At 43.8% G+C, this 142,204-nt stretch overlaps 9 protein-coding genes across 12 annotated transcripts in view; 8 read left to right on the top strand and 1 right to left on the bottom strand.

Annotated features, from left to right (window-relative positions):
- cyld3 (cylindromatosis (turban tumor syndrome) 3) overlaps positions 1–7,763 on the top strand; it is an 18,820-nt gene extending 11,057 nt beyond the window's left edge. Inside the window, exons 8-16 of the mRNA XM_084156449.1 lie at positions 1,795–1,936; positions 2,924–3,046; positions 3,179–3,270; positions 4,625–4,688; positions 4,951–5,158; positions 5,572–5,680; positions 6,429–6,547; positions 6,696–6,903; positions 7,179–7,763. Of these exons, the coding sequence (XP_084012575.1) occupies positions 1,795–1,936; positions 2,924–3,046; positions 3,179–3,270; positions 4,625–4,688; positions 4,951–5,158; positions 5,572–5,680; positions 6,429–6,547; positions 6,696–6,903; positions 7,179–7,363 (1,250 nt within the window). The 3' untranslated portion in view covers positions 7,364–7,763. The remainder of the gene's footprint in view (positions 1–1,794; positions 1,937–2,923; positions 3,047–3,178; positions 3,271–4,624; positions 4,689–4,950; positions 5,159–5,571; positions 5,681–6,428; positions 6,548–6,695; positions 6,904–7,178) is intronic.
- A 1,031-nt stretch (positions 7,764–8,794) lies between these two features.
- On the top strand, positions 8,795–12,728 carry emc4 (ER membrane protein complex subunit 4). The gene is made up of 6 exons (XM_084156081.1): positions 8,795–8,939; positions 9,576–9,722; positions 10,035–10,149; positions 10,978–11,131; positions 11,907–12,067; positions 12,353–12,728. The coding sequence occupies exons 2-6, from the start codon at positions 9,625–9,627 to the stop codon at positions 12,386–12,388; spliced, it is 564 nt and encodes a 187-aa protein (XP_084012207.1). The 5' UTR covers positions 8,795–8,939; positions 9,576–9,624; the 3' UTR covers positions 12,389–12,728.
- Positions 12,729–20,983: 8,255 nt separating this feature from the next.
- lpcat4 (lysophosphatidylcholine acyltransferase 4) lies at positions 20,984–32,452 on the top strand (the record flags this gene model as incomplete). Its single annotated transcript, XM_084156025.1, has 13 exons — positions 20,984–21,073; positions 21,803–22,169; positions 22,865–22,977; positions 23,475–23,535; positions 23,762–23,820; positions 26,479–26,513; positions 26,656–26,710; positions 26,865–26,947; positions 27,224–27,349; positions 28,430–28,583; positions 28,765–28,857; positions 30,558–30,693; positions 31,059–32,452. The coding sequence occupies 13 exons, from the start codon at positions 20,984–20,986 to the stop codon at positions 31,271–31,273; spliced, it is 1,587 nt and encodes a 528-aa protein (XP_084012151.1). The 3' UTR covers positions 31,274–32,452.
- Positions 32,453–55,404: 22,952 nt separating this feature from the next.
- LOC311113024 (H/ACA ribonucleoprotein complex subunit 3-like) lies at positions 55,405–56,730 on the top strand. Its single transcript, XM_084156147.1, has 2 exons — positions 55,405–55,600; positions 56,039–56,730. Exons 1-2 carry the CDS (start codon positions 55,547–55,549, stop codon positions 56,177–56,179), a joined length of 195 nt encoding a protein of 64 aa, XP_084012273.1. The 5' UTR covers positions 55,405–55,546; the 3' UTR covers positions 56,180–56,730.
- A 195-nt stretch (positions 56,731–56,925) lies between these two features.
- slc12a6 (solute carrier family 12 member 6) lies at positions 56,926–86,113 on the top strand. Its single transcript, XM_084156416.1, is given in 27 exon segments — positions 56,926–57,094; positions 59,384–59,611; positions 68,323–68,417; positions 68,572–68,700; positions 69,152–69,298; positions 69,836–69,890; positions 71,092–71,222; positions 73,200–73,441; positions 73,806–73,924; positions 74,239–74,418; positions 74,501–74,665; positions 74,964–75,062; positions 75,433–75,490; positions 76,281–76,455; positions 76,538–76,656; positions 76,788–76,886; positions 77,661–77,780; positions 78,002–78,106; positions 78,366–78,534; positions 79,133–79,328; positions 79,587–79,756; positions 79,940–80,071; positions 81,166–81,226; positions 81,229–81,272; positions 83,448–83,719; positions 83,845–83,978; positions 84,210–86,113. Coding segments are annotated over 26 exon segments (3,528 nt in total). The 5' UTR covers positions 56,926–57,094; positions 59,384–59,391; the 3' UTR covers positions 84,302–86,113.
- Positions 86,114–88,196: 2,083 nt separating this feature from the next.
- On the top strand, positions 88,197–98,110 carry LOC311113197 (TOX high mobility group box family member 4-B-like). 3 transcript variants are annotated; one of them, XM_084156397.1, is made up of 9 exons: positions 88,197–88,286; positions 90,151–90,219; positions 91,467–91,763; positions 92,240–92,500; positions 94,214–94,537; positions 96,050–96,130; positions 96,484–97,119; positions 97,232–97,386; positions 97,772–98,110. In XM_084156397.1, the coding sequence occupies exons 1-9, from the start codon at positions 88,281–88,283 to the stop codon at positions 97,827–97,829; spliced, it is 1,887 nt and encodes a 628-aa protein (XP_084012523.1). In that variant the 5' UTR covers positions 88,197–88,280; the 3' UTR covers positions 97,830–98,110. The 3 variants fall into 3 exon arrangements, with proteins under 3 accessions (XP_084012523.1, XP_084012522.1, XP_084012521.1); XM_084156396.1 differs by lacking the exon at positions 88,197–88,286 and adding an exon at positions 89,608–89,792 and having other exon boundaries at positions 94,217–94,537; XM_084156395.1 differs by lacking the exon at positions 88,197–88,286 and adding an exon at positions 89,608–89,792.
- A 3,435-nt stretch (positions 98,111–101,545) lies between these two features.
- Positions 101,546–122,972, top strand: LOC311113187 (FACT complex subunit SPT16-like). Of its 2 annotated transcripts, none has more exons than XM_084156381.1 (25): positions 101,546–101,972; positions 102,891–102,983; positions 104,785–104,955; positions 105,171–105,323; positions 105,574–105,720; positions 106,009–106,160; positions 106,404–106,576; positions 106,680–106,770; positions 110,962–111,035; positions 111,174–111,286; positions 111,539–111,604; positions 111,853–111,951; positions 112,085–112,200; positions 112,719–112,872; positions 112,965–113,092; positions 113,246–113,508; positions 115,424–115,542; positions 115,731–115,784; positions 115,868–116,052; positions 116,460–116,535; positions 117,736–117,905; positions 120,717–120,846; positions 121,325–121,448; positions 121,622–121,696; positions 121,984–122,972. In XM_084156381.1, exons 1-25 carry the CDS (start codon positions 101,907–101,909, stop codon positions 122,094–122,096), a joined length of 3,105 nt encoding a protein of 1,034 aa, XP_084012507.1. In that variant the 5' UTR covers positions 101,546–101,906; the 3' UTR covers positions 122,097–122,972. The 2 variants fall into 2 exon arrangements, with proteins under 2 accessions (XP_084012507.1, XP_084012506.1); XM_084156380.1 differs by having other exon boundaries at positions 121,325–121,454.
- Positions 122,973–130,665: 7,693 nt separating this feature from the next.
- LOC311112794 (C-type mannose receptor 2-like) lies at positions 130,666–134,625 on the top strand. Its single transcript, XM_084155933.1, has 6 exons — positions 130,666–131,150; positions 131,307–131,690; positions 132,548–132,681; positions 133,000–133,216; positions 133,387–133,466; positions 134,159–134,625. The coding sequence occupies exons 1-6, from the start codon at positions 131,114–131,116 to the stop codon at positions 134,225–134,227; spliced, it is 921 nt and encodes a 306-aa protein (XP_084012059.1). The 5' UTR covers positions 130,666–131,113; the 3' UTR covers positions 134,228–134,625.
- A 1,223-nt stretch (positions 134,626–135,848) lies between these two features.
- On the bottom strand, positions 135,849–140,530 carry LOC311112792 (E3 ubiquitin-protein ligase TRIM21-like). The gene is made up of 9 exons (XM_084155931.1): positions 140,374–140,530; positions 139,990–140,094; positions 139,685–139,854; positions 139,388–139,486; positions 138,764–138,982; positions 137,738–137,843; positions 137,284–137,310; positions 136,605–136,780; positions 135,849–136,227 (listed from the first exon to the last, which is right to left on the bottom strand). The coding sequence occupies exons 2-9, from the start codon at positions 140,090–140,092 to the stop codon at positions 135,853–135,855; spliced, it is 1,275 nt and encodes a 424-aa protein (XP_084012057.1). The 5' UTR covers positions 140,093–140,094; positions 140,374–140,530; the 3' UTR covers positions 135,849–135,852.
- Positions 140,531–142,204: the final 1,674 nt, after the last annotated feature.

The raw sequence follows: 142,204 nt of genomic DNA, 5'->3' as shown, positions 1-142,204 counted from the left end.
AAACTGACAACAGACTTTCAGCACGCTTGTAGGGAAGGACACTCAACAAGCACAGCACTTACACAAATGACTGATGATTGGCTGAGAGAAATTGATGATAAAATGATTGGGGGGGCTGTTTTGTTAGACTTCAGTGCGGCTTTTGACATTATCGATCATAGTCTGCTGCTGGAAAAACGTATGTGTTATGGCGTTACACCCCCTGATATAACGTGGATAAAGAGTTACTTGTCTAACAGAACACAGAGGGTGTTCTTTAATGGAAGCCTCTCAAAAATTTTCCAGGTAGAATCAGGAATTCCCCAGGGTAGCTGTTTAGGCCCCTTACTTTTTTCCATCTTTACTAACGACATGCCACTGGCTTTGAGTAAAGCCAGTGTGTCTATGTATGCGGATGACTCAACACTAAACACGTCAGCTGCTACAGCAACTGAAATGACTGCAACACTTAACAAAGAGCTGCAGTTAGTTTCAGGATGGGTAGCAAGGAATAAGTTAGTCCTAAATATTTCCAAAACTAAAAGCATTGTATTTGGGTCAAATCATTCACTAAACCCTAAACCTCAACTACATCTCCTAATGAATAATGTGGAAATTGAGCAAGTTGAGGTGACTAAACTGCTTGGAGTAACCCTGGATTGTAAACTGTCATGGTCAAAACATATTGATACAACAGTAGATAAGATGGGGAGAAGTCTGTCCATAATAAAGCGTTGCTCTGCCTTCTTAACAGCACTATCAACAAGGCAGGTCCTACAGGTCCTAGTTTTGTCGCACCTAGACTACTGTTCAGTAGTGTGGTCAGGTGCCACAAAGAGAGACTTGGGAAAATTGCAGTTGGCTCAGAAGAGGTCATCACGGCTGGCCCTTAAAAGTACACGGAGAGCTAACATTAATGACATGCATGTCAATCTCTCATGGCTCAAAGTGGAAGAGAGATTGACATCATCACTACTTGTTTTTGTAAGAGGTGTTGACAAGCTGAATGTACCGAGCTGTCTGTTTTAAAATATTAGCACACAGCTCGGACACCCATGCATACCCCACAAGACATGCCACCAGAGGTCTCTTCACAGTCCCCAAGTCCAGAACAGACTATGGGAGGCGCACAGTACTACATAGAGCGATGACTACATTGAACTCTATTCCACATCAAGTAACTGATGCAAGATTTTAAAAAAACATGTAAAAATACACCTTATGGAACAGCAGAGACTGTGAAGAGACACACACAGGTACAGACACATGCAAACGCATACATTGTAATATTGTTGTATGGTGGTATTGTACATTTTGTATTGTAGATATGTAGTGGTGTAATAATGTTATTTTATGTACTGTTTTTATATTTTGTTTTATATGTAATGTAAGTGCTTTAATGTGTTTGGACCCCAGGAAGAGCAGCTGCTGCCTTGGCAGAAGCTAATGGGGATCCCTATCAAATACAAATACAAATTACAGTGACTAAACGGTCACGTGGAATTTGACTGCTGTCATGACTCATGACCGCCGGTGTGTCGGTAATACGGTCACCGTAAAAACCCTAGCTATCTCCTCCTTTCTCTGCTGGCTGCGGTACCTCTCAGCTCTCCCCCTTCTGTTCCTTTTTCCGTCCCGTTGAGTCTCTGTTTTCTTGGCCTCCTGCTCTCTCCATCCCAGAAGCCGTTGTATCTCGGTGGGGGTGAGAGTTACATCCATCCCATGGTTCGTGTGTGTGTGTGGTGCGTATTTCTGTCTCTATGAGTGTGTGTGTGTGTCCATAGCATGTAACATGATGACGACTCCCACCCCCAGCGTTTGCAGAGTGGGGCAGTGAGCGTGTGGTGGAGCACACCCCTCCAGTCCAGGGGGATGAGGCCAGAGATATGTACCAGGGCTGGAAGAGAGGCATCCAGGGACACCTCAACTCCTGCTACCTGGACGCCTCACTCTTCAGGTGACTAACGCTGGCATTCTCACTCCCTCCTGTTTGTAATATTATTAGGCCAATAATTGTTATCAAATTATGTAATTTGACCTGTAAGTAATAGGATGTTGAGAATCAGAACACTCCATTAGAACCAGAACACTCGTTAGAACCAGAACACTCGTTAGAACCAGAACACTTGTTAGAACTAGAACACTCGTTAGAACTAGAACACTCCGTTAGAACTAGAACACTCCGTTAGAACCAGAACACTCTGTTAGAATCAGAACACTCCGTTAGAACTAGAACACTCCATTAGAACCAGAACACTCTGTTAGAATCAGAACACTCCATTAGAACTAGAACACTCCATTAGAACTAGAACACTCCGTTAGAATCAGAACACTCCATTAGAACTAGAACACTCCATTAGAACTAGAACACTCCATTAGAACTAGAACACTCCGTTAGAATCAGAACACTCCGTTAGAATCAGAACACTCCGATAGAATCAGAACACTCCGTTAGAATCAGAACACTCCGATAGAATCAGAACACTCCGATAGAATCAGAACACTCCGTTAGAATCAGAACACTCCGATAGAATCAGAACACTCCGTTAGAATCAGAACACTCCGTTAGAATCAGAACACTCCGTTAGAATCAGAACACTCCGATAGAATCAGAACACTCCGATAGAATCAGAACGCTCTATTAGAACCAGAACACTCCGTTAGAATCAGAACACTCCGATAGAATCAGAACACTCCGATAGAATCAGAACACTCCGTTAGAATCAGAACACTCCGATAGAATCAGAACATTGCGTTTATTAATAGGATTGTGAGAATTAAGGGTTAGATAATGCAGTCAGGCTCTTTTTTTTGTGTGCAAAAATGTAAAATTGGGGAATGTTGTCGTATCGAATCTAAGGATGTTTTTTATTGAACTAGAAGGAATGCTGGATGCATTAATGTTAATTAAACTCTCTATTTTCTCCCCCTCTCTCTCGCTCAGTCTGTTTTCGTGCTGCAGTTCAGTAGACTGGGTGTTGCTGTGGCCCACGGACCCCTCAGACGGCTCCCGCTGCAGCCAAGCCCAGGACCTGCTACGCTGTGAGATAGTCAACCCCCTACGCAGGTGTGTGTGTTCCTTCGCACTGGGTGTTTATGTATAGGCATATATTGTGATTTACATTTTTCTGTATTTATATAGTTATAGTGAATTTGAATAGCTTTTATGAATGTACATCTTCGTGTGTGTGTCTCTCAGGTTTGGCTATGTGTGTGCCAGTAAGACTATGGCCCTGAGAAGACTCCTGGAGGCCGAGAGTAGTGATACAGGCTTCACCAACCAGGAGAAAGGTGTGTGTGTGTCCGTCAGTCTGTCTGTCCGTGTGAGAGAGACTGGCTGTCTGTCCATCCATCTCTCCGTCCATCTTGTCTGTGTGAGTGGGACGGGGGCGCGAGGGAGAGAAAGGGACTGGGTGAGAAATGTTCCCTCTAATTTGTTTTGTCACTGAGCAAATTTCAGGTCTGCTGAGTGCAAACTTCAAAGTTGTGAAAATTCTGTGCAACTTCCGGCGCACGTTTACTGTGAACACTGAGGCTGTACCCTCTTTAAGTTACAGTTTTAACAGTGGCCAGGTAGGCTATTGTGGCTGTTTTGATCATAATGTAGGCCTACCAGAGTGGCCTACCATCAATAACAATGGAGAAAAAGCATCTGATAACATTTTAACATGGAAATAGCTGTTCTATCATTCAGCCTACAGTAGCAGCCAATGTGTGGTGTTCAGTGTAGGCCTACATTCCATTAGACTTTTGGGAAGAAAACATGCAGGGCTTGACATTAACCAGTTTATCCACTTGTCCTTCAGACAAGGAGGTGACTGAAAATGTTGTTGTGTTGTTTGATGCAAGAAACCACTGTACAAAATAAAATGCATTATTATTCCCATACCATTATTACAGAGAATCAGACAAATTATTCTACCCTCTGCCTATTGGCTACTTAGCTTATTCAAGCTTGTCTCAAAATACAACACTTCCCCTTTAAAACTAAAAAAGCTCTTTACCTGACTCGCTTTTCAAAGATGTCTAGAAATGTACACATTTTGTGCTCTTGTAGGAAGTAATCACTCCCCTATTGCTGACTACAAATGATCTATAACTGGGCTAATAACTCACTAACTAGCAAAGGATATGATCAAATGTGCACACGTGATCTCAAAACAGGCACATCTACTCACGACCGCGCAAGCTGTCCATTTCAAAGGGAATAGCACAGATCCATATATGGCAATGGTCTATTTGCATATAGGCCTACTGCAGCTCTGATTAGTTATGGCACATCAGTCTATTTAGAGTAAGGGCCTGAGTCGTGCCTGTCAACGCAATAGAATCCTACTCCAATGTATTCTGCCTACAACAAAATCTCTTGCATAGTTCATTTTGCATACTAAGTATTGCATAGTTCGTTTTGTTTCGGTATGTTGCTTTGAAAGTGGCTAATAATGCTTTGATTCGATCACAATTCCCACAGTAAAGAGAAACGTTGATAATGTTAACTAATGGGGAAAACTAGAAAGTTGAGTGAAGTTCAATCTTGTGCTTCTCTGCACAGGCTGATATTTCTTCTGCGCGGCAGTCCCGGGAAGCATAGAGGGAACATTGGAGTGTTTTTAAAGACGTCTGTCTTGTCTTGTCTTTCTGTCAGACCCAGAAGAGTTCCTCAACAAGCTTTTCCAGCTCCTCCGGGTCGAACCTCTTCTGAAGATCAGGTATACTTTCTCTCCTTCCCCCTCCCTTCTCTCTCCTCTCTAATTTCTCTCTCTCCTTCCACCCCTTATCTCTCGCGATCTCTCTCTAATTTCTCTCTATCCATCCACCCTTCTCTCTCTCGCGCTCTCTCTCTCTCTCCTCTCTAATTTCTCTCTCTCCTCCCCCCCCCTCGTTCTGTCGTTCTCTTATTCTTTCTTACTCACCCACCTTCTCTACCTGTAACAGTTGTTTTCCTCTCATGCTCTCCCTCGTTCCTTTCAGGTCAGTGACACAGAAGCAGCAGCCTCAGGAGTGTCACCTCTACCAGCTCTTCCCCCCATCCGTTCCCCTCTCTCCCTCCTCCCCTGTCCCTCTGTCTCCGTCCCTCTCTCCCATCCCTCTCTCCTCCCCTGTAGTACTCATGAGAGTGGCCAGTGTTCAGACTCTGCTAGAGACTTCTTTTCTCCACGCGGGACTAAAGTTTGCTGAGGTAACAACACGATATAGTAGATACACAAAGGAGGACTGTTTTTATCCCCCATCTCTCCTCCTCCTCTCCATCTCTCCTCCTCCTCTCCATCTCTCCTCCTCCTCTCCATCTCTCCTCCTCCTCTCCATCTCTCCTCCTCCTCTCCATCTCTCCTCCATCTCTCCTCCTCCTCCTCTCCATCTCTCCTCCTCCTCCTCTCCATCTCTCCTCCTCCTCCTCTCCATCTCTCCTCCTCCTCCTCTCCATCTCTCCTCCTCCTCCTCTCCATCTCTCCTCCTCCTCCTCTCCATCTCTCCTCCTCCTCCTCTCCATCTCTCCTCCTCCTCCTCTCCATCTCTCCTCCTCCTCCTCTCCATCTCTCCTCCTCCACAAACTCAACTCAACGTTGATGGGTTGACTCTCCCCTCCCCCAGGCCCCCTCCTGCCTCCCCCTCCTTATGCCTAGGTTTGGGAAGGACTTCAAGATGTTTGACGCCATCTTGCCGTCACTCACAATCGACATCACAGACCTGCTGGATGACAGTAAGGACCAATGATATAAACTCATGGAAATATACACTGAGTGTACAAAACATTAGGAACACCTGCTCTTTCCATTACATAAACTGACCAGGTGAAAGCTATGATCCCTTATTGATGTCACTTGTTAAATCCATTTCAATCAGTATAGATGAAGGGGAGGAGACAGGTTAAAGAAGGATTTTTAAGCCTTCAGACAATTGAGACATGGATTGTGTATGTGTGCCATTCAGAGGGTGAATGGGCAAGACAAAAGATTTAAGTACCTTTGAACAGGGTATGGTAGTAGGTGCCAGGCGCACCGGTTTGTGTCAAGAACTGCAACGCTGCTGGGTTTTTCATGCTCAACAGTTTCCTGTGTGTATCAAGAATGGTCCACCACCCAAAGGACATCCAGCCAACTTGATACAACTGTGGGAAGCATTGGAGTTAACATGGGCCAGCATCCCTGTGGAACGCTTTCCACACCTTGTGGAGTCCATGCACTGATGAATTGAGTCTGTTTTGAGGGCAAAAGGGGAATACAGCTCAATATTAGGAAGGTGTTTCTAATGTTTGGTATACTCAGTGTATGTCTATGGTAAGAACCCTGATATGTTAAAACATGAGGACATTTTATGAGGCGGGTTTCCTGTTGATGACCTTTCTCTCTCTCTCTCGTCTTCACTCTCGTTCCTCTCTCTCACTCCCTCTATTGCTATCTCTTCTTCTCCCTCCCGCTGTCTCTCTCTCCTCCCCTCTCTCTCTCCAGCTCTCAGACAGTGCAGTATTTGCCAGGCAGTAGCAGAATGGGAGTGTCTAGAGTGTTATGAAGACTTGGACATCACACCTGGTCGTCTCAAACAGTACTGCCACACCTGCAACACTCAGGTAACCACGGCACACCATGGGATGACATCACTGCTATTATTACCTATAGTACAGCTCTCTAAGTTCCTTCAAAAGTCCCTTGCATCCACTCATATTGCAGGACCAACATTGTCCTCTCCCTCCCTCTCTCCCTCCATCCTTCCATTAGGTGCACATCCACAAGAAGCGCCAGTCCCACAATCCGTGTCAGGTGGGTGTGGCTGGGGGTCCGTGGACCGGCCCACTACATGGAACTCGTCAGCGATTGGCTCTCTTTGCTGTGACGTGCATCGAGACCAGCCACTACGTGAGCTTCGTCAAGCACGGGCCCCGCCCCGATGACTGGCTGTTCTTTGACAGTATGGCCGACAGGGAAGGTGAGCGATGTCAACTTAAGGCCTGCAATACTTCTACTTTTCTTCCTGTTAGTCAATTGATTGAATAATGTAATTGATTGGCCAGAGTCTACTTACCTGGTGTTCCAGATCTGAGTCACTCCCTGATTACAGGGCAAATGAAAATCTGCAGTACTGCAAATCTCGAATAGCCCTTGGCCCCTTGAAAATCACAGAAACATTCTATGAAACTCTTCATTGTATGATCGTAACATCCCATAACAGTTGCCATGTTCTGTTTCCATGGTTACGGCCAGGCGGGGAGAACGGTTTCAACGTTCCCCAGGTAAAGGCGTGTCCAGAGGTGGGCCGCTACCTCAGCCTATCAGAGGAGGAGCTGGGCAGGCTAGACCCCGCCTCCTTAAGAGAGTCCGCCCGCCGGCTGCTGTGTGACTCCTACATGTGTCTCTACCACAGCCCCGAGCTCAGCCTGTACAAATAACACACACACACACACACACCAATGTGCCTTCAGGATTAGTGACATGCAGTATTGTACATAACCACTGTTGTGTCTGTTCAAGTAACACACGCACAAGTTCCAGTATTGCACCAATGTGCCTCAAACAAGCAACACAGAAACAGACTCCTACAACGACCACTGCCCAAATGTGCCTTTCAACACGAAAAACCTGTTTTGCACTCTTCTGTTTACTTTATCCTTATGTCATATGGAAATCTGAGAAGAAAATTATGAATAATTGTATATAATAAATGTATATAATTTAATTATATATAAAATTATATATAATATACAATTATATATACAAATATAATTTGCACTTTTTTGGGGGGGACACAACTTTTTAATTCCGTATTGGTTATGTTGTAATACATAGAAAGAGGAAATGAATATATTAAAGAGAATCATAATGAAATATCTTGTTTGAAATATGTTATTGTCAAAGTATCATTCTTGTGAATGAAAAATAGCCCTAAATGCTTATCATAGTCATTGCCAGTTAGTCTCGCGATTAGAGTGTTGGGCCAATAACTGATAGGTCGCTGGTTCGAATACGAGAGCCGACAAGGTGAAAAATATGCCTCTATGCCCTTGAGTAAGGCACTTAACCCCAATTGCTCCAGGGGTGCTGGACCATGTTGACCCTGGCCTTGACGACACTCCCTGCAGGTGTCTCAGAAGGAGTTGGGATATGCAAGAAAAACATTTCCATTACATACTTGTGTGTAATAGGACAAATATATGCACCCCCCACCCCCACCCCCCCAAATGATTATTATTATCATCGATCATCATCACGTTTTATTTTAGTAGAGCCACCACGACCAGTGAAGGTTTCTCATCAAACGAGGGATAGTGAAGTGCTACATGTTAAAAAGGTGGACTTTGTATTTTTTATTGCAATGGTCATAAACTGTACAGCACAAGCAGAGAAGAAGTAAAAGAAAATTGGAATCATTGTGAATGAGGCTGAACGTTTTTTGGTTCTTCGTGATTTCACAGCCGAGGCCGTGCAAGAAATCCTGCCTGTGAATGCACCGCCATCATAGGCCCCTGAGGCTGCGTAGGGATGTATTTTGGAGTGGACTGTGATTGAAGAAGTGGGATGGGTTTTGTTAGTTGACGTGTCTAATTTTATATTTTATATGAAACAGTATGAGAAAAAAAAAAAGTATGCACTCACACTCTGGATAAGAGCGTCTGCTAAATGACTAAAATGTAATTATCCCCCTTTTCCGCAATGTTTTTTTATTTTCTCATTCAACACCCCGTCCAGCTGGTGGCTGTAATGCACCATTAACATTGGATGCCAACCGCCTTTAAACCTCTATTGAAGAAGACGTTTTATTTTTCTACTACTATGTTTGCCCACAAGAGGGCAGTGAAGAGCGACATCAAAACTGAAACGTCATCATTTTTAGACCATCGTACGTCGTCGATTCAAGTTGTGTTCACTGCTTGTGATTAATTTGACGATAGTCCATTATTTGTCGGCTAATTCTGCACAATAGTAACATAAAAGCATATTAAACAGTAGTTGGAACGTGTCTGTAAGGTAAGGAGTGTTGGCATTTCATATATTTAACCTCTAATGTTTACTAGATGTCTGAAACTAGCTAGTAGTTAACTAACATTGCATGCTATCAAGCTAGCCAGCTGCTTCAGCACATTTATACGCTGTTAGCAAAAGTCCCAGTTTACATTAGGGACATGTCTTGACAGCGCCTTTAAATGTAAACGAAGTCTATACACGTATTGTTCACATTCAAACACAACATCGTAAGCAGATACTTTTTTAAAGATCCTATTCTGGATGTTCTATGTCTTGCCTCTGATATTGAACTCTGCATTGTTGAAGAGTTTGTAAGGAAACATTTCACTGTATGGTTTACACATGCTGTAATCTGTCATGTGACAAATACACTTTGATTTGATTTGGATTGTAGCCAGATATAGCGTTTCTTTGCAATTTAAAAACCAATACATTTCACCCCTGTAATATTCTTGTTTGCTGTATGTCAAGTCAAACCAAGGCCTTTTTGCCTAACTCAAAATGTGTTGTTTTATAATAGTCTCTAACCAGCAAGATCTTCTATGAAGTTCGGCAAAAACAAAGATCTGTGTTTGTTTTGGTCATTGTCAATATGTACTTCAGTTCCTTTTCATGTAATAATGTGTTTTCTCTTTGCAGGGTTTGCAGTGCTTCTTTGTATGGTTGTTCAGCAAAGTTCTACGTTGCCATGGCGACTCCGGGGGGACAGGGTGGAGGGGCGTTGTCAACTAGAGGAGGAGCTAGGAGGATGAAATGGGCTCTGGAGCTGACCTTGGGCAATGCCAGGTAAGAAGAGAGACCCATTACACCATTGCCAAATTCCAAATCCCTTAAACCCTACAGGTGCGTAGGGTTTAGTGGTCGATTTTGGATTGGAACTTTATCAGCCATGTTGATTTTACCTGACAAATGGCGGATACTTGATTATTGTGCCCAGAGCCCACATTTGATGATGAACTCAGATACACAGACATGACTTGCTTAAAGAGCTAGCTACCTTGTTAGAACTATGAATAACCTGAATATCCTATACTACATCCTCTCACCATCTATAGCCCTCTGAATAAAGTGAACTGAACTGACCTCTGTCTCTTCCAGGGGTCGTGGTGACCGACAGAGTAACCAGGGAGATGTGATGTATCCAATTGGCTATTCAGACAAACCAGTCCCAGACACCAGCATCCAGGAATCAGACAAAAACCTGGTGGAAAAGGTAGGTAGTGTAGTGGAGGAATTGAAATGATCTGTTTGTGCTTTTGCCAAATGCGTTGCTGTCAATGAGTGACGAGAAGTTTGCATGGTAGCACAAACAGACTGGCCCTCAGGCTACATATGATCAGGATGCATTAACAAATCTCCCTTTGTACATTGTACTAAAAATTGCCTTAAATATACAGGTAACTGCCAAAATAAAGGAAACATTTCAGTAAATGAGGGATACAAAGTATAATGAAAGCAGGTGCTTCCACACAGGTGTGGTTCCTGAGTTAATTAAGCAATTAACATCACATCCTGGTTAGGGTCTGTATAAAAAATACCCAGTTGCCCATTATTTTGGCTACTGTGGCTAGAAGAAGAGATCTCAGTGACTTTGAAAGAGGGTCTCAAAGGAGCATAGGGGGTTTAAAGTGTGTGTGTGACTCAGTCACCAGATCTCAACCCAACTGAACACTTATGGGAGATTCTGGAGCGGCGCCTACGAACAGCGTTTTCCACCACCATCAACAAAACACTTAATGATGGAATTTCTCGTGGAAGAATGGTGTCACATCCCTCCAATAGAGTTCCAGACACTTGTAGAATCTATTCCAAGGCGCATTGAAGCTGTTCTGGCGGCTCGTGGTGGCCCAATGCCCTATTAAGACACTTTATGTTGGTGTTTCCTTTATTTTGGCAGTTACCTGTAGATTGTTATTAACAATTACATTTACATTTTAGTCATTTAGCAGACGCTCTTATCCAGAGCGACTTACAGTTAGTGAGCGACTTACAGTTAGTGAGTGCATACATTAACTTGCTTTCTCTCCCCCCTCTATGACAGCGTTGCTGGGACGTAGCTCTGGGACCCCTGAAGCAGATTCCTATGAATCTGTTCATTATGTACATGTCTGGGAACACCATATCCATCTTCCCCATCATGATGGTCTGTATGATGGCCTGGAGGCCCATCCAGGCTCTCATGTCCATGTCTGCCAGTGAGTATTTATTTAAGCAATGAGGCCAGAGGAGGTGTGGTATATGGCCAATATACCACGGCTAAGGGCTGTTCTTATGCACGGATACAGCCCTTAGCCGTTGTATGTTAGCCATATACCACAAACCCCCGAGGTGCCTTATTGCTATTATAAACTGGTTACCAATGTAATTAGAGCAGTAAAAATAAATGTTTTGTCATACCCGTGGTATACCACGGCTGTCAGCCAATCAGCATTCAGGGCGCGAACCACCCAGTTTATAATTAATCTTTTACCTTTATTTTAGCAGGGAGTCTCATTGAGACCAAGGGATCACTGCATCTCACAATCAATACGAATGAAATTAGTTTAACAGGGACCAATCAACATTTCAGTTTCCACATCCAATGTATGTGAAAGAGTCAGTTAGCAAAAGCGCTACTTTTAATCCATATTCCCTGGGCAAGTTAAAACAGATATAGGTCATCAACAATACAATATCAATACATTTGTACAAATACACAAAATAGCAAAAGAGTAGCTCTGCCTTGCCCTCTGAGACTACAGCAGTGGTCACCTCAACTTTATTAAGGAGAAATTGACTTACTATGACTGATATGTGGTTGTCTCACCTAGCTACTTAAGATGTAAGTCGCGCTGGATAAGAGTGTCCGCTAAATCACTAAAATGTCGTCAACCTTTCTCCTGGAGCTCTCCTGAACCTACATATCATAATTGAATTATTATGTAGTTTTATAAGCATGTCACCACTGCTCACTCTTACCGTTTTTCTCAGCATTCAAGCTGTTGGAGAACTCTAACCAGCAGTGGCTTCAGGGGCTGGTTTATTCTGTAGGGAACCTGCTTGGCTCGGCATTGGCTATCTACAAGTGTCAATCAATGGGGCTTCTGCCAACGCACTCTTCTGATTGGCTCGCTTTCATAGAACCGCCTCAGGTGAGATTTTATTTTTTTGCTGCGCTGTTATCCGTTCAGTTTCCTGTTTTATCACTTGTTTTGTGTTATAGAATGTTTTTCAGGTTTATTTGTCATGTGTAATGAATGCATTGGAAATCTTACTCACACCTGAGTTGTTGTGCTATATAAAATACCAAAACATTGCAAGGAAAACCGCAAGAAATATAGTCATAGATATACCATAACGTAATATGCATAAACTGGTACGATATCTGTTGTAATGTGTACAAATATATGAACTTTCTCCTTTTCTGTTCTCTGCAGAGAATGGAGATTATGGGTGGAGGGATGGTGTTGTGAAGACGACAGATTCGCACACACTCTGAAATATGCTGAACTGTTCTATTAATTAAGGATACATTAAATCTCTTCCAAGTCTTTACAATTCTCTGGCTTTCAGGTTTTTGTCAAACCCCTCAAGGTTTGTATTTGTCCCTACACTTTGTTGCTGTCATTTGTGGGTTTTTATTGCAATTTTCACAGGTGATCAAACATTACAGAAATGTTACAACAACTGATAATATCAGGAGGCAAAACATGGTCACCATCCTACTAAATCCACATTGGGTTAAATTAAGATGTCACTATAACATGGTTTTCATTTCCACTTTTTGTGAAATAAAAGTGTCAAAAAACAAAAGTGTCAAATGTATTTGTTGGATATGTATAGAAAACTGAAGAAAAACTTGCACAGGACAGAATAGTTGTTACAGTGAGAATTGACTTCACTGGCAAATGTGTGGGAATGTCACTATTCTAGAAAAGTGAATAAAAGCATAATTCAGAAATAGATTTTCCCTTTTAACCTTGGACACACCCCTGTTTCCCAAAAAAAATTAAAAAATCCTGTGCTGGACACAGGCGCGCGGACCACGCAGTGAAGGAAACGGAAAGTGGGGCACGTTGGTGAAGAACGTGGAGTGTCAGGTTTTTGCATTGTATCATCAGGCCATTTCTTCCCAATCATCCACTTTGTCCAGTCAAAAGTAATGTCGACATTTCATCAGGTGATATTTGCAACAATGGTTACATATTACTATTTCATCTCATGCATGTTGCACACTGCAAAGTCTTAAATTGATGGAAATTGGCAATGGCATTCTAATACTTGTTACACTTGCAATTTTCAAGCTACAAGCTTGTAAACAAAACGGATTAGAAGAAAATGAATGAGATTACTAACGGAAATTCCAGACAATCATTGAGCAGCACTTGCACTGTTAAACCAATTAATCCCGTCTTTTCGTATTTGTGCCCCCCGCCTCCACACATGCAGTTCTTTCCAAGAGAATACCCCGCTTCAAAACGTTGTCAAAAATAGGCGATGGTAGCCCATCCACGGAGTGTAGGTAGCAGATAAATTAAAACGAATTTAGACTGCAGGTAAGATTTTCCTCACCATTTGCTGTCATCAATATGTAACTGTCATCATTATTTAACGAGAGATAAAAAGATGATCAATTCTTGACCGCAAGCTCTCACGTGACATTGGTCAGTGTTGTTGATCAATTGCATTGGCTAGCTATATTTGGCTAGCAATATTTAGCTAGCTATTTAGGGTAGCTAGCTAGTGAAGACCTACATTTTAAATATAATGCACTGCAGAGTGCATGGAAATTGTATTATATATGGTCGTACAAGGCGAGTTGCACCTGGTGCAAATTTAACTTGACATTTCCAATGGTCAATCAGTAAACATTGCTTTACTTCAAAACTGAACAAATATAAACGCAACATGCAACAATTAACGATTTTACTGAGTTACAGTTCATATAAGGAAATCAGTCAATTGAATAAATAAATTAGGCCCAAATCTATGGATTTCTCATGACTGGGCAGGGGCGCAGCCATGGGAGGGCATAGGCCCACCCACTGGGGAGCCAGGCCCAGCCAATCAGAATTCGTTTTTCCACTCAAAAGGGCTTTATTACAGACATACATTTTCATCAGCTGGCCTGATGCCTGGTCTCAGACGATCCCGCAGGTCAAGAAGCCGGATGTGGAGGTCCTGGGCTGGTGTGGTTAGACATGGTCTGTGGTTGTGAGGCCGGTTGGAGGCAGCTTATGGTAGAGAACTGAACATACAATTCTCTGACAACAGCTCTGGTGGACAGTCCTGCTGTCAGCATGCCAATTGGACGCTCCCTCAACTTGAGGCATCTGTGGCATTGTATTGTGATGGTAATCTGTGGGACCTTATATAGACAGGTGTGTGCCTTTCCAAATCATGTCCAATCAATTGAATTTACCACAGGTGGACTCCAATCAAGTTTTAGAAACATCTCAAGGATGATCAATGGAAAAAGGATGCACCTGAGCTCAATTTCGAGTCTCATAGCAAAGGGTCTGAATACCTATGTAAATATGGTATTTCTGTTTTTTTATTTTTCATAAATGTGCAAAAATGTCTAAAAACCTGTTTTCGCTTTGTCATTATGGGGTATTGTGTGTAGATTGATGAGGAATTTGTTTTATTTAATCCATTTTAGAATAAGGCTGTAGCGTAACAAAATGTGGAGAAAGTGAAGGGGTCTGAATACTTTCCGAATGCACAGTACATATACACTACCAGTCAAAAGTTTGGACACACCTACTCATTCAAGGGTTTTTCTTTATTTTTTACTATGTTCTACATTGTACAATAGTAGTGAAAACATCAAACCTATGAATTAACACATGGAATCATGTAGTATCCAAAAAAGTGTTAAACAAATCAAAATATATTTTATATTTGAGTTTCTTCAAAGTAGCCACCTTTGCCTTGATGACAGCTTTGCACACTCTTGGCTTACCCAACCATGTTACTGTAATTGGTGACATTTGTCCATAAAAAAAAAAAAATCCTATAGAAACAAAGGTTGTATCCTATACTGTAGATTACATTTTTTCCAATAACCGCTGAAACTCCAGACACTTTTTACTATTCTGAATGTATATGGTCATTTAAGAAAACGGTTATGTGGACACCCCTTCAAATTAGTGGATTTGGCTATTTCAGCCACACCCGTTGCTGACAGGTGTATAACATCCAACTGTAACGTTTGGAGGAGGAATAATGGTCTGGGGCTGTTTTTAATGGTTCGGGCTAGGCCGCTTAGTTCCAGTGAAGGGAAATCTTAATGCTACAGCATACAATGACATTCTAGACGATTCTGTGCTTCCAACTTTGGCAACAGTTTGGATATGGCCCTTTCCTGTTTCAGAATGACAATGCCCCCGTGCACAATGCAAGGTCCATACAGAAATGGTTTGTCGAGATCGGTGTGGAAGAACTTAACTGGCCTGCGCAGAGCCCTGACCTCAACCCCATCACACCTTTTGGATGAATTGGAATGCCGACTGCGAGCCAGGCCTAATCGCCCAACATCAGTGCCCGACCTCACTAATGCTCTTGTGGCTGAATGGAAGCAAGTCCCTGCAGCAATGTTCCAATATCTAGTGGAAAGCCTTCCCAGAAAAGTGGAGGCTGTTATAGCAGCAAAGGGGGGACCAACTCCATATTAATGCCCATGATTTTGGAATGAGATGTTCGACGAGCAGGTGTCCACATACTTTTGGTCATGTACCAAAATGACTACATGTGGTCCTCTGTAGCTCAGCTGGTAGAGCACGGCGCTTGTAACGCCAAGGTAGTGGGTTCGATCCCCGGGACCACCCATACACAAAAAATATATATATATGCACGCATGACTGTAAGTCGCTTTGGATAAAAGCGTCTGCTAAATGGCATATTATATTATTATATTATGTATGGACACATTGTAATGGCTGGAATGGAATAGCTGGGAACGGTATCAAACATATGGAAACCACATGTTGACTCTGTTCCATTTATTCTATTCCAGCCAATACAATGAGCCCACCTATAGCTCCTCCCACAAGCCTCCCCCTGACATATCTTATCTCTCTTTAAGCTGCTTTGTAGACTGTATGAACATACCCGTTCAGAATGGTTCTACCTCATAACAAGGCCTGTTTAATAGGGTGGTGTTCAGTAGAGCACAACGTAGCAAAACATTATGAAACAGAAAGCAAAAAGGAATGGTTCATATTGGACAAGTCCAAGTAGTGCCTCCCTGTTTCAGTCCGTTTTCTCCTGTTTGGTGCATATTTGAACACAACCCAAGTACTGTATTGGATACAGAGAGAAGAAGAGTTGCATTCAAACATGCAGGTAATTTCTACCCCCTATTCATTTATACTGTTCAGACGTTACACTTTTTATAGGGTTCAACCAATCCCTCAATCTATCTCGAATTTGTCAAAAGACCAATTAGTGAACAAAAATATCAGAATTAGGCTGCCTGTGTAAACGCAGCCTAATTAATCTGCAATTATAGATAACCGTTGTAACACTCTCTGTTTAGTCATACCATATATCTGTTGGTTTGTTTCCAGTTTTATGTGAGGTGAAAGCACTCTACTATAGCCTACTGAAACTTTTTTTTAACTTTTAAAAGGAGAAAAAGCATATTTAATTCAATGTGTGTTGATGTGTCTTGACTCTTCACTGATAACAAGAGCCTCTCTCTATAGAGAGACCCGGCTGGTGGATGACATCAGGTGAATGTACACCAGTGGGTGCGAAACTGGTTTCACTGGGTGGATGCACGGCTACATTGGTCAGTTTAAAGTAAGTTTGGATTTGTGAATCGATTTAAAAAGGCTTTATTGGCATGGAAAGTGTTAAACATACATTGCCAAAGCAAACATATAGCAACATACCAAATTAATGATGACGCAGATAGATAATAATATGAAAAATAATAATACTCAATGAGTAATAATTAACAGGACAATACGGAATGAATGAGGACAATAATTAAATAATGATAGCAAGCAATGTTATTACTCTGGTTGTCGTTCCACTGGCTGTGCCTACGGGTGTGGCAGGAAGCTACATATTGTGCTGCCAATATGGCACAAAGGGGTATTTCTCCCAATCGATATTGGATCTTTGTATTTGCTTTCAATTTTGAGGAAGAAAAATGTCTTCATAGTTCTCACAGTGTAGGAGAACATGCAGCTCTGTCTCTACCTCTAAGGGCAGAGTGAGCACACAGCCTGTCCTCTCTGGGTAGCCAGATCTGCCTGTGACGGCTGGTCTCTACGGCCAGGCTGCGTTCACCGACTTCTCTTTCCTACACATGCGTCAAATCCTATAACCTAAACCTTAACCCCACTGGCACTGACAAATAACATGATGCATTCATGTTCCAAACATGTTACTACATGATTCCATATGTGTTATTTCATAGTTTTGATGTCTTCACAATTATTCTACAATGTAGAAAATAGTAAAAATAAAGAAAAACCCTTGAATGAGTAGGCATGTCCAAACTTTTGACTGGTACTGTATATATAACATTAGAAACACCTTCCTAATATTGAGTTGCAGATAACATGATGTATTCATGTTCCAAACATGTTACTACATGATTCCATATGTGTTATTTCATAGTTTTGATGTTGAGTTGCAGATAACATTATCTGTCTCGCCGTCTCTTTCCCACAATCAAAAACATCAGTCATCATGAGAAAAACAATCATCACCCTTGACTACAAAAGTGGTGCCATTGTCCCACACTGATTTATGTGATGTAATTGCCTGAGGGTTGGGAGACTGTTTGTGTGTGTGTGTGTTTCAGCACCTCCACTATGTCTTCAGTTCAATAATAGAGAGGGTAGGCTGGGCACTACTGTTTTTGGCACAAGTGATATTTCCTCATTCCTCACTGTCAGACTAGTAGGTCTAGCATATATTTAAGGTTGGAAAGGTGATGCATTGACTAGGTTTACATTGCTTATCATGATCAAGCTTGATGCCAATTATTTTTTTTTAATTTTCAGTGCGTAAAACAGCCTCCTTAAAAACCTTGGGGTAAGTGGGTGATGGTGCTGGTAGGTCAAAGTTTAATTCATGGAATGGGGTTGTGGTATATTGTGTATATATTAAATGTATACCTACATTCAGAAATAGATCTCTCTGTTCAATATCACTTACCCTTCCATTTCTTGACCAGTTAGTTGCCCTATTTCAGGCATGTTGTTTCAATGTGCCAATTCGTAGGCAAGTTCTCTGCATATGAGGCTACTAAGCCCATTATACTGGTCCACGAGATTCTTGATATGTTTATCAAGCTCAGACTCCACGTCATCAGATAAGACCTTGTGTGCCTCTGCTACTCTATCATATCCTCTCTTGCGCACCAGTACATGTTGATTTTCTTTTTTGTAAATTTATTTTTCTTTTTTATTGTACCTTTATTTAACTAGGCAAGTCAGTTAAGAACAAATTCTTATTTACAATGACGGCCTACACCGGCCAAACCCGGACGACGCTGGGCCAATTGTGCGCCGCCCAATGTACCTCTTCATTCAGTAAAACATTTTTAGACACCTGCTGCTGCACAAATTGACTTTTTTCCTTCTCTCACTTAATTGGGTGCTCTCTCTCAAGAACCTCAAGGGGGGGCTAGACCCCTGCTTGTTTTTGTTGTTGTTGGGGGGAGTATTTTTACAATAGAGTCAAGCTGCGGCGTCATCAGAGCTGTCATCCCTCAGGGTCTCCATGCTGCCACATACTGTTTGTCATCTCTCAGTGCACCTCTCAGGAAAAGTGTGGGTGTCGAAAGGAGTGGGCGTTTCGAAAGGAACCATATAATGAGAAGTGGGCGTTTCAGAAGGAACCATATAAGGAGAGGTGAGTGTTTCAAAAGGAACCATATAAGGAGAAGTGGGCATTTTGAAAGGATCAATATAAGGAGAAGTGGGGGTTTCAAAAGGTGTCACTCAAGACGTCGTTTGGGTTATCGGACATTAATCATGGCCAGTCATCACAAGGGATGATAGTACTAAATTACCTAGACGATTGGCTAATCTGCGCTCAGTCACGAGAACAGGCAGCAGCTGACACGCCATCTCTCCTGAAGCACATCTCAGAGCCATGCCTCAGGTTGAACACGCAAAAAGCCACCTGGTCCCCACACAGGAATGGGAGTGGTGACTACCCCCACCACCACCACCACCAGGTCCTTCTGATTGCCCCGAGATGGCCGATTGCCCCGAGATGGTCCGAGACGCAACTAGTTCAGCACAATACTGTCACTCCTAGCGGGGCCATCGTGGGAACTACCTCAGAAGCCGGACCTATTGCCACAGGCGGAGGCCACATTGTGGCATCCGAATCCCTCCCGCCTGCAGCTGTGGGCCTGGCCACTGAACAGCGAAAATGGTCTGGTTTTGAGCCCTCTGTTGTTAACATCTTACAGAGTGCTAAGGCCCCGTCCACCACATCAACCTGTGACACAAGGTGGCGCGAGTTCTGCCAGTGGTGTGGGGAGCAGGGGCTTGCTCCAGAATCTTGTAGCATACATGTATTCATCAATTTATTTATTGATCTATTTGTATGCATTTATGCATCTATTTATCTATTTAAATGTGCATTTATTTATTTATTCATGTATTTATCTATTTATAGGTGCATTTATTTATGTGTGCATTTATTTATTCATTTATTTCTAATTATGGCAGATTTGGTCCTCCATACAATTTACCTTGTTGTTGTTTGTTTTATGTTCTATAGCATATCTCATTTTGCTATGTAGGCCTAAATATTGTTGACTGAGATTGGATGATGGAACATGATGTTACACTGACATTCTAATCGAACACAACATTTCTCCAATATTAGGTGTATGAGAATAGACAATGCGTCATTTAGCAATGCAACCTAGGGTGACTATTTTCTCAAAACATGTTTACTGGCAAGCTTATTAAATAGGCTAAGTTATCAATCGTTTTTTGGCATGATACATTAACTTTAACATCCTAATTAGATGACTGTCGTTCGATTGGGCGTAGGCCTATAGGCTAAACATGTTGTACAAGTGACCGAGCTTTATCCCTTGAGACTTTTTAACCGGTTCGACTTGTTGGTACTACGGCATGGCTGTGGTGGTTGCAGGGTTGTCAGTGTGGGGATTCGATTAATCTGCCTCGGGTGCCCGGTGAGGCGTGTTTTGCACCGGGTGAAAGTTGATTGATTGCATTCGTTTTGGAACCGGAGTGCCTCCTAAGCGTGAGCCATGTGCCCGGTTCAAAGCCCACGACGACGTCTGCTCAAAACAAAAGTGACGTAATTAAGCAAGTGGGGTAATGAGTAGGATTATGTGTTTCCACATGCAAAAGTGATTGCCATATCTGCCTTCCCAATGAAAAGTCTTTTGAAAATTCAAAAATATACTTTATGAAAACGATATGTATGTTTCTGGACGAGGCACCATGCTGCCTTGTTGACAATGACCAAGCCGCGCAGATTACTGTTCGATTTGAGAAGGGCGCTCCTCCCTTGCCGCTTTTACCCGTTCACGTCACGGGCCATAGGCCGGTGTCCCGCGGCTCAGCATAATCGAATCCGCCCATTGACGGCGTGACAGGTGTGGTATGTTAAAAGGATGGGCTAACTACCCAAGTTGTTGTTATTCTTTTACGCCATGTGCAAGGACGCTAGCGCACCTTTCTTATAAAGTTCATTGTTTTGGAGTACAATAAGTCAACGTTTGGTAATTTGTTTTTACAGTTTTGAACGGGTTCACATCTTCGTTTTCACTTGGCTAGTTTTAATTTTGAACTTGTCTTTATTAATTTTTTATCCAACCAGCTTTCGCACTCGATCTCCTGTCCTTCGCACTGGCATTCTCTCTCTGTATCTTGATCCATTTTGAGAGAGACACTTTTGAGATATCAGGTTTTACGCAAAGCAAAACAGTTGCAGTGAAATTAAACTTTCGACGCACCGGCATATTTCTTACCATTCAGTGAATACTTCGCACAACAAACTTGAAAGGGTTATTTTTAAATCTCTTTTGGTCTGTCAAGGCTTGCCTAGTCGCCATGGAGAGGCGGAACAGTCACCAAGCAACGTCTGATTACCCACACCCATTTGTGCACAAGTTGAAACTGACCAGGGCGCAGAGAATAAGGGTGAGTTGTCTTATTATGCTTGAGGAAATGTGGTAAGAGATGCACGAAGATCATACCCCCAGCCTGGGCAGCCGCTAGTGGGCGTTATGGATCTCCACTGTCCAAACATAGCGGCTGCCCGGCAGGCTACATTATGATATTTATGCCACTTACTTTCACACTGATCATTATTCACGATTGATTCATGATTATCCGTAATCATGGTAGCAATCACATTAATGTACAAGTGTTCAGAAATATATTATGTATTCTTATTTACAATAAAAGTGACTCAAACGACACAATACATTATTCACCATTCAGTTTCTATTGGGCACAACATAATCCGAAAACACAACCAAAACAAATTGCAAATGCGTCAACAAGCTTGATGTAGTCATTGCGTGCTAGGAATATGGGACCAAATTCGAAACTTTTGACTACTTTAATACATTATAAGCGAATTTGGCCAAATACTTATATGACACCTTCAAATAAAACAGATATGTATGAAAATACCCTCAAATAAAAGGTGACATTGTGTACTGTCGCCTCATATGAAACAGTTTATTTCAAATCCAAAATGCTGGAGTATAGAGCCAAATTAAAAGTTTTAGCTTCACTGTCCAAATGAATAGAAAAGGGATGTATGTCTCTGTGTGTGCAATGCATATATGATACATTGTAGCCTGCCCCATGCAACATAATATCCTCCATATGTGATCATGTCCCTGTCCCTCCCATCCACAGGGCATGGTGTTGGGCTCCATCCTGTTCCCCATACGATTCTTTCTGGCTGCCCTCTGCTTCCTGATCATGTGGCCAATTGCCCGGCTCCGATTGGCTGGCCTCTCAGAGGAAGAACGGTCCCGGCCAGTAACGACTGGGTGGAGGAGATGGTTACTACACCCCATCATCCGTTTCCTTAGCCGGGCAGTGTTTTTCTTCCTGGGGTTCATCTGGGTCCGGGTCAAAGGTCGTAGGGCGGGGCATAAGGAGGCTCCTGTGCTGGCGGTGGCGCCGCACAGTAGCTTCCTGGATATGTTGGTGCTGCCGGAAACTCAGCTGGCTACGGTGGTGTCTAGATCGGAAAACCAAAGCATTCCTGTTATAGGGGGTGAGTGTTATGTGGGAGACTGGGAGAGGCTTTGGGTCAAAGTTGCCTTTTTAAAGACAGACACCCAGTATCCGATTACCCTCTTCAAATCATATCCTTAATCACTATGGATAAAATGCCACGCTGTGGGCAACATCATTCTGCTCTGTTGGGGTGAGATGGAGAATGAGAGAGGGGGAGGGATGGAGGTTGGGAAAGGAAGGAGAGATGGGATGGAATTGGAAAGTTGTTAGTAAGACTAAATATGGCAAAGGTGGTATTGGAAAGTGTATTGAGAAAGTATGAAAGCAACTCCTAAAACAAACTATTGCCTCATGACTCTTCTGTATGTGTGCTTAAGTTCTATTTCTCCCTCTTTTTCTTTAACCTTTTTCCCTCTTATTCTCTTGTCCTCTCTTTCTCCACCTTCCCTCTTTCTTTCACCTTTTCCATCCCCTTCTCCTCTCCCCCCTCTTCCTCACCCTCTCTCACATTTCCCTGTCTGTTCTCTCTTACTCACTCTCTCTCTCTCTCCCTCTCTTTCTCCCACATTTCCCTCTGTTCTCTCTCTCTATAGAGTAAGAATCTCTCCCTCTCCTTTCTTCAGTAGCACAGGCCTTCAGTGGCATTTGTGTCCTAATGAATATAATGATCATATCATTATGGCTATGTCACATTATAACAGTGTTGTGTATGGTTTCTCTTCTCTCTCTCAGCCCTCCTGGAGTTTAACCAGTCAGTGTTGGTAAACAGGAAGAATCCAGAGTCCAGGAAACAGGCTGTCGTTCAGATCAAAGAGAGGCTCACCTCCAATGGCTACTGGCCGCAGGTAAGCAGGAATCAGAGGGCAGGGGTCAAAGGTCATTAGGGCCAATGGGGGAGCTGGTGTAACGGAGTAGCTCTGCCTGAGACATGTAAACGTGATTGTTGCTAGCAGACTACAAGGATTTCCTCTTGGTCTAATGGTTAAGACATTGGATCACCACATGGGAGACGTGGGCTCACATCCCGCCAGTTACACATATGTAACCTCACTGCATCAGTCTTGCGTCATATAGCACGATGACTTTGTTTAGACTCTTGAGTTAACTTGCAATACCGGTATGTCACGTTATAATTGTTACTGTCGGCGAAGAATGGATCTTACTGATGACGAGACAGCTTTCATAGAACTGGTTTAACACACCTCTCTATTCATCAGTCACTATCTCGCTTTCCCTCCGTCCTCCTAATGAACCTTACTGATGGGACAACATAGAACTGGTTCTACCAACTCCCTTGCTTTCTCTCTTCCCATCTCTGTCATTGGCTCTCTCTCATGGTCAGATGCTGATGTTCCCAGAAGGCACCACTACAAACGGCACCGTTCTCATAAAGTTCAAACCTGGTGAGATCTAGTTCTGGGTTCAAATACTATTTGAAATCTTTCAAATGCTTTTATCCTTTGCTTTAGCTTGCATAGGGTGGCAGATGGGTGGGGTTTGCACTTTTGTGACGGGTTGGTGAGAACATAATTAAGAATGTCACTTCTTCTGCTAAACCTAAAGGAATGGATGGCATGTGTTACATGGGGGGGGAGCTGACTGGTTTACTGTCCTCTGCCTCTCTCCTAGGTGCCTTCCTGGCTGGAGTCCCAGTCCAACCAGTTCTGCTGCACTACCCCAACAAACTGGTGAGTAGACTGGACTGTGTCAGTATTGGTATACAGCAGAGAAATTGAACGGAGGGATCGAACCGCTGCCTCCAGGGAAGTATGTTGTCCGGGTGCGGCAGCACTGTCACTAGTAGTTTATATGCTGACGCAGCGGAAGGTGTAGGGTGAAGTTGCAAATACAGTCAGGTCCATAAGTATTTGGACAGTGATACAATTTGCATCATTTTGGCTCTGTACACCACCACAATGGATTTGAAAGGAAACAATCAAGATGTGCTTTAATTGTAGACTTTCATCTTTAATTTAAGGATTTTGTCAAAATTATTGTATGAACCGTGTAGGAATTACAACCATTTTTATACACAGACCCCCAATTTTAGGGGCTCAAAGGTAATTGGACAAACTAACATAATCATCAATTAAATGGTGAGTTTTAATACTTGGTTGCAAATCCTGGAACCCATAGACATCACCAGATGCTGGGTTTCTTCCCTGGTGATGCTCTGCCAGGCCTTTACTGCAGCTGTCTTCAGTTCCTGCTTGTTCTTGGGGCGTTTTTCCGTCCGTTTTGCCTTCAGCAAGTGAAATACATGCTCAATTGGATTCAGGTCAGGTGATTGACTTGGCCATTGCAGAACATTCCACTTCTTTGCCTTAAAAAAGTATTGGGTTGCTTTCGCAGTATGCTTCAGGTCATTGTCCATCTGCACTGTGAAGCACCGTCCAATGAGTTTTGAAGCATTTGGCTGAATCTGAGCAGATAATATAGCCCTAAACACTTCAGAATTCATCATCAATAAATACAAGGGAAACAGTTCCATTGGCAGCCATACATGCCCACGCCATAACACTACCTCCACCATGCTTCACAGATGAGGTGGTATGCTTCGGATCATGAGCAGTTCCTTCCCTTCTCCATACTCTTCTCTCCCCATCATTCTGGTACAAGTTGATATTTGTCTCATCTGTCCATAGGATGTTGTTCCAGAACTGTACAGGCTTTTTTAAAATGTTTTTTGGCTAACTCTAATCTGGTCTTCCTGTTTTTGAGGCTTACCAATGGTTTACATTTTGTGATAAAAGGGTGAAGTCTTCTCTTGATTGTTGACTTTGACACAGATACGCCTACCTCCTGGAGGGTGTTCTTGATCTGGCCAACTGTTGTGAAGGGGTTTTTCTTCACCAGGGAAATAATTATTCTGTCATCCACCACAGTTGTTTTCCGTGGTCTTCCGGGCCTTTTGGTTCCTGAGCTCACCAGTGCGTTCTTTCTTTTTAAGAATATACCAAATAGTTGATTTGGCCACACCTAATGTTTTTGCTATCTCTCTGATGGGTTTGTTTAGATTTTTCAGCCTAATGATGGCTTGCTTCACTGGCAGTGACAGCTCTTTGGACTTCATATTGAGGGTTAACAGCAACAGATTCCAAATGCAAATGCCACACTTGAAATCAACTCTAGACCTTTTACCTGCTTCCTTGTAAATGAACTAATGAGGGAATAACACACACCTGGCCATGGAGGAGCCAATTGTCCAATTACTTTTGATCCCTTTAAAAGGGGGGGACCACATATAGAAATTGCTGTAATTCCTACACCGTTTACCCAATTTGGATGTAAATACCCTCAAATTAAAGCTGAAAGTCTGCACTTTCAGCTCATATTCATTATTTAATTTCAACTCCAATATGCTGTGGTAGACAGCTAAAATAATAATAACTTGGTCAATGTCCAAATATTTATGGACCTGACTGTATATTTATACGGACTCTACACACAGCCACTCACATACAATCATCATATACGCTGCTGCTACTCTGTTTATCTTATATCCTGCTGCCTAGTCCCCTTACCCCTATACATATCTACCTCCATCACTCCAGTATCCCTGCACATTGTAAATATGGTAGTGGAACTGACCCTGTATATAGTATGCTTTCTTACTTTATTGTGTTCCTAGTTCTTATTTGTATATGTTGTGTTTTTGTTCTACCTTGTTATTTTTAGTATTACATTGTTATTGATTACTGCATTATTGGGGTTAGCTTGCAAGAAAGGCATTTCACTGTACTTGTGCATGTGACATTAAAATTTGAAGTTGGCCGTAGATGCTGATCTTGGCTCAGTTTTGCATTTCCCCCCACTAATGGCTGAGGTTGGGATTGTGGAGCGCATTGGGCCTGAGAGCACCCTAACTGGTCGTAGGAAAATACCATGTGGTTTGGTTTCTAATCATAGTTAATGTTTGTGGATGTTGGAACTCCCATGTCACCACAGAATGCCTGTACAGCAGGTATCATCAACTAGATTCAGCCGCGGGACGATTTTTTTTTCTTCTTTCTGGAGCAGATGGTCGGGGGGCCGGAACATAATTGCAAATAATTTATTAAATTAAAATCACTTGGAGCTGATTTCCTGGTGTTTTTACAGTCTAATGTCCAACAATGAAAATTGTATTTGTTGCTCAGAAAACTTGAGGGGCCAAATAAAACCACCCGTGGGCCGCCAGTTGGGGAACCCTGCTGTACAGGGTGTATTTTGAACTGAGTCTGAGTCACATGTAGGCCCATGTAATGTTCTGAACAGAATCAGGTGATGTACTGTCTGCACATGTGAGTTTACCTTCTAGAGTTATTATTTCTATGCGTTTTTTTTAAAACATGCTTGTTTTCTAGGATACTGTACGCTGGACCCACACGGGAACTACCTGGTAAGACACCATCTATATGAAATAAAAACATATGATAATCATTCAACTTCATTATCAAATCTCCATTTAACATCCATATTATTGGAAACAAGTTGTCGATATATGATATTTCACTGATTGTTGGTGGTGTTTTTCCCTCCAGGGTTGAGGCATTGTGGCACACCTGCTCTCAGTTCTACACTAACGTTACTATTGAGGTAAGGCCATATTGTCCATAATCAGAATGACCACTCACAGAAGAAAAATGTCCTGTTTTCTCATTGGCTGTAATACCTGTCAGAAAAATGTAATGTGCTCTTATTGGCTACAGTACTTGTCAGTATTAATATCCTGTACTCTGATTGGCTACAGTACCTGCCAGTATACACCCCCTCCCAGAAGGAGAAGGATGACCCTAATCTGTATGCAGACAATGTCCAGAAACTCATGGCCAAGTGAGTCTACACAGCATTTCTACCTCAGTGTGTGTGTGTGTGTGAATTTCATCTTACGGCTCACAGTATTCCTGAAGACGGTGGGTGTGTGTGTGTGTGTGTGTGTGTGTGTGTGTGTAGTTTCTTTGTGGACGTTTCCCACTGTTTGGCATGTTGTGGTCAATTTTGCCTCAGTATTTGCATAATGTATACTTGGCTATCTGTTTGCTTTGGATGCATGTATTTTATGAGGGTGTGTAGATGATTCTAACATCTCTAACCTCTTGTGTCTATCAGGGCCCTGGGCATCCCAGCTACAGACCATGTGATGGAGGGGCGTGTTCTTACCAGAAAACTGGGGGGGCTCTCCCTCCCCCTAGAACCGCCTGCCAGAGAAACTCTCTCACTGCTGCACAAAGACGGGTAAGAGACTTGTGTGTGTGTGTATATATGTGTATGTACACTACATGACCAAAAGTATGTGGACACCTGCTTGTCGAACATCTCATTTCAATATTATGGGCATTAATATGGAGTTGGTCCCCTCTTTGCTGCTATAACAGCCTCCACTCTTCTGTGAAGGCTTTCCACTAGATGTTGGAATATTGCTGCGGTGACTTGCTTCCATTCAGCCACAAGAGCATTCGTGAGGTCGGGCACTGATGTTTGATGATTAGGCCTGGCTCGCAGTCGGCGTTCGATGAGGTTGAGGTCAGGGCTCTGTGCAGGCCAGTCAAGTTCTTCCACACCGATCTCGACAAACCATTTCTGTATGGACCTCGCTTTGTGCACGAGGGCATTGTCATGCTGAAACAGGAAAGGGCCTTCCCCAAACTGTTGCCACAAAGTTGGAAGCACAGAATCGTCAAGAATGTAATTTTATGCTGTAGCATTAAGATTTCCCTTCACTGGAACTAAGAGGCCCAGCCCGAACCATGAAAAAAAGACCCAGACCATTATTCCTCCTCCACCAAACTTTACAGTTGGCACTATGCATTGGGGCAGGTAGCGTTCTCCTGGCATCTGCCAAACCCAGATTCGTCCGTCAGACAGCCAGATGGTGAAGCGTGATTCATCACTCCAGAGAACGTGTTTCCACTGCTCCAGAGTCCAATGGGCAGAAATTTAACGAACTGACTTGTTGGAAAGGTGGCATCCTATGACGGTACCACGTTGAAAGTCACTGAGCTCTTCAGTACGGGCCATTCTACTGCCAATGTTTGTCTATGGAGATTGCATTGCTGTGTGCTCGATTTTATACACCTGTCAGCAACGGGTGTGGCTGAAATAGCCGAATCCACTAATTTGAAGGTGTGTCCACATACTTATGGCCATGTTTGTGTGTAGGTAGACTCTTGATCTATGGCTGTGTGTGTGTTTGATGGTGACTAAGCAGGTGCTTTCCTTCTTGTGTGCATGACTTAAATGATTGTCTGCTAACCTCAGCTCCTTCCCCCAATCTCTCATCTCTCTCTCTCTCCCCCTTCCCCTCTCCATCCTCAGTCTCCGTGAGTCCGAGGTGGAGGCAGCACTGAGTAAGATGATTGACAGGTGTCAGTCAGAACAGGGTTGGAAGGCTGGTGTGGATGAGCTGGCCCCTCTCCTGGGACTGACAGACAGACAGACTACTGCTAAGATCTGTGGACTCTACTCCAAGGTAAACTACTCCAAGGTTAAACTGGCCACCACCAACCAGCGTCAAGTGTGGCGTATGAACTTGTCCGTTTGAGAGAGCAACAGACGTGTAGAGTACTGAAGTAGTAGATTTCCTTGGTGTTGTGTACTTCGCATAACTTGTGTGTGTTTGTGTTAACCATGTGTGTGTGTGTGTGTTCCAGGATGACATGGTGGACCTCAGACAGATCTATCTAAGTGTGACATCAGTCTCAGGCCTTCTGGGCTTTAAGTCCCTCCTTCACACTGCATTCACTGTAAGTTCTGCTCCAAGTGTGTGTAGAGTAGATTTATAACCCCAGTGTTTGTGTAGAGTAGATTTATAACCCCAGTGTTTGTGTAGAGTAGATTTATAACCCCAGTGTTTGTGTAGAGTAGATTTATAACCCCAGTGTTTGTGTAGAGTAGATTTATAACCCCAGTGTTTGTGTAGAGTAGATTTATAACCCCAGTGTTTGTGTAGAGTAGATTTTATAACCCCAGTGTTTGTGTAGAGTAGATTTATAACCCCAGTGTTTGTGTAGAGTAGATTTATAACCCCAGTGTTTGTGTAGAGTAGATTTATAACCCCAGTGTTTGTGTAGAGTAGATTGTATAACCCCAGTGTTTGTGTAGAGTAGATTTATAACCCCAGTGTTTGTGTAGAGTAGATTTATAATCCCAGTGTTTGTGTAGAGTAGATTTTATAACCCCAGTGTTTGTGTAGAGTAGATTTTATAACCCCAGTGTTTGTGTAGAGTAGATTTTATAACCCTAGTGTTTGTGTAGGGTAGATTTATAACCCCAGTGTTTGTGTAGAGTAGATTTACAACCCCAGTGTTTGTGTACGGTAGATTTATAACCCCAGTGTTTGTGTAGAGTAGATTTATAACCCCAGTGTTTGTGTAGAGTAGATTTTATAACCCCAGTGTTTGTGTAGAGTAGATTTTATAACCCCAGTGTTTGTGTAGAGTAGATTTTATAACCCCAGTGTTTGTTTAGAGTAGATTTTATAACCCCAGTGTTGGTGTAGAGTAGATTTATAACCCCAGTGTTTGTGTAGAGTAGATTTTATAACCCCAGTGTTGGTGTAGAGTAGATTTATAACCCCAGTGTTTGTGTAGAGTAGATTTATAACCCCAGTGTTTGTGTAGAGTAGATTTATAACCCCAGTGTTTGTGTAGAGTAGATTTATAACCCCAGTGTTTGTGTAGAGTAGATTTATAACCCCAGTGTTTGTGTAGAGTAGATTTTATAACCCTAGTGTTTGTGTAGAGTAGATTTTATAATCCTAGTGTTTGTGTAGAGTAGATTTATAACCCCAGTGTTTGTGTAGAGGAGATGTTATAGCCCCAGTGTGTGTAGAGGAGATTTTATAACCCTAGTGTTTGTGTAGAGTAGATTTATAACCCCAGTGTTTGTGTAGGGTAGATTTATAACCCCAGTGTTTGTTTAGAGTAGATTTATAACCCCAGTGTTTGTGTAGAGTAGATTTATAACCCCAGTGTGTGTGTAGAGTAGATTTTATAACCCTAGTGTTTGGGTAGAGTAGATTTATAACCCCAATGTTTGTGTAGAGTAGATTTATAACCCCAATGTTTGTGTAGAGTAGATTTATAACCCCAGTGTTTGTGTAGAGTAGATTTTATAACCCTAGTGTTTGGGTAGAGTAGATTTATAACCCCAGTGTGTGTGTAGAGTAGATTTATAACCCCAGTGTTTGTGTAGGGTAGATTTATAACCCCAGTGTTTGTGTAGAGTAGATTTTATAACCCTAGTGTTTGGGTAGAGTAGATTTAGCAGGAATAGACTGGCACCCAGGCGGTATGTTACTACGGTATAAAGAGGACGCTTTAACCTATAAACTGAATTAATATATTTGATATAAACTACATGAAGATATTTGACATAAACACTATATAAATGGTATATATTTACATAAATGTATATATTTGAACCCAGTGTAAACTGTCTGCAGCTGTATGACCGAGAGTGTAGTGGCAGTCTGACTGCAGTGGACGTGTCTGACCTGATGGGGGCGCTAGTGGGGAGTCCTCAGTACCACACAGAGGAACTGTACACCGAACTGTCCAGGAGAGGAGCGCCCACTGAACGTAAGCCAAGGCACCCATCCATTAACAATGTTGACATTCAAATACATTCACTTTAAACTTATCTTGATTATTAGTGGTGTATTACAAACTTCTCTACCTGTTTGTTGGGCACAAACCAAGTCTGTGATTTGACCCTAGTTATGGCTGTTTGTCAATTCGTCTTTCTGCGATCCCTCGCCTCCTTCTCAATAGTATTCGAGAAGTTCCAAATACCTTTTTCTCCAATGAGAAGGAGGCAAGGTGAGCGAATGCAAGGAATCGAGGAAAGATGAATTGAGAAAGCAATGTCCAGTTGTTCGTCACACTGTCCTGAACTACAGTCTTGTCGACAATAACCCTAATGCTATGTGGTTGTATCTCCACAGAAGACCTGTTCAGAGTGCTGACCACCCACCCCACCTATCAGAAACTGATCAGCGAGTACTTTACACCTGAGGGGGCGGAGTCCACACCACCACCCTCTCTGACCAAAGGGAAATTGGGGAACAACAATGAAGGATCACCTAGCGACAACGGAACGGCTTTGTCTTACAAAACGGCTGATAACGGCTCTCCTCTGCCCAGTAAGAAAGACGACTGACTGAAGGACCTCTGAAGCATAGTGATATAATTCCTAGAACAGACTGGGCAGTTATTACAGATTCATCTATATGGATGGGCTTACTCTTAAAATGGCTGCCGGTTCAACAGTGACTTGAATGGGGATACCCCTTCTAGAAATTCTATTTCTATGGGGCTTACAGCGTTTTGAGAAATTGAGGAAAAAACTAAGGCAGCTCAACAGTATCTCTTTAAGAAATCAAAGGGAATTACTCATAGTAAGCTAGTGTGTTTGTGTGTCAGATGGGTTATATAGTTGAAGTCGGAAGTTTACATACACCTAAGCCAAATACATTTAAACTCTATTTTTCACAATTCCTGACAATTAATCCTAGTCAAAATTCCCTGTTTTAGGTCAGTTAGGATCACCACTTTATTTTAAGAATGTGAAATGCCAGAATAATAGTAGAGAATGATTTATTTCATATTTTTTTCTGAGGTCTTGGCTAATTTCTTTTGATTTTCCCATGATGTCAAGCAAAGAGGCACTGAGTTTGAAGGTAGGCCTTGAAATACATCCACAGGTACACCTCCAATTGACTCAAATGATGTCAATTGGCCTATCAGAAGCTTTTAAAGCCATGACATAATTTTCTGGAATTTTCCAAGATGTTTAAAGGCACAGTCAACTTACTGTATGTAAACTTCTGACCCACTGGAATTGTGATACAGTGAATTATAAGTGAAATAATCTGTCTGTAAACAATTGTTGGAAAGATTACTTGTGTCATGCACAAAGTAGATGTCCTAACCGACTTGCCAAACTATAGTTTGTTAACAAGAAATTTGTGGAGTGGTTGAAAAAAACGAGTTTCAATGACTCCAACCTAAGTGTATGTAAACTTCCGACTTCAACTGTATATGGTCTCTAAGACTTGTTTACAATGTACATGGCTAGCTGTGATTGTTAAACAATTCTCTGGATCTGTCTGTCAAGATGCTGGAAAAATAGTATCATGATAGTTATTTATAAATGTAATACATTTTAATAAAAGTACGAGTTTGTCTTATTTTGTATTGCTTGAAATGGGATGTGGTATGTGCATTTGTAATGTTTTAAAGAAAAAATATACAAACCAAATGATTTGATGTAAATGACTATTCTCCGGATTTTACATTGTATTTTACATTTAATCTATTAAACTAAATATTACATATGTACATCTGGCTCATTTTGTTTCACTGTAGCCTTCTTTTAAAGACGCCATCTTCCTTTTCCTTTGATGGTTGTTTCTCTCCTCCTTCCACCCTCTCTTCTCACTTAGTCTCTACCTTTTACCCACTCTCTGGCTCCATCTCTCTCTCGCTCTGTCCATCTCTTCCTTTCTCTTGGGCTCCACTTCCTCTCTCCTCTCGTCAGGAGTGTGACCCCCTGCCTGTGTTGGTTCATCCTCCTCCAGTTTACTGAGCTTGGCTGGGATGGGAGGATGAACGGTCTCTCCCTTTCTTTTCCCCCCCTCTATTTTTCCTGTCCTCCGTTCGGTTACAGGGGACATGACTGTTTCTATCTCCCTTTTCCCTTCACTGTGTTTGGTTCTGGATGCTGGAATGGTCTCTTCCTGTCTTTTGTTTTCTGTTGTCCCTTCGTTTCCCATTATCTTAGCATCTGTTTCTACCTTCTCTATTTTTGCTTTGTAGGAGGTGGTGGGTTCCTCTGTTAGTCCTCTCCTGTTTTTAGTTTTAAGCTTTTTTAACCCTAAATAGCTCCCTTCTTCAGATTGAACCACTACTTGTTGTCTTTCCCCCTTCTCTCCCATATCCCCACTCTCTCCCGCCTTCCTTTTCATCCCTTTACCGTTTGGACCCCTGTTGGTTACGAACGTATCATTCTCGATAGTCCCGCCCCCCTCAATAGTTTTTATTTTCAGCTTTTCTGTCAGGTGCTCTTCTACCTCGTCCCCGTGTTTCCCCGTCTCCTCCTCTGCAGTGTTTGCCGTTTCCTCCTCCTGTTCCTTCTTGCCCATTGCAGCTTTAGCATGCCTTGATCTTGTCATGTGACTTGTAATAGGAAAGGACTTTTCAGTCCTCTCCTCCTTTGTCTCGTTCCCTTGTTTTCCTGTCTCTTTCTCTGCTGGTTTTGGTTTCTCCTCTTTCTTTCCCTCTACATCCTTCCTTCTTGCTCTAGTCACAGGACTTGTTCTAAGACCAGGCTTTTCAATCTTCTCACTCTCTTTGTTCTCCAGCTCTCCATCTATCTCCATATTTGCTGTTCTCCGTTCCTTCTCCTTTTTCCTCTCTACGTCATTATTTTCCCATTTTGTTCTTGTCATAGGACTGGGCTCTTTCAACGCCACCCTCCCTGAGGTTGGTACGTCCTCCCCCTCTTCCCTCTCTTTATCAGTGTAGATATTAGGGGTGGTAGCCTTGGCTTCTTTTTTAGCTGTGTGTGGAATCTGTTCTTTCTTACTCTCTTCAGCTTTCCTGTTTCCTCTGGTTTTTATCATACGTTTTGTCGCAGTACTAGTCATGGGACAGGGCTTTTCAGTGCTCTCCTCATCCCCTTGTTTCTCCGTCTCTCCACCAGTTTCTTTCTTTGTGTTTGACTTCCCTTCTTTTTTCCCTTCTGCATCTTTGCTTTTCTTTCTTGTCACAGGAGTTATCAAAGGACTGGGCCTTTCAGATCTTTCCTCTTTTCCTTCGTCCTCTTCTTTATATGTCTCTACTGATGTCACTTTATTTGTTGTGTTTTCTGGTTTCGGATTCTCTTTCTCCTTCTCTGTTGCTTTGCTCTTCCTTCTTGTGGTTATCATAGGACTTGGGATAAAACTGATATTTTCTGTCCTTTTTGCCTCATCCTCTTTCTCTGCCACGTTTTCCGTTTTCGATGACTCCTCTTTCCCCTTCGCTGCAGCTTTGCTCTTCCTCCTTGCTCTTCTCATAGGACCTGTCATGGTACTTGGCTTTTCTGTCTTATCCTTTGCTTCGTCCCGTTGTTTCGACGTCTCTCTGTCTGCCTCCGTTTTCTGTCCTTGAGGCTCCTTCAGTGTCACCTTCACTTTATCAGTGTTAATATTGGGAGCAGTAGTAGCCTTGAACACCTGTTTGTCACTCATTCTCAGTTCTTTCTCTTCAGACTGTTCTCTATTCACTGCTCGTCTCTCTTGTCCTTTCCTTGACTGTCTCTGTTTCTTTTTCTCTGTTTTCTCTTCCATCTTGTTTTCGGTTGCTCTCACTTCCTCCTCTTCTTCTCCTCTAACTGCTACTTCACTCGTTTCTCTTTTCTCCGTTTTCTTTACTACCTCCTTTTCATTTTCTATTTCTTTCTTCCCCTCTTCTGTTTTCACGGTGTCTTCCCTGCGTCTACTATCGCTATGTTTCTGATGTCTAGTTGACCTCTTGCTGCTTCTGCTTGGATTCGCCTTTGACGTCTCTTCAAGTCTTCCAACCATCTCGTTCCTCTCCTCCTCCATTCTCCCTTCTTCTTCTCTTTCTCTCCTCTCCGTATTCTCTCCATCTGCATCTGTCCGTTGACCAGTTTGGGTGGTCTCAACCTCTGACTCAGTCTCTCTCTTTTTCTGCTTTACCTCTTTTCTCTCCATCTCAGCCTCCTCTCCTGTCTCCACCCCGTTTTCTCTCTCTACATTACTCTCCATCTGTCCCTTGTAGCCACCCAAAACTGTCTCTCCCTCTGTCTCTGCACTTCCACGAGGCGTTGGGGTGAGGGAGTGCTCCACCTCAACCTGCCCCAGGGTGAGGAGGGTGTGTGCGGCAGAGATGTTGGCCGTCTCCCTTGTGCTGTCCCTGGGCATGTATGACTGGAGCTGGTCATTTTTTACCCCTGTATCATCCAAACACAGGGGGAGTGGAGTGGACTCATCCCAGGCAGAGTGAGGGTGGAGCAGCCCAGGTATGGGAGCCTGACTATCGGACATACACTCATCCAAGTTCACCCCTTCTATAGGCTGGTTCCATGTTTCCTCCATTCTATGATAGGCTTCCTCCACTGTCTCACTGACACAATCTGACAGTAGGGCTGATCCAGGATCTGTGCTGCTTATGGATGGCGGTGAACTCTCTGTGTCTGAGTACACCTGAGTGATAATAGGAACTGTACTGAGGTCAGCAAACTCTTTCACACAGTCAATAGCAGGGGAGTCTGGCAACGGTTTGTTGACACCATCTGAATCACATGACTCAGTGATACTAGAGGCTTCGGTGGCAGTGATCACGTCTGTTAGCTTTTCGTTGACACTGTCTGAACTTTCAGAGTTAGTGACGCGAGGTGCTTCATTGATGGTTGTGTCTGTTGCTTGAACAAATGCACTGTCAGTTGCCTGAGTGTTGGCATTGTCTGGAGGATTTGTTTCAGTCACATTTGTCACCTTTAGATCAATTATATTTAATGCTTTAACATTGGCACTGTCCAGACCTGAAGCTTGAGAACTGTTACGCATGTCTGAAGCTTCAGCATTGTTGCCATCTGAAGCTGAACTATTCACACAGTCTAACATTTTCGCATTGAAACTATCAGATGTTTCAGTGTTGGGCCCGTCGGATGACGAAGAGTCTATCACCCTCCATTCCTCCTTACCTCCCTTGTCAGCTGCCTCCACCTCCATTCCTCTCCCAGTCCCATCCTCTCTAGGACCTTCCTCCACCTGAGGCCTGTGCTCCAGACTCCCTTCCCCAATTTGAGGCTCCTCTGTGGGGCCTGAGAGAGAGGCAGGGGCCCATAGAGGTGGAGGCTGTGGATCTCTCTCACCTGCTGGGTTCGGGGTGTCCCTAACCCAGCCTGTCAGGTGAGCATCCAGGAAGGGGTCACCTTTGGGGGTGGAGCAGGAGACAGCCATGATGAAGGACTGGACAGGTACGGCACAGGGGGTATCCCCATCCCAATGGCCTGAAGGGGGGGTGACCCTGTCCCTGTCCCGGGGAGGGTGGGACAGCTGAAAGGGGCAAGGGTCCTGGGGCTTCCAGTTCAGCTGACCCTCGTCATCGTTGTCTTCTCCTTGGCCCTCCGGGGGCGTTGAAGAGACAGAGTGGACGAGGGCAGCCATGGCTAGGAGTCTCAGGTTAGGGGGGCAGGACGGCGGGTTGTCCGTCAACATCCTCCTGCCACCATGATAGGCCGCCAGAGGGAAATGGGCGGGGGATCCAATCGGAGTGGGCGGGCCTAGATTGGAGATGGAAGGAGGGGAGGGGAATGAATATGTCTGGATGGGTGATAATACTACTCCTTCTTCTTCTTCTCTTCCTCCCTCTTCTTCTTCTCTTCCTCCCTCTTCTTCTTCTTCTCTTCCTCCCTCTTCTTCTTCTTCTCTTCCTCCCTCTTCTTCTTCTTCTCTTCCTCCCTCCTCTTCTTCTTCTCTTCCTCCCTCTTCTTCTTCTCTTCCTCCCTCTTCTTCTTCTTCTTCTCTTCCTCCCCCCTCTTCTTCTTCTCTTCCTCCCTCCTCTTCTTCTTCTCTTCCTCCCTCCTCTTCTTCTTCTCTTCCTCCCTCCTCTTCTTCTTCTCTTCCTCCCTCCTCTTCTTTTTTCTCTTCCTCCAGATCCTCCTGTTTCGGGACGTCTCCCACTTGCCCCGCGGTGAAGTTGTCCGAGTCCTCTTCTTCTTCACTCATTCCCTCCATCACTCCATCTTCCTCTCTTTCCAGAGGCAGGATCATGAAGGTTATCCCATCTTTACTAATATTTAAGGGGACAGAAGAGTTTGACAAGTTTGCCTCTGTCTGGGAGATGTAGTTTTGTTGACCTGACTGGTTGTAGTTCTGTTGATCGGACTTAGGCCGGTGCAGGTTGTTGAGTTCCCCAGACGTGGTTGAGGTTGAGGCAAGCTCGGAGGCTAGAAGATCCCCTGGCAGAGGACCGCCCTGGAGGTCAAGGATTGAAGTGATTGAGAGTGGGTCTTTTGATTCCTGAATCACGAAGTTTGAGGCTGAATGGCCTGTTATATATTGACCACTGCTGCCCATAACAGGCAAGATGGCTGCGGGTAGTTCTATTGACGAGCTATGACCATGTGACAATGTAGCTTCATAGGCTGTGTTAGACCCAGTCGTTATATAAAGATTCTGATTGTTTTGATTTTCACAAGGCAAAGCTCCTGGGGGATAGTAGACATCACTCACAGCAACAGTATTGTTTGGATGATGGTACTGTGTCTGTTGGAAAGTCTGGTTCCTTTCCGAGAAAGGAAATGGGGAGGGGGAGTTCATCATCATCGGAAGTGGTGCATTGTGGGGGATGTAATCTCCCATTGGAATAAACACGAAGGTTCCACCCTCAGGGCTGTCCTCACTGAACACAAAGTGCCTGGGACGTTGTGGAGGACACATCTGAAATGCATCCTGGCCTGTCATAGGGATAGGGTGTGGGGAATAGTTTTCCGGTAGGACGAAAAACCCTTGCGGTGGTGGTGCATTGTGGTAGTTGTAGTTTTTGTGACAAACAGGTAGAGGTGGGAGAGAGAACGCTCGGAGGTGTGGAGGGGGCATTGGGAATGGTGCATTGTGGGAGTTGTTCCCAGGTTGAGGAGGAGGGTAGGGTCCTTGAAGCTGAAACAAGCCGTCCTGTGAGGTTGCCAGTTGGAAAGTTTCCGACGGTGAAGGGGTAGGAATAGGAGGGATGAGGTAACTAACAGTACAACCGTCCTGGGTCTGTATGAACAATGGAGGCCCATGGCCAGGTGCATTGTGGTTATCATAGTTTGGAGTTGAATGGCTCTTACGATGAATACTGGACATAGACATGCAGTGCCTCTCGAACTGTAATTCATATGATGTCATAGGTAGGCTCAGAGCTTCTCTGTGTTCTGTGAGTGATGGGGCCAGTTGTTGTGTAGTACAGCCTTCAGATGCAGTGTGGGTAGTGTAGTCCTCTGGGTCAGTGCTAGTAACACTGGCAGGTACGTCTGGCATCTCCTGATCCACCTGTGAGGATAGAGGGAGAGAGGGACAGGAGAAGACAGAGAGTGAGCGAAAACCGACACACCAATGAAGTCGGCTACATCAAAGCATTTCTTTGTTTGACTTTTACTGAGAGAGAGAGTGAGAGCACGGTGTAATACCTGTGCCTCCTCCTGTGCCAGGAGGTCGATGGTATCGGGGTCGAAGGTGAGGAGAGAGGACAGGTACTGTAGATCCAGCACTGCTTCGACCTGCGAGGGAAACACAGAGGGGTGGTGTTATCAAAACCCCAAATATCAACTGCTGCAACCTACAGGAAAGACAGAATTAAACTGTTGTTTGAATACTTGCTTATCATGTGTGAAAAAGAAACAACAACACCATCCACAATGGACGGAGGACCACAATGGAAAACAAGTCTATTGACTTTATTGTGTTTACATCAGTGGAGGCTAGTGGGAGGAGCTATAGGAGGACGGGCTCATTGTAATGGCTGGAATGGGATAAAACATATGGAAACCACATGCTTGACTCAGGTCCATTAATTCCATTCCAGCCATTACAATGAGCCTGTCTTCCTATAGCTCATCCCACCAGCCTCCTCTGGTTTATATCCCCAACAGATGTTGGTAAATGTAGCTGTTGCTGGGTGTAACATGTTTTTTTTAAATGGTCAAATAAAATAAAACCAGCACATTATACTATTTAAAAGACTATTAGGAGACAAAATCCACTACTGATCTGTGAAAATATATATATATATTGACAAATTATTTTAACTGTTGTTCATTCAAAATTCAAAAGGCACTCGCACATCTGAGCTATCTTTGTTGCAGGTGCATGGTAACAGTTGAACAAGATGAGAAAAAATAAGAAACCTGCACACTGCTCTTTATAGTATCACTGCTCTTTATTGTATCACTGCTCTTTATAGTATCACTGCTCTTTATAGTATCACTGCTCTTTATAGTATCACTGCTCTTTATAGTATCACTGCTCTTGATAGTATCACTGCTCTTGATAGTATCACTGCTCTTGATAGTATCACTGCTCTTGATAGTATCACTGCTCTCTATAGTATCACTGCTCTCTATAGTATCACTGCTCTTGATAGTATTATTGCTCTTGATAGTATCACTGCTCTTGATAGTATCACTGCTCTTTATTAAGCTTTACCTATCAGCCTCAAGGCCTTCATCAGAGCTTTTGTGAGTGTTTATAATTTGCACCCTTATGTAGACATTGCTCCACCCACATCTGTTCAATGCATCGAATGGGGTTTGAGTCGAGGAGAAAATAAGCAAGTGTTACCAAATATAACAATGTGCATTTCATAAGTATTCTAATAAAGTGTGTACATAAAATGTATTAAACACATCTGTAAAACCACAATGAGGACATCAACCTATCAAGTAAGCTTTCATAAATCATTGGGTACAGTGCAAGAAAAAACGTCAGAGTAATCTGAAGTGGCGGCATTAACTCATGTTCACATTTACAACATAACATGCATGGGCATTTCATCATTAAGACCTTTTGGGAATAATGTCTGGAGGGTGAAAATCCAAAAACATTATATTTTGCTCAGAGTATTAATTATATCCCCTCCACTGTCTGATATCTTAACTTTCTCTATGCCACAAAATCTAAAGGTAGTAATGTCATGTTTTTGGTCATTAAAATGTACTGCTTCTGGATAATCCCTGTCGTTTCTCCTGATTGAATTTTTGTGTTAATTCATTCTCTGTTTGAGAGAATGAGAGGTTTTACCAACATAACACAGCCCACATGGACATTTAATCATGTAGATAACATGGGGGGTGGAGCACGTATTAATGTCATTTATTTGGAACCGTTTTCCTGTATACGGGTGACACTGGCAGAAATATTCACACTTCATCATACTGTTGCACTGTGCGCAACCTCTGCATTTATAGCTACCATTCGGAAGAGGGCGGAAAAGAGCCTGGCTCATTTTCTTTTGTGGCTGGCTGTTGGCATGGACCAATTTGTCGTGTAAATTGCGACCTCTCCAATATAGAATAACTGGTTGCTTCTTAAATTCAGCTGGCAAAGCTGGGTCCGATGATAAAACATGCCAGTGTTTTTTGACAGCATCTCCCACTTTGCGCAAGTTCAAATTATAGGTGGTGGTGAACATTACAGCGTTCTTTAGCTCTAGTGGGTCTTTTTTTTGCATGTTTTCCCCACCGGCGAGACGTCATTAAAGGCCCTTCCAAGAAGGCTCAAGGTCATTGGCCACAGATAAAATGAAGTCAAATCACATTATATTTACAGTAGCTTTGATTGGACTGATCATGTCAACATCTTACTTTCAAAATCTTAGCTAGCAGTCATCATCATGAATCAAGTCGACAATCTACTGGCAAATCCTTTTTAATCCGTGTCATATGAAGATAAATAATGAAGATAAATGATAGATAAAACGTATCGGTGCTCATCGGCCATTGGACATAAACTAATTGGAAATCGCAAATTCAACAATGAGTGGTTTGGAAGGAATCGGTAACGGTGGCTAACTGCAAGCATTGCAAAGCAATCACTAGCCTGCTATTCAGTAGAGTGTCTGTGTTGTCCCTTTTCCAAGTTTAAAATGATGAACATTCAACATTGGCCATGCTGTCAATGAAGCATGATTTGTGCCGCGCTCAAAACAACTGTTAACTCGGAACTGCGAAAACTTGACTTCCAGTGAGTTCAAGAAAACTGGGAAGTCGAGAATAAACGAGCTCCGACTGGGAAAATACGTTTTGAACCGTCATCCAACTCGGAATTGTAAATCCAGCCTCTTTCTTTGATGACAAAATTTGCCCAAGAAGGACCGCCGCGCCACCTTCCAGTTCAAGTGAGCACAACAACGTGAGTCCAAAAATGTACTGTATGCTGCTGCATAAATGATGTATAATGCCAGGGAGATATGTATACTGTAGCTAAGAAAGTAATACTAAGTGTATGTTGTGTAGTAAGCTGTTAGTAGCCCATGTGCCTCACCCTAATAATTTGGTCTATTTCCACCTCTTAATTTCGCCTATTGTTCTGACTTGGTGGTGCACATGTAGCCTATAACCTGTTTTAGAGAAATGTAATCATCGAATATTGTAAGAGCTTTCATTGTCTGCTTATACGTCCCCTTTATTTATCCTACGGTTCTGACTTGGTGTACAGGGAGGATACTGTAAGAACGGCCCATGTTCTGAATTCTGTCGCTGTACATTTCAAAAGTGCTGAACAAATAGTTATATTGACTACCTCCGTCCTAGCTCGCTCATTAATGTCTTAATCGAAATTACGGATTTCCTCTTAACCGCTTGTCGTCCCCTTATGCCATAGTTTGTACATCGCAATTGTCTGTAGAAACCACATTTGTTTAAAAAAAAGTCTGCCATATCGTCTATGTTTTTTAAAAGGCAGTAAATGAGGCTGAATGAACTGTTTCGCTGCCAGACAAGGCTCCGCTGATAGCCAGGTGTAGCAGTGGTAAGGTGTTGGGATTGATGTTGGGACAGCTTTATGTAGGCCCTAACAGTTTGGGGGCACCGTTTGTCACCGTTATAGTGCGATTAATGTATTGTTTAGTGTTGTGTAGTGTAGTGGCTTTGCTGGCATGCATCCCACTTTATTTTTTTGCCCCACCAAGATTTACATGCTAAAATCGCCACTGGTTTTCCCTAATACCAAATTAAGAACTTCATCCATACATTGTGGAGTAGCGCCTTCTTAGAAACCTATTGCGCATCTCCGCTGCTTTTTCTAGATAGTCCTCTGTGGAGTGGCAGATACGGCGAAGTCTAAAAAAAACTGCCTTCTTGGAAGTCCTCTTTTTTTAATGGCTCAGGGTGGAAGCTGTCCCCCTGTAATGGAGTATTTCTGTCCGTTTCTTTTCTGTACAGAGTTGTAAACAGGGTTCCATTTGATTTCTCAATCCACATATCGAGGTAATGAACACGTTTAGTGTCACATTCAATAGAGAATTTGAGATTGGGGTCAATGTCATTGAGTAATACCATGAAGTCTGGCAGCTCTTCTCCCGTTCCTCCCCATATGCAAAACATGTCGTCAATATATCGATACCACTTCAGGATTTTATTCAAAAATAGATGTTCATTTTCATTGTTAACAAAACGTTCTTCAAAATGACACACATAAAGGTTAGCATAGCTTGGAGCGAATGTGGAGCCCATCAATGTTCCATTCGTTTGGAGGTAGTATTAATCATCAAACCTGAAATAGTTCTACGTCAAAACATATTCAGCCAGCTCTAGAATAAAGTTTGTTGGTGGGTATTTTTCTGTATCTCAGTCTCTCAACTAGTGAGCTAGGGCTGCCAGCCCCCCGTGTGGGGAATGCTGGTATATAGACTCTCGACATCTAATGTGACCAAAATAGTATTCTGTTAATCCCGTTATTGATGAAATCTTATTTAGTCTATAGAGTCTTTCACATATGATGGCAATGCTTGCACATGATATTTAATAAAATAGTCTACAAAGTTCGACAATGGCTCTAACATTGAGCCTATTCCTGCAACCACTGGTCTGCCTGGATAATTGCCTTGTTGTGTTTTAGGTTTGTGTAATTTAGGCAAAATGTACAGGCATTGAAGTATGGCACATTTGCAGCCAAGGTATTCATATTCAGGTTTTGAGATAAGGTTGTTTAATAGCGCTTGCTCCAGATTAGAGCTAATATCCCTTTGGAAAACCTGTGTGGGATCAACACTCAGTTTTCTATGGAAACGTTCATTACTGAGTTGTCTCTGAATCTTTTCTTTGTATTTTTCATAGTCTAAAACGACCACAGCTCCTCCCCCTTGTCTGCAGGTTTGATAACCAAAGATGAGTCTTTCATTAGATCATTAAGTGCCTGTTCTTCTGTCCTGGTGAGGTTCTTCTGAATATGGTTTGTTTTTCTCATGTATTTACAGACATGGCTTTTTGTTCGACTAACCTACAATAGGTATTAATCGAAGGAGTTGTTAACCATAGGACAGAATTTGCTTTTGGGCTTAAAATGGGTAACAGTTCTTTGTTGGGTTTCTAGGCCAGAAACAGTGTTTTGGGAAAACACGTGTTTAAGTTTAATCTTGCAAAATAATTTCAACAGATCTACTTTCGTATCAAATGGTTTGTCTGTTTATGTAGGTACAAAAGAGAGGCCCTTAGATAAGACTGAGACTTGTGCGTCAGTGAGCTCTTTTTTATATATGTTTTATGTACACACTTTATTAGAATACTTATGAAATGCACATTGTTATATTTGGTAACACTTGCTTATTTTCCCTCGACTCCAACCCCATTCGATGCATTGTGGGTGGAGCAATGTCTACATAAGGGTGCAAATTATAAACACTCACAAAAGCTCTGATGAAGGCCTTGAGGCCGATACGTAAAGCTTAATAAAGAGCAGTGATACTATCAAGAGCAGTGATACTATCAAGAGCAGTGTGCAGGTTTCTTATTTTTTCTGAACTGATGTTCGTTACCTTAAAAATCCATCATGAAATTATATGATTTAAAAGACTGAAAAGACAGAATCCACCAGGAAATGCTTATGATTGTAAGAAAAATATACATCACATCAATTCCTTTGTATGTTCATTACCTTAGTGACAAACTCCCTCTGACTACACAGCTCATTCAGATACTCCGTGAACGAGCATTCCCCATCTCCTTCTCCCTCCTCTTCCTTATCCCCCTCTTCCTCTTGACCTCTGACCTCTAACCTCTCCCTGACCCCGGCGGGGTCAATAAGGAGGGCCTCCATGGCTGCCGTGTACTCCCCGAGGGCACGTTCCTCCAGGACCTTGAGGGAAGTAGACAAATTGTTTGCCTTTGTTTAACTTTCTACACAGCCATGCCAACTCAATAACGTTTAATGCCAACTACAGTACCTGACAAGAGTGACTGGGTATTTTTGGGACAGTTTAGCTTCCAGTAATTTTGTCAATACCTTGATGTCCACTTTCCCTAGTCGGCCACCATGGGGCACTCTAGGACCACTGCCACTCTTGGTGGCTCTCTGAGTTTTGTCCTTGGCTTGGTTAACTCTGGTGGTGCTTTTGGTTTCTGTCTCTTTGGCTGACGTGGTGGCACTGCTCTTCCCTGTGTAACCTGCTGAGGGGAGGGAGAGGGAGAGAGATCATCATTAAGTTTTCACACCATGTGGCTTCATTCATTCATACAAATGATTAATTCACTTTTTGGGTAACCACTTTAACTATACAGTTGAAGTCGGAAGTTTACACACACCTTAGCTAAATACATTTAAACTCAGTTTTTCACAATTCCTGACATTTAATCCTAGTAAAAATTCTGTTTTAGGTCAGTTAGGATCACCACTTTATTTTAAGAATGTGAAATGTCAGAATAATAGTAGAGAGAATTATTTATTTCAGCTTTCCAGTGGGTCAGGAGTTTACATACACTCAATTAGTATTTGGTAGCATTGCCTTTAAATTGTTTAACTTGGGTCAAACGTTTTGGATAGCCTTCCACAAGCTTCCCACAATAAGTTGGGTGAATTTTGGCCCATTCCTCCTGACAGAGCTGGTGTAACTGAGTCAGGTTTGTAGGCCTCCTTGCTCGCACACGCTTTTTCAGTTCTGTCCACAAATGTTCTATAGGTCAGGGCTTTGTGATGGCCACTCCAATACCTTGACTTTGTTGTCCTTAAGCCATTTTGCCACAACTTTGGTAGTATGCTTGGGGTCATTGTCCATTTGGAAGAACCATTTGCGACCAAGCTTTAACTTCCTGACTGATGTCTTGAGATGTTGATTCAATATATCCACATAATTTTCCTTCCTCATGATGCCATCTATTTTGTGAAGTGCACCAGTCCCTCCTGCAGCAAAGCATCCCCACAGCATGATGCTGCCACCCCCGTGCTTCACGGTTGAGATGCTGTTCTTCGGCTTGCAACACCCCCTTTTTCCTCCAAACACAAAGATGGTCATTATGGCCAAACAGTTCTATTTTTGTTTCATCAGACCAGAAGACATTTCTCCAAAAACTATGATCTTTGGCCCCATGTGCAGTTCCAAACCGTAGTCTGGCTTTTTTATGGCGGTTTTGGAGCAGTGGCTTCTTCCTTGCTGAGCGGCCTTTCAGGTTATGTCGATATAGGACTCGTTTTACTGTGGATATAGATACTTTTGTACCTGTTTCCTCCAGCATCTTCACAAGGTCCTTTGCTGTTGTTCTGGGGTTAATTTGCATTTTTCGCACCAAAGTACATTCATCTCTAGGAGACAGAACGCATCTCCTTCCTGAGCGGAATGATGGCTGCGTGGTCACATGGTGTTTATACTTGCATACTATAGTTTGTACAGATGAACGTGGTACCTTCAGGCATTTGGAAATTACTCCCAAGGATGAACCAGACTTGTGGAGGTCAAAAAAAGAAAGACATTCTGGCTGATTTCTTTTGATTTTCCCATGATGTCAAGCAAAGAGGCACTGAGTTTGAAGGTAGGCCTTGAAATACTTTAAATACATCCACAGGTACACCTCCAATTGACTCAAATGATGTCAATTAGCCTATCAGAAGCTTTTAAAGCCATGAGATCATTTTCTGGAATTTTCCAAGCTGTTTAAAGGCACAGTCAACTTAGTGTATGTAAACTTCTGACCCACTGGAATTGTGATACAGTGAATTATAAGTGAAATAATCTGTCTGTAAACAATTGTTGTCAAAATTACTTAAAGTAGATGTCCTAACCGACTTGCCAAAACTGTAGTTTGTTAACAAGAAATTTGTGGAATGGTTGAAAAACAAGTTTTAATGACTCCAACCTAAGTGTATGTAAACTTCCGACTTCAACTGTATATATATAATTAACTATATGTAAAAATACATTTCAGAGTACTAGCTATCCAAGTGCTTGGTTTAACCGTAGTGCAGAATATCTGCATTGTACAGCTGTTCACATTTAAAAGCAATTTCCGATTGAGCTGGCATATGCAGCGTTTACCGTGAATGCATTCTCCACGACCTATGCGAACATTGCCTTTAATTGTCAATCGAGCTATAAAAGCAGATCTTCAGCAGTACGGATTGAATTGAGCCCTAAATGTGTAATGGCAGAGATGCATATGCATGGTTTACAGAGGCTGTCCAATAGATTGTGTGAATGAGAAGTTAATCTGTAGTTTGAAAGTTGCTGGGGACCTCTTGTGACCTCTCAGTGGTTGTTCTTTAAATGTGCTTTCCTCTCAATCTTAAATAAGCATGCCCCATTCAAAAAATTCAGAACGAAGAACATATATAGCCCCTGGTTCACCCCAGACTTGACTGCCCTTGACCAGCACAAAAACATCCTGTGGCGTACTGCATTAGCATCGAACAGCCCCCGCGATATGCAACTTTTCAGGGAAGTCAGGAACCAATATACACAATCAGTTAGGAAAGCGAAGGCTAGCTTTTTCAAACAGAAATTTGCATCCTGTAGTACTAACTCCAAAAGGTTTTGGGACACTGTAAAGTCCATGGAGAATAAGAGCACCTCCTCCCAGCTGCCCACTGCACTGAGGCTAGGAAACACTGTCACTACCGATAAATCTACGATATTCAAAAATGTCAACAAGCATTTTGCTATGGCTGGACATGCTTTCCACCTGGCTACCCCTACCCCGGCCACCAGCTCTGCACCCTCCGCTGTAACTTGCCCATGCCCCCCCTTCTCCTTCACCCAAATTCAGATAGCTGATGTTCTGAAAGAGCTGCAAAATCTGGACCCCTACAAATCAGATGGGCTAGACAATCTAGACCCTTTCTTTCTAAAATTAGCTGCTGAAATTGTCGCAACCCATACATACTACCAGCCTGTTCAACCTCTCTTTCGTATCGTCTGAGATCCCCAGAGATTGGAAAGCTGCCGCGGTCATCCCCCTCTTCAAAGGGGGGTGACACTCAAGTATTTGAAAGCCAAGTTAACAAACAGATCACCGACCATTTCGAATCCCACCGTATCTTCTCTGCTATGCAATCTGGTTTCCGAGCTGGTCATGGGTGCACCTCAGCCACGCTCAAGGTCCTAAACGATATTATAACCGCAATCGATAAAAGACAGTACTGTGCAGCCGTCTTCATCGACCTGCCCAATGCTTTCGACTCCGTCAATCACCGCATTCTTATTGGCAGACTAAATAGCCTTGGTTTCTCAAATGACTGCCTCGCCTGGTTCACCAACTACTTCTCAGATAGAGTTCAATGTGTCAAATTGGAGGGCATGTTGTCTGGACCTCTGGCAGTCTCTATGGGGGTGCCACAGGGTTAAATTCTCGGGCCGACTCTATTCTCTGTGTATATCAATGATGTCGCTCTTGCTGCTGGTGACTCTCAGATCCACCTCTACGCAGACGACACCATTTTGTATACATCTGGCCCTTCATTGGACACTGTGTTAACAAACCTCCAAACGAGCTTCAATACCATACAGCACTCCTTCCGTAGCCTCCAACTGCTCTTAAACGCTAGTAAAACTAAATGCATGCTCTTCAATCGAACGCTGCTTGCACCCGCCCGCCCAACTAGAATCACTACTCTCGGCGGGTCTGACTTAGAATATGTGGACAACTACAAATACCTAGGTGTCTGGTTAGACCGTAAACTCTCCTTCCAGACTCACATTAAGCATCTCCAATCCAAAGTTAAATCTACATTTTACATTACATTGAGTCATTTAGCAGACGCTCTTATCCAGAGCGACTTACAGTTAGTGAATACCTTTTATTTTTATTATTATTTTTTTTTACATCCCTGCTGGCCATTCCCTCCCCTACCCTGGACGACACTAGGCCAATTGTGCGCCGCCCATGAGTCTTCTGGTCGCGGCCAGCTGCGACAGAGCCTGGATTCGAACCAGGATCTCTAGTGGCACAGCTAGCACTGCGATTCAGTGCCTTAGACTGGGCTTCCTATTTGGCAACAAAGCCTCCTTCACTCATGCTGCCAAACATGCCCTCGTAAAACGGACTAATCTACCGATCCTTGACTTCGGCGATGTCATTAACAAAATAGCCTCCAACACTCTACTCAGCAAATTGGATGTAGTCTATCACAGTGCCATCCGTTTTGTCACCAAAGCCCCATATACTACCCACCATTGTGACCTGTACGCTCTTGTTGGCTGGTCCTCACTACATATTCGTCGCCAAACCCACTGGCTCCAGGTCATCTATAAATCACTGCTAGGCAAATCCCCACCTTATCTTAGCTCATTGGTCACCATAGCAACACCCACCCGTAGTATGCGCTCCAGCAGGTATATCTCACTGGTCATCCCCAAAGCCAACACCTCCTTTGGCCGCGATTCCTTCCAGTTCTCTGCTGCCAATGACTGGAACGAACTGCAAAAATCTCTGAAGCTGGAGACACTTATCTCCCTCACTAACTTTAGGCATCAGTTGTCAGAGCAGCTTACCGATCACTGCACCTGTACACAGCCCATCTGAAATTAGCCCACCCAACTACCTTACCTCATCCCATATTGTTATATATTTTGCTCATTTGCACCCCAGTATCTCTATTTGCACATCATCTTCTCCACATCTATCATTCCAGTGTTAATACTAAATTGTAATTATTTTGCACTATGGCCTATTTATTGCCTTACCTCCATGCAGACACTGTATATAGATTTTCTATTGTGTTATTGACTGTATGTTTTGTTTACCCCATATGTAACTCTGTGTTGTTGTTGTTTTTATCGCACTGCTTTGCTTTATCTTGGCCAGGTCGCAGTTGTAAATGAGAACTTGTTCTCAACTGGCTTACCTGGTTAAATAAAGGTGAAATAAAAAAATAAAAGTTAGCATGCAGGAATAATGACCTTTCAACTCAGCCTGGGCTCCACTCTGACCTGTCCCTGACAGTGACCTTTGTATGACCTTTGATCTTTCCTTAGCTGTCACCTCCTCCACCTCAAGCTCCACGAATCTAAAGATGATCAAGCAAACATGCACGTGCACACACACACACACACAACACCTCAAATGACACCCTATTCCCCAACATATTTAACGTGACCAAAATGTATGTGCACTACTATATTGGTAAAAGATTATGAGAAACGACCAGAAGTACATATCTACCTCTATCACTCCAGTATCCCTGCACATTGTAAATATGGTATTGGAACTGACCCTGTAAATAGTATGCTTACTTACTTCTTGTGTTCTTCTTATTTTTATTTCACGTGTGTCTTTGTTCTACCTTATGTTATTTTTAGTACCACAGTGGGGGAAAAAAGTATTTAGTCAGCCACCAATTGTGCAAGTTCTCCCACTTAAAAAGATGAGAGAGGCCTGTCATTTTCATCATAGGTACACGTCAACTATCACAGACAAAATGAGGAAAAAAATCCAGAAAATCACATTGTAGGATTTTTTTATGAATTTATGTGCAAATTATGGTGGAAAATAAGTATTTGGTCAATAACAAAAGTTTCTCAATACTTTGTTATATACCCTTTGTTGGCAATGACACAGGTCAAACGTTTTCTGTAAGTCTTCACAAGGTTTTCACACACTGTTGCTGGTATTTTGGCCCATTCCTCCATGCAGATCTCCTCTAGAGCAGTGATGTTTTGGGGCTGTCGCTGGGCAACACAGACTTTCAACTCCCTCCAAAGATTTTCTATGGGGTTGAGATCTGGAGACTGGCTAGGCCACTCCAGGACCTTGAAATGCTTCTTACGAAGCCACTCCTTCGTTGCCCGGGCGGTGTGTTTGGGATCATTGTCATGCTGAAAGACCCAGCCACGTTTCATCTTCAATGCCCTTGCTGATGGAAGGAGGTTTTCACTCAAAATCTCACGATACATGGCCCCATTCATTCTTTCCTTTACACGGATCAGTCGTCCTGGTCCCTTTGCAGAAAAACAGCCCCAAAGCATGATGTTTCCACCCCCATGCTTCACAGTAGGTATGGTGTTCTTTGGATGCAACTCAGCATTCTTTGTCCTCCAAACACGACGAGTTTAGTTTTTACCATCTGACCATATGACATTCTCCCAATCCTCTTCTGGATCATCCAAATGCACTCTAGCAAACTTCAGACGGGCCTGGACATGTACTGGCTTAAGCAGGGGGACACGTCTGGCACTGCAGGATTTGAGTCCCTGGCGGCGTAGTGTGTTACTGATGGTAGGCTTTGTTACTTTGGTCCCAGCTCTCTGCAGGTCATTCACTAGGTCCCCCCGTGTGGTTCTGGGATTTTTGCTCACCGTTCTTGTGATCATTTTGACCCCACGGGGTGAGATCTTGCGTGGAGCCCCAGATCGAGGGAGATTATCAGTGGTCTTGTATGTCTTCCATTTCCTAATAATTGCTCCCACAGTTGATTTCTTCAAACCAAGCTGCTTACCTATTGCAGATTCAGTCTTCCCAGCCTGGTGCAGGTCTACAATTTTGTTTCTGGTGTCCTTTGACAGCTCTTTGGTCTTGGCCATAGTGGAGTTTGGAGTGTGACTGTTTGAGGTTGTGGACAGGTGTCTTTTATACTGATAACAAGTTCAAACAGGTGCCATTAATACATGTAACGAGTGGAGGACAGAGGAGCCTCTTAAAGGTCTGTGAGAGCCAGAAATCTTGCTTGTTTGTAGGTGACCAAATACTTATTTTCCACCATAATTTGCTAATAAATTCATTAAAAATCCTACAATGTCATTTTCTGGATTTGTTTTTCTCAATTTGTCTGTCATAGTTGACGATTACTGCATTGTTGGGTCTAGAGCTTGCAAGAAAGGCATTTCACTGTACTTGTGCACGTGACATTAAAACTTGAAACTACCCATGTAAATCTAATCTAATTTGATAAATAAACTCTTTCCACATGATTCATATATTTATATCTTCAGTAGGGTATCATTGTTAGTACCTTTCAATGTAATTCCACAATGATGCAGTTACCACTTATTTGATAATCTAATCAAACATTCCATATTTTATGAGGAGGACATTCTGTAGATGTTAACATGAAAAGTGCATTTAAAGGAGCAATCTGGGGGATGGAATCAATGGCTATATAAGTATAAAAATGGATTAACCAATCCCAGATTGCTCTTTAAGTGCAGAGCTATGGGAGTTACAAAACTGTACAAACTGTGAGGGTAATAATTGGATGGTATGTCAGTGTTAACATTTCTTTCAAAAGTTGTTTGTGTGTCTTAACTGTGCCAAAGTTGAATGACATCTTGTGTTTTGTGAGGACACACACACAGACACATAAACTGACACACACACACACACACACACACTGTGGACTCACTTCTGGGCCAAGTGGTAGTATTCCATACGGTCGTAGTTGGAGAGTTTCCTCCATTCTCCCACCGCTGCACTAATGCCCTGGGTGAAGAGGAGCGAGGGGTACTGGAGACAGAAGGAACGAATCACTGGACTGAAGAGACACAGACACACAGACACACACATGGTTAGGGGTAGTACAGTCAATATCTATGTCACCAAAACTGTAACATAACCCTCTACAACTCTCACTCACAGACCCTCTACTCAGAGACTTCTATTTTTCACGTTTCATGTTTTAATGTCACATGCACAAAATGCCTTTCTTGCAAACTCAAAACCCAACAATGCAATAATCAATAACAATGTAATAGTAGAAAAAACCCCACATGAGAAATAAGAAGTATGAAGAACACAATTGGTAAGTAAGAAAGCATACTATATACAGGGTCAGTTCCACTACCATATTTACAATGTGCAGGGATACTGGAGTGATATAGGTAGATATGTATAGGGGTAAGGGGACTAGGCATCAGGATATAAGATAAACAGAGTAGCAGCAGCTTGTATGTGAGTGGGTGTGCGGGTGTGTAGAGTCAGTATAAATGTATGTGCATATTATGTGTGAGTGAGAAGATGATGGAGTGAGTGTTTGTGTGTGTGTGAGTGTGTAGGGCCCTATGAGTCTGCATTGAGACAGTGCAAAAATATAAATAAAAGGTAAATAAAGATACAAGGTTTCTATTTATAGTCCGTTATTACATGGTAATAAAGACCGTATTACCAAAACAATACACAGCACCAAGTCACTGAGCAAGAGTCTACTTACTAAGGCCCATAAAAACTAGCTAAACAAGAATAGTTATTATTATGGTGCAGGAATAAACTGGGGAGCAGCAGTATTCTGTTCAGAGGCCTCTCATGTCTTTATAAAGGAAAACAACAGATCATCAGGAAAGATAACGACAGTAGAAGCTGCCAATAAAGGGAGCAGATGCTGTATAAGGCTAACTACACACACTAGCACAGAATCCACTCTCCAATGTGCTTACTAAATGGCACCCCATTCCCTATACCAGGGCTGTCAAACTCATTCCATGGAGGGCCTAGCGTCTGCTGGTTTTAGTTTTTTCCTTTCAATTAAGACCTAGACAACCAGGTGAGGGGAGTTCTTTACTAATCAGTGACCTTAATTCATCAATCAAGTACAAGGAAGGACACTCAGCGCTCCGTGGAATGAGTGCCCTATAGAGTCCACTACTTTTGTCAAAAATAGTGCACTACATAGGGAAAAGGGTGTCATTTCAGACGCAACACTCACATGAAGAAGCAGGCCAGGGCCTCTGCGTCAGGTCCACTGTCGGGGTAGATTTTTCTGGCCATGTCCCGGAGGTTCTGCCACCACCTGTAGTTCTCAAACACCCCCCGGGAGGAGAAGCTCTCGCCGCGACACCAGGCCTGGGTAGTTGGGGGCTGGCTGGGGAGAGAACCAGGAATGGAACCAGCCATCCCAGGGAGAGGACCGGGTAAGCCTGGGCCGAGCTGGAGGTCCGGTGGTGGTTGGGGGTGGTTAGGGCGTAGCTGGGGGGCCAGTGAGGGGCGATTAGGGCCTGGTTGAGGGCAGTTATGGTTAATCTGGGGGTGATATGAAGGAAAGTCTGGTGGGAGGTCCAGAGGAGGGCAGCTAGGGATAAGGATTGAGTGACAGATCATCGGACAAGGGCCATTCGATATGGATGGAGACTGCTGAGGACGGATGGGTGAATATGTTGGTGGTTGTATGGGTGGAAAGTATGGGAGAGACTGAGGCTGAGGTTGGAGGCGTCGCAGGCGGGAGCCTTCAAGGATTCTGTCCCTCCCCTGTGAGTCAGACTGCAGAGTCACCACACCTGGTTCTTGTCGGATGTATGCCACTGGATACAATACAGCCAGAGAAGAGAGACCGGGCTCAGTCTTGACAGTCAGTGAGACTGGGGCTGGCTGTTCTGGCTGTAGGCCTATCTGAGTTGCGTCAGATTTATGAGGTGGCACCGACTCAAATCCCTGGGAGTCTAGGTGAGGGAGAGGAGTGTTAGCCTGTATCTGGACTAGGTCAGGATCTTCTTCTGTCTGATGTGGCTCTGATGCAGGCGTGGGATTTTCAGATCTCATCCCATTGCACAAGTCTGGTTGTCCAACACATGACACTGAACACGATGCGGCTGGAGAGGCCAGGTCAACCTCTGATTCAGTCGTAGAGGTCAATGCTGTGGCCGGCTGCTCTGACGGTATCTCGGCTGTGTCGGGCTCCCCTTGTAGCTCAGGCGGTGTAGATTTAGTGTTTTCTGAGTCTGTGTCAGGGCATGGGTCTGACCCCAGCTTCACTCTGGAATCTATGTGAGGATGAGGAGTAGGCCTGGGCATAGACCCCAGTTCTTTCCTGCAAGGGTCTGGTTCCCTGTCTATCTGAAGTGGTTCTGAAGCAGATATGGGATCCTCAGAATCCCTCATGTCAGATGGGTCTAGTTCTGGTCCTAGACACGGTGCTGTCTCTGACACAGTTGGAAAGGAGAGATCAGTGTCAGTCAGCAGGATCAAATCTGGGAATGGATCTCGCTGCTCTGATGGTTTCTGTGCTGAGTCAAATTCATCTTGTATCTGACATAAAACTGAGTCAGAGTTTGTGTTTTCAGGATCCATCTCAGGGCATGGGGCTGGCTCCAGCTTCAGAACTGACTCTGATTCATCAGGGTCTATGTTAGCAAGTGGAGAAATAGACACTGTCTGTGCAGGGTGTGATTCCCATAATATCTGAGGTGGTGTCTCTGACTTAGGCATGGGCCTTTCTAAGTCCACCCCACAGTCTAGGGTTGCTCCCTGTACCGTTACAGACTTTGATTCATCCGGGTCTGTATGAGGAAGAGGAGTTGGTATGGATGCTGTCTCTGTATTGCCAAGGTCCATGGGAGATGATGTTTCTTCTCCTTCCTCCTGGGGTAAAGGAGTGGGATGAGGGGTTGTTTCCTAAAGTGGATCCGTCTAGAATTTGAATTTTTGCACCTGCCAAAACATACAGTATTTGATGTCATGCCAAACTTACTGTAGCTTTGGAAGTTTTTATTTAGTGAGAGTCAGTGAATGTCTCAATCTCTCCCTCTCTCTGAAATAGGACTATTACAACTAATCTAGCTCAGGGATGGGCAACTTTGATGGGGTTGGGGGCCACAAAAAAACGTAACCCATCATGAGGGGCCGCAGTGGCTCGTGGGTCTGCGTACCCACATCCATACCCCCACCCCTTGCGAGCAAAACAATTACAAGTTTGCTACAATTCTACACATTTTGCCATGGGGCGGAGAGCAGATTTTGCAATTTTATAACTCATTTCATGCAATTCTCCTCATTTTGCCATAGGGTGGAGGCAAATGCCCACCAGTTTGACATCCCTGATCTAGCTGCATCGAAATGTAATGTAATAAAGCTAACTTTGCAGGTGTCATAAGCCATCACAGACAGGCTGCCTCTTATGTTGGAGACTGGAGAATCTGATGTACTTATAGCCAGCATAATACGGAAAAGACATTGATAGCCCACTGGGTAATTTCATTCAACATCTAGACAACTTGAGAAGCCTAATAATACCGTGGCTATTCCGTCATGTTGTCAAATAATATATAACAACAAAAAAACTAACCTGTTATGGCATTTGTTTTGGACGATGTTTTGCAAACTGTGCGCACACGCAAATCATCATTTTGCATTTTTCATTAATTCTGTTTCGAAAATAAACATTTCGAGTTCTAATTCTAACTCGGACACTTACGATGATCAAACATTCTGGGGACAACAAAAAAATAATATTAACAGAACATGATGGAAATAATAATATTGTCGTGACTGTGTTTATAAAATATTATAATACGAAAACTCTTTCAAGTACGATGACTGCAAATAAAACTCAATTTCCCGATTTGCTTTGCGGAAGAGGTACCCTTTTCCTCACGGATATCCGTTTTCCAGTTTCTACACACAGATAAAAAAAAACGCACGAGGAGCGCAGAACGCTACAGATATAGGCACATTTTCTGTAAAATAAAAGTGAAGAAGTCCACTTTGGTGGTGCAGTAAATTTGTTTATAACTTACAAAGCACAAGTTATTTGCCACGATGTTCCTGCAGTTCTACTTGAACGAGAATGGGGAGAGAGTTTACACTCTGAAGGTATGTTTAGCAAGCTACTGTAACGTTAAGCAGTATTCAATGTGGAATAGAATCGTGTCCGCTCTATACACATATTAGCTACTTCTATTTTCAGCATTGTAATAAATTGGTTGTGTAGGACTTTATATGGTGTTATTGTAGCTAGGTCCTGATTTAACTAGCTAGTTAGCAAACGTTAGTTGTGTTCTCATGTCCTGCTTAGATGTCACCTCAACATCAACTAATGATGCAATTCATAACCTTCTCAAAGAGCTGGTCCACGTATCCAAACAACTTTTATTTTTCTGACTCTACAACTTGTATATAGAAAATGGGCCTGTCCAACACTAGTATAACATCCTAGCTATGTGACAAGTTCTACTAGGCTACTTGTTCATGTTATTACTTTTCTTCTCGTCCCTCTTTTGCCTCTCGTTCTCACATGGCGTGGCTCAACAGAAGGTGGATCTATTGGGCCAGCCCACCAGTTCTGCCCATCCTGCCCGCTTCTCGCCTGATGACAAGTTCTCCAGGCACCGGGTGACCCTGAAGAAACGCTTCGGCCTCCTACTGACCCAGCAGCCCAGACCCATCCTGTGATTGGAGCATGGAACCAATACTTTCTCAATGACTATTATGGCTGATTAATGCTACAGGCCAACCCGTTGGCTTGGATATTTTCTTTTCACATTGTTCTTTCCAGCATGTTGTGATGGATGTGTAACCAGTACAGTTCAGCTTTGCCCAATACATGTGAATCAGGCTTTGATTTACCATCAATTGATTTGAAAGAGGCTCGCTCCTCCATTGTTTGGGCCAGAGGGATGCAGATGGCTTTTGTTTGCTGGCATTTGTTGAGGATGTATGCCTTGGGGCTAGCCTGAGAGATCTGCTTATGAAATCACAGGCTGGCCCCTATATAGGCTATTTGATCTGCTAGAATGCATTTTTAAATTGAGGTTTATTTTCGTCTTATGCGTTTACAGAACAAATGTATCATTTTGGACATCAAGTACTGCATTATGATTCTCCTGTAATCCATCATGTGGTTTCAGAGCTGTCAAATTGAACTGTAAAATTGATGTATTGTCAATATTTTTCTAAAGATCTTTTTGTTTTGGAGAATAAATGAAATGTGGAAAGTACATTGACTTGTAGTTACTGTTTCACTTTTTTTCTCAACTCTCTTTTGGTACATCTGGGACAAACCCTTTTTCTAGGGATTTATTGTTCCGCCCTACCCCGCATGCGCGAGATCTACATTACGGCAAGCGAAAGAGGTACTGAGAGGCGGGGGCTGGCGCGCGTTTCTGACTGTTGGACAAAGTGCCGACAATAAAGGATGAGGCGAGTACATGCATGGAGCTGCTATGGTTTCAATTCATTTTGAGAACTAGCAAGCCAAACAGCTGGATACATGGGACACGAGAAGACTATATACGCGCTATGTATATTGTTTGAAATATTTCAGTGAAGTTGTCGTAGAATTCTGTCAATTTCTATCCGGTGAACAAGGTACGTGTGAGTTAAGTCTGTCACAATTTAGCAGCGTGGCTAACAGCTAGCTAGCTACAGTATTACTGTAAATTCAACGGACGACAGTCGACTGATAAGGACAAGAAGTAGCTAACTTACTGTAAGGGGATTCCTTCATGATAAGCAAGACACAAACGTAGTAGGGTGTTCAGCTAGTTTATTTCGATACCATGACTTGAAAGTTGACAAATTACCGTACACATATTGTGTAATTCCAGAAAATAAAGATTGTTTACGCCCACGGAACATCTGCATACGTTGACATGCTAATACATTGTTGACATGCCGCATCGTTTTGTCAACAAAAATGCTATAGCTAGCTAGCCATGCTAGCTGTAGTTTAAATATAGTTTATTTTTTCTAAATGTATTTCAACCGCGGGTTTGGAATATATTGATATGACAATTTTGCCTGACTGGTTCGAACTAGCTAGAAATGATAATTGGCTTAACTGTTAAGTGTAGTACTAGTTAGCCAGCCAACCGATACTAGCTAGCTCATCATATGGTATTTTAAGCAAGTGCACGTCGGTGTAACGTTATCAGTATGTTCAATCTGGATATTTGATGAGGCTTGTTCAGCGAACACAACTATCTTATTTCGCTTTACATGCGCCTGCGTTCCAACTAGTCACTACGTATTCATTTTGATTTAAACGGATGCATTTCAATCCAACAGTCGCATCCTTGTCTCACCTCTATGCATAGATTCGTGGGATGGCAACCAAGGTTGTACCTAGCTATGAGACTAAAATAATTTCATACACCGATATGTAGCTTCAGTTCATGTGTACCCCACGAACTGACAAGATTGCCCAAACAATTTGCCACACCCCCGACTAGCTAAATATGCCTAGTAGAACACTAGAAAGACGAGTTGTACTACTCGAAATCATGCGAAACTAATAGCAAGCAACCATCCCATCGTTTAACTATGAGTAGCTGTCTACAATACGGCTACAGTACTGCACAAAGACATGAGTGCCTCCGCATGTGGCTCGGCTCGAGCTGCCACTGGCCCAACCGGTTGGAACCGCTCTGGTATAATAATTAAATTATAAACCGCACCAAAGCAACTACTCAACTGAATTACAAGTAACTGCCAAAATAAAGGAAACACTTGAGTAAATGAAGGATACAAAGTATATTGAAACCGGTGCTTCCACACAGATGTGGTTCTGGAGTTAATTAAGCAATCAACATAACATCATGCTTAAGGTCATGTGTATATCTATGAAGACACTTTATGTTGGTGTTTCCTTTATTTTGGCAGTTACCTGTACATCACAGAATTGAGTCAGAGCAAGGAGTCTGTTGTTCAGTCAGTGTTCTCACCTGGTTAACTTTTTGCAGTTTGCTCCCCTGAGAGGTATTTGTGAAAGCACATTCATCTGTTCTGCTCTCTGTCAGGTTAGGTTACTGAGTGACAGACATGTCATCAGTCATTAATCAAAACAAATGCCTTTTGTATACATCTTTCAGAAATATGAACTGTCACCTTCCATACTACATAACTGAACTCTAATAGCAGCTATCCTCCTTTTCTCTTCTCCTTTTTTCTCTCCCTTTGTCTTGGTTCTCTCCCCTTCCCTATTCCCCCCATCAATCCATCATTAGTCACTCATTGTCATCCATAGAGGAAATCTAAGCCATCACTAAGGTGCATATAACCACAGAGAAGAAGAAAAAAAACGTGTTTACTTGGGAATACGAGAGCAGAGGCAGATTTGACACTAGGCCTACATATTGATAGCCAGTCTTATTAAGCAATATAGTTCATTGTCAGGTCATTGGGGAAGGTATGAACACATGGTACTAATCCAGTTTCTGAACAAGCAATGAGATGCAATAATATTAATTGAAGTGAAAAGGGAATGCTATGCACTTTTTATTAATTTTTATAAAACCTGAATTGAAAGCTGAAGGGAAGTAAAAAAAAAAAAAAAAAAATCTTAAGAGACACAGTTTCCTCCTCAATCTAATTAATTTGTTTACAATTTTAAAGTTTAGGCTCTATGTTAAACCATTACACATTCATCAAATGGAAAAAAGGCACACATATCTCATGACATTCATCCCACATGTGCCATTGAAACCAGTCCAATTCAATGGGGAAGTGCAGATTCAAGTGTAGTCGCCGTCTCCGCACAATCATTTGAATATTAGCTTAGCATAGGTTAGCCTTGCGTAGGTTAGCCTAGCATTGATTAGCTGAGCTAGCGTAGTTGGTGACCCTTGACCTCTAACCTTTGACCCCCATTCCTCCAAGACCCAATAATGGCGTCGGTACGGTTCACGGTGACGCCCACGAAGGCCGAGGACCTCCCGGGACTGTCGGACACCTCGCCGGACATCAGTTCCCGGTCCAGCGGCCGCGGCCACGTACGTTTTGGCTCGCGGGAGAGCGTGAACCGCAGTGAACCACTAAGCGAGGGGTCGGGAGGGCTCACCACAACTGGCGAAAACGAGACGCTCGACCGGACCAACACAGAGCAAGGTGACACATCACTTCTTGTGTGTGTGTGTGTGCAACAAGTTGACAACTTCGGGTTATTAATGGGTCGTGTTCATTAGGCACCAAACATAAAAAAAACAACTACTGAAACAGCGATTGACTATCTGGGCTTGTCTAATAGCAACCCTCATTTTCGTTTTCAATTGCAAAAAGTGTCCCATTGCATGCCCTAATGAACATGACCCTGTTTTGGACCGTTAGCCTAATTGCTCAACTGTTTGTGATGTCGCCCACTAGTGGCAGGGTACTGTCAATCATTCTTCTTGACAGAATCAGTGTCTATTACAATAATGGTCTCACTGTTAATAAGCAATTACTGGCTCCAGAAATAGTCTCAGCTGGGTTATCTCATTGGTGATGCTTTGGTTATTTATATCAAGAAAGGAGGAAAAGTAACACAACAAATTGAACAGGAAATGTACTTGCACAGGCTGATCTACAGAAGCAGGCACACGCACACATTTTAAATATTTTATTTGAATCCACAAATCATAATTCATACAATAAGGATTGTAACATTTCAGGGCAGGGATATGTGGGAAACGGAAAGCACCTTCTTCTCCACACAGCAAGGCTGCCCATGACTGCTGACACGGAGCAGTACCTGCTTCACCTTGGTCTTATGTAGGCCTGCAATCTGAAGGCCAGATACTGTCAGCCTGTGAACATGGCAGAGACTCCCCAATATAACCACAGCAAGCTTTCACTGATAGCCAAGGCTGTCCAGGTGTGTCACGAGGGGCTGGTGTGTAAGCTTGTCAGAAAAGGCCTGCTCCATGTTGCAGTCAAATGAGCAGCCCACCTCCAAAATCAGCACGTCTCTCTGGCCTCCCCCCGAACAACAACAATATTTGGCTTATTCGGCATACAAGAAAACACATCATCGTCAAACCAGGCTCCTCTGACAAGAGAATGTTTGTGTATGTGTGCTGGTGGTGAGAACACCTGTCTCACCTCAGTAGCTACCACGTCGACAAGGCAGTCATGTCTTGCAATGTACACGGCTTTGTATGAATGGCAACCATTAACAACATGTGCAACAGACTCCATTACATTTAATTTGGGGTGTAAAACACAGAACGGATCATGGTTTGCAGGGTACCAGAGTGTTAGGTTGTGTTTTGTGGGTAGAACTTACAGCCTCGCCTTAACAGTAAAGGTAAGAATGTCCTCGCCAATGGCAGTATTCTGGTACATGGAATGGGAGACAGAGTGGACAGCACAGTCCAGAGCAGCACGTTTCCCCTGCAGCCTCAGGCCAGTCCAGAGGTGCTGTAGCTGCATCTGTCTGATACAGAGTGTTGACCTGGATGTAGGATGAGATGTTCCGTCATGGGTGACCGAAGCCTCCACGACAACCCAACTGCATCACAGGCAGTCACTGTCTCAGTCTGCGTCAGTGGAGGCTGCTGAGGGGAGGACGGCTCATAATAATGGCTGGAACGGAGCCAATGGAATGGCATCAAACACACGGAAACCATGTGTTTGATGTATTGGATACCATTCCACTGATGAAGTTGACAGCACTCCATGGGCAGTCTGTTTATATACCAACCCTGAGTGGGATTGGTTCGTTTAGCTGCTTCCCACAGGAAACTTGGAGAAAAGAGCCTTTGTACACATCAGATATAATGTCTACATAAGCCAATTGTATTTCCTCAGGTGCATTGATCATTACACTGTGATAAAGTAACAAAGGCATCTCTAAAGTCCTAAACTTTGTGGATTCATGCTTGAAGCCATCGATTCCAAATGCTCATTCATGCCCTGTCTGTCTATATACACTACCTGACCAAAAGTATGTGGACACCTGCTCGTCGAACGTCTCATTCCAAAATCATCGGCATTAATATGGAGTTGGTCCCCTATTTGCTGCTATAACAGCCTCCACTCTTCTGGGAGCATTAGGTCGGGCACTGATGTTGGGCGATTGGGCCTGGCTCGCAGTCGGCGTTCCAATTCATCCTAAAGGTGTTCGATGGAGTTGAGGTCAGGGCTCTGTGCAGGCCAGTCGAGTTCTTCCACACCGATCTCGACAAACCATTTCTGTATGGACCTCGCTTTGTACACAGGGGCATTGTCATGCTGAAACAGGAAAGGGCTTTCCCCAAACTGTTGCCACAAAGTTGGAAGCACAGAATTGGCTAAAATGTAATTGTATGCTGTAGCATTAAGATTTCCCTTCACTGGAACTAAGGGGCCTAGCCCGAACCATGAAAAACAGCCCCAGACCATTATTCCTCCTCCACCAAACTTTACAGTTGGCACAATGCATTTGGGCAGGTAGCGTTCCCCTGGCATCCGCCAAACCCGGATTCGTCTGTCGGACTGCCAGATGGTGAAGCGTGATTCATTACTTCAGAGAATGTGTTTCCACTGCTCCAGAGTCCAATGGTGGCGAGCTTTACACCACTCCAGCCGTTGCTTGGCATTGTGCATGGTGATCTTAGGCTTGTGTGCTCGGTAGTTCCAAACTACGCGCTTCAGAACTCGCCGGTCCTGTTTTGTGAGCTTGTGTGGCCTACCACTTGCTCCTAGACGTTTCCACTTCACAATAACAACACTTACAGTTGAACGGGGCAGCTCTAGCAGGGCAGAAATTTGACGAACTGACTTGTTGGTAAGGTGGCATCCTTTGACTGTGCCACGTTGAAAGTCACTGAGCTCTTAAATAAAGCCATTCTACTGCCAATGTTTGTCTATGGAGATTGCATGACTGTGTGCTCGATTTTATACACCTGTCAGCAACGGGTGTGGCTGAAATGGCCAAATCCACTAATTTGAAGGGGTGTCCACATACTTTTGTATATATGCCTGTTGTTTGGGAGAGAAAATGCCTGTATCTACGAGCCATGGTGTGTGGGTGAGCAAGCATTTCATTAACACTTTATAGACAGAGGGTGATGCTTTGGTTATTTATATCAAGAAAGGAGAAAAGAAACATAACAAATCAATCAGGAATTGACTTGCTGATCTACAGAAGCACACACCGACACACACACACACACACACAGCTGAGACGATGCGGTGTACTGACTGAGCAGCCCTAACAGACAAAAGCAGTGGGGAGAGAGAGGCAGCTGTGTCATTTCAAGGAAGGTCAAGCGCGTGCAGAGATCGTTATTTTTAGTCCGTCTTGCCCACAAAGCAGTAATAGAAATTTGACAGACTCGCAACATGGATTCATTCACATCACACATTTTACCTCCAGACATCAGACACACGCACATGCAGGGTTACGCACACACACACACACACACACACACACACACACACACACACACACACACACACACACACACCTCAGGTGAGCACTATCTGGAGAGAGACCCCTTCCCAGGGGTACACACACACACAAAGAGTCTGTGCTTGTTGAAGTGTGATAAACTGAGGTATCAGGTAGAGGAGAGGTGTGTGTGTGTGTGCAGGGTGGTGCTGCCGGGGTGCGGCGGGGGAAGCCCGGAGGGGGCCTCTTTGGACTCAGAGATTTTTTGGCGTTTTTGAACACCATATATATATATGTTTTAGTCCACAGGGTGGTGCAGCACCTCTCTTCCATTCTTTGGGGAGAACCCTTTGTGTGTGTGTGTGTGTGTGTGTGTGTGTGTGTGTGTGTGTGTGTGTGTGTGTGTGTGTGTGTGTGTGGGAGAGTAGGAAAGGTTAGTTCTTCAGTCACCACCACAGGCTGTTCTTATCACCTTTGACTTGACCCTCCCCAGCCGATAAGGCTACCTTTGTGTGTGTTTGCTGGGGAGGGTGTGTTTGCTGGGGCGGTTGTGTTTGCTGGGGAGGGTGCGTTTGCTGGGGAGGGTGCGTTTCAAAATGTGAATGTTTCTTGGGAAATGTACACTGAGTGTACAAAACATTAGGAACACCTGCTCTTTCCATGACAGACTGACCAGGTGAAAGCTATGATCCGTTATTGATGTCACTTGTTAAATCCACTTCAATCAGTGTAGATGAAGGGGAGGAGACAGGTTAAAGAAGGATTTTTAAGCCTTGAGACATGGATTGTGTATGTGTGCCATTCAAAGGGTGAATGGGCAAAAAAAAATATTTAAGTGCCTTTGAACGGGGTATGGTAGTAGGTGCCAGGCGCACGGTTTTTGTCAAGAACTGCAACGCTGCTGAGTTTTTCATGCTCAACAGTTTCCAGTGTGAATCAAGAATGGTCCACCACCCAAAGGACATCCAGCCAACATGACACAACTGTATTTGTATTTATTAGGGATCACCATTAGCTGCCAAGGCAGCAGCTACTCTTGTTGGGGTCCAAACATATTAAAACACTTACATTACATATAAAACAAAATATAAATATAAATAACATTATTACACCACTACCTACAGTGAGGGGAAAAAAGTATTTGATCCCCTGCTGATTTTGTACGTTTGCCCACTGACAAAGGCATGATCAGTCTATAATTTTAATGTTAGGTTTATTTGAACAGTGAGAGACAGAATAACAACAACAAAATGAAAATAAAAACGCATGTCAAAAATGTTATAAATTGATTTGCATTTTAATGAGGGAAATAAGTATTTTACCCCTCTGCAAAACATGACTTAGTACTTGGTGGCAAAACCCTTGTTGGCAATCAGAGGTCAGACGTTTCTTGTAGTTGGCCACCAGGTTTGCACACATCTCAGGAGGGATTTTGTCCCACTCCTCTTTGCAGATTTTCTCCAAGTCATTAAGGTTTCAAGGCTGACGTTTGGCAACTCGAACCTTCAGCTCCCTCCACAGATTTTCTATGGGATTATGGTCTGGAGACTGGCTAGGCCACTCCAGGACCTTAATGTGCTTCTTCTTGAGCCACTCCTTTGTTGCCTTGGGCGTATGTTTTGGGTCATTGTCATGCTGGAATACCCATCCACGACCCATTTTCAATGCCCTGGCTGAGGGAAGGAGGTTCTCACCCAAGATTTGACGGTACATGTCGTCGTCCATCGTCCCTTTGATGCGGTGAAGTTGTCCTGTCCCCTTAGCAGAAAAACACCCCAAAGCATAATGTTTCCACCTCCATGTTTGACGGTGGGGATGGTGTTCTTGGGGTCATAGGCAGCATTCCTCCTCCTCCAAACACGGCAAGTTGAATTGATGCCAAAGAGCTCGATTTTGGTCTCATCTGACCACAACACTTTCACCCAGTTCTCCTCTGAATCATTCAGATGTTCATTGGCAAACTTCAGACGGCCCTGTATATGTGCTTTCTTGAGCAGGGGGACCTTGCGGGCGCTGCAGGATTTCAGTCCTTCACGGCGTAGTGTGTTACCAATTGTTTTCTTGGTGACTATGGTCCCAGCTACCTTGAGATCATTGACAAGATCCTCCCGCGTAGTTCTGGCCTGACTCCTCACCGTTCTCATGATCATTGCAACTCCACGAGGTGAAATCTTGCATGGAGCCCCAGGCAGAGGGAGATTGACAGTTATTTTGTGTTTCTTCCATTTGCGAATGATCACACCAACTGTTGTCACCTTCTCACCAAGCTGCTTGGCGATGGTCTTGTAGCCCATTCCAGCCTTGTGTAGGTCTACAATCTTGTCCCTGACATCCTTGGAGAGCTCTTTGGTCTTGGCCATGGTGGAGAGTTTGGAATCTGATTGATTGATTGCTTCTGTGGACAGGTGTCTTTTATACAGGTAACAAGCTGAGATTAAGACCACTCTGTTTAAGAGTGTGCTCCTAATCTCAGCTCGTTACCTGTATAAAAGACACCTGGGAGCCAGAAATCTTTCTGATTGAGAGGGGGTCAAATACTTATTTCCCTCATTAAAATGCTAATCAATTTATAAGATTTTTAACATGCGTTTTTCTGTATTTTTCTGTTGTTTTTCTGTCTCTCACTGTTCAAATGTATTTTTTTTCTCACCTTTATTTAACCAGGTAAGCCAGTTGACATTTACAACTGCGACCTGACCAAGATAAAGTCATAATAAACCTACCATTAAAATTATAGACTGATCATTTCTTTGTCAGTGGGCAAACATACAAAATCAGCAGGGGATCAAATACTTTTTTCCCTCACTGTATCTACAATACAAAATGTTTAATACCACTATACAACAATATCACAATGCGTATGCATGTGTCTATACCTTTGTGTGTGTCTCTTCACAGTCCCCGTTGTTCCATAAGGTGTATTTTTACCTTGCATCAGTTACCTGATGTGGAATAGAGTTCCATGTAGTCGTGGCTCTATGTAGTACTGTGCGCCTCCCATAGTCTGTTCTGGACTTGGGGACTGTGAAGAGACCTCTGGTGGCATGTCTTGTGGGGTATGCATGGGTGTCCGAGCTGTGTGCCAGTATTCCAAACAGACAGCTCAGTACATTCAGCTTGTCAACACCTCTTACAAAAACAAGCAGTGATGAAGTCAATCTCTCTTCCACTCTAAGCCAGGAGAGACTGACATGCACGTCATTAATGTTAGCTGTTCGTGTACTTTTAAGTGCCAGCCATGCTGCCCTGTTCTGAGCCAACTGCATTTTCACCAAGTCTCTCTTTGTGGCACCTGACCACACTACTGAACAGTAGTCTAGGTGCGACAAAACTAGGGCCTGTAGGACCTGCCTTGTTGATAGTGTTGTTAAGAAGGCAGAGCAGCGCTTAATTATGGACATACTTCTCCCCATCTTAGCTACTGTTGTATCAATATGCTTTGACCATGACAGTTTACAATCCAGGGTTACTCCAAGCAGTTTAGTCACCTCAATTTGCTCAATTTCCACATTATTCATTACGAGATGTAGTTTAGGTTTAGGGTTTAGTGAATGATTTGACTTTTTGGAAATAATGCTTTTAGTTTTGGAAATATTTAAGACTAACTTATTCCTCGCCACCCATTCCGAAACTAACTGCAACTCTTTGTTAAGTGTTGCAGTCATTTCAGTTGCTGTAGTAGCTGACGTGTTTAGTGTTGAGTCATCCGCATACATAGACACACTGGCTTTACTCAAAGCCAGTGGCATGTCGTTAGTAAAGATGGAAAAAAGAAAGGGGCCTAGACAGCTGCCCTGGGGAATTCCTGATTCTACCTGGATTAGGTTTGAGAGGCTTCCATTAAAGAACACCCTCTGTGTTCTGTTAGACAAGTAACTCTTTATCCACATTATAGCAGGGGGTGTAAAGCCATAACACATACGTTTTTCCAGCAGCAGAATATGATCGATAATGTCAAAAGCCGCACTGAAGTCTAACAAAACAGCCCCCACAATCATTTTATCATCAATTTCTCTCAGCCAATCATCAGTCATTTGTGTAAGTGCTGTGCTTGTTGAATGTACTTCTCTATAAGCATGCTGAAAGTTTGTTGTCAATTTGTTTACTGTAAAATAGCATTGTATCTGCTCAAACACCATTTTCCCCAATAGTTTACTAAGGGTTGGTAACAGGCTAATTGGTTGGCTATTTGAGCCAGTAAAGGGGGCTTTACTATTCTTAGGTAGCGGAATGACTTTTGCTTCCCTCCAAGCCTGGGGGCACACACATTCTAGTAGGCTTAAATTGAAAATATGGCAAATAGGAGTGGCAATATCGTCCGCTATTATCCTCAGTAATTATCCATCCAAGTTGTCAGACCCCGGTGGCTTGTCATTGTAAATAGACAACAATTATTTTTTCACCTCTTACACACTCACTTTACGGAATTCAAAATTACAATGCTTGTCTTTCATAGTTTGGTAAAAAATACTTGGATGTGTAGTGTCAGAAATTGTTGCTGGCATGTCATGCCTAAGTTTGCTAATCTTGCCAATGAAAAAATTATTAAAGTAGTTGGCAATATCAGTTGGTTTTGTGATGAATGAGCCGTCTGATTCAATGAATGATGGAGCTGAGTTTGCCTTTTTTTCCAAAATTTCATTTAAGGTGCTCCAAAGCTTTTTACTATAATTCTTTGTCATTTATCCTTGTTTCATAGTGTTGTTTCTTCTTCTTTTTATTCAGTTCAGTCACATGATTTCACAATTTGCAATATGTTTGCCAACCGGTTGTGCAGTCAGACTTATTTGCCATTCCTTTTGCCTCGTCCCTCTCAACCATACAATCTTTAAATTCCTCATCAATCCACGGGGATTTAACCGTTTTTACAGTCATTTTCTTAATGAGTGCATGCTTATTAGTAACTGGAATAAGCAATTTCCTCAACTGTGGGAAGCATTGGAGTCAGCATGGGCCAGCATCCCTGTGGAACGCTTTTGACACCTTGTAGAGTCCATGCCCAACAAATTGAGGCTGTTCAGAGGGCAAAAGGGGGTGCAACTCAATATTAGGAAGGTGTTCCTAATGTTTTGTACACTCTGGATAAGAGCGTCGGCTAACTGACTAAAATGTAAATGTATTTGTAGATGTTTGTGTGTCTGGGTTGCAATGCGTGAGACAAGGGTGTCACAAGGATCATGCCTGTGTGTGTGTGTTTTGTTCAAGACGCAGTGTGTTTGTAGACATTTACCTATGCATGTCTGTGAGACTGTCACACGCATTTGTGTGTGTGTGGTAGAGGAGAGGGAACTGAGAGTGCTGATTCAGGGCCGTGCTGACGGAGGTAGAACTTTTTTTTTCTCCCTCTTTCTCTCCTTCCTCTCTCTATTTCTCACTCTCCCTTCCGTCTCTCTCTCTCTCTCTCTCTCTCTCTCTCTCTCTCTCTCTCTCTCTCTCTCTCTCTCTCTCTCGCTCTCTCTCTCAGCAGGAGATGGCAATGCCAAAATGTCCAATGTCTACATCAACAACAGTCATGGGGTGGACGATGATGACTTCTACGACAGAAACCTGGCTCTCTTTGAGGTTAGAGCATCAATCAATAAATAAATCAACACTTTCAAGTGTTTGATGCACTCTGTTTTTATGAATATCTCATCATGTCTTTATCTCTCCTCTTTTGGCTCTCTCTGCCCTCCCCCTCTCGCTATTCCTCTTTCTCTCCCCCCTCCTCCTGCAGGAGGAGATGGACACTAGGCCGAAGGTATCTTCGCTCCTCAACCGTCTGGCCAACTACACCAACCTGACCCAGGGGGCCAGGGAGCACGAGGAGGCAGAGAGCATTGGAGAGAAGAGGAAGGCCTACAAGGTACACACCACTCTGACCCCTTTTATTCCTGGGATGGTACTTTGACCCCTGGCAGTAATATCTAAACGCTGTGATTCCCATGATGCTTTTAGGTTGTACTTTTGACTCCCTTGTTACTAACTGACGATTGCACTGACTTACAGCACCTTACATATACTGTAGAAGAGAATAGACCCAGGGATGTAAAATGTCTGACCGTTTATAAGATAACCTAATATAATCACACCTTGCACATCATAAATATGGTCAGGAGATTTTATTCTTTGGAAAATGCTTTGCTACGGTGTTCACTAATGAACAGGACCCTCATATCTAATGCTATGTCTGTCTCCCAGTCTCCTCAGATGGGTAAGTTCATGGGGGTGTACCTGCCCTGTCTGCAGAACATATTTGTGTTACGTTGTGCACTAATGAACACTAACCTTCCTATTCTCCTATGTGTGTCTCCCAGTCTCCCCAGATGGGTACGTTCATGGGGGTGTACCTGCCCTGTCTGCAGAACATATTCGGGGTGATCTTGTTCCTGCGTCTCACCTGGGTGGTGGGAACTGCCGGGGTGCTGCAGGCCCTCTGCATCGTCTTCATATGCTGCTGCTGCGTGAGGATAACACACACACACACACACACACACACACACACTCACAGACACTTGCAGACACACACACACACACACACACACACACACACACAGTTTATTTGAATCCACCAATCACATTACAGTCGAGAAGGATTCAAACATTTCATAGGTCATGGATATATGGACACTTATGGATACAGGAAGCACCTTCTTCATTGACGATGGCAGTTACAACGGGTGGGCTTAAGTTATGTTAGTAGATTGCCATGTTTTGGCACAGAGCTGCAGCACTCATGTCTACTCCCGGCGAACACACACGGACACACACACACAGAAGTGGCAACACACACGGACAGATACAGATGCAGACACACACATATACTCATTTAGCAGACACTCTTATCCAGAGCGACTTAGTCAGACACACACAGAAAGTGTTTTAAGATAAGAGAACAGGAAGGAGATCATTGAAACAGGCCTGTTATGAGCAGTGCCCTGTAGATGGCGATTAGCAAGTATCTTTATATATACAGCTACTGCTCCTCTCTCATTCCACAGACTTTACTGACTGCTATCTCAATGAGTGCCATCGCCACCAATGGAGTTGTACCAGGTATTCCCTCCATCTCTCTCTCTCTTGTTGTCATCCAAGTGTATGTTTAATCATGTTTGTTAGGGTTTTAAAATGTCTGGTTACTTACTCCAGAATTCCCAGGTTTTCAGGACTTTTGGGAAAGTTATCTGAATTTTGCAACTCTGTCTCAGTGATGTATGTGTCAGACCTGGGTTCAAATACTATTTGAAATCTTTAAAAAATACTTTTAGCTTTTGGTGTGTAGTCTGGCAGTTTTATGACTATTCTATCGCTTCCATTGCTCCAGGCAAGATAAAGAAAAAATATTTGAAATCATTTCAAATTATATTTGAACCCAGGTCGGGTTTGTCTGTGTTCGTTCTAACGTCTGATCTGTCTCTGCCTCTCCCCTCTCTGACTGTACACATTGAAACATAGTGTCCTCCCCCATCAATACCATTCACCTCTAGTAAAACCATAGAAATAGAACAAGTAATGAAACACACATAATAAATTAATAATGAATAATACAATCTTTCTAATTCTGAGTGAAACAACACTCACACTGGAAATATCCCAAATGTCAAAGTTGTCGTTGAACAATTCTAACATATTCTTTTGATATTTGAATATGAAGAAAATCAATTTCAGTTGATTTGAACGATTACATCTGACAACATTGTAGTTAGCATCAGTAACATGCTCTAAGTCCTTACAAAATCCATGCTTCTTCTCTCTGCAAAGCTACATTTCTTCCATTGATCTCCCTCATCTATGGGCCCTGGTCAAAAGTAGTGCACTATATAGGGAATAGGATGCCATTTGGGACTCAACCTTTGCTCATTGCTACAGTCTTAATGTGTTGTCTCTCATCATCATAATACTGTACTGTTCTACTCTCTTCCATGCTCTTTCTCCTTCTCTCCCTTTTTGTCTTCCGTAACGCCCATAATGATACTAACACCCATCCCATTACTTCTCTCCCTCCCTCCCACCCCCTCCTTCTCCATCCCTCTCTCTTTACTTCTCTCCCTCCCACCCCCTCCTTCTCTATCCGTCTCTTCTCTCCCTCCCACCCCCTCCCTCTCCATCACTCTCTCTTTACTTCTCTCCCTCCCACCCCCTCCTTCTCCATCCCTCTTTTCTCTCTCTTCCCCCCTCCTCCCCCACCCCTTCCCCTTCTCTGTCTCTTCTCTCTCCCTCCCCCCATCTTGCGTTCCCCCTCTTCTCTCCTCTCCAGCAGGCGGTTCCTACTTCATGATCAGTCGTTCTCTGGGGCCAGAGTTTGGGGGGGCGGTGGGGCTGTGCTTCTACCTGGGCACCACTTTCGCCGGGGCCATGTACATCCTGGGAGCCATCGAGATCCTGCTGGTGGGTGGGAGAGCCTTCGTTGCCCCCTCCTCTTCCTCACCATCATTATAACCATCATTATCATCATCATTATAATGTCATTATCATCATCATTATAATGTCATTATCATCATCATTATAACCATCATTATCATCATTATAACCATCATTATAACCGCCATCAAATGTCTCTGATATTCATTATCATCGTTATTGTATGTTCATGTTGACTGTATACAGTGCATTCGGAAAGTATTCAGACCCCTTGACTTTTTCCACATTTTGTTAGGTTTCAGCCTTATTCTAAAGTTGATTAAATTGTTTTTTCCCCTCATTAATCTCCACACAATACCCCATAATGACAAAGCAAAAACAGGTTTTTAGAATTTTTGGCAAATGAATTAAAAATAAACAACAGAAATATATTTACATAAGTATTCAGACCCTTTACTCAGTACTTTGTTGAAGCACCTTTGGCAGCGATTACAGCCTCAAGTCTTCTTGAGTATGACGCTACAAGCTTGGCACACCTGTATTTGGGGAGTTTCTCCCATTCTTCTCTGCAGATCCTCTCAAGCTATGTCAGGTTGGATGGGGAGTGTCGCTGCACAGCTATTTTCAGGTCTCCAGAGATGTTCGATTGGGTTCAAGTCCGGGCTCTGGCTGGGCCGCTCAAGAACATTCAGAGACTTGTCCCGAAGCCACTCCTGTGTTGTCTTGGCTGTGTGCTTCGGGTTGTTGTCCTGTTGGAAGGTGAACCTTCGCCTCAGTCTGAGGTCCTGAGTGCTCTGGAGCAGGTTTTCATCAAGGATCTCTCTATACTTTGCTCCGTTCATCTTTCCCTCGATCCTGACTAGTCTCCCAGTCCCTGCCGCTGAAAAACATCCCCACAGCATGATGCTGCCACCACCATGCCTAACCATAGGGATGGTGCCAGGTTTCCTCCAGACGTGACGCTTGGCATTCAGGCTAAAGAGTTCAATTTGGTTTCTTCAGACCAGAGAATCTTGTTTCTCATGGTCTGAGAGTCCTTTAGGTGCCTTTTGGCAAACTCCAAGCGGGCTGTGATGTGCCTTTTAATGAGGAGTGGCTTCTGTCTGGCCACGCTACCATAAAGGCCTGATTGGTGGAGTGCTGCAGAGATGGTTGTCCTTCTGGAAGGTTCTCCCATCTCCACAGAGGAACTCTGGAGCTCTGTCAGAGTGACCATCGGGTTCTTGGTCACCTCCCTGACCAGGCCCCTTCTCCCCAATTGCTCAGGTTGGCCAGGCGGCCAACACTACGAAGAGTCTTGGTGGTTCCAAACTTCTTCCATTTAAGAATGATGGAGGCCACTGTGTTCTTGGGGATCTTCAATGCTGCAGAAATGATTTAGTACCCTTCCCCAGATCTGTGCCTCGACACAATCCTGTCTGGGAGCTCTACGGACAATTCCTTCGACCTCATGGCTTGGTTTTTGCTCTGACATGCACTGTCAACTGTGGGACTTTATATACACAGGTGTGTGCCTTTCCAAATCATGTCCAGTCAATTGAATTTACCACAGGTGGACTCCAATCAAGTTGTCGAAACATCTCTAGGATGATCAATGGAAACAGGATGCACCTGAGCTCAATTTCGAGTCTCATAGCAAAGGGTCTGAATACTTATGTAAATGAGGTATTTCAGTTTTTAATTTTTAATACATTTGCAAAAATGTCATTATGGGGTATTGTGTGTAGATTGATGAGGAAAGCAATCAATTTAATCTACTTTAGAATAAAGCTGTAACGTAACAAAATGTGGAAAAAGTCAAGGGGTCTGAATACTTTCCCAATGCACTGTAAGTGTTCACATTACACGGACAGTTTTGTCAGCATGGGCATTCATATATACCATATGTATCTCCGGCATCTACTCCCCCTCACCAATCCATATATATTGTTTGATTTTGAGTGTATGTTATCTTAACCCCCCCTCCCCCCTTCTCCCCCCCCCCCCCCCCCCCCCCCCTCCCAGATGTACATCGCCCCATGGGCGGCCATCTTTGTCTCCAGCGGTCCGGACGGTGAGGGAGCAGCCATGTTGAACAACATGAGGGTCTACGGCACCATCTTCCTCCTCCTCATGGCGTTACTGGTCTTTGTCGGCGTCAAATATGTCAACAAGCTGGCGTCTGTCTTCCTGGCCTGTGTTATCATCTCAATCCTGTCCATCTACACCGGAGCGCTGGTCTCTGCCTTCAGCCCACCCAGTTTCCCGTGAGTTCCTCCTTTGTGATGGTAGAACGGTTTGATTGACAGATTCATGGTATTATCAGAGTTGATTATGGGTTCCATTTTAGTCTCAAAGAAATAAGAAACTAATCTGATGTGTTTCCATTGACATGCCTGATTACACTTTCATCGGCAGTAACACCAGGGAGAAACCTGAGAACGTTGTAACCACTCTCATTGAAACATACACGTACCCTTATTGACCCATTGTATCTGTCAAGAATTTCACACCACCCTTACTGCCAAACACTTAAACTTGACTGATGCCCTAATCGACCAATCTGTTCACTGTCGTCTCTGTGATTGACCAATCCCGTGCTCTAATCCTCTCCTCCTCCCTCCTCCTCAGGGTGTGTATGCTGGGTAACCGTACCCTGTCAGGACACATCCTCCATGATAGTCCCTGTGCCAAGACCACCCTGCCCAAAGAACCACCCAGACCTGTGGATACCAACCTTACACTCGCAGGTAAGACCATCAATATTACCTTTCAATTTGAAAAAATGCCATAGTCAATTATAATGAGAAACATTTTTATGTGCTAATGTTAACCCTCAGTTCTCTCTCGGTCGATTCTGTTTGGCATCTCACTATGGGACACGCCCACTTGCGGGTCATTTGCTGAAGCCTTAATCAATCACGCCTAACAGGCCAATCAAGACTTTGAAGGTGTTAGATCTGCCTGCCATTCTAACACTGTTAGAATTCCTCATTCTCCACCTCTTTACTCGCTTGTTCATTATCGTCCCTAATATCAACTAATCAACCAATTATTCTCCTAGGAAACGGCACGGTGCCCTCAACCTTTGATCCCTCCCTGCCCTCCTCTGAGGCGACCACGGCCCTGTGGCTGCAGTTCTGTGAAGGCCCAGACCTCAACGCTTCCTGTGACAACTACTTTACCCTCAGCAACATCTCTGAGATACCTGGCATACCAGGCCTGGCCAGTGGAGTTATCACAGGTACATTCTCTGTCTCTCTCTCTTTCTCTCGCTCTCTCTCTGTCTCTGTCTCTCTCTCTAATACTTTGTGTTCTCCCCATAGAGAACATATGGAGTGTTTACCTCAGTAAAGGGGACGTCCTGGAGAAAGGGTCACTCCCCTCGCCCAGACCCGCCCACCCACCCACCAATCGGCTGCCCTATGTCTTCGCTGACATCACCACCTCCTTCACGCTGTTGGTGGGAATCTTCTTCCCCTCAGTCACAGGTATTTTCCCTCCTCTTTTTGTCTCTCCTGATCCCAATACCTCCCTACCCTCTTGGACCTCTTGATGTTTATATCGGTATAAGCCGTGCAGCGGTGGAGCTCCCACCATAATGTGTACAGCTCTGCAGAAACAGAGGGGAGGGGTAGGGAGGGATTTGGGACAGGCTGTCCCAGCTGTAAAATTATTTGTGGCTTCATACACCAACCCTGTTGTGACACAAGTCTCTCTCTCTTTCTCTCTCTCTCTCTTTCTCTCTCTCCCGCATCACTATATTCCTTCCACTTCTCCCCTCTCCAGGTATAATGGCTGGTTCTAACCGGTCTGGGGACCTGAAAGATGCTCAGCGATCCATCCCCATAGGAACCATCATGGCCATCCTCACTACGTCCCTCGTCTGTATCCTTCACTATGGACAATAAAGCTTTCAGATTTCGAATTGAGAATATCTATCTGGTTGTGTCCGAATTGACACCCTATTACCTACATAGTGCACTACATTTGACTAGGGCTCTTGTCAAAAGTAGTTCAGTGTTTAGGGGGACATTTCAGACACAACCTAGAACAAAGCTTTTGTATTTTGAATTGAAAATATGTCACATCTAAACTCTGTCCTAATCTTAGAATTAGAATGATTCTAGTTACACACACCTGCATACTGCTTAGTGTGTGGTAATGGGTTGATATTGGGACAGAGTTCAGGACTCTGTTGTGTTGTGGTTTAGGTGTGATGTGACTAGTGGGTTACTTACCTGAGTGGCCTGGACAGACCTGAGCAGTGTGGTGCTGTTTGGAGCCTGCATCGAAGGAGTGGTGCTCAGAGACAAGTTAGTATATTGTTGTCTGTTTGTGTGTGTTTCAGGGTGAGGTTCATTTAAATTCAGTCAATTTAGGAAGTAAACTGAAATTGATGTGTGTCTTGGCCTTCTTAGGACAAATTCTGTGGTCACACTAACTGACCTGTCTGTCTGTCTGAAGGTTTGGAGACTCAGTGAAGTCACACTAACTGACCTGTCTGTCTGTCTGATGGTTTGGAGACTCCGTGAAGTCACACTAACTGACCTGTCTGTCTGATGGTTTGGAGACTCCGTGAAGTCACACTAACTGACCTGTCTGTCTGATGGTTTGGAGACTCCGTGAAGTCACACTAACTGACCTGTCTGTCTGTCTGTAGGTTTGGAGACTCAGTGAAGTCACACTAACTGACCTGTCTGTCTGTCTGAAGGTTTGGAGACTCCGTGAAGTCACACTAACTGACCTGTCTGTCTGTCTGATGGTTTGGAGACTCAGTGAAGTCACACTAACTGACCTGTCTGTCTGATGGTTTGGAGACTCAGTGAAGTCACACTAACTGACCTGTCTGTCTGATGGTTTAGAGACTCAGTGAAGTCACACTAACTGACCTGTCTGTCTGTCTGATGGTTTGGAGACTCAGTGAAGTCACACTAACTGACCTGTCTGTCTGATGGTTTGGAGACTCAGTGAAGTCACACTAACTGACCTGTCTGTCTGATGGTTTGGAGACTCAGTGAAGTCACACTAACTGACCTGTCTGTCTGTCTGAAGGTTTGGAGACTCAGTGAAGTCACACTAACTGACCTGTCTGTCTGTCTGTAGGTTTGGAGACTCGGTGAAGGGAAACCTGGTGGTGGGAACCCTGTCTTGGCCCTCCCCCTGGGTCATTGTGATTGGCTCCTTCTTCTCGACGTGCGGCGCTGGCCTCCAATCACTGACGGGCGCTCCCCGCCTCCTCCAGGCCATCGCCAAGGACAACATCATCCCCTTCCTCAGGGTGAGATATACTACAACACTCGTTTATCTATCTCCTTTCTCTCTCTCTCTCTCTCTGATGTTATAATGTTCTCTCTGTCCAGGTTTTTGGTCATGGCAAGGCAAATGGAGAGCCTACCTGGGCTCTGCTCCTGACAGCTCTGATCGCTGAGCTGGGAATCCTCATTGCTTCTCTGGACCTGGTGGCACCCATCCTCTCCATGTGAGTGTGTGTTTCTTGGAGAGAGAGCGAGAAAGTGTGTGTGTGTGTGCATGAGAGTGATTGTGCGTTTGTCTGAGTGTATGGATAATGATCCAGTGGAGCCTGAGTCCCACATCTCCCTCTCTCTGTAGGTTCTTCCTGATGTGCTATCTGTTTGTCAACCTGGCCTGTGCTCTGCAGACGCTCCTGAGAACTCCCAACTGGAGACCACGCTTCTCCTACTACCACTGGTATGCATACGCATCAGTGGAGGCTGGTGGGAGGAGCTATAGGAGGATGGGCTCATTGTAAAGACTGGAATGGAATCAAAGGAACAGTATCAAACATAAAATATATGGAAACCACGTTCCATCCATTCCATTCCAGCCATTACAATGAGCCCGTCCTACAGCTCCTCCCACCAGTCTCCTCTGTCACACACATTCTATATACTTTATGTACGCATCTCATTTTTATGAATGGAGAAGGACTTTTCAAGTGTGATTGACTATTTTCTATTTCTCTCTTTCTCAAGTGCGATCAGGGCTTGACATTACCTTTTTTTGTTGTCATAAATGGTCTGTAACACCGATCAATGTATGATGCAAGGAACCCCTTTACAAAATAAAATGCATTAGTATCTTTTTTTACCATAGAGAATCAGACAAAAATATTGGCTTCTCTGCATATTAAAGTATTTCTCAAAATACAACACTGCCCCTTTAAGGCTCTCCTGGAGGATGATTGGCCACCCTTGGTAGCCTATAAAATATTACAACATTACAATTACAATTGATCCCATTCTGATCGGAGTAATTGTTTTGATATTGCGATATTATAGTTTTTTTGACTTGTCCATTCAGACAACTTGAATCTATATTCTTCTTGTTCGACAATTTTATTTTTACTTGTCCTATTTATTTATTTTACTCGTCCCGGACAAGCATTAATGTTGAGCCCTGCGTGATGATTGATTATCTTCTCTCTCTCTGTCTCTCTCTCTCTGTCTGTCTCTCTCTCTCTAGGACCTTGTCATTTTTGGGTATGATCATCTGCTTGGCGCTGATGTTCATATCGTCATGGTACTATGCTATTGTTGCTATAGTGATTGCTGGCATGATCTACAAATACATCGAGTACCACGGGTAGGTTTCCATGGGGACCTGCTGGAACCAGCCAGTTGTATCGGTGTGTGTGTGTTTCAGATTTTGTGGTGTGTGTGTGGGCTTGTGTGAATGGAGGTCACAGAAATCCAAAAATATATTTTGTGAAGGAAGATGAATATATTTAGACAAAGTGTGGGTGTATGAGTTGTCTAATAATGTGTGTGTGTGTGTGTGTGTGTGTGACCCTGCGTGTGTTTCAGGGCAGAGAAGGAGTGGGGAGATGGTATCCGGGGTCTGTCCCTCAGCGCTGCTCGCTACGCCCTCTTGAGGTTGGAAGAGGGACCACCACACACCAAGAACTGGAGGTATAGTAGACACAACCACACACACACACACACACAGCCACACACACACACAGCCACACACACAACCTCATACACACACACACACACACACACACACATACAGCCATCTATACACACCAAGAACTGGAGGTAAAGTATAGCAGTATACCGTTAACAGCGACACGCACACACACACACACTCATGCACAACCACTCATGTATACACACCCAATCTCACGCCTTTACAATCTCACTCTCTCTCTCTCTCTCCCTCCTCCAGACCCCAGCTCTTAGTTCTATTGAAGTTAGATGAGGATGCCTATGTCAAGTCTCCCCGCCTGCTAACCTTTGCATCTCAGCTGAAGGCAGGTAAAGGTCTGACCATCGTAGGGACCGTCATCACTGGAAACTACCTCCACAGCTATGGAGAGGCACTGGCTGCAGAACAGGTCGGTCTCTCTTTTCTCTCTGTCTCGCTCTCTTGGTGCATTTCTCCAGAACTGTTTCAAAAATACCTCTTCTAACTTCCTCCCCTCATCTCTCCCCTCTTCTTCTCCCCCCTCTCTTTTACCCTCTTTCATGCTTCTAATTTTGTCTTTCTCTTTCAGACTCACCTGATGGATAAGGTGAAGGATCTGTAGGTGTATCGTGTTATAACAACTATTTATCTCTCTCTCTCGCTCCATCCCTCCCCTCTCTCTCTCTCTCATCTCTCTCTCTCCATCCCTCCCCCCTCTCTCTCTCTCCATTCCCTCTCTCGCTCTCATCCCTCCCCCCTCTCTCTCTCTCTCTCTCCATCCCTCCCCTCTCTCTCGCTCTCTCTCTCTCTCTCTCTCTCTCTCTCATCTCTCTCTCTCCATCCCTCCCCCCTCTCTCTCTCTCTCTCCATTCCCTCTCTCTCTCTCCATCCCTCCCCTCTCTCTCTCTCTCTCTCTCTCTCTCTCTCTCTCTCTCATCCCTCCTCTCTCTCTCTCTCTCTCTCTCTCTCTCTCTCTCTCTCTCTCGCTCTCTCTCTATATATCTCTCTCCCTCCCCTCCCTCCTGTAGACTCTGAAGCACCAGATGGACAAGGAGAAGGTGAAAGGGTTCTGTCAGTGTATTGTGGCTAACAAGGCCAGGGAGGGCATCAGTCACATGATCCAGTCCAGTGGGTTAGGAGGAATGAGGCACAACACTGTGGTTATGGGCTGGCCCCTGGCCTGGAGGCAGAGTGAGGATCCACAGTCCTGGAAGACCTTTATCAGTGAGTACAGTACAGGAGAGGAGAGGAGAGGAGAGGTGTGTGTGTGTGTGTGTGCTTGCTTTCTCATCAGGCATCACGGCAAAAGCCATGAGGCAAGGGGAAATCAAGAGGAATCATTGAATGGTACCATTACTGCCATCTGTTTGTCAAGCAAGGCAACTGGCCCTTTGAATTTGACTACCTGCTATCTAACTTTGAGCCATTGCAGTTTGACTAAACAGTGCCCCCTCTCTCTCTCTGTGTGCGTGCGTCCTCCAGACACGGTGCGTGTGACGACAGCGGCTCACCTGGCCCTACTTGTGCCCAAGAACATCTCTCTGTTCCCCGGCAACAGCGAGCCCTGCGCGGAGGGATACATTGATGTGTGGTGGATCGTCCACGACGGGGGCATGCTCATGCTACTGCCCTTCCTACTGAGGCAACACAAGGTCAGATAAAGGATGTGTTTGTGTCTACTACACTTTAAATCTGACATTTAGTCATATCATTTAGTCATATCATTTAGTCATATCATTTAGTCATATTTAGTCATATCATGCCATCGTCCTCTCGTAGAGAGAAAGGTTGTGTACACCTGTATGTGACTCATGTTGTTGTGTTTCCATCCCCAGGTGTGGCGTAAGTGTGCGATGCGTATCTTCACGGTGGCTCAGATGGAGGATAACTCTATTCAGATGAAGAAGGACCTGGCTACCTTCCTCTACCACCTCCGCATAGAGGCTGACGTTGAAGTGGTGGAGATGGTAGGTTTTTGCATAGACCTAATAATAACTTGAGACCCACGCACATTACTCAAACGTTCATGTAAAAATGCCGGAGCGTACTGTTGATCAAGAAATATTTTTGTATTTCGATATTGATCGCCAGCTAAGAGCTATATGTTAGGCTTTGTTCATTTGACCCATGAGAAACTGTCTTTCTCTCCCCCTCCCCCTCTCCTCTCTCCTCTCTACCCCTCTCCTCTCTACCTCTCTCCCTCTCCTCTCTACCCCCTTATTCTCTCCCCCCTCTCCCCTCTCCTCCCTCCCCCCTCTCCCCTCTCCTCTCTACCCCCCTCTCCTCTCCTCTCTACCACCTATTCTCTCCCCCTCTCCTCTCTCCCCTCTCTCCTCTCTACCCCCCTCTCCTCCCTCCCCCTCTCCTCTCTCCCCCTCCCCCCTCTGCTCTCTCCCCCTCTCCTCTCTCTCTCCCCTCTCTCCTCTCTACCCCCCTCTCCTCTCTCCCCCTCTCCTCTCTCTCTCCCCTCTCTCCTCTCTACCCCCCTCTCCTCTCTCCCCCTCTCCTCTCTCTCTCCCCTCTCTCCTCTCTCCCCCTCTCCTCTCTCTCTCCCCTCTCTCCTCTCTACCCCCCTCTCCTCTCTCCCCCTTCCCTGTCTCTCTCCCCTCTCTCCTCTCTACCCCCCTCTCCTCTCTCCCCTCTCTCCTCTCTACCCCCCTCTCCTCCCTCCCCCTCCCCCTCTCCTCTCTCCCCCTCCCCCCTCTCCTCTCTCCCCCTCTCCTCTCTACCCCCCTCTCCTCTCTCCCCCTCTCCTGTCTCTCTCTCCTCTCTACCCCCCTCTCCTCTCTCCCCTCTCTCCTCTCTACCCCCCCTCTCCTCTCTCCCCCTCTCCTCTCTCCCCTCTCTCCTCTCTACCCCCCTCTCCTCCCTCCCCCTCCCCCTCTCCTCTCTCCCCCTCCCCCCTCTCCTCTCTCCCCCTCTCCTCTCTACCCCCCTCTCCTCTCTCCCCCTCTCCTGTCTCTCTCCCCTCTCTCCTCTCTACCCCCCTCTCCTCTCTCCCCTTCTCCTCCCTCCCCCCTCTCCTCTCTCTCTCTCCTCTCCTCTCTCTCTCCTCTCCTAGCATAACAGTGACATCTCAGCCTACACCTATGAGAGGACTCTGATGATGGAGCAGAGGTCTCAGAGCTCAGACAGATGAGGCTGTCCAAGTCTGACCGAGAGAAAGAGGTGCGGATGCCTCAACAAGTGTGTTTGTTTCATAGTTCTGTTTCCATATGTGTGTGTGTGTGTGTGTGTGTCAGTGTGTGAGTGAAAGTTCATCTTCACCTCATCTGCCTATCGTTGTGTTCCTTAGCGAGTTCGCTGGAGTTTAGATGAAGTAAGTTTGCTGTCTGCTCAGTAGTAATTGACTCCCAGCTGTCTCGTAGACTACGTAGTGCTATCCTGCAGCCTACATATCTCTAGACATAAGCTGTCCTGTGTTAGAGAGTGTGTATCAGGGTCGTATTCAATAGGCACCGAACGGGAGAAAACGGACTGAAACAGGGAGGGGACGGCCTGAACTTGCCTAACAAGAAACACCCGTTTTTGTTTTCCGTTGCAAAACGTTTTGCTACGGTGTTCCTTAATGAATACCACCCTCTACTAGGGCTGGGTGATATGGCCTAAAAAACACATCATATTTCTTTTCAAACTTATGGCCGATTCACGATATATATCTCGATATATAAAAATAAAAAAATTATGACGTTTTCTCTAAATAGTCTTTGTTGCACAATTAAAGGACAATACACAGCATTTCAGACAGTCAGGAATAATCTAATTAATTTTGGGCTTATAAAATTATACCTAAGCTAAATATAAGCCTTCCACAACCATAAGACCCATTCATAATTTAATTATTTTAACTTGCTTTTTTGCAATAATCACTGATCTGGCTTTCAAGTCTGTATATGAAAATGCAACTTTTCTTACAAAAATAACTATGCACATCCACTAATAATGGTAGCAGGGATTATAGAAAATTAATTCCAGTCTCATAAACAATCTCTCAAGCACAAGCCCATGTGCTAGTGAGTAGCCAGCTAATCTTTCTATTTAAAGTCTAGCCAACTTGGATCTATTTGCTTGCTAACAAGGTAGAACAGTTGAACTGTTATTAATACACACTTCAGTCCGTCTCCAACAGTTTGAACAACAGCCTGTTCACTTTGTTTAGATATTTCAATCAAGTAGCCTACCTTGATAAGATGCTTATTTCTCAGAATGAGAACGAGTTGCCAATTCCTTATATAAATGTGTATTTTTATGGTCATTGCACATTTCTATATAAATGTGTATTTTTATGGTCATTGCACATTTCTTAACCACAGACTAGACAGCTAGCACATAACAGTCTGTGGTTAAAATGCCGATAGCAGTATATGGTACTGCAATGCTGCACGTGACAGAAAGTGAGCATTCATTTTCCACACTCATGTTCATTGATCCTCTGGTTTTAGTAGGGTCTGCTCTGTTCTACATTTTGGGAGTTGAGACATAAAAAGGGTATCGTTGGAAAGTTCTCGTCTATTACAGTAAAATAATGTCTCAAAGCGTTTCGGTGTCCATATGACAGATTCTGTTGGACCAAACCTCAAATGCAAATAGCGAGTTTAAACTGCTTGTTGTCAGAGAGGAAGAAGTGATCTTTAAGTCTTTTGAGTGGCAGGGGGAGGGGATTGGTGTCTGTGTGCAAGTGGGAAGGCACACAGCACAGAAGGAGGAGGGGCTTGGTGTCTGTGTGCGAGTGGGAAGGCACACAGCACAGAAGGAGGAGGGGCTTGGTGTCTGTGTGCGAGTGGGAAGGCACACAGCACAGAAGGAGGAGGGGCTTGGTGTCTGTGTGCGAATGGGAAGGCACACAGCACAGAAGGAGGAGGGGCTTGGTGTCTGTGTGCGAGTGGGAAGGTACACAGCACAGAAGGAGGAGGGGCTTGGTGTCTGTGTGCGAGTGGGAAGGTACACGGCACAGAAGGAGGAGGGGCTTGGTGTCTGTGTGCGAGTGGGAAGGTACACAGCACAGGAGGAGGAGGGGCTTGGTGTCTGTGTGCGAGTGGGAAGGTACACAGTACAGGAGGAGGAGGGGCTTGGTGTCTGTGTGCGAGTGGGAAGGTACACAGCACAGAAGGAGCGAAGGAGACGAGACCAAAAAGACAAAACGCTCATAAAAACATTAAATAAATTACCTTGATTCAGGCATTTGGAACATCGCGTTAAAACATATATTCAAATGAATTGGATATATCGCCCAGCCCGACCCTGTACTCAGTGACTGTGTGTCTTTTGTAGGTGTCTTTTTCTCCCAGGTGTGCGAGAGAGAGAGTATTTGTAAATGTGTGTGTTACACATTCTCTCCGTCAGGCCCAGTTAGTAAAGGACCGTAACTCCATGCTTCGGCTAACCAGCATTGGCTCTGACGATGACGAAGACACCGACGGGGGTGGAGGCCCCACAGGAAATGCCGAAAAGGGAGGAGGAGCAGCCGGAGGAAGGGAAAGGGATGGAGGGATGTCAGCCTCGGAGAACAGACGAGTCCACATGACCTGGACCAAGGAGAAAGCCTTGCAGTACAGAGCGACACACTCCGGCTGCAGTACGCCAGAGGGCTTCAGAGACATGCTCAGCATCAGGCCGTAAGTCACACACACACACACGCATGGACACACACACATGCATGCATGGACACACACACATGAATGGAGGTACACACACAAATGGATATTGATGATTGTTGTTATTAATGATGTCTTTCTCCCAGGGACCACTCCAACGTGCGGCGGATGCACACGGCCGTCAAGCTCAACGAGGTCATCGTCAACAAATCCCATGATGCTCGGCTGGTCCTGCTCAACATGCCGGGACCGCCACGGAACCCAGCCGGAGACGAAAACTGTATCCTTCACTTCCTGTATGTCTCTTCCTGTGTACCAGGGTTGGACTCAATTCCATTTCAATCCATTTCTTTTTCACCTCCTTAATTGAGTGAATTGAAAATGAACCGATATCTGTGTGTTCTGTCATAGCTATAGAAGACAGTAGTAGTTGTGGTAGTTACAGTATGATGATTTTTATTGTTATTGAGAACTTTTCCTAACAGTGGACCAGTCCTTAACCGATGGTCAGATATGGAATTTCTGGAAGTTCTAACTGAGGGATTGGAACGTGTCCTATTGGTCAGGGGTGGAGGAAGTGAAGTCATCACCATCTACTCCTGATTTGCTCACACAAACCAACTACGTCAGAGCAGCCAATCACGTGGAAGAGAATGCAAAGGGAGGTATGGCTAAGGAGCCCTGGAGGTGTGGCCCCTCCGTCAGACAGCACAAAGATGGACTGTCATTGGCTGCAGCTTGGATAGACCCCTCCCATCACCCCGCTGTCAGTCATTATTCCTAGGCTTCCCCATTCCACTAAAGACAAGCTACAAAAAGCCAACACGATTCCTCAAGTGAACAGTGTGCGAGAGTTCTCATAATGTGTGTGTGTCTAAGTGTACGAGAGATATTAATCTCAACATATAATACAAAAAGGACCAGCCCATGTGACTAGACCAGGACAACTCCTGGCCCTGGTTATAGCTGATAACTAGGGCCCTGAGTTTTTCCCCTGATCAGGTCACATGGTCAGGAAAAACTCCTGGCCCCCCACATAATGCACAATAATATACAGCAGTTGGATCAGGGACCCAGTGTTTACGTCCCAATGGCACCATATTCCCGATAGTGCACTACTTTTGCACTAAATAGGGAATAGGGTGTGATTTGGGATTTACAACGTGCAGTATGAGCATGTGTGGACCAATGGATGATAGTCATAACTTAGTAGACAGACAGACCATATAGAATCGACAACATCCTAGAACATCTATATAGAATCTAGAACATCATTATACAATCTAGAACATCTATATAGAATCTAGAACATCTATATAGAATCTAGAACATTGATATAGAATCTAGAACATTCTAGAACATCTATATAGAATCTAGAAAATCGATATAGAATCTAGAACATTGTAGAACATCTAGATAGAATCTTGCACATCCTAGAAAATCTACATAGAATCTAGAACATTGATATAGAATCCAGAACACCCTGAAACAGTGTGAGTGTTCCACTGAGTGACTCGGGTTAGTTATAGGAGACGACGACAGGCGCTCTCTTCCAAAATCCACTTGTCTAGCATGCTACTTAGAGTGAAGCCGTGCATTCTACGTTGAATGGATTATTAGAACGCAGACCTGATGATGAGTGGATTGTGTGGTACGTGTGTGAGAAAATGTGTACGTTGTATGTATGTATGTACAGTATGTATGTATGTATAGTATCTATGTACAGTATGTATAGTATGAATGTACAGTATGTATGTGAGTGAGTAGGCTAGAGCTAGACAGAGAATGGACTTGATGGACCTGGGTTCATATACTATTTGAAATCATTTCAAATACTTGAGCTATGCTTGATGGAACCAACAGAATAGTGCCAAAACATGCAAACCCAACGTTTGGTATTGGTGTCTTCAACCAGGCAGACTAAAGCAGACAAACGCTCAAGAAGAAACATTTGAAATAGTACCCAGGTTTGGTGATGACAAGTTATAATAGCCTGCTGGTCTCGGATCTGTATTTGGGTCATTTTCATGAAACCAGTTTTAAAATGTCTGTACCAAATTGAGTTACAAAACCTGCAAAAATCAACTAGCATTCTGAGGAATAAGATGTCTAGTTTTTGGGAAGATGTCCTATTTGAAATACATTTTAAATTTTCACCCCAAATTCTCATTACAGAAATGAATCCGGATTAAATTCTCAGGTCTTTTGATTTACAAAAAAATAATCTTTACAAAAACGTTAACTTATTTAAATAAAACACAAAATATGTTGCTGTAGTTTGGCCAAAAATCATAATAATGGTATTCTAGTTGGAGTTTACATTCAACTATAATATTTATTAAGTACAAACAGTGTCTGTGGACTTCTCATTACTTTTTCAAGTTCCTTTAAATAAAGTTGTATTCACCCATGATGCATCATCTAGAGGAGTAGTCCTTATATGCCTTCAGAATGAGGTTCTTATTCTCATACACCCCCTTTTACCCCACTTTGCCTTCTCATTACCGAAACGGCTAAAGAGCTCAAATTGGGGAAAAGGTCAGATTTTGTATTTTATAATAATTGTATAATTTCATTTTCAGTGTTATGTTTAACTCAGGCCTCTTCATTAGGGGAGAAATGTAAAAAATATATAAATATATATTGATTTGTTTATTACTTTTTGGGACTTTGAAAGCTGTTACGGTAATGATAATTTTGTGAAACTGTTGGTTAAAATGCATAATATCTGATCAAAAAAACATTATAATAATTATGAAATAGATAAGTACATATCCTAATTTCAGGTGATTCAAGAAGATATTTTGTGAAAAATGACAGAGAATTTTTGGGACAGTTTCGTGAGAATGACCCATTTGCTATAGCCAACTCCTCTGACTACTGCTGTCATACCATAGGATTTAGTTAAAGCATTAGACAGATCTGGGACCAGAGAGGTGTGAGTAAGACATTTGTAGTTGAGGACTTGGACTGCATGGTAGATGTGTTGACACCAGAGGCTCCTAGTTTAGGTGTGAATGATGATGATGCTGTGTCTTTCCCCTAGATTTGTTTTCTCAAGGCGGGGCGCCAAAATCAAGGCCTACCAAATCAATATAAAGGGGGTGATTCACTTTAAACACAACAATAGTCAATTGAAGCCTAATTATTTTAGGCCTGCCCTGCCTGGTAAAACACTTGAGTGAGAGAGGTGTGGAAGGTTTTAAGGATGTAAGGAATGGATTTAAGTATTGTGAATGAGTAACAGTGTTGTAGGTAGCAATATTAGAGGGGGGGGGGGGGGGGGGGGGTTGTTATTGTTGCACACTGGACCACCGTTGTAAAGAGACCATTACCCTGCATGATGTTTTAACATTGTTTTTACGTTGCACTGTCAGTGAAAGGGAGGGTGTGTGTGTGTGCGAATGGAGAATGATTATGTATGTGTATGATGTATGTGGGTGAGCTGTATGCTTACACCCAATAAGGAAAAATTACATTTATTTTTATTTTATCTTACGAGTTATCCTCCCCCTCGCTACCTACCTATCAGTACATGCCTGTGCTGTTCCGTCAGCATCTGCCTGTTTGCATCCCAAATGGCTCTACTTCCTTTGTAGTGCACTACTTTTGACCAGGGCAATCATAGGGCTCTGGTTAAAAGTAGTACACTATGTAGGGAATAGGGTGCCATTTCAGATGTAGCCCTTTTCTCTTCTGCCACTCCTGATTTTAGACTACTAGGAATCCATCACATTGACATCTTCTGGTAGTGTGACTGTGCGAGTGTCTGTGCCTGTGTGTGTGTCACCTGCCTCCTGCAACGCTTGTGAAACTCGTGAAAATGGGAGAGGGTTGAATGTGGGCTTCATCCAAAATGGCACCCTATTCCCTACATAGGGCCCGTATCCACAGAGTGTCTGAGTAGGAGTGCTGACGTAGGATCCGTTTGAATAAGATTATATGGACAGATCCTAAATCAGCGCTCCTCCTTTGAGATGCTTTGTGGATATAGGGCCTGGTCAAAAGTAGTGCGTTATAAAGGGAATAGGGTGTTATTTGGGACAGAACCCTGGAGGTATTTTATTCCACGATGCTTGTCTTCGATCTTCTCAATGTATTGACTTTATTGTGCAGGGATGGATTCTATGTGTTCAATTGTTTTTCATCCACAACTTTTTTGCTTGTACATAAAAACTAAGAGAAATCCCACGTTTTGTTTTTTTAATTACATGATAAAAAAAAATAAAAAAACTTTGCTTGAGAAAATGGGAATAAAACCAATTTTGAAAGATATCATGACTTGTTGTTTCTGCGTCTATTCGGACATAATGTTATAGCAAAGGATATAGTACAAATTGAGAATTATATTTGTTATTTGAACATTATCATAATTTATCAAATGTAGTTAACAAAAAAATACGTCACTTGACTCATTTGCATATTTGAAACTTGAGCTCGCGCAACGTCAACGTGTTCACGTCACTTCCTCATGTCAAGACAATCCGGAAGCCGGTGCCATGTTGTGATTTTTGACGAAAAACTAAAATATCATCACGGGCGAAGTTCAGAAAAGTGGGACAGAGCAGATTTCGGGGTGAGGATGGAGGTAAGAACGAGAGTAGAACGTTTTCAGTGGGGAATCACTTGTGTGGTCGGCATATCCAAACCTGTGCACAAGTGTCCACAATCTTTTGTTTTCAAACACACAACAATGAACACAAGCTCAGAAAGCCTGACATCATTCAGACCTAGCAAGCTAACTAGCTATTAGCCAACTCTTTCCTAGTTTGTCAGCTTTAAGTAGAGAGCTTAAGTCCCTGTATGAAAAATGTATATGTTCACTAACTGTAAGTCGCTCTGGATAAGAGCGTCTGCTAAATGACTGAAATGTAAGATTGAGATTAACTAACTACCTTATCTGATCCTGTGAGAAAGCTTGCTAGTAAACAGCAAGAAGGTGACAACAGAAAAATAATTTCCTCCTCCACTCTGCCTGTCTATTCGAGTTGTTGTCGTCTCTAAAATTAATAAGTGGCAATGGCTGTTATTCTTGACAGTGAGATTTTCCAAAGATTTTAAAGGGAGTTCGTAGTAGTGGTTGTTGTAACATTTCTGTTAGGTTTTGTCCAGAGAATAAACGGTTAAAGCCTTTCATTTGGCGTGGTCTTTACTAGGCCATTGGGATAAACCATTTGAGAAAAGTGGAAGTCCATGTTGGATATCAGCTGTTTGTTTATTTAATTCAATAATCGATTTTTGTTTGTAATAATTCACCCATATGTGAATTTAAACAAGTACATCAATTGCTACATGATGACAAAACGCTTTGAACTAAATAAACTGCTGTGAAAGCAAAATTCCGATATCCCAGACACCCCCAATTCTCACACTGGAACCCGCCCTCAAGATATGGCGATTCAATTCCAAATCCACAGTTCTGGTTCCATTGAGCAGCCTTGCTCGAGCGCAGAGCAGCCGTCGTGAGAAAGAACCGGACGAGCTGAATTCTGAAATGCATCAAGACATGTCAAAATACTGTCATTTGCGGGACTCCATATAGCTTATATTATTAGCCTTCTGTTAACTTGTGTTTGTGAGGTTAAGATAGCGCGAGTTTGTTTGGGTGTAGTAGGTGTATAAATCCAGCGAGCACAGGATTCGGTACCACCGCCTTGCGTCAGCATAGTAGGACAGCCACGCTAGTTAGTAACGAGACGGGTTATTTTTGGTATGAGTGATCGAGCGCTGGCGTGCACTGCGATAATTATTTCGCCATATGCGTAGCAAACGTCCGCTTCGTTTTATACCATCAAATCGCTATAAATCCTGCATATTTCATGACAGAAATCTGAAGTCTGGGCTGTAGCCATTTTTGATTTATTCTTCATTGGTTGTAAATTTCGTGATACTTAAACAAAGTCAGTGAGTGGTACAGTAGTTTTCGTTCATAGATTTTTTTCCCGCACTTCATCCAATTGCATTGATTGAATGTCATACGAGGCGCCCTTAGAAAATGGACCTGAATTTTTACTCTGATCTAATGGATGGGACTGGGCAACACGGAGATCCAGAATTCCTGGACCCTGGGTCTTTCAATGGATTTGACAATAAGGTGACCTACAGCAAGATTGGCTTGACAAGAGCAGTGTGTGTGTGTGTGTGCGCGCGCGCTCTATGGAGGCAACTATGACCCTCACAAACGCTCAGCCGTCTTATAACCGCATGTTAGGGCTTTGTTGAATATGTCGTAGCTACAGCACACGTGTAATGTATTGGCTGATATGGCGAGGTGAGCTGTGGTCATTGGGATGTTTACTATGTGAAAAGTATGCCTAGCTATGTGTGTGGTTGTTATACTGTTTGAGGTGTTGTTGATCCTATTCATGATGTCATTGTCTTTATAAAAGGGATGGTGATGGTCATTGTTATGCGTTGATGATGATTTGACCTGTGTGTGTTTTGTGTTTCAGTTCCCTGGAGGCAGTGACAACTACCTGACCATCAGCGGGGCAAGCCATCCGTTCCTCTCCTCCTCTGAGGTAGCTACTAAATTCTTCCACTTCACTCTCTTTTCTAAACTCTCATTCCCTCTCCCCTATCCTGTCTCTCTGTCTACAAATCCTCAAACAATCTGCAGTTACTCACACACCACAAACATCCAGTATAGCAGGTGACGAAGTCTCATACCCCAATGACATACTTCTCCCCTCCCTCTTTCCTCTCCACCCCTCCCCTCCACCCCTCCCTCTTTCCTCTACTGTCTCCTCTCCACCCCTCCCCTCCCTCGTTCCTCTACTGTCTCCTCTCCACCCCTCCCCTCCCTCGTTCCTCTACTGTCTCCTCTCCACCCCTCCCCTCCCTCATTCCTCTACTGTCTCCTCTCCACCCCTCCCCTCCCTCGTTCCTCTACTCTCTCCCCTCCACCCCTCCCCTCCCTCGTTCCTCTACTGTCTCCCCTCCACCCCTCCCCTCCCTCTTTCCTCTACTGTCTCCCCTCCACCCCTCCCCTCCCTCTTTCCTCTACTGTCTCCACCCCTCCCCTCCCTCGTTCCCTACTGTCTCCACCCCTCCCTCGTTCCTCTACTGTCTCCTCTCCACCCCTCCCCTCCCTCGTTCCTCTACTGTCTCCCCTCCACCCCTCCCCTCCCTCGTTCCTCTACTGTCTCCCCTCCACCCCTCCCCTCCCTCTTTCCTCTACTGTCTCCACCCCTCCCCTCCCTCGTTCCCTACTGTCTCCACCCCTCCCTCGTTCCTCTACTGTCTCCCCTCCACCCCTCCCCTCCCTCGTTCCTCTACTGCCTCCTCTCCACCCCTCCCCTCCCTCATTCCTCTACTGTCTCCTCTCCACCCCTCCCCTCCCTCATTCCTCTACTGTCTCCCCTCCACCCCTCCCCTCCCTCGTTCCTCTACTGTCTCCCCTCCACCCCTCCCCTCCCTCGTTCCTCTACTGTCTCCTCTCCACCCCTCCCCTCCCTCGTTCCTCTACTGTCTCCCCTCCACCCCTCCCCTCCCTCGTTCCTCTACTGTCTCCCCTCCACCCCTCCCCTCCCTCGTTCCTCTACTGTCTCCTCTCCACCCCTCCCCTCCCTCGTTCCTCTACTGTCTCCTCTCCACCCCTCCCCTCCCTCGTTCCCCTACTGACTCCTCTCCACCCCTCCCCTCCCTCGTTCCTCTACTGGCTCCCCTCCACCCCTCCCCTACCCTTTCCTCCTTACCCTCTCCCCCTATCCCCTACCCTCTGTTCTCCCCTTCTCATTTCTCTCCATTCTATCCCTCCCCCCAACAGACATTCCACACCCCCAGCCTGGGCGATGAGGAGTTTGAGATCCCCCCCATCTCCCTGGATCCGGACCAGGCCCTCACTGTGTCTGATGAAGTGGCCCACTTTGGAGAGCTCTCGGACGGGGAGCGCGGTGGATTGTCCACCCCCGGGAACGCGGTGGTGGGGGGAGATGACCCGTCCTTCGCCTTGACCTTCGTCAACCCCCATTCGGGGTCACAGGGGCTAGAGCACCATCTTAGTCTGGGGGTCATCAGTCAGCCTGGTGGAGGAGGGGCCATGCTGGGGTCTGCTCTGGGCATGGTGAGAACCATAGAGATACATTTCAATGTATCCTCAATGTGGTCCTCTGTAGCTCAATTGGTAGAGCATGGCGCTTGTAACGCCGGGGTAGTGGATTCGATCCCCGGGACCACCCATACGTAAAAATGTATGCACACATGACTGTAAGTCGCTTTGGATAAAAGCGTTGTGGTCCTCTGTAGCTCAATTGGTAGAGCATGGCGCTTGTAACGCCGGGGTAGTGGATTCGATCCCCGGGACCACCCATACGTAAAAATGTATGCACACATGACTGTAAGTCGCTTTTGATAAAAGCGTCTGCTAAATGGCTTATTATTATTAATTAAGATTCTCTGACCAATATGTCTGTCCTGTACTCACGTTGCCGGGATGCCAATGTCCATTCTAGTGTTCTATTTAATTCTATGCGAGGACTACAAGATGTTCTTTAGCTCATAATACTCTGCCCTTGTCTATGAACCTCACCTCTTTTCCAGGATCTGGGACACCCCATTGGCTCCCAGTTCAGCAGCTCCTCCCCCATGACCATAGACGTCCCGCTGAGTGACATGGGCCACGGCCTCTTGGGCCACAATCAGCTGACTACCATGGACCAATCAGAGTTCAGCGCCCAGCTGGGGCTCAGCCTGGGGGGCGGGGCCATCCTGGCATGCTCGCAATCGCCTGACCAACCACTGTCGGCCGCTGCTTCGCCCGTCGGTTCGCTACAGGATGACGACATGGACGACTTCAGACGGGTCAGTCCTATTGGTCAATCTTTGTCATGTCTGTATTAGTCGATCTGTCAGTCTCTGTCGGTAGGTCTTGTTTGTCCGTGTCTGTTGTAATGTAATTCTCAATTCTGTGTTTACAGTGCATTCCGAAAGTATTCAGACCCCTTGACTTTTTCCACATTTTGTTACGTTACAGCCTTATTCTAAAATTGATTTAAATTGTTTTTTCCCCTCATCAATCTACACACAATACCCCCATAATGACAAAGCAAAAACAGGTTTTTAGAAATTTTGCAAATATATTAAAAACAGACATATTACATTTACATAAGTATTCAGACACTTCACTCAGTACATATTACAGCCTCGTGTCTTCTTGTGTATGACGCTAAAAGCTTGGCACACCTGTATTTGGGGAGTTTCTCCCTTCTCTGCAGATCCTCTCAAGCTCTGTCAGGTTGGATGGGGAGCGTCGCTGCACAGCTATTTTCAGGTCTCTCCGGAGATGCTCGATCGGGTTCAAGTCCGGGCTCTGGCTGGGCCATTCAAGGACATTCAGAGACTTGTCCGAAGCCACTCATGCGTTGTCTTGGCTGTGTGCTTAGGGTCGTTGTCCTGTTGGAAGGTGAACCTTCGCCCAAGTCTGAGGTCCTGAGCACTCTGGAGCAGGTTTTCATCAAGGATCTCTCTGTACTTTGTCCAGTTAATCTTTCCCTCGATCCTGACTAGTCTCCCTGCCGCTGAACAACATCCCCACAGCATGATGCTGCCACCACCATGCTTCACCGTAGGGATGGTGCCGGGTTTCCTCCAGACGTGACGCTTGGAATTCAGGCCAAAGAGTTCAATCTTGGTTTCATCAGACCAGAGAATCTTGTTTCTCATGGTCTGAGTCCTTTAGGTGCCTTTTGGCAAACTCCAAGCAGGCTGTCATGTGCCTTTTACTGAAGAGTGGCTTCCGTCTGGCCACGCTACCATAAAGACCTGATTGGTGGAGTGCTGCAGAGATGGTTGTCCTTCTGGAAGGTTCTCCCATCTCCACAGAGGAACTCTGAAACTCTGTCTGAGTGACCATCGGGTTCTTGGTCACCTCCCTGACCAAGGCCCTTCTCCCACGATTGCTTAGTTTGGCGGCCAGTTCTAGGAAGAGTCCAGGTGGTTCCAAACTTCTTCCATTTAAGAATGATGGAGGCACTGTTTTCTTGTCGACCTTCAATGCTGTAGAATGTTTTTGATACCCTTCCCCAGATCTGTGCCTCGACACAATCCTGTCTCGGTGCTCTACGGACAATTCCTTCAACCTCATGGCTTGGTTTTTGCTCCGACATGCACTGTCAACTGTGGGACCATTATATAGACAGGTGTGTGCCTTTCTAAATCATGTCCAATCAATAGAATTTACCACAGGTGGACTCCAAGTTGTAGCAACAATTCAAGGATGATCAATGGAAACAGGATGCACATGAGCTCAATTTTGAGTCTCATAGCAAAGGATCTGAATACCTATGTTAATAAGGTATTTCTAAAAACCTGTTCGCTTTGTCATTATGGGGTATTGTGTGTAGATTGATGAGGATTTGTATTTATTTAATCAATTTTAGAATAAGGCTGTAACGTAACAAAATGTGGGAAAAGGAAGGGGTATGAATACTTTCCGAATGCTTTGATCAATGTATGGGAAACGGTTTTTCCCTCTGTTTTTCCCTCTCCCCTGCTCTCTCGCCCATTTTAATTCAGCAGAGCGTGTTGGTGGAGTCCCCTGTCTCTCTCGGCGTCATCTCCCTCGATCCCTCTCTCTCCGATTCCCACATACCTTCCTCTGCTCCGTCCTCCAGCTCCCCTCCTACCCTCGTCCGGAGAGGGGGAGCGGCTGGAGGAGGGAAGAAAGGGAAGAAGAAAAACAAAGACCCTAAGGAGCCCCAGAAGCCGGTGTCGGCCTACGCTCTGTTCTTCAGGGACACACAGGCAGCCATTAAGGGCCAGAACCCCAACGCCACCTTCGGAGAGGTGTCCAAGATAGTCGCCTCCATGTGGGAAAGTCTGGCGGAGGAACAGAAACAGGTACACACATTCATGCAAACGCACATGTTCACATTCACTATACAAGCACAGATATGAATAATGTATACTGAACAAAAATATAAACGCAACATATAAAGTGTTGGTTTCATGAGCTGAAATAAAAGATCCCAGAAATTTTCCATACGCACAAAACGCTAATTTCTCTCAAATGTACACAAATTTGTTTACACCCCTGTTAGTGAGCATTTCTTCTATGCTTAGATAATCCATCCACCTGACATGGTGGCATATCAAGAAGCTGATTAGACAGCATGATCATTACACAGGTGCACCTTGTACTGGGGACAATAAGGCCTCTCTAAAATGTGCATTTTTGTCACACAACATATTGCCACAGATGTCTCAATTTTTGAGAGCGTGCATTTCGCATGCTAACTGCAGGAATTTCCACCAGAGCATTGAATGTTAATTTCTCTACCATAAGCCGCCTCCAACGTCATTTTAGAGAATTTGGCAGTACGTCCAACCGGCCTCACAACTGCAGACCACGTGTAACCACGCCAGCCCAGGACCTCCACATCCGGCTTCTTCACCTGCGGGATCGTTTTAGACCAGCCACCCTGACAGCTGATGAAAATGTGGGTTTGCACAACCAAATAATTTCTCCACAAACTGTCAGACCCGCTCAGGGAAGCTCATCTGCGTGCTCGTCGTCCTCACCAGGGTCTTGACCTGACTGCAGTTCGGGGTCGTAACCAACTTCAGTGGGCAAATGCTGTACCTTCGATGGCCACTGGCACACTGGAGAAGTGTGCTCTTCACGGGTGAGTCCCGGTTTCAACCGTACCGGGCAGATGGCAGACATTGTGTGGGCGAGCAGTTTGCCCCATGGTGGAGTTATGGTATGGGCAGGCATAAGCTACAGACAACGAACACAATTGCATTTTATCGATGGCAATTTGAATGCACAGAGATACCGTGTCGAGATCCTGAGGCCATTGTCGTGCCATTCATCCGCCACCATCCCCATGTTTCAGCATGATAATGCACGGCCCCATGTCGCAAGGATCTGTACACAATTCCTGGAAGCTGAAAATGTCCCAGTTCTTCCATGGCCTGCATACTCACCAGACATCACCATTGAGCATGTTTGGGATGCTCTGGATTGATATCCAGCAACTTTGCACAGCCATTGAAGAGTGTGACAACATTCCACAGGCCACAATCAATAGCCTGATCAACTCTATGCGAAGGAGATGTGTCGCGCTGCATAAGGCAAATGGTGGTCACACCAGATACTGACTGGTTTTCTGATCCACGCCCCTACCTTTTTTTCTAAGGTATCTGTGACCAACAGATGCATATCTGTATTCCCAGTCATGTGAAATCCATAGATTAGGGTCTAATTTATTTATTCTAATTGACTTATATGAACTGTAACTCAGTTACAATCTTTGAAATTGTTGCATGTTGTGTTTTATATTTTTGTTCAGTGTAATATCATTGGGTTCACACATTCTCTCATGATATCCCTGTATGTATTCCTCTCAGGTGTACAAGAGGAAGACTGAGGCAGCTAAGACGGAGTATCTCAAGGCTCTGGCAGCCTACAGAGATAATCAACTTCCTGAGGTGAGACTAGTGTTCCTAGAGAATGCTATTCAGTTCTACTCTGTGTGTGTGTGAGTAGGTTTATTATGATGGCCAGCCTTTGTCAACGGGCGGCAGGTAGCCTAGCAGTTAAGAGCATTGTAACCGAAAGTGTGCAGGTTCAAATCCCCGAGCCAACTAGGTGAAAAAACTGTTGATGTACCCTTGAGCAAGGCACTTCACCCTAATTGCTCCTTTAAGTCGCTCTGGATAAGAGCGTCTGTTAAATGACTAAAATGTAATGTAAATGTAATGTGGAAACTAAATGTCCTCTTTTCCCTCAACCCCTCTCTCTTCCAACCCCTCCACCTTACTCCTCCTCTTCTCTCTCCCAGCCAACCATCGAGCTTCTGGACACTGCTCCGTCGCCTCCCTCTCCTCCCTCTCCTCCTTCCCCTGCCCCCGTCGCCCCCCATCCCCGCTCCACTCGTTCCTGTGCCCCCCACCTGGCCCCCGAGGAGAACACCATCACCAACATCTGCACCTCCAACATCATCCTAACAGGTGGCGACCTCCCTCAGGTCACCACCCGCTCCCGTACAGGGGCGCACAAACCGCCTGCCCCGTCACCAAGCCCCCCCACCATCACCAAAATCATCATCAAGCAACAGAAGTCCCCCTCAGGGGTGACGGTGGTGTCCAGTAGTACGGTATCGTCGGCCCGTCAGCCACCGCCACTCCAACAGATGCTGAACACCCCTCCTCCCCCCCGTCTCCAGCAGATGGTACATGCCCAGGCCCCTCCGCCACTGCAGGCCAAACCAAGAGCCGGGGGTGCCACAGCACCACCCCCTCTGCAGATCAAGATGGTCCATCCCTCAGATTTGGACTCTCCAATTATTGTGACGGCTGCGGGGGGGTTAGCCGCGTCGGGTGGGACCACTCCGACCTCGGGGGAGGTGGTACAGTCCTCTGCCATAGTAATGGCCTGTTCAACGGAGGCCGAGGACGGGGCTGAAGGAGAGGAAGGGGTAAGATGCTTCCTAGATATGATGATATCATAATATATGCTTGGTAATATGCCTGCTAATTCTATAAATCTGTTATGTGCCACTCAATCCCCTCTCCTCCCATCCGTCCTAGATGCAGGTAGAGTTGAATGTGTCTTCAGGGCCAGTTGTGACCCAGACCTCCAGCCCTAGCCTGTGTGTCCGAGCCGGATGCACCAACCCAGCTGTAGAGAACAAGGACTGGGACAGGGAGTACTGCAGCAACGAGTGTGTGGCCATACACTGCAGGTTCGGACGGATGGATGTATACATGCATACATACATACACACACAAAAACAAACACCCACACACACACTGACATTGCCACCTGAAATGCTTGGGAGTCAAAATAGAATACCTGGGATAGGATAAAGTAATCCTTCTACCCCCCCCCCCCCCCCCCCCCCCCAAAAAAAAAAAAAACCATATTGTAAAGTGGTTATCCCACTGGCTATAAGGTGTAAGTCGCTCTGGATAAGAGCGTCTGCTAAATGACGTAAATTTAAATTTAAAATTTAAATGTATAGATCATGTTCTTCCCAAAGAATGGAAAATGTCGATAAAGCAACATTTCTGCTCCCAATTGTGATTTTTTAAAAATTGTGTTGATTGATCTATTGACTATCTCTATAGGGATGTATTCATGGCCTGGTGTGCGATCCGAGGGCAGAACTCCACTTCCGTCACGTAAGGAATGGACAGAAGGGAGGAGGAGTGAGAGAAGATTATCATGATAGAGGGAGGACTAGGAAGGAGAGAAGAGACTGGACATGATGGAGGGAGGAGATGGAAGGAGAGGAGAGAGGGACTTGGCTTTTATTCACAGCAGACTTTGTCCTCTAAGAAGAATCAAGTGGAAGACCAAAACTCCTGTGATGTTAAATTATGAAGTTTAAATAATGAGAGTATTTTATATGAAATGTTTTTAATCATTTTAAAATGTTGGTGAAATGTAATATAATGCTGCAGTTACTATTGGTATGTCTCTTGCATTTCATAGCTTGGGCCTTAGAGTTGGATAAAGGGCACGTCTTTGCATATTTGAGAATGGCGCCACCCATGCTAAAATTGGCTTTGTGTCAAATGCTCCAATTCTGTGGCTAAGATCAGGAGTTTTTCTCCTGATCATGTGACCCAACAAGGAAACACTCTGGGCCCTGTTACCATATTCTTCCTGGCTAGGTCACGTGATCAGGAGAAACAACTGTCCCTATCCATCAGCCAATGAGAAGAAGGCATGTTTATTTCACATGTGCATCCTCTCGTCTGACTGTTGCATTGAAACAGAGATCACGGTATCAATGTTGCCTGCGACTTAAAAATCAGTGTCACCTCGGTCTAATGGTGCAGACCGGGTTTCAGATCCCACCGTAACATAAGCTAAACCCCTGGGCTGCGTTCAGGAGTGTGAAAAATTCTGAACGTTGCCGATAGAAATGCCATTTATAGAACTGACATGATTCCTTTCTCGAGTACATGACAGACAAGCATGTCTGTTTACATAATATATTTATATCTGAACAGTTGTTCCATACTGAACATGATTGCCATTGAATGGGAAGGCTTCTTGTATACATATTACGAACATTCAGGATTCCAGTTTGTTTTTGAAAAACCATCATGTTGGTGAAAATAAAACAGTAGGAAACATATATTTGAAAGAAAATAGTCATTTAAGTAACGCGCAAAAAACATTAAACCAGCTTTTACTTTGACACTACATGACCAAAAGTATGTGGACACCTGCTCGTCGAACGTCTCATTCCAAAATCATGGGCATTAATATGGAGTTGGTCCCCCCTTTGCTGCTAGTGTTGGAACATTGCTGCGGGGACTTGCTTCCATTCAGCCACAAGAGCATTAGTGAGGTTGGGCACTGATGTTGGGCCATTAGGCCTGGCTCGCAGTCGGCGTTCCAATTCATCCCAAAGGTGTTCGATGGGGTTGGGGTTGAGGTCAGGGCTCCTGTGCAGGCCAGTCAAGTTCTTCCACACCGATCTCAACAAACCATTTCTGCATGGACCTTGTTTTGTGCACGGGGGCATTATCATGCGGATACAGGAAAGGGCCTTCCCCAAACTATTGCCACAAAGTTGGAAGCACAGAATCTTCTAGAATGTTGTATGCTGTAGCATTAAGATTTCCCTTCACTGGAACTAAAGGGCCTAGCCCAAACCATGAAAAACAGCCCCAGACCATTATTCCTCCTCCACCAAACTTTACAGTTGGCACTGCATTCGGGCAGGTAGCGTTCTCCTGGCATCCGCCAAACCCAGATTTGTCTGTCAGACTGCCAGATGGTCAAGCTTGATTCACAATTCCAGAGAACGTGTTTCCACTGCTTCAGAGTCCAATGGCGGCGAGCTTTACACCACTCCAGCTGCTCGGCCATGGAAACCCATTTCACGAACAGTTGTTGTGCTGACGTTGCTTCCAGCTGCAGTTTGGAACTTGGTAGTGAGTGTTGCAACCGAGGACAGACGATTTTTACATGCTACGTGCTACAGCACTCGGCGGTCCCGTTCTGTGAGCTTGTGTGGCTTACCACTTCGCGGCTGAGCCGTTGCTCCTAGATGTTTCCACTTCACAATAACAGCACTTACAGTTGACCGGGGCAGCTCTAGCAGGGCAGAAATTTGACGAATTGACTTGTTGGAAAGGTGGCATCCTATGACACTGACACGTTGAAGGCCATTCTACTGTCAATGTTTGTCTATGGAGATTGCATGGCTGTGTGCTCGATTTTATACACCTGTCAGCAACGGGTGTGGCTGAAATAGCCGAACCCACTAATTGTAAGGGGTGTCCACATACTTTTGTATATATAGTGTGTTTCTGGTGTATTTATTTTTTAAATGTTTTAGTGTCTTGAAGTAGGAATGCTGATTTAGGATCAGCCCCCCCCCCCCCCCCCCCCCATATGTAATCTTCTTCATTTGGATCTAAAAATCAGCACTTCTACTCTGAGATGCTTTATGAAAATGCCATTGATGTGTAAATAAGCAATATGAGCGTTTTAACCATAGCAACGTAATTACTAGAAAGGACATCCCCATTCACTAGTAACTATAAAGGGAATTCTCATTTAATATAAATTCTATTCAATAGTAATTATATTTGTATGGTTTTACCACGTGCATCCATAGATTTACTTGGCATTGCAATAGTGAAAGGGGAATTGTGGGCTGTGAATTATAATCTCTTACCAGTTGTCATCACTACATTATGCGCGTGGAACAAAAATAACATTAACATGTTAATGTATATATATAAAAAAAGGAAATGAATGAAAAGGTTGTTTTTTGTAAATCATTTTAACTAATGATCATAAATGTTTTATTGAAAAATAAAATGCTTTATGTATCACTAGGTAAGATTTGTGTGTGTTGCATTTTGGTTTTTATCCCTAAAAAGGTAAAAGAAAAAACAAAATGGGGAAAAGTAGCAGAAAATACAATTAACTAATCTAGATTATCACATTTACATTTTAGTCATTTAGCAGACGCTCTTATCCAGAGCGACTTACAGTTAGTGAGTGCATACATGTTTTTTATTTTTTTTATTTTGATTCAAACTGGCCCCCCGTGGGAAACGAATCCACATCCCCGCCGGCCAAACCCTCCCCTACTTTGGACGACGCTGGACCAATTGTGCGCCGCCCATGGGTCTCCCGGTCGCGGCCGGCTGCGACAGAGCCTGGACTCGAACCAGGATCTCTAGTGGCACAGCTGACCATGCCTTAGACCACTGCGCCACTCGGGATTTTATCACCATGATAAATAACCTTTTGCAAGAGCCTTCCTTGCACATCCCATTACAGCGGCAAGAAGAAGGGGTTTCTGCAGTGATACCAAATATTTATTTTAAACTATACCTTTGTTTCCAGCGTGACGTGTCAGACATTTCGAATTCTGGAGCTGGCGGGAAAATATGCAGTGGCGGGAAAAAAGCGCATGGTCACAGACAAGATCCGACAGAGGCGGGTTTTCAGATGTACCTCGGGAGGCGCTGTCGAGCAATGTAAAACAAATAAATGATACACTGTAACAGTGTAACAACACAGAGTACTGTCTTTGGTAACAATATGCATGAAATACCCCAAATAGAAAACCCCATCAAACGATTTTATACACTCATATAAAAAACAATTACATTCAATAAAGACAGAAATCAAGGCATGGGTCTAGAGGAAAACATGAGCAAACCAAGATTGCACGTGTGTCATATAAACTAGTGCACCGGCATTATATAAACGTCGCGCTATTTTATCAAAATAATGTGCTTGCCATATAGGGGCGAGTGTGGTAATTGACCTATCTAACATTAACATGTAAAGTGCTCGACAGACTGTAAAAAAGGGGGAGGGAGGGAGAAGAGGGGAAAACGGAGAAGGGAGGTATTAATTATATCCGAGTCGTTTATGCTTGGCACGAGTGTGGGCAACAAAACAGCTAGATGTTACGCAATTATTAATAAGAAGAAAAAGTATGCATTTTATATTTTTACCGTAAATATAGATTTTTAACAAAACGCGTGATATTTAATGTATACATAAAAAAAAAAAAAAAAAAAGGTTACATATCAACCATAGAGGCACATCTTGGGGAGAACTGAACGTAACCACCGTGCATAAATCGAGAAGGAAAGAAACATCTCTTTTTATATAGGTTTCAAGGGGTGGAAAGTGCGAGAAAACAGCAAACACTCATCCGGCCTGTGCTGCTCTGAGAAGCCAGGAGCTGGAGTTTGAAGGTGCAAAAGACTCGCTATGGCGGTAAACCTGGACAAGGAAGCGTACTACCGCCGAATCAAGCGCTTATATGGGAATTGGAAGGTAATCAGCACGGTAGAAATATATTTATATAAGACTAGTAAAATCATGTTTTGGATGCTGAAGCTGGCGCGGCGTGGAGCCGCGTTTTTAAACTGCGTGGTTTGACTTTGTTTTCGGCATGACATGAGTGAGTGCCGTGGTTGGTTTTGTAGCTACAGAAACGCAAACAGCAATGATCAATTTGATTATATAGACTTACATGTAGTTATGAAACACTTGTGGAATACATTCAGGAACGATTACACATTCTAAAAATGATAGTTACAACATGGCCACTTATTCTGCATTGTATATTATCTACATATTAGCATAGCTAACGTTAACTAGCTAGTCAGCCATATCTAGCACTTTATGTGGCACTACCACGTTAGCTCGTTGCCAGTCCAGCAAAATATTAATTCATATTCTGAAGTTGCACATCTAAAATTGGCACCAAAATATGTCAGAAAGTACCATGGAATGTTTTGACAGAAATGGCTAGCTAGTTGCCTCTTGTCCACATAACTAACATCAAAGTTTGACACGTTCAAGCTAGCATGCTACTGTAGCTAACTAGCTTTACATCGCGCCAAGCAGGCAGTGATTTGTTGCATGCACTTTTCTTTTGAAGGCACACAACGATTGATCTCATTCCCTGCATTTGAATGCCAACCAGTAGTTAACTAGCAACTTTCTCTCAAGCTTAATTGAGATAATATAGCAATAGATGGATAGTTATCAACTTTAGCTTACTTCTTAACTGTTTCGCTAACTTGCAATTTTCATACTTATCACCGGCACTCAAAAAGAACAAGCAACGTGTCGACAAACTCACAACTGTGGCTAACTGTCTTTTTGCTCACTGGTTTACTTAGTTTGAACAATGTGAAACATTTCTATGTTAATCAACAAGTATCTTTTGTTATTTTCCTCTATTAGAAAGGAGAAGATGAGTTTGGCAAAGTGGATGCCATGGTGGTCGCCGTTGGGGTGGACGAAGAGATAGTGTACGCCAAATCCACTGCCCTGCAGGTAAAACTCATGGACTCTACCCTATCCAAGAGTTATTCCTGACTGTGAGCTGATCAGGGAAAATGTGTGCACGTTTACATACACAGTACATTCGGAAAGCATTCAGACCCCAGACTTTTTCCATTTTGTTACATTACAGCCTTATTCTAAAATTGATTAAATTGTGTTTCCCCCCTCATCAATCTACACACAATACCCCATAATAATAAAGCAAAAACAGGTGTAGACATCTATGCAAATGTATTAACATTTAAAAACTGAAATATCACATTTACATAAGTATTCAGACTCTACTCAGTACTTTGTTGAAGCACCTTTGGCAGTGATTACAGCCTCGAGTCTTCTTGGGTATGACACGACAAGCTTGGCACACCTGTATTTGTGGAGTTTCTCCCATTCTGCTCTGCAGATCCTCTCAAGCTCTGTCAGGTTGGATGGGGAGCGTCGCTGCACAGCTATTTTCAGGTCTGTCCGGAGATGTTCGATCGGGTTCCAGTCCAGGCTCTGGCTGGGCCCCTCAAGGATATTCAGAGACTTGTCCCAAAGCCACTCCTGCGTTGTCTTGGCTGTGTGCTTAGGGTCGTTGTCCTATTGGAAGGTAAACTTTCGCCCCAGTCCGAGGTCCTGAGTGGTCTGGAGCAGGTTTTCATCAAGGAGCTCTCTGTACTTTGCTCTGTTCATCTTTCCCTCGATCCTGACTAGTCTCCCAGTCCCTGCCGCTGAAAAACATCCCCACAGTATGATGCTGCCACCACCATGCCTAACCGTAGGGATGGTGCCAGGTTTCCTCCAGACGTGAGGCTTGGCATTCAGGCCAAAGAGTTTAATCAGAACAGAGAATCTGTTTCTCATGGTCAGAGTCCTTTAGGTGCCTTTTGGCAAACTCCAAGCTGTCTGTCGTGCCTTTTACTGAGGAGTGGCTTCCGTCTGGCCGCTCTACCATAAAGGCCTGATTGGTGGAGTGCTGCAGAGATGATTGTCCTTCTGGAAGGTTCTCCCATCTCCACAGAGAAACTCTAGAGCTCTGTCAGAGTGACCATCGGGTTCTTGGTCACCTCCCTGACTATGGCCCTTCTCCCCAATTGCTCAGTTTGGCCGGGCAGCCAGCTCTAGGAAGAGTCCAGATTGTTCCAAACACTTCCATTTTAAGAATGATGGAGTCCACTGTGTTCTTGGGGACCTTCAATGCTGCAGAAATGTTCTGGTACCCATCCCCAGATCTGTGCTTCACCACAATCCTGTCTCGGCGCTCTACGGACAATTCCTTCGACCTCATGGCTTGGTTTTTGCTCTGACATGCACTGTCAACTGTGCGACCTTATATAGACAGGTGTGTACCTTTCCAAATCATGTCCAATCAATTGAATTTACCACAGGTGGACTCCAATCAAGTTGTAGAAACATCTCAAGGATGATCAATGGAAACAGGATGCACCTGAGCTCAATTTCGAGTCTCATAGCAAAGGGTCTGAATTCTTACATTAATAAGGTATTTCCGTTTTATTTTCAATACATTTGCAAAAATGTGTAAAAACCTGTTTTTGCTTTGTCATTATGGGGTATTGCGTGTAGATTGGTGAGGATTTCTATTTATTTAATCAATTTGAGATTAAGGCTGTAGCGTAACAACATGTGGCGAAAGGGTCTGAGTACTTAGAGTGCACTGTATGTGTTATGGCTTCTGTAGTGAAGAAGCATAGCTAGTTTACACTCCAGCATAAGCATATTTCATAGAATAACATATGCCCCCTCTCCACCTTCTCTCCTCTCTTCTTCCTCTCCTCCTCTCCTTCCCCTCCAGACATGGCTGTTTGGTTATGAGCTGACAGACACCATCATGGTGTTTTGTGAGTCTAAGATCATCTTCCTGGCCAGCAAAAAGAAGGTGGAGTTCCTTAAACAGGTGGCTGTCACCAAGGGTAATGAGAACGCCAACGGGGTTCCACCAATCACTCTGCTCATCAGGGAAAAGGTAAGCGCTGATTGGTAGACTCGGGATGTTCTATCGCTGATTCGCTTTCAATGCATATTATCCCATTTTAGTACAGTTCTTTTAATGTGTGTGGCACAAGAAGTCGGTGTGACCGTTCGTGTGTGAGTGCATGAATGTGCATGCACTCATGTCAATGTGTTTGAGCTGAAGGATCACTCTTTAACCTCTCTCTCCCCCTCCTTCCCTCCCCTCAGAACGAGAGCAACAAGGTTAACTTTGAGAAGATGGTGGAGGCAATCAGGGCCAGTAAGGAGGGCAAGACTGTGGGTGTGTTCAGCAAGGACAAGTTCCCCGGTGATTACATGAAGAGCTGGAACGACATGATCACTGCAGAGGGCCTGGAGAAGGTGAGCAAAGGAGGGATGTGGGGAAAGGGACTGAAGGAGGGAGGGGTGAGATGGGTTGATGGTAAAATAATATTGTTTCCATGTGGTGTGTGAATTTACAGAATGGTGGGTAGCTGGTGTGTGTGGCGGGAGGCAATGTTGCATTAAAAAGAGACTCTCACATGTAGCTAGTTATTGGTCTCTGCATCAGGTCACAATCCTCACAGTCTCTCCGTCTCCCTCTCTCTCTCCCCCTCTCACCTTCCCCCAGGTGGACATCAGTGCGGTTGTAGCCTACACCATTGCTGTGAAGGAGGACGGGGAACTGGTTCTGATGAGGAAGGCTGCAGCCGTCACCAGCGACGTCTACTCCAAGTTCTTCAAGGAGCGGGTCATGGAGATCGTTGATGCAGACGAGGTAGGCTTTGTAGTCACGATCGTTATCCGCTCCCACAACGCCTGTAGATGGGTGGAACATCCCAGGACCCACATTAATATGATAGAACCATCCTGGAAAGCCACTGTTGTGATTGACATGTGCAGTCAAATTGGGCCAGACTGACTGACAACCAATTAAAGATATGTCCAAATAGTTTTGAATCATTTCATTTTGTCTCCAAGATGACACGCACACTTTTAGAGCAAAAACAAAGCATTGCGCAGAGCGTTTCCTGAGTGTGTTCTCTCCTCTTTTGTGCCCTAACAGAAGGTGCGCCACAGTAAGCTGGCTGAGTCTGTAGAGAAGGCCATCGAGGAGAAGAAGTTCCTGGGGGGAGCAGACCCCTCCACGGTGGAGATGTGTTACCCCCCCATCATTCAGAGTGGGGGCAACTACAGCCTCAAGTTCAGCGTTGTCAGGTAAACAGACGCTTCCATGGCGATGTCTTTAGTAATGACCGTTTCCACTGTGATCTTTTTTTAGCCTCGTTTCAGTGCTCAACATACATGCAAAAATAAATAATTTAACAGGTTTATCCAAAATGTGACCAGTTTTGATGATAAAGACCAATTTCCTTCTGTATCACACATACAGTACCTGTCACAGCAGACTCATTTATAAGGCATTATAACACCTTTTATAACGCCACTATAACTCTTCAGTGATAAGAACCACATGCACTTTGGGGCCATCACGTGTGCCATGGGGATCCGCTACAAGTCTTACTGCTCCAACCTGGTGCGGACCCTGATGGTGGACCCGCCACAGGAGATGCAGGACAACTACAGCTTCCTGCTACAGGTGGAAGAGGAACTACTCAAAGAGCTCAAACACGGTGCGGGATGGAGGAAGGGAGATGCAGGGTGTGTGTTTGTGGGGTAGAGTACACATGCTTTGCGTAACCTGACCTTTTTTTTTTCTGACCTTGTTCTCTGTAGGTGTAAAGATCTGCGACGCGTACAATGCTGTGTTGGACTACGTCAAGAAGGAGAAGCCTGACCTGGCAGCCAAATTCACCAAGAACCTAGGGTAGGACACACACACACACTCTTACCTTCTCACACACTCCCACATGGCCTCGTATTGGTTATTGTATTGATTTATTAGGCTTGGGCGGTATCCAGATTGTCATACCTTCATACGACCTTGTGCCATTCCGGGATATTCGGTAATACCGGCAATGAACATACGGGACACTATTTTCAAACCACACTGATCCTCTTCAATCTGAAGGTTAGCTATGCTAACAAGTACATGTAAAATTCCATAGAGAACTAAATGCTAACGAGCGCATTGCGTACATTTTATACAGTCTCTGACCTAAAGTATTTGCAGTCTAATAAAAAGCATGAGCTGGCGCACACCCCCAAAAAGTTGTTAGAGGTGCTGACTAACGGCGAGTAAACTGTAGGCTACATAGTCAACTGTAGGCTACATAGTCAACTGTAGGCTACATAGTCAACTGTAGGCTACATAGTCAACTGTAGGCTACATAGTCAACTGTAGGCTATATAGTCTGTGCCGCCTTCAGGATCACCCTAAAGAAGGCACAGTGGTGCCGAAACGTTGGTGGTTTACCCAATAAATTACTGGAAGCTTGAATATACAGTGTGCGACTCTCTTTTATCTAAATTATTTGCAGTACAGACATCCCAGCTAATAAAGTTATGCAAGTAACTCAAAAATGCTACTCACAGTTTGCCGCACGCACAAAACAAATATTAGACAGCAAGGCTTTTGATCAAGGAGGGGATTCTCTGCTGTTACCAAGCAAAGCTTGATTTTGGAAGAAGCTAACCACTAAATTGGCAAACCAAATGCACAACTGCAGAGCATTTAGCACATTTTAGACAGTTAACTTAATAGTTATAAGATATCTACACCTAAACAAAAATACACTGCTCAAAAAAATAAAGGGAACACTTAAACAACACAATGTAACTCCAAGTCAATCACACTTCTGTGAAATCAAACTGTCCACTTAGGAAGCAACACTGATTGACAATACATTTCACATGCTGTTGTGCAAATGGAATAGACAACAGGTGGAAATTATAGGCAATTAGCAAGACACCCCCAATAAAGGACTGGTTTTGCAGGTGGTGACCACAGACCACTTTTCAGTTCCTATGCTTCCTGGCTGATGTTTTGGTCACTTTTGAATGCTGGCGGTGCTTTCACTCTAGTGGTAGCATGAGACAGAGTCTACAACCCACACAAGTGGCTCAGGTAGTGCAGCTCATCCAGGATGGCACATCAATGCGAGCTGTGGCAAGAAGGTTTGCTGTGTCTGTCAGCGTAGTGTCCAGAGCATGGAGGCGCTACCAGGAGACAGGCCAGTACATCAGGAGACGTGGAGGAGGCCGTAGGAGTGAAACAACCCAGCAGCAGGACTGCTACCTCCGCCTTTGTGCAAGGGGGAGCAGGAGGAGCACTGCCAGAGGCCTGCAAAATGACCTCCAGCAGGCCACAAATGTGCATGTGTCTGCTCAAACGGTCAGAACCAGACTCCATGAGGGTGGTATGAGGGCCCGACGTCCACAGGTGGGGGTTGTGCTTACAGCCCAACACCGTGCAGGACGTTTGGCATTTGCCAGAGAACACCAAGATTGGCAAATTCGCCACTGGCGCCCTGTGCTCTTCACAGATGAAAGCAGGTTCACACTGAGCACGTGACAGACGTGACAGAGTCTGGAGACGCCGTGGAGAACGTTCTGCTGCCTGCAACATCCTCCAGCATGACCGGTTTGGCGGTGGGTCAGTCATGGTGTGGGGTGCATTTCTTTGGGGGGCCGCACAGCCCTCCATGTGCTCGCCAGAGGTAGCCTGACTGCCATTAGGTACCGAGATGAGATCCTCAGACCCCTTGTGAGACCATATGCTGGTGCGGTTGGCCCTGGGTTCCTCCTAATGCAAGACAATGCTAGACCTCATGTGGCTGGAGTGTGTCAGCAGTTCCTGCAAGAGGAAGGCATTGATGCTATGGACTGGCCCGCCTGTTCTCCAGACCTGAATCCAATTGAGCACATCTGGGACATCATGTCTCGCTCCATCCACCAACGCCACGTTGCACCACAGACTGTCCAGGAGTTGACGGATGCTTTAGTCCAGGTCTGGGAGGAGATCCCTCAGGAGACCATCCACCACCTCATCAGGAGCATGCCCAGGCGTTGTAGGGAGGTCATACAGGCACGTGGAGGCCACACACACTACTGAGCCTCATTTTGATTTGTTTTAAGGACATTACATCAAAGTTGGATCAGCCTGTAGTGTGGTTTTCCACTTTAATTTTGAGGGTGACTCCAAATCCAGACCTCCATGGGTTGATACATTTGATTTCCATTGATAATTTTTGTGTGATTTTGTTGTCAGCACATTCAACTATGTAAAGAAAAAAGTATTTAATACGATTATTTCATTCATTCAGATGTTATTTTAGTGTTCCCTTTTATTTTTTTGAGCAGTGTATAAACGCAGGATGTAAAGTGTTGGTCCCATGTTTCATAAGCTGATATAAAAGATCCCAGAAATGTTCCATACGCACAAAAAGGTTATTTCTCTCAAATGGTGTGCACTAATTTGTTTACATCCCTGTTAGTGAGCATTTGTCCTTTGCCAAGATAATCCATCCACCTGACAGGTGTGACATATCAAGAAGCTGATTAAACAGCATGATCATTACACAAGTGCACCTTGTGCTGGGGACACAAGGCCACTCTAAAATGTGCAGTTTTGTCACACAACACATAAGCTACGGACAATGAACACAATTGCAATTTGAATGCACAGAGAGTGACGATCCTGAGGCTCATTGTCGTGCCATTCATCCGCCACCATCACCTCATGTTTCAGCATGATAATGCACGGCCCCATGTCGCAAGGATCTGTACACAATTCCTGGATGCTGAAAATGTCTCAGTTCTTCCATGGCCTGCATACTCACCAGACATGTCACCAATTGAGCATGTTTGGGATGCTCTGGATTGACGTGTTCCAGTTCCCGCCAATATCCAGCAACTTCGACACAGCCATTGAAGAGGAGTGGTACAACATTACACAGGCCACAATCAACAGCCTGATCAACTCTATGCGAAGGAGATGTCTCGCTGCATTTTTTAAGGTATCTGTGACCAACAGATGCATATCTGTATTCCCAGTCATGTGAAATTCATACATTAGGGCCTAATGAATTTATTTCAATTGACGGATTTCCTTGTATGAACTGTAACTCAGTAAAATCTTTTGAAATTGTTGCATGTTGTGTGTTTTATATTTTTGTCCAGTATAGCTGGCAAACATTTAGTTGTGAATTTTATACTGTAGCTAGATCACCTGATGTGTGCTGCACAACAGTGAGTGGCTCACAAGGCTCCGGTCTCTCGTTGTTTGCTTGTAAACAAACACCACGTGACTGGGGACTACTGGTAAGTTTCATAATGTAAAATAGTGTGACAGGTGAAATGAAGAATGCAATCTTCTTTATCTCCTAAAGTATTGCACAAGTTGACTGCAGGTATTTACTTAAAAATGGTATTTCAAATAAATAGTTTCAACGGTATTGGAAAAACCATCCCGTGGCTATTTCCAAGCAGGGTGGGAAATGTACTTTTTGGTCCTCCAGCCGCAGTAGCTGGTGAATGCCCTCATTTTACCTGCCATTCAAATCTTTTACCAGCCACTCAAATCTTTTACCAGCCATTCAAATCTTTTACCAGCCATTCAAATCTTTTACCTGCCATTCAAATCTTTTACCAGCCATTCAACTCTTTTACCAGCCATTCAACTCTTTTACCAGCCACATTTTGTTCTGAAAAAAAATGAAATTAAGGATAAATCACAGAAAACACAGTACCTGCTTTCACTACTATGGTTGAGGTTTTCTCTTCCAGAGCTGACACTCACGTTTTAGTTTTTTATTTATTCGTTTTTTTACATGTGGGTTTTGGATCGAGAAGAAAAAAAAAACTGCTCCCAAATGCTGTATGTGTTCACCCGCCAATTTGGCTGGGAAGAATAGACATTCTACCAGCCGATGCCAAAATCGACCAGCGCTTGGCTGTCGGCTGGTATTAATGTCCCATCCTGTTTCCAAATACCCCAGTATGCGGTATAAACGGTATACCGCCCAAGCCTATTGATTGAGGATAGAGTATATATTGATTATTGAGGATGGGGTATGTATCATGTATTGATTATGTGCGTCCCCTCTTCCTGCTGTAGGTTTGCCATGGGGATAGAGTTCAGAGAGGGTTCCCTGGTCCTGAACAGTAAGAACCAGTACAAACTGAAGAAAGGTAAGCACTCAAGTCACTGTAGTGTCTTACTGAATGTAAGTAGGATACTTTGTAGACATGGTATTGTGTGTGAGTCTCATACAGAGGCCATTTTAAATGGTGTGTAGAGCGGACGCTTTCATAACTGTGTGTTTTCAGGTATGGTACTGAGCATCAGCCTGGGTTTCGCTGACCTGGTGAATAAGGAGGGGAAGAAGGAGGAACAGAAGAAATACGCCCTGTTCATAGGAGACTCAGTACAGATCAATGAGGTAGGAGGGAGGGCAGGGGATGGAAGGATGAGGGGGGGGAAGGAACAGAAGAAATACACCCTGTTCATAGAATGTACAGATCAACAAAGTAGGGTTCACACTCTTAGACTTTATTTCAAACTTTTTTTTAACAAACTCACAGTCAAACATATAGTTCTCTATCAATCACATTTGATATGTCATATTGGCTCAGCGATGGCAGGAAAGAAACACTAAACATTCAGCGTGGCCATTAAAATGTCTATCCTGAAGGACGATCCGGCGACAGTTCTCACTCCGGTCAAGAAGAAGATAAAGAACGTTGGAATCTTCTTAAAGGTACGAAAGATGGCCGCCGTCTCTCTCGGCTTCTTGTTTCACTCAGTCTCTCACAAACCCTGAAAGATGCATATCTATTTCAAATATTAATATGTTTATTTTAGGGCTCTATGTCCTCTAACTGTTATATTTAAGCAATAATACCTGTGGTATATTTTCTGATATACACACGGCTGATAGGCTGTTTCAGCCAATCAGCATCCAGGACCCAAACTACCCATTAAAAATGATTTGTTTCTTCTTGACAGAATGATGAAGAGGATGATGAGGAGGAAGATGCTGACGATGCAGAGGAACTACTGGGGAAGGGAGCGCGTGGACAAGCTTTACTTCAGGACAGGACTAGGGTGTGTGTCCGTGTGTGTGTGTGTGTGGTTGAGAGAAATTCACTACACTTACACCATCTCAGTTTGTGTTTATGAGATAAAACATTATCGTTTAATTGGTCAGAATGTGAGCAACTGTTATTTGATTGGTCAGAACGAGATGACTGCAGAGGAGAAGAGGCGGGCTCACCAGAAGGAGCTGGCCAATCAGGTGAACGAGGAGGCCAAGAGACGTCTGACAGAACAGAAAGGAGAGCAACAGGTCCAGAAGTGAGTGAACGAGGGAATAGAGGAGTGGAAGAGAGGGAGGAGGAGGGTAAGGTGTTACAGAAGGAGAGCAACAGGTCCAGAAGTGAGTGAACGAGGGAATAGAGGAGTGGAAGAGAGGGAGGAGGAGGGTAAGGTGTTACAGAAGGAGAGCAACCGGTCCAGAAGAGAGGGAAAAGAGGAGGGGACGGAGAAGGGATGATGGACTAATGTTTGGAAGGAGGGAGATGGGAGAACGGAATGAGAGGAGGCTGGTAATAGGTAATAAAGGAGTGGAGTGAAGGAGGAGAGGTGGTAGAACGTACATGATGAGGGAGAGAATTATGTTATGGGGATTTTTTTTATAGTGTTATGTTTGTCTAAATGGTATTTCGTAGAAAACTAGGAAAGATACATTTACATGATTAAATAATTAATGATTTCGCTCTCTCCTGATGTTTACGTAGATGGTCTTTCCAAAAATGTGTGCCGTCGCCAGTGAATTAAATGATTAAATGAAGTATTTCCCTCTCGCTCTCTAGGTCCAGAAAATCCAATGTTTCCTACAAGAACGGCTCTCAGATGCCTCGAGAGAAAGACATTCGAGACATGAAGATCTTCATCGACAAGAAATACGAGACGGTCGTCATGCCTGTCTTTGGCATCGCCACCCCTTTCCATATCGCTACCATCAAGGTACCACACACACACACACACACTAATCACAATTAGACCGAATTTGAGACCACACCTATCTGAGGAAAAACTTGACCTGTCTGTCTGTGTAGAACATCAGTTCGTCGGTGGAAGGAGACTGGACGTACCTGAGGATAAACTTCTATGTTCCCGGCAGCTCTCTGGGACGCAACGAGGGCAACATCTTCCCCAACCCTGATGCCACTTTTGTCAAAGAAATGTGAGAGGAAATGTGTGTGTGACTGAGTGCCCATATACTTACTGCATGTTTCACTGCTGTCAAATATCAAGCAGATGGTCGTAAGTGTGTGTGTGCTATATGCATCTTTGTCCACCTGCTGCTGTGTCTGACATTGCTCATACCTCCCCCCAGTACGTACCGGGCATCGAACCTCAAGGCGCCTGGTGACCCAACAGTCCCGTCCACTAACCTCCAGAACGCCTTCCGCATCATCAAGGAGGTGCAGAAGCGCTACAAGACCCGGGAGGCTGAGGAGAAGGAGAAGGAGGGTATCGTCAAGCAGGACTCGCTGGTCATCAACCTCAACCGCTCCAACCCCAAACTCAAAGACCTCTACATCAGGCCCAACATCGCCCAGAAGAGGATGCAGGGGTCACTGGAGGCCCATACCAACGGTGAGGAAAGGGTTCCCATAACAATTAATTGAAAGAGGAGAGTAGTGGAGGAAAGAAGAGAGGGGAAGGAAAGAGGGTGGGGGAACGAAGAAATGGTGGAGGTTCTTCCCAGATCAGAGTGTTGCTGTAGACTATAAGAATGCTGTGTATTCTCAATCAACATTTTAGTCATTTAGCAGATGCTCTTATCCAGAGGCACTTAGTTAGTGCGTTCATCTTAAAATGGGTAGGTGAGACAACCACATATCACAGTCATAGTAAAAAAAAGTACTTATCAGCAAAGTTGGGGCTAGTAGGAAAAAGAAGTGTCCCCCTCCATCCCTCAACGGATCTGGTAAATAACATGTCTCTGTCTCTCTGTCCAGGACAGAACCTGGGAAATAACATGTCTCTGTCTCTCTGTCCAGGACAGAACCTGGTAAATAACATGTCTCTGTCTCTCTGTCCAGGACAGAACCTGGGAAATAACAGGTCTGTCTCTCTGTCCAGGACAGAACCTGGTAAATAACATGTCTCTGTCTCTCTGTCCAGGACAGAACCTGGTAAATAACATCTCTCTGTCCAGGACAGAACCTGGTAAATAACATGTCTCTGTCTCTCTGTCCAGGACAGAACCTGGGAAATAACAGGTCTGTCTCTCTGTCCAGGACAGAACCTGGTAAATAACATGTCTCTGTCTCTCTGTCCAGGACAGAACCTGGTAAATAACATCTCTCTGTCCAGGACAGAACCTGGTAAATAACACGTCTCTGTCTCTCTGTCCAGGACAGAACCTGGTAAATAACATGTCTCTGTCTCTCTGTCCAGGACAGAACCTGGTAAATAACATGTCTCTGTCTCTCTGTCCAGGACAGAACCTGGTAAATAACATGTCTCTGTCTCTCTGTCCAGGACAGAACCTGGTAAATAACATCTCTCTGTCTCTCTGTCCAGGACAGAACCTGGTAAATAACATGTCTCTGTCTCTCTGTCCAGGACAGAACCTGGTAAATAACATCTCTCTGTCCAGGACAGAACCTGGGAAATAACATGTCTCTGTCTCTCTGTCCAGGACAGAACCTGGGAAATAACATGTCTCTGTCTCTCTGTCCAGGACAGAACCTGGGAAATAACACGTCTCTGTCTCTCTGTCCAGGACAGAACCTGGGAAATAACATGTCTCTGTCTCTCTGTCCAGGACAGAACCTGGGAAATAACATGTCTCTGTCTCTCTGTCCAGGACAGAACCTGGGAAATAACATGTCTCTGTCTCTCTGTCCAGGACAGAACCTGGTAAATAACACGTCTCTGTCTCTCTGTCCAGGACAGAACCTGGTAAATAACATGTCTCTGTCTCTCTGTCCAGGACAGAACCTGGTAAATAACATGTCTCTGTCTCTCTGTCCAGGACAGAACCTGGTAAATAACATGTCTCTGTCTCTCTGTCCAGGACAGAACCTGGTAAATAACATCTCTCTGTCTCTCTGTCCAGGACAGAACCTGGTAAATAACATGTCTCTGTCTCTCTGTCCAGGACAGAACCTGGTAAATAACATCTCTCTGTCCAGGACAGAACCTGGGAAATAACATGTCTCTGTCTCTCTGTCCAGGACAGAACCTGGGAAATAACACGTCTCTGTCTCTCTGTCCAGGACAGAACCTGGGAAATAACATGTCTCTGTCTCTCTGTCCAGGACAGAACCTGGGAAATAACATGTCTCTGTCTCTCTGTCCAGGACAGAACCTGGTAAATAACATGTCTCTGTCTCTCTGTCCAGGACAGAACCTGGTAAATAACATGTCTCTGTCTCTCTGTCCAGGACAGAACCTGGTAAATAACATGTCTGTCTGTCCAGGACAGAACCTGGTAAATAACATGTCTGTCTGTCTGTCTGTCCAGGACAGAACCTGGTAAATAACATGTCTGTCTGTCCAGGTTTCCGTTTCACGTCCGTCCGCGGGGACAAAGTGGACATTCTCTACAACAACATTAAACACTCCCTCTTCCAGCCCTGTGACGGAGAGATGATCATCGTACTGCACTTCCACCTCAAGGTACCTGTGTGTGTGTGTGTAACCTTAGGCTTAGTACAAGATGTCTAACCTTATATGCTTTGTAATCAGGCTGTAGGTATTTGGGTCTATGCTTTCGCCTGGGGCATTTGGAGGGGTCTTGATTTAGTTTAGACGTGTGTATTTGTGCGTCCATTTTGACTAATCCCACCCCTCTCGTCCTCCATCAGAACGCCATCATGTTTGGTAAGAAGCGTCACACAGACGTGCAGTTCTACACAGAGGTAAATAAAGTTTTTATCGTATGTTTTATCTTACCTTAATATATTGTCTTAAGATAGGATAAGACAATATTATCTCCTCTTAGGTGGGTGAGATCACCACAGACCTGGGGAAGCACCAGCACATGCACGACCGCGACGACCTGTACGCCGAACAGATGGAGAGAGAGATGAGACACAAGCTCAAGTCTGCCTTCAAGAACTTCATCGAGAAGGTGGAGACCCTCACCAAGGAGGCACTGGAATTCGAAGTGCCCTTCCGAGACCTCGGGTATGAGGGAGGAGGGAGGGATGGAGGGAGGGAGGGAGGGAGGGAGGGAGGGAGGGATGGAGGGATGGATGGATGGAGGGAGGGAGAAGGGAGGGAGGGAGAGAGGGATGCAGAGTGATATGGACAGGGTAAGGGCGTTTTGAGAAGGCGTGTGAATATTAAAGGGAATATTCATCCATTTTGAATGTTGTACAGTTTTTGTGCATCTTTGAGCGATGTTCTATCGATTCCTGAGGACATTGCATGTTTTAATGTGTATCTGAGTTTCGCATCATATGATGAGTGAATCTTTCCTTTAAGGGGGGGGAAGCATGGAGTTGGGTGTTCAAGTAATGAACTGTATGAAACTGTTTAAGTTAATAATATCAGTCTCGTTGCGGAGGACATTACTGTGTGTGTGTGTTCAGGTTCCAGGGTGCCCCCTACAGGAGTACCTGTCTGTTGCAGCCCACCTCCAGCTCCCTGTGTAACACCACTGAGTGGGTGAGTGCTTATTACTGCTACCGCTGCTACTACAACTACTACTACCATTAGTACTACTACTACCGCTAGTACTACTACTACTACCGCTAGTACTACTACTACTACTGCTACCACTACTACTGCTACCGCTACTACTGCTACCGCTGCTACTACTACCGCTAGTACTACTACTGCTACCACTACTACTACTACTACTACTACTACTACTACTACTAGTACTACTGCTACCACTACTACTGCTACCGCTACTACAACTACTGCTAGTACTACTACTACTGCTGCTACTGCTAGTACTACTACTACTACTACTACTACTACTGCTGCTACTGCTAGTACTACTACCGCTAGTACCACTACTACTACAACTACTTCTAGTACTCTTACTGCTACCGCTACTACAACTACCGCTAGTACTGCTAGTACTATTACTGCTACCTCTAGTACTACTACCGCTACTACTACTACTACTACTACTACTACTACTACTACAACACACATTAATACTACTACTACTACTGTTACACACATTAATACTACACCACACTAGCACTACTACTACTACACATATTAATACTACATCACAGTAACACTACTACTATTACTACACATATTAATACTACACCACACTAACACTACTACTAACACATATTAATACTACTACTACACATTAATACTGCTACACCACAGTAAAACTACTACTACACATGAATACTACTGCTACTACTACACATTAATACTACACCACACTACTACTACTACTACTACACCGCTATTACTACTATTATTACTACTACACACATTAATATTACTGCTGCTGCTACTACACCACATTAATACTACTACTACTACTACACACATTACTACTACAGCACATTAATACTACTACAGCACATTAATACTACTACTACACACATTGCTATTACTACTACTACTACAGAAATTACTACTACACACTAATAATACTACTACTACTACTACTACTACTACACATTCACTGATATAGTCAGCAGCACTGCTTGCATTCTCCACCATGTGTTTTAAACCAAGCTAGGCCTTGAGGCAGATATTTTATCTAATAAAATCCTTTGTAGGTTAAAGTTAACACTAAAAAGGTACATGCTCTCAGCAGTCTACTATATATATATATATATATATATATTTTTCTTCTCATCATTCCATCCTCTCTTGCTCCTTCCCCAGCCTCCGTTCGTGGTGACTCTGGATGAGGTGGAGCTGGTGCATTTTGAGCGCGTTCAGTTTCACCTGAAGAACTTTGACGTGGTCATCGTCTACAAGGACTACAGCAAGAAGGTCACCATGATCAACGCCGTGCCCGTCAACTCACTGGACCCCATCAAGGAGTGGCTCAAGTAAGTGCATCGATTAACCTAGACTCGTTTTTCTGACTAGATTACTAATCTACCGCCTTTCCTCAAAGTCCCGCCCACAGTGATTGATTGACAGGTCTGAAACCCTACCAACTCTGTGACTCACCAACATCCTTGCCCCCTCACCTGAAAATTTCGCCCACAGTGATTGATTGACAGGCCAAACTCTTAAAGGGATAGTTCACCAAAATTACACATTGGTTTCCTTATCCTAGGTGTCCACAACAGCAGATCCAATAAAATTTATTTGAGTTTGAGTTTATTTTTTACAGGGACAGTGCACATTAATCAACGTTTCAGTAAAAGTGCCGGTTTTAGCCAGCCGGCTAATTTTCAACCGCAGTCCCTGGGCAGGTTATTAAAAACAATTACAATATAGACAATAACAACATAGAACAAGACATAGCATACAGACATAGCAACATAGGACAAGCAAGACGTAGCATACAGACCGAGCAACATAGAACAAAAAGCAGCAAGACAAAATTCATAAAAGCAACAAAATGTTTCCACACCTCACAAGTTACAGACAACAGACATGGAAAGCGGCAACACACAGCTAGGGACCATGTTCACAAATCTGATTGACCTTTAGCCATGTCTTCAAGCATTTTGTGAAAGTGTGATATGTGGTGCAGTTGTGTGTGTCTGATGGCAGTGTATTCCAGACATGGGAAGCTCTCACAGAAAAAGCAGATTTACTAAAGGTGCTTTTCCTTAGGGGAACTACACAGTCACCTCTCATGGCAGACCTTGTGGATCTGCTGCCATATGTTTGGGTTTTCTGTTTAACAAAAATACTGAGTGGAGGGGGAGCCAAGCCATTTAGGATCTTGAATACAAGACATGCATCGGTGTATTGCACAAGATTTTCCCAACTCAGGAGCTCATGCTTTCTAAGGATGTGACAGTGATGATGGCTATTGGGCTTCCTATCAAGCACTTTGAGAGCCTGTTTGTAGACAGACTGAATAGGTCTTACTGTTGTACAGCAAGCTTGGGCCCAACTAGTCAAGCAGTATGTTAAGTGGGGGAGTATCATAGATTTGAAGTACAGTTTTGCTACCTCTGTAGTCAAACAATTTCGTATAAATCGGAAATTAGCTAGGTTGAATTTGGTTATTTGAATTACCTTTTTCACATGCTTTTTAAAAGAGAGGTTGGAATCAAGTATGATGCCAAGGTACTTAAAATCAGATACCCCCTGGAGCTTCTCCCCTGACACATAGACTTCTGGCTCAGTAGCATCTGTTGCCCTCTTTGTGAAGAACATGCAAACAGTTTTTTTCACATTGAGATGCAAACACGAGTCACTGAGCCACTTTGTAACCTGGACCATTACAGTAGTGAGTTCTTGTGCAGCTTGTTGTTTGCTCTTTGCATGCACATATATCACTGTATCATCTGCATACATTTGAACTTCAGACCCAGTACAGACAGAAGGCAGATCATTAATGTACAGGCTGAACAGGAGGGGCCCCAGTATTGACCCTTGGGGCACACCCACATCATAGCTAAGAGTGGGCGATAGCTCATTGCTCACTCTGACACACTGAGTTCTGCCTTCAAGGTATGCTTTCATCCATCTCAAGGCATCGGGGGAAAAGTTGAACTTGGACAATTTTGTGATGAGAATCTCATGGTTAACAGTATCAAAAGCCTTCCTTAGGTCCAGAAACACAGCCCCAACAACGCCCCCTTTGTCCATCTTGGACTTCACATTTTCCAGAAAAAAGCAGTTGGCCATTTCTGTGGAGTGTTTCGCTCTGAAGCCAAACTGCATGGAATGTAATGTGAAGGGGCTGTTGTTGAGGTGGGCAATCAGTTGTTCTGCTACACACTTTTCAACAACCTTTGACACCACAGGTAGTATACTAATGGGCCTGTAGTTACTCACGTCAGCAGGGTCGCCTGATTTAAAGATGGCCGTTATTATGGCCGACTTCCATACCCTTGGAAACACCCCGAGACCAATAGATGTGTTGGTGACCCTGAACTTGAAGAACAAACATCATTGTGGCAATTCATATCTTGCAGTAAAACTAAATATTAGTTGAATCTCATGAGAACAGGTTTAATGTTAAAGGTTCTCTCACTTAGAACATAGTCCTGATCACGTAGACCTTCGCCTAGACGATATCCAAAACAACTAACACACTGAATTCATACATTTTTGTGGTCTTTCTACTGAATGCCACAACTCGTGTTACCAATCTGGCAGGTAAAGTCGTTAAAGTATTTAATAATTTAGCTGTGAATTTCGGAAGGAATCAAGGCATTAGAATGTACCAGAGGCTGTCACAAATGGAGCTCGTTCTGCCCCCCAACAATTCAGGGGACACCGTCCCCCCCCAAGCCCGGAACGTACGGAAAGCACTGATTAACCAATCAACCAATTAGCAGTCAGTTAACTCACTGGACCCCATCAAGGAGTGACTCAAGTGGACTGGATCTGTGTGGCTCAGTTGGTAGTGTGGCACCTTCAATGCCAGAGTCGTGGGTTTGATTTCAGCTCACCGATACGAAAATGGAATCTGTAGAACGTTCTGGATTAAAAGTGTCTGCTTAATGTCATATATCCATCAACCGATCACTTTGTGGATTTAGTCTCCTCCTTTTTAACTGTGAATTCGTTTTTGGGGAAAGGAATTTGTTTTTAAATGGATGTTTGTGTTAGCAGAGTTTTACCAAGTGTTGCTCCTCAAAATAAAAAACGACTTTAAAGAAAAACCTGTCGCTCTCTCCTCTCCTTCCCCCTCACACTCTCTCCACCCCACCTCTCTCACTCTCCAGTTCCTGTGATATCAAGTACACAGAGGGGGTCCAGTCTCTGAACTGGACTAAAATCATGAAGACTATAGTGGACGACCCAGAGGGCTTCTTTGAACAGGGGGGGTGGTCCTTCTTAGACCCGGAGAGTGAGGTGAGGACTGTGTGAGAGTGAATGTGGAGCGTGTGAGAGTGAATGTGGAGCGTGTGAGAGTGAATGTGGAGCGTGTGAGAGTGAATGTGGAGCGTGTGTGTGCTATTAAAACATAGTGTTGTGTTAAAATGAAGATGTTGGACAAAAGTGTTTCTCTCTGTTTCTCTGTCTCTCTCTGTTTCTCTCCATCTCTCTCTCTCTCTGTTTCTCTCCATCTCTCTCTCTGTTTCTCTCTCTCTCTCTCTCTCTGTTTCTCTCCATCTCTCTCTCTCTCTGTTTCTCTCCATCTCTCTCTCTCTCTGTTTCTCTCTCTCTCTCTTTGTTTCTCTCTCTCTCTGTTTCTCTGTCTCTCTGTTTCTCTCCATCTCTCTCTCTCTCTGTTTCTCTCTCTCTCTCTCTCTGTCTCTCTCTCTCTGTTTCTCTCTCTCTCTTTGTTTCTCTCTCTCTCTGTTTCTCTCTCTCTCTCCATCTCTCTCAGGGGGAAGGAGCAGAGGATGACTCTGAGTCAGGGGAAGACCAGACCTTTAACCCCTCGGCAGACGAGAGTGAGGCAGAGGAGGAAGACAGTGATGAAGATTATGACTCAGAGAGCGAGGACTCTGGTAATGGTAACAAGTCATGTTGAGACACACACACAGATGATTACTGACCCATACATAGTCCTCTCTCATTTTCACAAAAACACACACCACTTACATTGACTTACTGTCACACGCACGTACACACACACACACAAACATAAACGTACAGAGACTTAGTAGTGTGTGTATTTCAGACTACAGTGCATCGCTGGGCAGTGAAGAGGAGAGTGGTAAAGACTGGGATGAGTTGGAAGAGGAGGCCAGGAAAGGTAAGTCTACTCCTCTACATTCTCCCCCAAGGAGGGAAAAACCTAGCTTACCATCCCTGAAGCAAGAGGTACCATCGCTTGCTGGTCCATGGTATAGAAAAGGTGGAGAAACACTTGAAAATACTACTACTTTGTTATCCAATGTGAATTGGAACTTCTTCATTGAACGACCTATGACAGTTTTGTCCTCGTATGTTTTGATATTGACACTCGTAATGTGAAATCGGTTGCAAATGTTTTGATATTGACCCTTTCCCTCCCTCCCTCTCTCTCGCCTCCTCCCCTAGCCGACATAGAGTCTCACTACGAGGACACGGAGGAGACCTCGTCGGCCAATAGGAAGCGGAAGGGCCGCTCGTCAGCCCCACCCCCCATCGCCAAGAAGAAACGGCGCCACTGAATGATGACATCACCAGACACGGTCTCAACAAAACACACACTGCCAAAACATTGTCTCCTCCAATTCATCTTCGCTCTCACTTCCCTTCATCTTTCCCTCATACGCAAACACAAACACAGAAACACACACACGCTATACAATGTGTCTATAGAGGTAGTAGCATCCCCATGCGTTTGTATTAGGCAGTGAGTGTCGTGATTTAAATGGCCATATCGTACCTGACGACAGACGGACACAAACTCCATCTCTTTCGTTCTATTCCTTCTTTCTTCATTCCTCCTTCCTTTCCTTTGGCAACTCTCACTCCCCTGTTTCCAGGAGCCAGGTGTCTGTGTGTGTGTGTTGAAAGGGTTTTTATTGCAAACTATAGTTTTTCTGTTAAATTGTTTCTAAACCAATAGAGTAAGCAGTGATAATGATGACATACAGTATCTTCTGCAAAGCATTTTATACAATTTTGTGAAAACAAATAATCTTCTGTTCCCTCCCTCCTTCCACTTCTGGCATTCTACCATTCATCCTCTCATCTTCTTGGACACAGTTTATTTGCTGAGTAAGATTGATATCTTGATCGTTGGGGAGGGGGGAGCAGAGCCAGATACCAATATTAATTTTTGATGCCGTTTTCCAATTCCTTTGTTTTAATGGGGGTTTGTACAGACTGACACAGACACTCACAATGTCTCTCTCATTCCCCCCCCCCTCCCTCTTTCCTCCCTGTCTCTCTCATTCCCCCCCCCCCTCCCTCTTTCCTCCCTGTCTCTCTCATTCCCCCCCCCCCCCCTCCCTCTTTCCTCCCTGTCTTTTTGTTCATCCTGGATAGATAGACTGTTGAATTGTTAATTAAAAATCCTGATGTTTTTTGTAATAAAATTCAAAAATAAATTGTGGTTATTTTTGTCTCATTCATTTAAGTGTCACTTTCAATGCTACCTATTAATAACTATGAAATTGATTAACCATCCTCTGTGCTACATTGTACACTTCTGAGTTGGTCTAGCACAGTGCTTCTCAATTATTTTCTGTTGCGCCCCCCCTAGGAATAAGTAAACATTTCGCGCCCCCCAACTGGAAATAGTATCATTTGTCTATGAAATTGTTCTAAGTACACCTCTGCATAACATTGTATCCTTATTAACATTAAAGAAAATAAAAAATAAAATAAAGAAATATAGATCAACTTACAACAAAGAATAACTTTATTAACATTGTTTTTTAGTCTGTAACAAAAGACTTAAAGTGCATCAATTTGCCTGAAATCTGCCTTATTTTAACTGTAAAAATTTTTTTACCATTTGATACTGAAAAATAAAATAAAATATAATCAATAAATAATAATAAATTCAAATTGATCAGCAACATGAACTCAGGAGCCCAATATATGAAACACTGACCTATAAAACAAAAATGAATAAAACCATTTGTGCTGATTTTTTTTTAGCAAAATGAGGAAGTCAGGATTAATGGCAAAAGGCACGTTTGTCTTTGAGTTTATCTACCAGCTGTTCTTTAAGATCGTTAGCAATGTCATTTATACGTCTGGCGATAGTGTCATTGGACAGAGGGATAGTTTTTATTTTTGCAGCACTTGCGTCATCCAGCATGACAGAGACCATGTCTAATGCTGCAGGCAGTATCAGCTCCTCTGCTATGGAGTGTTTTTTTTTTTGCACTGAGCAATTTGGTACGCCACCTTATATGATGCTAACAGTGCTCGCTGGTTTCCTGAAGTAGCATTCACAAAGCGGGACGATTGTTGGCAATATTCGGCATGTTTTCGCTGAAAAAACTCAAGCGGCTTATCAGCGTGATTGGGGTGTAATGTATTTAAGTGACGCCTTAATTTATTTGGCTTCATGCTGTCCGCTGCCAACATTTTTAGACACAGTAAACATACCGGTCTTTCCTCTTCCACCGTAGTCACAGTGAAGCCAAGCGCTACATACGCTTCGTCATATTTCCTCGTCTTAGCTTTCGGGAGACTTACGTTTGTCTCATTATCTCCGTCTCTCTCCGCCTTTCTTTTCATCCCTGTTAAATATGTTTCCATGGCGTCTCTTAAGGGTTTGTTATCTGCACTTCATATCTCCTACTCTGTGCTTTTGTTCGGTGCAAAAAAAAACTACTCCCTGCGGCAAAAAAAAGCATGTTCCCCAGGGTCACACGCGCCCCCCCGGCATCGCTCCGAGCCCCCCCAGGGGGGCGCGCCCCACTATTTGAGAAGGACTGCATATGATGACCGGTCTTCTGTGATTTTGGATGAGAATAACCGTATTTATAGCGCTTTCCAATACAAGTAACAAAGTGCTTCACATCGTAAAATAATGAAATGAAAGTACTAACAAAGAATGGAGGAAGTTGGCTGGCTATCTTCTCTGCCACTTAACCACACCAGTTAAGTGACAATTGACAGGCGGTATGAGGAAAACTAACAATGGGACCAAATCTAAAGTGTGTAAAGGACAATTTCCTTAGTTAATACTCTTTGGGCCACAATGAGCTCCACAGACAAAAAGGAGGGGGTTAGAAAACTGCTTTGGTGTAACTAACTGAAGGTACACTACATGACCAAAAGTATGTGGACACCTGCTCGTCAAATGTCTAATTCCAAAATCATTGGTATTAATTTGAACTTGGTTCCCCTTTTGCTGCTGTAACAGCCTCCACTCTTCTGAGAAAGCTTTCTACTAGATGTTGGAACATTGCTGCAGGGACTTACTTCCATTCAGCCACGAGCATTAGAGAGGTCGGGCGATTAGGCCTGGCTCACAGTTGGCGTTCCAATTCATCCCAAAGGTGTTTGATGGGGTTGAGGTCAGGGCTCTGTGCAGGCCAGTCAAGTTCTTCCACACCGATCTCGACAAACCAGTTCTGTATGGACCTCGCTTTGTGCACGGGGGCATTGTCATGCTGAAACAGGAAAGGGCCTTCCCCAAACTGTTGCCACAAAGTTGGAAGCACAGAATCGTCTAGAATGTTATTGTATGCTGTAGCGTTAAGATTTCCCTTCACTGGAACTAAGGGGCCTAGCCCGAACCTTGAAAAACAGCCCTAGAATATTATTCCTCCTCCACCAAACTTTACAGTTGACACATTGGGGCAGGTAGCGTTCTCCTGGCATCCGCCATACCCAGATTTGTCCGTCGGACTGCCAGATGGTGAAGCGTGATTCATCACTCCAGAGAACACGTTTCCACTGCTCCAGAGTCCAATGGTGGCGAGCTTTACACCACTCCAGCCGACGCTTGGCTTTGCGCATGGTGATCTTAGGCTTGTGTGCGGCTGCTCGGCCATGGAAACCGATTTCATGAAGCTCCCGACGAACAGTTCTTGTGCTGACAATGCTTTCAGAGGCAGTTTGGAACTTGGTAGTGAGTGTTGCAACCGAGGACAGACGATTTTTATGCGCTTCAGCACTCGGCGGTGGTATCCTATGACGGTGCCACGTTGAAAGTCACTGAGCTCTTCAGTAAAGCCATTCTACTGCCAATTTTTGTTTATGGAGATTGCATGGCTGTGTGCTCGATTTTATACACCTGTCAGCAACGGGTGTGGCTGAAATAGCCGAATCCACTCATTTGAAGGGCTGTCCACATACTTTTGTACCACAGGAGGTTGGTGGCACCTTAATTGGGGAGGACGGGCTCATGGTAATGACTGGAGCGGAATCAGTGGAATGGTATCCAACACATCAAACACATGGTTTCCATTTGTTTGATGCCTTTCCATTTGCGCCGTTCCAGCCATTATTATGAGCAGTCCTCCCCTCAGCAGCCTCCACTGTTTTGTATATATAATGCATATTTTCACATGTCCTTTATGGCTTCACAAATAATTCTGGGGATAAGGATTACATGTTAACATATTGTAACAGGACAGAAGGGAGACAAGCTGCAAGCTCTAGTAGTAGAGTTATTTACCAATTACCTGGCGTTTCTGTATACCTCTACATGTTCACTATAGATATGTAGAAATCTGAAGAAGTGCGAAGGAGCTTCATTTGTTATGTACACAATACTGATGTCATAGTAAGGAAGTAGCCTCTTTCGATAGAACCTAGATCAGTGTTCCTTTTGAATCATCTGAATTGCCTTCTGTTATCCCTATTGTACAAGATTTTGACCTAAAATGTGGTTGTTTTTTTCCACACAGAAATATAACTAAGACTACCGCCAAAGCACAGTATCCAGTCATGGGCTGGAGTCTATTTCCTAATGCTCCTTTCAGGTGAGTCTCACCTCTGTTATTAGAATACTGTCAATAGTGCAATTTTATAACACTTTAATTTATTCATTCATTACGTTAATTTGAAAGGGACAATTCACATCAATCAACATTTCTGTAAATGTGCCAGATTTAGTCAGCTGGCTAGTTGTCACCTGTTGTTCCTTTTATAATTAACATTAATTCTCTTCATCTGCTTCCCATAGGGTTGTGTAGCCTGTCTTCTTCCTCACTCGTCAGTACCACTTTGTTAACGACCTTAAGACCTGGACTGAAGCACAGAGCTACTGCAGAGAGAAGTACACTGACCTGGCCACCAGAGACAACATGGAGGATATGAAGAGGCTGTAGACAGTGGTTACTGATAGGGCTGTATGATGACCGTACCAGTTGGAACTGGTCTTTCACTGGGAAAAAGTCCTACACAAGGTTCTGAACTTGTTTAAAATAATTTTTTTATACATTCAGTTTGTTTTCAGACCTAGTTTTTATTTCGTTTTCATTACAAATTTCTATTTCTTTTTTTATATGATTTAGTTTCAGTTTTAGTTTACGATAATTATCTTGGTTCTGCAGAGAATAATTTGTTTTTGCTCGTTTTCATTGCATAAACATATACAACCTTGGTTCTACAGAGAAGGAGAGACAGAGTTTGCAAACTGAGATGACGGACAAACTGATAATTTTGGAGGAAGTCATTACTGTGAACTGTTATTGAATGGAGGGAAGTGGGAAGATACCAATTGTTTTCCGGATGAACTTCCTTGTGTGCTGTGATGGTGAGTAGCCCTCTGTACTTGTGTATTTTAGTTTCCCCATGGACAGCAATGCATGACTAAGTGAAAATTCTAAGTGGAAGTTAGTATTCGCTCTTGAAAGATCAGGAACTTTGAAAGACACTGAAGAATTTTCATCATAACATTGAATTATCGTAGTTAAAATGCAAACCCAGGTATAAATGTTTGTCCACTTTTATGGAGCAAATCCTAACTTCCATTTAAGTAAATTCTTAATTTAACATTGATGTCAATGGGAAACTAAGTGAAAAATGTGACTTAAGTGGAAGTTAGGATTCACACCTTATGTTTGTTCACTTGTTGTGCAGAAAGAAAAGAAGCCAGTCAGACATTCTTGTCAGACAGCTGACGAGTCGGTCTGAAGCTCAGAGCTACTGCAGAGAGTACTACACAGACCTGGCCAGTGTGAGGAACCAAGCTCAGAACCATGGAAGTACAAAGCCCAGAGCAACAGCAGCGTGTCTATTGGTCTGTTCAGAAGCAGGGTGTGGTCAGATCTCCTCCTTCAGGTAACATCAACACGTTACAGTGCATTCGGAAAGTATTCAGACCCCTTCCCTTTCCACAATGTGTTACGTTACAGCCTTATTATAAAATTGATTAAATAAAACATGTTCCTCATCAATCTACACACAATACCCCATAATGACAAAGCGAAACAGGTTTTTAGACATTTTTGCTAATTTATTAAAAATAAAAACCAGAAATACCTTATTTACATAAGTGTTATAACTATAACATGCTATAACACTCGAAATTGTGCTCAGGTGCATCCTGTTTCCATTGATCACCCTGCGATGGAAGAAAAAGACTGACACAGACTGAGATGGATAGAAGAAGGGAGGAGAAGGGAGGAGAAGAAAGAAAGGAGGATGAAGAGAGAAGCATTTATTTATTTTCATGGCAAATATAGAGGAAATCTGCTACAGAAAGATGGCTTTATTCTTTGATACTTGTCTAACTCTTAAAAAGGATAACAATGTACTTCACTGTATACTAATTAGTTAATACTCTTTGTGATTCAACATTCATTGTAAATTCTGTATTTACGGATTTAATATACGTATACTTTACTGTACAACACACTATATAAACTAAATCAGCTCTTATCTAAATGTTAATATTATCATTTGTCCTGTCGCTATAGAAGTTTCTTTAATTTTGATCCCAAGAAGAAACTTTTGGAAAAAGCAACAATCACAGCAATAATATGAACTTATTTCTTATCAAAATATCATTAGACATGCAATTAATGTTATCTGAAATAAAAATGACCAAAATATACTGTTATTTTAGCAAAAATGACAGTGAATTTGCATATTCTTTCAAACCAAAATATAGATTTTTCCTTTATATAAAGTTCAGATTTTTTCCAAAGTACAATCCACCTTAGTACTAAAAAGTTAATTTACCATCATTTGATTTATTTGTAAGTTTTCCGAATTTTGAAGAAAATAGGAATTTTGTCATGTTTATGTGGTAAAACTACTCCCATTTAAAGGCACCAAAATGCACAAATATTTGAAATATACTTCATTTTATTGACAAAACGTTATTCAATTCACTTCAAAAAGTTATCCTGAGAGACATTGACCAAAAATATGGCTTAGTTTTCTTTATTTATTCACCCCACAGCCAGCATTAGCATCGCTGCTAGTGATACAATGGGAGTGGTAGGGCCTATGGCAGGATGCTTCAAAAAGCATGCACAAATCCTTTAAGTTACTTTAAACCAAATGGTATAGCACCCAAAATATCAAAACGAGTTGCTCATAAAGAATATTGGAGGATATTATAGGAATTGTTATTGTTTTTATAAATTTTTCTGTGAAGCGCATTGCGTTGCTGAAATGTAATATATAAATAAAGTTTGATTTGATTCAGAGGGTAGCTGGTTTATGTACTACACTTCTACCAAGTATTCATACCACTGACAGACTTTTACGAGCTGTTTTGACTGTAACTAAGCCTATATCTATCGTCATTTACATTCTTTACACGCCCATATCTAGTTAAAACCAGTTATAACCATAGACGAGTACATCTGGTGCTCCATCTTTGCAGGTGATCTGTCTATCAGGTCAAGATCACTCCAACAGGTCCCCCTACACCTGACTGAGAATATGAATAATGTAATATTATGTCTCCAGAGAAACCTGGATTCAAATAAATACTTTTTTAGATTTGCCCTGGGATAACTACTTTTGGGAGAGTACACACCAATAAAGGTCTCTATGTAGAATCACTGATCATTGATACAGGTCCCCCTCCACCCTCTGGTGGTATGGAAAACTTTACATTATGTCTCCAGAGAAACCTAGATTCAAATAAAGGTCCTAATTATCAAATGACAGTAGGCGGAATTAGGTGTCTTTTGTCTGGGGTCAAAATGACCCCAAAGGACTTGAATAAAAAAAAATTAAAAATACATATTGATACACTAAACAAAAAAAAATATTTGTTAAGAACAAGTTGATTGACAAAGTCATGAAAAATTTGAATAATTTATTAAACAACCTTTGGGCTATGATAAAAAAAAAAAAGAATCCTCTGGGGTCAAAATGACACTAGTTGGTGGCTTGAGGCAGTGCCGGACTATCGCATTTGGGGCCTTGGGGCACCGACCTCAGCCCTGGCTTGAAGGTTAAAGTTGTAAGTGTTCAGAAGGTGGTTCTGAAAGTATTGTCAGGATGATTATTTTCTTACAAAAACATGATCGGCGCTTTTCCCCCCACAATATCGAATGGAAATCATTATTTTGGGTTCTATTGGTTTGACTGTTTTTCTTTAACATTCTCCAGGATTTGACAGCGGACACCTCCCTTCTCACCTTGCTCAGTAAAATTAAGTGACTGATAGTGGCATGCAAATTAGGCTTCTCTGCAGTTTGGCGGAGCATAGAAAGTATGCTTAAAAAAAAGTGATAGCCAGGAAGGTGCGAGATCAGACTTGACCAGGAAAATAAAGTATCGTATATGAAGATTATGTCTTTGTTAAATGTTTTTCATGAAGAAATGGAATGTTGTTTATGTTAGTATCAAGAGGGAATGTTTTAGTGTAACGCCACATACAACAGACAGGAAGTGTGTTGTAGACAGGGGAGACTGGTGATTGGCCAGAAGAGGGAGCATCTTTTTGCATTGTTTATAAATAGGGGCTAGACTACAGAAAGGGCAGAGCGGCCATTCTGAGGCGTCGCTCTCCGGGTGTCATGTCACCTGTCACTTATGCTGAAGCTTGTGATCTGAATAAACTTATGATCAAGGATTCAGTATGAGCGGACTCCTTTGTTTATCAGCAATAATTGCCACCACTCACTCGATACGACAAAAGCATTAGTGATTGATTGTAATTTAACAACAGTGGAGAGACACCTGGAAAAAAGGGGTTTCCACTAGTTACCACAGCTACAAAGTCAAAATGGCTTTTTGGTCTTCATTTAAGGTTAGGGTTAGGCATAAGGTTAGCAGTGTGGTTAAAATTAGGGTTAAGGTTAGGTTTAAAATAACTTTTTAAGAAGATAAATTGTAGAAAAAGGCGGGGTTTATGACTTTGTGGCTGTGATAACCAGTGACGACGCCTGAAAGGAGCATTAGGAAATAAATAGACACCCCAACCCATGACTGGATACTGTGCTTTTGGTGCGAGTCTTAGTGGTAGACTATGTATTTTATAATACGCTAAGCCCGGGCGGCAGTCTAGGGGCTACTGCATGCAGCTTAGAGGGAACATTGGGTGCAATCCATACGCACATTCTGTAGTGTGTGTTCATGTAAGGAACTAGCCCGGAATGTAACTGGAAAGAAGACAAGAACAAGAAATACAGGATGTGTAAGGGGAGCTAAAACTGGGGAGGTGTGAAAGTGTTACTTCATTATAAGCATCTCCAAACGCTTCTCCTTCACTTATTTCAAACGATCCAGCTAACGTAGTGGATCTCTCGCCAGTAGTTCTTCTGACACAGGGAATTGGTTGAAGGGAATTCAACTGTTAGATATGAAAAGGTGTGTGCCGCTCCTCCTGCTACTCTCAGGTAAGTCTCATTATCCTGTACACACACACACACATACATACAGACACTCTTACTGCATATAGTATGCAATACAGTGTGTGTGTGTGTAGGAAATCAATCTCCAATGGAGGCACTGGATTCTTGCATATGTTGAATTTTGTGTGCGTCCTTTTTCAGGGTTCCACCAACTGTCGTCAAGCCTCACCGGCCAATACTTCTTTGTGAATGACCCCAAGACCTGGACTGAAGCACAGAGCTACTGCAGAGAGAAGTACACTGACCTGGCCACCATAGACAACATGGAGGATATGAACAGATTCAGACAAGTTGTCAATGGATACAATGGAAATGTCTGGATAGGGCTGTATGATGATGTTAACAGTTGGAGGTGGTCTCTAGAAGATAGTGGTTTCTATGGAGACGGGGAGGCAGTGTTTAGGAACTGGGACAGCGGACAGCCTGATAACCAAGGCAGCGGACAGTATTGCACAGTGATGAGAGACAACGGAAGGTGGAACGACGAGCGTTGCTCAAACAAAGACATCTTCATCTGCTACGACGGTAAGAAATAACCGATTACATAAACCTATTATGCATTTTTTTGGACGATACACACACCTATGACCCCCCCCCCACTGGGCACACCAAGTCATTTGAATGTGGACAATTGGGTAATATTTGTAGATACGTTGATCAATGAGATTACAACCTATATTCACCCACTGAAAAAGACAGCAAAAAGTTTGTTGAATTCCAAATGTGTTCAACCATGTAAAAGAACCACCAAATTCCAATGAAAAAACATTGTCTGATTTTTGGTTTAGTTGTCACGTGTTATCACTGCACTTAATAACAATTTAAAAGCACAACACAATTCAAGTGGGAAAACAAGTGTGATTGGATATTTCAACCTTGTGACGTATCCCATAAGAGACATCAAAACGAATACTAGAAAAATAGAACCCCAAAATGTGTCCATGGATGTTTTACTCATCATAAGGTTGAATAAATACTGTTAATTTAGTTTGTAAGATAGCCTTAACTTTAGGCTATTTACTGTATTACAAAAGTCTACACAACCAAATATCAACATTTGAGAAGGAGATGTATCAACTGCTTGGATAGTTCGATCTGTGCTACTGGCTTAGTTTGTGTCCAGTGAGCTATGAAGACACACACAAGAAGAGGCTGGTGGGAGGAGCTATATGAGGACTGGCTCATTGTAATGGCTGGAATGGCATAAATGGAATGAAGTCAAACATACCGTTCCCAACTATTCCATTCCAATGAGCCCGTCCTCCTATAGCTCCTCCTACCAGCCTCCTCTGGCCACGCACACACACACACACACACACACACACACACACACACACACACACACACAGGTCAAATTTGTTCACAATATCCTTTCCCAACAGGAGGGACCAATTCCTCCAATCATTTTAGTTTGATTAATGAAAGCCGAAGTTGGTCTGAAGCTCAGAGTTACTGCAGAGATCACCACACAGACCTGGCCAGTGTGAGGAACCAGACTGAGAACCAGGAGATACAGGTGTCTTGTTTTCTTCTATGTTTCATCACTAATATATGCCATTTAGCAGACGCTTTTATCCAAAGTGACTTACAGTTATGCATGCATACAAACATTTGAACTTACTGTCTTGGCATTGCAAGCCCCATGCTCTACCAACTAAACTACGAAGGAACAGAGGACCACATGGGAGTTTTTCCTGGCCACTGTGATCTCACTTGCGCTTTGCTTTCTCTTTCTTGTTCTAGGCCGGGTTACAGTAAATAAGTTATTTTGTGACAACTGCTGATGTAAAAAAGGCTTTATAAATACATTTGATTGATTGATTGATTGATACAGAGAGTGGCCAATGGTAGCAACGTGTGGATCGGCCTGTTCAGAGACTCATGGAAGTGGTCAGACCAGAGCAACTCTTCCTTCAGATACTGGATAGAGGGAGAGCCCAATAATTTCCAAGGAAGGTCTGAGGGTTGTGTTGAGGCATCGATGACTAACAATGGACAATGGAACGATGAGATCTGCATCCTTCCACAGTATTTTGTCTGCTACTACACTGGTGAGTGAAGTGTGTGTGAGTGTATGTGTGTGTGTGTTTTTTGTGTGTACCCAAATAGTAGAGTAATAATGAGAGCATGAAAGGACTTGAAAGACGGAGGATGTACTAAATGTGTGTGTGTGTGTGTGTGCGTGTGTGTGTGTGTGTGTGTGTGCGTGCGCGTGTTGGAGGATATGCTGGAGTGCAGGTGAAATTCACCTCAACAACAGCGCTAACAGATTCTAACATCACCGAGCTGGTCTTGAAGAAGGTGAGTCATTCTACCTCACCCGTTAACCATCATTACAAGGCCCAACAGTTTTCTCTTACCTTAACAGACAAGGAAAAACTCTGGGCCCTAGTTAGTTAGGAGTTATTCCTGGTAATAATGATAATAATGTATATGCCAGGGTTCCCCAACTATATTTGGCCCCACAAGTTTTCTGATCAATTTGTTACATTTTTATTACTATTTGTTGGACATAAAATACTCTAAAAACACCAGCAAATCAGCTCCAAGTGATTTTAACTTTGGAAACCTACACCAAAGTATCATCCCCCCCCCCCCCCCCCAGAACGGCCTTGAGTTGTCGGGGCATGGTCTCTACAAGGTGTGGAAAGCGTTCCATAGGGATGCTGGCCCATGTTGACTCCAATGCTTCCCACAGTTTTTCCCCACAGTTTTTTTTATACAAACTTAAGCAAGGTTTGAAATTATTATGTTTTAGTCAAATATTATATCTGTTTGGGTCTTCTTAAGGTCAATTTTCAGTCTACAAATAATGTCTAACTATGTTCCGCCCCCTGACCATCCGCTCAAGAAGAAATAAGCCTGCTGAATCTAGTTGATGATTCCTGATATACACAGTTTAACATGCGCTTTTATCCAAACGCTTTTATCCAAACATACATTTAGATGGTCAGATCATATGGTGACTATCCTTGTGTGTCTATCTCTCTTAGCTACAAGATGAACTGAGACAGCGAGGGATATCCGACTCTGTCACCCTGCGGTGGAAGAAAAAAGACTGACTCTGACTGAGGTGGATAGAAGAAGGAGGGAGGAGAAGGAGGAGAAGAAATGAGGGAGGAGATGAGTGGATGAAGAGAATGAAGAGAGATTTATGTCTTTTTTTCATGGAAAATGTAGAGGAATTCCGGCGCAGAAAGATAGTTTTATTGTTCAATTTTTGTCCAACTCCTAACAAGGATAACAATGCATACTGAATACCAATTCATTCATGCTATTTGTGATTGGAAATACAATGTAATAGCTGTAAGCACTCATCTAATACATTTTTGAACATGCTATATCAACTAAATCAACATTCTTCATGTTATTGAAATGTTATTGTCATGTTATTGAAATGTTATTCATCATGCTATTGAAATGTTATTCGTCATGTTATTGAAATGTTATTTGTCATGTTATTGAAATGTTATTTGTCATGTTATTCATATTATCTAAATCACACACAGTTCACACCAAGTTCAACACATAGGCAGATTGATTATTGGACAAATAATCAGTACTATCATCAAGAACCACAGTTCTCAACAGACCAGAATCAATCAAATTACATGTGGCCCATCCCATCTTGATTTCTAACCAATCAGCCTGTCAGCCTCTATCACTGACAGGCAGAATGACAAATGAGGCGGAGTTCAAGAATCGTAAAAATACCCTTTATAATATTGCATTATATCATAGCATTTGCATACTGGCGTACAGTTCAGCAGAAGCGTTTGTAGGATTGACACATATGGGGATTTTCTTTTAGCAGGGTCCAAAAAAATGTGGCTTTTATAAACTCATTTCATTTTAGGCCTACATGACAGTAGACATTATCCGAATATTTTTGAATACTACACAAATGAACGAAATGAGTGGCTACTCTGACACTGTCAAACAGATGAATAAAAATGACCGGGTCTTGACCTGGCCCAGGGCTAATAGAAAGAAAGGAGACAGATTGTACAATATTAGGAGGAAATGTATTATAGGCTACATTAGGATTCTAAATAAACTTCCCAGTGGCACTGACTCACCCAATGATGGAGATAACATGAATATACCTTCTCACCGTACCGATGATGGTTTCAAGATAGGCCTGAGCTACTTTGAAAAACAGTGCTGTTCGTCTGAGTTGGTAGCTTCTACAGACAGATTAGTCTTCTCTTTTCAGCAGAAGGCATTTTCTTTCCTAACGTGTTTCCCACGATTGTATTTAGAAATTTGCGAAAGGCGTTTCGCTATTCACTGACGGCAACAGAGAGAAAGAGAACCAATAGAAATATAATCCATTGAAACAGAATCCATAGAAGGAAAGTGCCCATTCAAGTCAGGACTGGCAGCCATTTCGAGCGTACCCATGAGTTTACCAGTCAAATTGGCAAGGTGAGAATCTTTCTATTGATAATATCTCTATGGCCGCAACTCAACATGCTGTTCGATATTTGTCACACGTGCTGCACAAATTCAGTCAGTATTCAGACATTATATAATTTTATATATAAATATAAAATTATTTCAATTTTTCAGGGGTTGCGGCAACCCTACTTCCCTTGGCTATGTAAAGAATCAGAGTTCTCAACACACCAGAACCAATCAAATTACATGTGGCCCATCCCATCTTGATTTCTAACCAATCAGCCTGTCAGCCTCTATGACTGACAGGCAGAATGACAAATGGGGCGGAGTTTTTATCATCATCATTGACACTAGAGCTCAGGAATGGGAAAAGTTTCTCATTGAAGGAGCACCCAGTGAACGAATAGATATGAGCCTTGGCTTCCGAGTCATAAAAAGACACCAACCCTTCCTTGTGATCTACAAACACCCCCACCTTCTGGGGCTTCTCTCTCAGGGAGAGGACGATGGAGCCAGAATCCTCTGCAGCCTTGTACTCGTGCCCATTGGTCATCCACAAGGCCCAGAAGCCAATCGCAGGGGTCGGGAGTGTCTTCCCCTTCCTGTCGATGGACTCCCTGGCCACTCCTAGGCCCCAGTCAGTCTTCCCAGAGACCTGGACCTTTAAGTTCAAATTCAAGTTTTTTTAAAATACATTTATATTTATATTTTTGTCATTCAGCAGATGCTCTTATCCAGAGCGACTTACAGTTAGTGCGTTCATCCTTAGGTACGAGAACCACATCTTACAGTTAGTTAGTACAACTTCCCTCTAATATACCCACAAAACTGAAAAAACCCTACAATGATACTCTGAGGGCTGATTTCTTACCTTGGAAACAATAATCTGAAAGGATTATTATGATTTCTTTGTTCAGTCGATATGGTGGTATATAGACTGATAAGATACATATCTAAAAGCCCCAAAACGTCAAATATCCGATAATGTCAGTCAACCGGTACATCGGTTTGGCTCTTATTTATTGTAATGTATCTCACCTCGAAGTAGAATCTCCTGGAGGAGAACCCTGTCCTCCCAAGGACACTGATACTGGTATTGAACCTCTTGGGGTTGAAAGGCAGGATCCTCCAATCGTTGACGTGTCTGGCCTGTTTCCCATCTTCAGACAGAGCCAGGAAAGGATGAGCTGTGTCGGGGTCCAGAATCACGTTCACTATCGGAAAATAACAATAAAACAGATATATAATTCATCCATTAATCAATTAATTAATTAATCCATTCATCCATCCCTCCATTTGTTCACCCATCAATTCATTCATTCATTCATTCATTCACCCATCCATTAATTAATTAATTCAGCCATCCATCCATTCATTCATCCATTAACTCAACCATCTATCCATTCATCCATACATTCATCATACGTTAATTAATCCTTTCATCCATCTATCTATCTATCCATCCATTCATCCATTCATTCATTCATCCATCCATCAATTTTTTTATCCATCCATCCATTCTGTTAGTTGTAATTAGGGCCAGGAGTTTTCCATGGCCACCATGTGGTGTCACCTGACCAGGCTATAGTTAGGATCAAAACAAGAACGGATAAATGACAGTAAAATGTAAAGTAATTAATTAAATGGTGGGTTAAGAGATCGATAAACGAGAGATGAACATGTGAATATGTGGATTGTAGATTGTAGCATGTTTTACCTGCATTAGTCTTCAGCAATTTCAGTCCTGAATTAAAAGAAAAGACTCACAATTGAAAATGTAATTGTTCATGATGTAGATTTAATAATATGTCATTTAGCAGACGCTTTTATCCAAAGCGACTTACAGTCATGTGCGCATACATTTTTACGTATGGGTGGTCCCGGGGATCGAACCCACTACCCTGGCGTTACAAGCGCCATGCTCTACCAATTGAGCTACAGAGGACCACAAATGTAATTATTGAAAAATCGAATGCGGCCAAATAAAAAATTACTGTAATTGTGTAGAACACTGGTTGAGTCAACGTTGTTTCCATGTCATTCCAATGACATTACGTTGAAGAAATGTGTAATAGACATTGAATTGACGTCTGTGCCAAGTGGGTCATGATTCTACAGTATTTGTAAACTTTTATAAAATTGATAATTATAGATAAATAAAGAATAGTAACCTTTATCCATGACTTTCTTCATCTCCTCTCTGAAGGTATCCTCCAGTTGGGACACAATTCCCCAGATGGTGTTTCCACCACTGCTAGCACTGATCTCAGAACAGATCTACAGCAGAGGACAGTTGGGATAGAGTTTTACTAAGGACTGACCTCAGAACAGATATACAGCAGAGGACAGTTGGGTTGAATTTTACTAAGTACTGACTAACCCTAACCCAATGAAATGTATGTTATGCATTATTTTTTACATCAGCCGTTGTCACAAAGTGCTTAACAGTAACCCTGCCCAGAGCAGAAGCTCAATGGCAGTAAAAACTCCCTATAGGGAAAAAACCTAGAAAGAAACCTGACTCAGAGGGGTGGCACTCAGCTGGCTGTACCGGGTACAGTCAGCTGAGTTGAGTTCTACTAAGAGCTGACCTGAATTAACCCAAATCCTAGCTTCATGTGCACATCCCGTATTAACTCTAAGCCTAATCCTAACCCTAACCGTAGCTTCAACCACAACCCTAACCCTAGCTTCATGTCTACATCCCGGCTCAACCCTAACCCTAGCTTCATGTCCACATCCCGGCTCAACCCTAACCCTAGCTTCATGTCCACATCCCGGCTCAACCCTAACCCTAACTCTAACCCTAGCCCTTACCCTAACCCTAGCCCTTACCCTAACTCTAACCCTAGCCCTTACCCTAACCCTAGCCCTTACCCTAACTCTAACCCTAGCCCTTACCCTAACCCTAACTCTAACCCTAGCCCTTACCCTAACCCTAGCCCTCACCCTAGCCCTTACCCTAACCCTAGCCCTTACCCTAACCCTAGCCCTCACCCTAGCCCTTACCCTAACCCTAGCCCTTACCCTAACCCTAACCCTAGCCCTTACCCTAACCCTAGCCCTTACCCTAACCCTAGCCCTTACCCTAACCCTAGCCTTTAACCTAACCCTAACCCTAGCCCTTACCCTAACCCTAACCCTGTAGTCAACTACATTCAAATCGACCACAGAAAGAAGCAGTAGAACACAGCTACCTGTTGTGGGGTGGAGCGGAGTTCCCCTTGTTTGTTGTTTCCGCTCTTTAGATCTGCTATTTCCTGTTCCAGCTCCATGATGAGCCAATCAGCTTGTTTCTCCACAGCTCTCTGTTTCTCCTGGATCTCACCGACGACGTCAGCCTGGCTTCTCTCAATGGAGCGCAACAGCGCAGTGAAGACCTGCTCACTTTCCTCTATGTCTTTCTGTGAACTAGCCTTTGGAATGAAGTGAAATAGATTCAGACGAATGAATGTACTCTAAAAAATAACCTATTGTGAATCTGAGTCACAGGTGTTACTTTATGAGGGAATAAAGCACACAATCAGACCATTCAGACTGTGGCCCAGAACTATATATCAGTTTTAATAACAAATGCAGCTATGATGTTGAAAGTAAATTAATTAAATTGAATTACTACAACTGCAGAAGACCCTACATAGATGAGAACAACAGTCTGATGCTTATCAGGGCCTGTATTCATAAAGCATCTCAGAGTCAGAGTGCTGATCTAGGATCAGGTCCCCCCTGTCCATATAATCTTATTCATTATGATGTAAAAGGCTAAACTGATCCTGTATCAGCGCTTCTAAGACTCTTTATGAAAATGATCCAGAACTCACTCTGCTGATCTCCACTGAGTGTTTGATCTCCTCCACCTTGTTCTGTCTGGCCTGGATCTTCCTGTTCACTCCTCCATCTGTAGTGTCCCCCTGCTCTGGCTATAGGGGGGAAACGGTTGATTTTAACCATAATCACAATGTTGATGAACAATTGTTTAATTGACCATACCAGATACAACTCTGGGCCCTGGTTATGAGTTCTAAACAGGGCCGGAAGTTTTTCCTAGTGAGGTCACACGATCAAGAACAAAAATCTCCTGGCTTTACGATTTTACTCAGCTGTCCCACACCACGCACCTCTCTCAATGGCAAAATGGGGTGTGGCGAAATGTCCTCTTGTGCCGATTTGAACTGGTTGATTATCTCGTTAATGAACGTGTTGACGTGAAGGTCGGGACGTTTCTTGAACGTCTCCTTACACAGAGGGCAGATTGGGTCCCTGATATCCCAGTAGTCAGAGATACAAGCTTTGATAGATAGATAGACAGATAGATAGGAACTTTATTATTTCAATCAGCGGCAGACAAAAATACATAACATTTACTGTATGAGGCAAAATACGAAGTTGGGATCCATAGAAAGTTCCATAAAACATGGCTTACATTTGCAGAAGTTGTGTCCACATGGAGTGGAGACAGGGTGGACGAAGATATCCAGGCAGATGGAACAGCGCAACTGGTCTTCTGTCATGCTGAGAGAAGCCATATCTACACACAAACACGCATGCACGCACACACACACACACACACACACACACACACACACAAACAATATGATCAAATAGGCTAATAATGTTAGGTATCAATTTACATTGCGTTACCTCTTTTACCTTTGTAGTACATTTACATTTTGGTAAATTAGCTAGCAGACACTCTTTACCAGAGCGGCTTACAGTCAGTAACGTTGTAATAACCCATGCAACATGATTGTAGTAACATGTTGTTACATAATAATGCAGAAATTGTCTTGACGTGGAGTGTTCCTACCTTAATTTTTGAGTTTCTTGCTGTCGACAGTGGAGAACAGTGGAGTGTAGTCTCTCACCCAGTCTATGGAAAACAGACGGTACCAAAGGGTCTGGCTGTTTATCTGCACAAATGAATTCTTTATAACGGTGTCGTTTACAAGAAATGGGGAGCTGGATACTTTCACTTTCACTCAGAAGAATTCATGCACTTCTCCCTCAGTGCAATATAAATCTATCTTAAAGGCACAGTGTGGGCTCAAGTGTGGTGATATTGAAATAAAGTCTTCAAAGCCTTCTGTAAGCACCTCCTTTATAATGTAATTTACCAACAGGAACATGTCAGTAGGCAGGACAATAGGCAATAGTCTCCACATTACATGGCTCAAATGTCATCCTCTATGTGTCTGTACATTACTGTATTAATATAATTGGAGTATCGCTTTTCTACTGGAAAAATAGCTCTTTCATATAAAGTGTATGTGTGTTTTTGTTATATGATCGAATACAAACAGTTCAGTTATGCCGTCCGTAAGGCAATAAAACAGGCAAAACGTCAGTACAGAGACAAAGTGGAGTCGCAATTCAACGGCTCAGACACGAGATGTATGTGGCAGGGACTCCAGACAATCACGGATTGTAAAGGGAAATACCTCCTAAGGACAGTGAACTCTCGTTTTCAGTGGCCGATGTGAGTACGACATTTAAGCATGTTAACCCTCGCTAGGCTGCCGGCCCAGAATGCATCCTTAGCAGCACCCTCAGCTGACTGGCTGAAGTGTTTACAGACACATTCAATCTCTCCCTATCCTAGTCTGCTGTCCCCACTTGCTTCAAGATGTCCACCATTGATCCTGTACCCAAGAAAGTGAAGGTAACTGAACTAAATGACTATCGCCCAGTAGCACTCACTTCTGTCATCATAAAGTGCTTTGAGAGGCTAGTTAAGGATCATATCACCTCCATCTTATCCGACACCTTAGACCCACTGCAATTCGCATACCGCCCCAATAGATCCACGGATGATGCAATCGCCATCACAAATACACACTGCCATATCCCACCTGGATAAGAGGAATACCTATGTAAGAATGCTGTTCATTGACTACAGCTCAACCTTCAACTCCATAGTACCCTCTAAGCTCATCATTAATCTTGGGGCTCTGGTTCTGAACCCCACCCTGTGTAACTGGGTCCTGGACTTCCTGACGGGCTGCCCCCAGGTGGTGAAGGTAGGCAACAATACATCCACTACGCTGATCCTCAACACAGGGGTCCCACAAGGGTGCGTGCTCAGCCCCCTCTTGCCCCCTCTTGCAGACGACACAACAGTGGTATGCCTGATTAACAACAATGACGAGAGAGGGAGGAGGTGAGGGCAGAGTGGTGCCAGGACAATAACCTCTCCCTCAACTTCAACAAAACAAAGGAGCTGACCGTGGACTTCAGGAGACAGCAGAGGGAGCACGCCCCCATCCACATCGACAGGGCCGCAGTAGAGAAGGTGAACACTTCACTGACGATCTGAAATGGTCCACCCACACAGGCAGTGTGGTGAAGAAATTAAGCTTGGCCCCTAAGACCCTCACAAACTTTTACAGATGCACCATTGAGAACATCCTGTTGGGTTTTATCACCGCCTGGTAGAGAAACTGCACCATCTGCAACCACAGGGCTCTCCAGAGGGTGCTGCGGTAAGCCCAACACATCACTGGGGGCACACTGCATGCCCTTCAGGACATCTACAGCACCCGGTGTCACAGGAAGGCCAAGAAGATCATCAAGGTCCCACAGTTGACAGTGCATGCCATGAGTTCGAAGGAATTGAAGGTCCCCAAGAACACAGTGGCCTC

This window comes from Coregonus lavaretus (assembly GCF_964263955.1).
Source record: "Coregonus lavaretus genome assembly, chromosome: 39".
Taxonomy (NCBI): domain Eukaryota; kingdom Metazoa; phylum Chordata; class Actinopteri; order Salmoniformes; family Salmonidae; genus Coregonus; species Coregonus lavaretus.
This window is presented reverse-complemented; position numbering and strand designations above follow the sequence as displayed.

What these genes read in the sequence shown, in the direction of transcription:
- emc4 (XM_084156081.1), top strand. Translation starts at nt 9,625, where the DNA reads ATGGCGACTCCGGGGGGACAGGGTGGAGGGGCGTTGTCAACTAGAGGA. An exon ending in ACAAAAACCTGGTGGAAAAG is followed by an intron (nt 10,150 to 10,977) that starts GTAGGTAGTGTA and finishes CCTCTATGACAG; the next exon opens with CGTTGCTGGGACGTAGCTCT. An exon ending in CTTTCATAGAACCGCCTCAG is followed by an intron (nt 12,068 to 12,352) that starts GTGAGATTTTAT and finishes TGTTCTCTGCAG; the next exon opens with AGAATGGAGATTATGGGTGG.
- LOC311113024 (XM_084156147.1), top strand. Translation starts at nt 55,547, where the DNA reads ATGTTCCTGCAGTTCTACTTGAACGAGAATGGGGAGAGAGTTTACACT. An exon ending in AGAGAGTTTACACTCTGAAG is followed by an intron (nt 55,601 to 56,038) that starts GTATGTTTAGCA and finishes GTGGCTCAACAG; the next exon opens with AAGGTGGATCTATTGGGCCA.
- LOC311113197 (XM_084156395.1), top strand. Translation starts at nt 89,694, where the DNA reads ATGGACCTGAATTTTTACTCTGATCTAATGGATGGGACTGGGCAACAC. An exon ending in TCAATGGATTTGACAATAAG is followed by an intron (nt 89,793 to 90,150) that starts GTGACCTACAGC and finishes TTTGTGTTTCAG; the next exon opens with TTCCCTGGAGGCAGTGACAA. An exon ending in GAGATAATCAACTTCCTGAG is followed by an intron (nt 96,131 to 96,483) that starts GTGAGACTAGTG and finishes TCTCTCTCCCAG; the next exon opens with CCAACCATCGAGCTTCTGGA.
- LOC311113187 (XM_084156380.1), top strand. Translation starts at nt 101,907, where the DNA reads ATGGCGGTAAACCTGGACAAGGAAGCGTACTACCGCCGAATCAAGCGC. An exon ending in GCTTATATGGGAATTGGAAG is followed by an intron (nt 101,973 to 102,890) that starts GTAATCAGCACG and finishes TTCCTCTATTAG; the next exon opens with AAAGGAGAAGATGAGTTTGG. An exon ending in TGTGTAACACCACTGAGTGG is followed by an intron (nt 116,536 to 117,735) that starts GTGAGTGCTTAT and finishes CTCCTTCCCCAG; the next exon opens with CCTCCGTTCGTGGTGACTCT.
- LOC311112794 (XM_084155933.1), top strand. Translation starts at nt 131,114, where the DNA reads ATGAAAAGGTGTGTGCCGCTCCTCCTGCTACTCTCAG. An exon ending in CATCTTCATCTGCTACGACG is followed by an intron (nt 131,691 to 132,547) that starts GTAAGAAATAAC and finishes CTTTCCCAACAG; the next exon opens with GAGGGACCAATTCCTCCAAT. An exon ending in TTTTGTCTGCTACTACACTG is followed by an intron (nt 133,217 to 133,386) that starts GTGAGTGAAGTG and finishes CGCGTGTTGGAG; the next exon opens with GATATGCTGGAGTGCAGGTG.
- LOC311112792 (XM_084155931.1), bottom strand. Translation starts at nt 140,092, where the DNA reads ATGGCTTCTCTCAGCATGACAGAAGACCAGTTGCGCTGTTCCATCTGC. An exon ending in TGGACACAACTTCTGCAAAT is followed by an intron (nt 139,855 to 139,989) that starts GTAAGCCATGTT and finishes TATCTATCAAAG; the next exon opens with CTTGTATCTCTGACTACTGG. An exon ending in GAAGAAAGTCATGGATAAAG is followed by an intron (nt 137,311 to 137,737) that starts GTTACTATTCTT and finishes CTTTTAATTCAG; the next exon opens with GACTGAAATTGCTGAAGACT.